Source organism: Rhinolophus sinicus, chromosome 2 (genome assembly GCF_057876585.1).
Source record: "Rhinolophus sinicus isolate RSI-liver-muscle chromosome 2, RSI-T2T, whole genome shotgun sequence".
Lineage (NCBI taxonomy): Eukaryota > Metazoa > Chordata > Mammalia > Chiroptera > Rhinolophidae > Rhinolophus > Rhinolophus sinicus.
In genome coordinates this window covers 103,070,559-103,179,464 of record NC_142502.1, presented here as the reverse complement: position 1 = coordinate 103,179,464, position 108,906 = coordinate 103,070,559, and the positions used below count along the sequence as shown (strand labels likewise).

Sequence of the window (108,906 nt, the reverse complement as noted above, 5' to 3'; positions counted from 1 at the left end):
CCTTGCCATCTCCTACCACAGAGACTGGAAATCCAGGTATCTCTTTCTCAGCCTCACTCAAAGCTTGGAGTGGCCCTTTGATCCGTGTTGTGGCCCCAAAATGTGCACTACTGGGTGGCTTCCAGAGACAGTCCCCAGAGGAGAGCTACTGCCACTGCCCCTTGTATTTCTTCCCACCTTAAATATGGAGACGTTATGCGGAGCAGTGGCAGAAGTCTGACCACGAGGTCCAGTCACGAGCAGGAAAAGCCAACACGCCAAGCGTATCACAGCACAAGGCTGCACGAACCCGGGTCCTGGATGACATTGTTGAACAGAGAAACCAACCACAGCAGCTGCTGGCTGTTAGACTTCTCACTCCGTGAAAATACAAACTCTGCTTGTTTAAGCCACTGTCAGCTGGGCTTCCTGTCCTTGTAGCGGAGCCCATCCTATCTCATACATCATTCAACAAACATTTATTAAGTTTCTACCAGTGTGAGGCACTATTCTAGGCATTGTTTATAAGTGGAGGTAAGACATCTGTAAAGTTTTACAGCTTAGGCAGACAGCCAAGTTTTGTTTTTCTTTTAATGCAATAAAAATGCAAGAGATGGTACAATTGAAGTCTTTATATAGTAGCATGAGGGCACTAAAGGAAGGGGAAGATTACTCCTCCTAGACTGTAAATGCTTTCAGAACAGATACTTTGTTTTTCTTACCAATACACCTCCAGCGCCTGACTTAGCATATAGTCAATGCTCAGTAAATATTTGTTAAACATACTCACCCTGCACAAAGGATGATCTCACTTATATGACCTTTTGAAGTCAGGTGTGGCTCTGCGACTTGCTTTAGCCAATAAAATGTGGGCAGAACTGATACATGTCAATTTCAGGCGGAAGCAGGTAAGAGCTGGTGCAGATCTCTATGCTGTCTCTTCCCACTATTTCCCCGGCCAGTAAAAATTAACCCTGTTATTCCAAGCCACTGGTAGTTGAAGGTGCTTGTTACTGGAACATAAACTAGCTGAACCTGACTAATCCAATGGATGAATCACGGAATGAATGAATGAATGAATGAATGAGTAATGGCAATGTTGGGAGTAGATCAAAGAGGTGAGGAGACTTAAGCAGGGAGGTTGAAGGAGACATTATTGGATCCCTCTCCTAATAGAAACTGCCCTTCACCCTCCCTCCTTCCTCTGGCAAAGTCTGCATCCCACTACAGAGAATGAAAATGCCATATGATGGTTTTCCCAGCCTCCCCTACAGTTAAGGCGTGGATGTGTGACCCAATGCTGGCCAGTGGACCCAGAGGGAGAGTCTTCCGGAGGGCTTTCTGGGAAGGGTTTTTCTCCCAAATAAATAGAATAGACTTTCCTCAGTGTTTAGGCTACTCCACACTGAGTTTTCCGTTACCGTGTTTCCCCGAAAAGAAGACCGGGTCTTATATTAAGGTTTGCTCCAAAAGACACATTAGGGCTTATGTTCAGGGGATGTCATCCTGAACAAATCGTGCTAGGGCTTATTTTCTGGTAAGGTCTTATTTTCGGGGAAACACGGTACTTGCTGAAAGTACCCTAACTGATATGGTGTTGCTATGTAGCTACAATGTTGCAGGAACCCCCTCGAGAGATGAGGAGGCCCTGAACACAAGCCTTAATGGAAGGGATAGAGAGGAAGGGGCCGAGCTGAGGAAAGCTGGGACGTGGAATCAACAGGACTTGATGATTGATTGGGTACAGGGATTGAGCTGTGTGCTGTGCAGAATAAAAGGGGTCTAAAAACTCAGTCTCTGATGTCAAGGATCCCAGTGCGAGAGACACATGCTGAATGACAACTCCAATTACAAGGCAGCCTATGGCAAGGGCCCATGTGTGCGGTAGGGCCTTGAGGAGGGAGGGAGGGGAGGGAGGGAGACCTGAGGAATTCAGGGGCTTCGGCTTAGTGGAGAAGGCAGGACTGGAAGTATGACTGGGCTTTTGATGATAGTCTTGGCCCTTCCTAATATATCTGACACCAAATTTTATAGCTAGTATGTTACAAATAATCTTTGCCTTACAATTTTTATTTTTAACTTTGTTTCAACCATTTTCATGTAGTATTAGATGGCAATAGAGGACAATCCAGTTCAATACCAAATATACTTTAAATGTAAACATCATTTAAAATATGGCTGCTTAATATATTATTAGGTGGATGTATTATAGGTTATTTAACTATTCCCTTACTCTCAGGTGCTATGGGTTTCCAATGCTTGGATATTTAAAATAGTGCTGTGGTGAGCTCTTTTGGCTAGAGGTTTTACTATGCCTTAGATTTCCTTAGGATACATTTCCAGAAGTACAAGCATTGATTCAAAGAAAAATTGAAAATGGTCAGCCCTACCTAAGACATAACTGCTATGATTCTTGATAAACAGCCAAACTGCTTTCCAAAATGGTTCTATCATTGCATATGAGAATTTTAACATTAAAAATGCAAACTGGATCACCTGACTCAGGAAGGACTTAGTACGTGTGATGGCTATTTTCACCTTGCGAGCTTAGCCCTTGGGACTGTCTTTTTTATTTTAGGGTGTTTACAGTTAGAGTACGCTGCTCCTGTTCTGAGCTCATATGGTCTGAATATGGGACTTACATTGTAGATACTGTTACTGAGCTAGAAAGCAATGTTTCCTCATCTTTTCTAAAAAACAAAGTCACAACCCTTTATCAAACAGCTAAAAAAAAAAAAAAAAGTAACCATAAATAGTAAAACAAGTAAATAATCCAACATCATGAATTGTTTTAAAAAATAAACTCTTAGATTAAATAACACTTTAGTTTCTGAGAAATAACTGCTTTTGTTCGTTTCTTACTAATCCCCGATTATTTTCAGTCACAGCCTATTCTCATCCTGGCCTTGGTCCTCTGACTGGAATGGGCCATTCTAACTGGTGTGGAATTCAAAAGCCCTTGCAGGGCTGATGGAAGGACCTGTCTGGCTTCCCGACCAGGAATCCATTATCCTGGCTATTTGGGTTTACTTAGCCCTCAGCCTTGGGCTCAGTCTCCCACAGGGGTTGAGACTTCTCTGGGCTCTGTCATCTCTCTCCTCCTGAAGGATCAGACAGTCCTGGGCATTGAGAGAGGAACACAATCATAGCAGAGACTGGAAAAGGGTCTTCAAAAGGGGCTCACCTCCCAGTTTGGCTAGACATCAAATGTCTGCATCATCAAAAACTAGGAGTATCTGAACAATGAATTGGCAACATTTCCCCCAACTATAGGACTAACAGAACGAATATAATAAATGTCTCTACTTCTCTGAATTTCATTTCCTCTTCTATAAACAGGGGTTTAAAAACTCTAACTCTCAATATTGTTGAAAATCAAATGAGATGATTATATGACTGTCTCTAAGAACAGATTAAGACATTGTTATGAATTTTTCCCCCATTAATAATAAGGCAGCTAACATCTATATTGCAGTTTATAGTTTCCAGTAGTTCTTCTCAAATTCTCGTGTGTGTGTGTGTGTGTGTGTGTGTGTGTGTGTGTGTGTGTGAATCCCCTGGGAGTTCATCTTGTTAAAAGGCAGATCTTAGATTCAGTAGGTCTGGGGTATGAGATGTTGCTGGTTCACACACCACACTTTGAGTAACACGGGTTTGTAACACTTTGCAAACATGAACTTTTCTGATAGTAGATTCCTGGCAGGCTTCAATCCCACATGTTTTATGATCAAAACAGTTTATGGCCTTTAATATTCTACAGGTGATATAATTGAATGGCACCGATTTAGGAGGTAGAAACTAGGGTCTACACAGGACTTTCCTTAAGTGTGCTTGACATTTCAGTGGATATTAGTTTAAAACGATGTGTTCACATAAATTTGGTGAACCTTGGCTTAAACAAAATTAAGCCAAGTTCTTTACTGCAGAACATTATAAATTATGATGTCGTGCAGGGAGTCCTGCGGGGTCTCTGCTCCCGCTCCCCTCATAAGAATGCAGGATATGGTGAGGCCAAAAAGGAACATCCACGGAGCCATAGGTAGGGGAGTCATACTACTATATTCGCGCTGGCGGATGGCTTGGAGAAACAGGAAGCAGGAGCCACACTGTTCGCAATCCTCACTGCACCGCTAGCAGGCTCAGCCACCATCTTCTTGCTAGCCCCCATTTTCTTGCTAGCGTAACCACAGCAGTTATATTAGTGGCCAATGGCTCAGTGGTTACAGCTGACGGCCAACTAGCCACAGCTGATGGCCATCCAATCAGAGTTGATGGCCATTTACTACCTGAGCCAGGACCTTTCTATGTGAGGCCAAGAGCCTGGAAACTGCTTTCTGGGGCTCTGTCTCCACACTCCACCCCTACAGGCTCTCGCCTCACAATCTACGCGACAAGTGTCTTCCGTGAGGGGCCCTGTGCGAGGAGCCTGGGGGTGAATGCAATATCCTGCACACAGCCAGGCTCTCTGGGCACAGCCAGGGTTTCTCAGGGCACCACCAGTGCTTCTGGGAACAGCCAGACTTCCTGGGCTTCTTAGGGTACCACTAGTTTCCCCGGGCACAGCCAGGGTTTCTCAGGGCACTGCCACTCTCTCTGGGAACAGCCAGACTTCCTAGACACAGCCAGGGCTCTCAGGGCACTGCCATTCTCTCTGGGCCTCTCAGGGTACTGTGCTGGAACAACAGCGGCTCACAGTCAAGGTGTCTACATACCCTCGATGGCGGCCAGTCAAGACACAAAAGCAAACATCCGCCAGTTCCACTACATGGTGGTACGTTCCCAAATAGTCAAGCGGTCCATTAAACTAGGGATGGAAGGCAATTCCCCATAGTCCATAGTCATTCGCCAGGGCTGTCCTGGGGGTGAGGGACGACCTGGACCTCACCCTCATTTCCCATGGAGGACTCAGCAAGCGTTTCCTCCTGGGACAAGTCCCGCATCCAGGCTGCCTCAGAAAGCACTTCCCAGCCCATAGGCGGCAACGACCTTTGCTTTCTCTGGCCTATGCTGGTTGGGGAAACGTCCACGTCTTCCCACCCCTCCACGGGGGTCCAGCTCTCCAGCAGTGGCTCCTCCTGGTCTTCCTGAGACTGAGCTTTCATATGCGCAAACTGCTCCACCGCCCTTTGGGGAGCTTTGGCTGGCACTGTATCCTGCCGATTACGTCATGTGTCGTGCGGGGAGTCCTGTGGGGTCTCTGCTCCCGCTCCCCTCATAAGAACGCAGGACATGGTGAGGCCAAAAAGGAACACCCACTGAGCCATAGGTAGGGGAGTCATACTACTATATTCTCTCTGGCGGCTGGGTTGGAGAAACAGGAAGCAGAAGCCACACCGTTCGCAATCCTTACTGCACCGCTAGCAGGCTCAGCCACCATCTTCTTGCTAGCCCCCATTTTCTTGCTAGCGTAACCACAGCAGTTATAGTAGTGGCCAATGGCTCAGTGGTTACAGCTGACGGCCAACTAGCCACAGCTGATGGCCATCCAATCAGAGTTGATGGCCATTTACTACCTGAGCCAGGACCTTTGTATGTGAGGCCAAGAGCCTGGAAACTGCTTTCTGGGGCTCTGTCCCCACATATGACATCTTCTTTCTTGTGTAAGCAACATAAAACCCACATAGAAATTGCTTAAATAAGGACTATTTTCCCCCCTCCCAATGTAAGAAGCCCGGCAACAGGAAAGCTCCTAAGCTGGCTAATCCAGTGGCTCAATGATATCGTTAAGGACCCAAGTCCTTTCCATCTTCTTGCTTTGCCATATGTGGTACATGGGCTCATCCTCAGGCTAGCTATCCTCATGATCAGAAGATGACTATGTAAAAATAAGCATAACATTCTTATAATGACCAAAGACAAAACATTGGCTGTTTATTCTTTTAGTCTTTCTTTCAGAAGTTGTATTTTTCAGTTCTCGAATTTCCATTACGGTATTTTTATAGTTTCTGTTTCTCTGCTGAGATTTCCTATCTTTTCATTCATTGCAAGCATAATTTCCTTTATATTTTTGAACATAGTTATAATAGCCGCTTTAAAATTTTTGCTAGTAGGTTGGTGCAAAAGTAATTGTGGTTTAAAAGGTTAAAAATAATCGCAAAACCTGCAATTATGTTTACACCAACCTAATAATTCTACTAATAACATTTACCTAATAACATTTTGGTTATTTTGAGGTTGGTCTCCATTGATTAACTTTTGCTTCTGTATTGGCCACATTTTCCTGTTTCTTTTAATGTCAAGTGCCTTTGTATTGTATCCTGAACATTGCAAATGCTATGTTGTAGAGACTCTGGATTCCTTTTGTTCTTCTGAAGAGTATTTTTTGTGTGTTTATTTGTTGTAGCAGGCGGTTAACTTGGCTGAACTCTTAAACTGCATATACTGGCTCCTCTCTGGTAAATGAGAGCTGAAATCTCAGTTTAGATCTTTTAGCCTTACATGTGCTACTTAAGAGTTTTCCTACATATGTGGGGTTCAGAGATTTGAGTAGAGTCTACACAGAGTTTGGGGCTCCACTTTCTTGGTTTCTTATCCTTTCCAGGGTTTCTTTCCTTACTTTCCAGCCATGTAGTCACCAGACCTCTGCCCTCTTTTCACACCAGTCCAACTGTAGGCTTCTATCCTATAACCACCCCATATGACTCTGACTAGGGCCTTCGCTCAGACCAAAAACAACTACAAAAAATAAAAAATGTATCCAGCGTTACTCCCTTCCTTCAAGGGTTGAAGTCTCTCCATTATCTGTGTGCTTTGATCACTCTCCAATGTCTTCATAGTTGCTTTTCATAATTTTGCCATGTTTGTGGTTTAATAGGAGCTGCTCAGCCATTACTGAATGCAGAAGTTTTGTTAGTCTCTTTTTATAGCAAAGACTTTCTCAGAATTCCCCAGCAGATTATTCTCTGTGTTACTGGCTGATGAATTGTGTTCACCGGCTCTTTCTTAATCCCCGTTTTTCTGGGACTTGCTTGCCCTGAAGGACATGGTTGCCCTGAACAGGGTAAACAGAATGAGGGTTTGAATGGCCAGGAAAAAGGTGGGAATGGCTGATAAGCTGGAAAACAATGAAATTTGCCACACAGAACTTTTTAGTGCCTTTATGAAGGTTTGCATTGTGGATCACCAATGTATCCTAGCCTCACCCACAATATTCCTTAAACTTATTCATTTGATTAGAAATCCTTTCACCACAGAGTGTGTGTCAGTACTGGGTCCTGCGGGGGTATTCTCAGCACACCCCCATGCTCTGAACTGGAAGCAGCAAGGTTCCCAGACTACATTTTGGTCACAACACTCAAATACATTTTACAACTATGGCAGCCAGACCAGCAGGCATTGGATTTTACCCATGTTTCCAACTCAACAACTATTCTGCAATGGTTTGGACCAAAACTTGAGGTTCTGAACCAATTGCTGGAACAAACACCTATGGTGGCCATGTTGTGTCAGTTTTTGACAAACTGTTCCTGGAAGGTGGGTATCTCAGGAAAAGTCCAAGGAAAATGAGTCTTTCCTTGTGACCACAGCTAGACTTAGGGCCTATGGCTTTGGTTTGATCATGATTTAAGCTAAACTAAGCTGAAGAAGTGGTTATTTGCATGGGTTTACTGCTGAGCAGGTTACCGAGACCCTGGCGCTGGGGAATGTCTTCCTATAAAACCATTGATTGTTTCCTAAAAACAGTGAAAAATGTTTTTAAAAAACTATTGAAAAGATGATGCAAGCATACCAGTAAGGACCATTTTGAAAAAGAAAGAGCCCCCACAATCCCAACACACAATGGTTTTCATTGTTACAGTCCCTTTCACACGCCACATTTTTATGTGCAATATTTCCTTGATTTTAAAATTCCATCGATTTTAAGACTCAACATCAATGTACGAAAAGCCTTTTGGGAAAAAAATAAAAACCACGAGGAACTAGTGAAAATGCCCATTGGTTGTGAGATATATCCCGATATCAGAAACTAAAATGTGTGTGTGGTGGCAGAGTGAGGTGGTGGCAAGTACTTAGAATTGAGGAATATAGTAGGAAAAAATATATTGATCTATTTTCCTTTGCTATGTACCAGGGAGTATCTTAAATGACTTGATTTTGAATCAGAAACATGCTCATGTTTCAACATTCAGAAGGTACAAAAGTGTTGTCAGTGACTCATCTCTCCTCTCTAGAGGCCACTGGTTTTCAGTCTCTTTTGTGTCATTCAGATGTATGTTACGCTTACAACTGCGAGTGAAATCTTACATTCTTTGCCCCGCTCCCTTGAATACGAATGGTAGCATATTACATACCCTTTTCTTTTCACTTGAAGTGTCATCAAGATGGATCCCCACCATGTCCAGACCATTTTGTTTTTCTAAGATTACATCACAAGCGTTTCTCTATCTTTCTATATAGTCGCTGTAATTATCCTTTCCAATGACTGCTCAGGTTTGTGGGGTGACTGGGCCACAATTTAATAACAACTCCCTGTTATTGAGCATTTAGGTTGTTTAAAGAGTTGCTGGGACAGGGAACACGTGATGATCACTTACTCATTCAATAAGTATTTATTTGACAGCCGTGAACTGTGATCCTCACGTGTACCAAAGTGTCTTCCCCTATGGGCTGACAGTCAGGCAGAGGGAGCAACCATGGAAATAGATAAGAGCACAGAAGTATTCCCATCCCCCTACAGGGAGCCTCTGAGTGTAGTCTGGGCTCCCACCTGGGGAGAAGAGAGAAGAAAAAGTGTTGATGGATCCACCTACGTGCACTGGCCAGTGTATAAGAACGAGCTGGGCTACGGCTTATTTATCAGGCTCTTGAGCTTGGTTAACGTGCATCCACCTCAGACACAGATCCGGCCTCCACGTGCTGACCTGATCGCTGCCCAGTGTGGTGAATTTAAAAAAGTGGTGAATAAACATAGAATTATAATGGTTAGCACTTTGTAAGCTCTTCCCATATGCCAGGTCAACCCCCTATGGATAAGTATGATTATTTTCCCATTTTACAGATAAGAAAACTACGGTGCAGAGATGTAAAGGAACTTGCCAGAGGTGGAATCAACCTAGCTATGATTTGAAGCCGGACAACCCGGCCCCGCAACCAGCTACTCTGTACTGCCCAGGGAAAGGCAGTGAGATATAACCCTGGGGCACATTTTGTGTTTGTTCTAGGGATGGTGACCCAGTCCCTTTCCTTTCTTCTTAAATCTCAGCAAGCGTAAATGCAGGTGTCATGCAGGGTGTCATGCAGGGTCTCTGGTCCTGCTCCCCACATAAGAACGCAGGACATGGTGAGGCCAAAAAGGAACACCCACGGAGCCATAGGTAGGGGAGTCATAGCACTATATTCTCGCTGGCGGCTGGGTTGGAGACACAGGAAGTAGGAGCCACATGATCCACAACCTGCCATCCGCTTCTCTGCCAACCAACCTCACTTGCTACCTGCAATCCGCTCTTGCTAGCTCAGCCACCATCTTCTTGTTAGCCCCCCATTTTCTGCTAGCACAGCCACAGCTGTTATATTAGTGGCCAATGGCTCACTGTGGCCAACTAGCCACAGCTGATGGCCATCCAATCACAGTTGATGGTCATTTACTACCCGAACCAGCACCTTTCCACGTGAGGCCGAGAGCCTGGAAACTGCCCTCCTGGCTCTGTCCCCACAGTGGGGTACATTCAATTCTCATTTATTGCATAAGCGTTTTCCTAGGTTGAGCATGGCTATTTTTTTGTTTGTTTGTTCTTCCTTCCTCTCCAGAGAATTGCCTCTTAGAAGCTTTGAAGCAGGGCGTGGGGCTGTCCTCCTCCACTGGGGGAGGGGTGCAGAGCTTCTTCCTACCCTATAGCCACACAGCCCAAGGAGGCTCAGAGCCTAGAGTGTCCCAGCCCACGGGACACAGACAGCTGGTTTTGGGGCTGCAGGGACCTGGAGGGATCTTCTTGGTTCAGACCAGCCCTGCCTTTCCATCCTCTGTCCCCCCACCCCACAAACAATTCCCCATCCCCCACTTCTCCCAACCTCTCCCCTTCGTTCACAGACACCTCCCCCCACTCCTCTTACCCCACCCAACCCCCAGACTACAGCAAGCCTGAATCTCATCAACCAGCGCTGCTGCAAGCACTGCCCTTTCTGCCTTCAGAGCCGGCTACAGGGCACGTGCAATGAATGAAACTGTCCAGCTGATGCCCCGTCTCCTGCCCCATTGCTAATAATTCAATTTCTTCTCAGCTATTGGAACAAAAGGCCCTCTTCACCTCAGAATATTTCAAATGCCAAAACAAATAGCAGCTTACAGCCAATGGGACCATCCACAGCAATTCTGCTTTGTTTGCTGTAATGGCAGTACATGAAAACAGCACAAAAGATTGACAATGAAAAATGGGTTTTTCTCCCACCCTGGTCCCCCTCCTTAGAAGTAATGACCCTTACTAGTTTTATTTCTGAAAATTTACATGCATATACGTAGGGAATCTCTTTTTCATTTTCGACATTAATGGTAGCATACTAAGTATTTGGATCCTTGTTGTTGTTTTTTTAAAATTATTTTTTTCCTACTTACCAACACATCTTAGGGGACTTTCCATATGAGCACATCCAGAGCTCCCTTATTCTTTTCTGTGACTACAGAGAATTACATTGGATTGCTTTGCTGTAATTCATTTAACCAGCTTTCCACTGGTAGGTATTTAGGTTACTTATAGATTTTTGCTACTACAGTTGGTGCTGTATTTAACAACCCTGTGCCTGTATTTTGAGGGACTCCTGTGAGATTTTCTGCAGGATAAAGTCCTACAAGTATTCATTCTAAAATAGATGGTGCCAAATTGTCCACCAGACTGCAGTTTTTCAGTGGAGACTGAACAAATAGCTTATGCTTGATGGTTAAATCATTTAAGTAACCAAGACTCTATTTTATATGGGAGAGCATCTTTATGACTTTAAGACACAAAGGCATTCATCAAAAAGGAAAAGAATGATACGTTTTAAACTTCTGTACCATACATACATCATTAAAAAGTTAAAAGATGGGACAGCCAGATGGCTCAGTTGCTTGGAGCACGAGCTCTGACCAACAGGGTTGCCGGTTCGATTCCCACATGGGTCAGTGAGCTATGCCCTCCACAACCAGATAGAAGACAATGAGCTGCCGCTGAGTTGCAGGAGGGGCGGCCGGATGGCTCAGTTAGTTAGAGCGTGAGCTCTTAACAAGGTTGTTGGTTCAATTCCCGCATGGGATTGGTGGGCTGCACCCCCTGCAAATAAAGATTGAAAACGGCGACTGGATTTGGAGCTGAGCTGTGCCCTCCACCACTAGATTGAAGGACAATGACTTGGAGCTGATGGGCCCTGGAGAAACACACTGTCCCCCAATATTCCCCAATAAAATAAAAAAGAAAAAATTAAAAGACAAGCCACAAACTGAGAGAGGATATTTGCAATGCATTCAATTGCTAATATTAGTATTATCAGCATTATTAATATTAGCTAGTACACGTATTAACATCTACACATTATGAACAAAAGACAAACACTGCCCTGACCCAACCTGAGTGGAAAAAGGCTAAAAACAAGCAATGTAGAGAAGAGGAAACTGTAGAGAAGAGGAAACTGGAATGACCAATGGATGGATGAAATGATGCCAGCCTCACAATTAGTCAGGAAAATCTCCACTAAACAACAGTGGGATAGCATTTCATATCCCTTAGATCAGCAAATATTTTTATTCTGGTAACACCAAGAGAAGCAACGCGAGTCAATCTCTTATAAACTCTCAGTGGGAGTGTAAACTGGCACGACCAATCTAGAGAGCAACTTGACAACACCTAGTGAAGTTGAAGGAGGGCCCTACTGCATGAAATATAGTTGCTTGTCTTGTATATTCTTGATGCTCCGCCATGTGTGGGCTCCCTGACTGGGGAGAGCCTGCCCCTCCCCGGGCTAGCCAATTCCTAGAGACAGCCAAGGGCTGGGAGCATCCTTTTCATATGCACACTAACCAATCCAGAGCCCTCCTCTGAACCTGCTCCTCATCTGGCTCCTATACTACAGGCAGCCTGGTGCCTATACTACAGGCGTCAATATTGCTCTGCCCCGGTCATCCAGGGCCAGGTACCAGACAACTAGAGACCACCCCGATAGTCCAGAGCCAGCTGATATTATTCAAAGCAGCCACACTAGGCTGATTCCAGCAAAACTAAGCCATTTCCTCTGCCCTGCCTTGCCTTTCTTGCAGGAAACACGGTGAAGACTCTGGGACATGCTTTCCCCTCATCCCTTCTGCCTCCTGCCCAGACCTGGTGCTGCCCCACGTGGTCCCACGTGCCATGGCATGCCTCCTTGTCTCCAGAAACGGAAGTCATCAAAATCTTTCCATGGCATTAACTTCTCCAAATCACGTCGTCACTTAATCACCTCCATAAATTAAAATCTCGTGGGTACAACGGACACACCCACATTGTGAACTGACGAATTCCTGTATGATGCAGAGGGAGCTGCATACAAGGCTGGTGGGTTATAGTGAAACGTTGGAAACAACTCAAACGTCCCACAACGCAAACGTGTCAGTAAGAGAATGATGAATACATTGTCCCATGGTCTCATAATAGGTTACCAAAAGGAGTAAAATGGAAAAGCCTAGAGCCATGTACCACAACACTGAACGAAAATGGCAAATTATGGAACATAGCAATGCATTCGCTTACATGAAATGTAAACATATTTATAAAACAATACCGTGTATTGTTAATAAAACATATTCATATAACAAAAATATGAAAACATGGAAGGAAAAGATTCTCTCCAATCTAGGACATGGTTTCCCATGGGAGGGAGGGCGGGGGTAAGATTAGGGAAGAGTTCCAGAGAGGTTTCATCTCCATCTGTGATGCTCCATTTCTTTTTCACCTCTATCTGTGATGTTTTATTTCTCTGAAAACCAAACAAATATTTGACCTAGATGTGATGAAATGTTAAGATTTGTTCAATCTGCCTGGTAGGTACATGGATATTTGCTGTTCTAGTTTTGATACTTTACTGTATGTTTGAGCCAAGTCATAATGAGAAGAAGACATGACTTAGGCTGCATGAATGAATTCAAAGTCATATAAAAGGACAACATGAAAGAATGCCAGCCAGCTCTGTCTCCATCTCAGGTGTGTCAAGTTTTCTCCTCTCTCCTTAAGTTTTATTTTTAAAAATTGCCGACTTTTTAGAAAAGGTGTAAACACTTGTATCTCACAAAGGATATACCTATATGTTTATCAAGTATTCAAAAATTACATCACACATCTCAAAAGGCATATTGGAAGCTAGCTGTTCAATTAATTAGCAGAACCCACTATATTTTTCAGGAGGAATAAGGAAGACAAAAATATTATTTTTCTTCTAACAAAACTAATAGTTGTTAAACAAGTTCTAAAAAGTATAATAAAAATTTTCTGAAATTTTTTCAGATTAAATTTTTCAGAATCTTCATGAATCAGAATTATTTCACCTATAATAACAAATTATCTACACCTTAAAGTATTTCTTTTCTTTTTACTAAAAGCAAAGGGCATTTTATTTGTTCTTATCAAGATGATATTTCTACATTTTACTAGAAATATGTAATAGTCCTTGCATTAATCATGAGGTTTTCAGCAGCAAATATCAAATGATCAATGGCTTAAACAATAAAGACATTCAATTATCTGATGTAACAGGAAGGGTACAGATGGTTTGGTGGTTGGTATAGTCACTCCACAATCTCCTCAAGGACCCAGGCTCTTTCTTTCTTTCTCTTCTGGCTAGTAGCCAGCCTCTAAATCGGCCCTTAAAGATCCCCACCTTCTGTTATGCACACCCCTTCCACTTTTTATCAGGATTGTCTGTGTGGCCTCGGCCCTGGTAAATGTGAGAGGGGTGTGAATATGGCAGAAGGGCTGAGGTTGAGTTATAAAAAGACTATGACTTCCATCTTGGGTTCTCTCTCTCTCTCTCTCTCTCTCTCTCTCTCTCTCTCTCTCTTTCTCCCCACCACTCTCTTTCACTCTCTTTTACTCCCTTACTTCTCTTAATCTGGGAAAGGCAAGCTGTCATCTTGTGAGCAGCCCAATGGGGAGGCCCATGTGGCGAGGCACTGAAACTTTCTATCAACAGCCAGTTAAGAACTGATGCCGACCAACAACCATGAGAGTGTGTTTGGAAGTGGATTCTTCCACCGCAGGGACCCTTGAAATGACTGGAATCCTTGTATCAGCTTGACTACTGAGAGGCCCTGGGCCGGGACTACCCAGCTAAGACGTTTCTGGGTTCCTAATCCTCAGAAATTGTGTGAGATAATAAATGTTATAGCAAGGTATTAATTTTTAGGTAATTGGTGACACAGCAATAGATAACTAATACAGGCAGTGTATCTGCTATGTTTCCCCTAATGGGTACAAGAGGGCTGCCATAGCTGCAAACACAGGACAGCATCTCAGGCAGGAAGAAAGGAGGATGGGGAGAAAGGGGCTCTCTTTATGAACCTTTCTTCTTTTACCAAAGGGGAAAATCTTAGAAGTCACTCAGCAGATTTCTCCTTACTTCTCATCAGGCAGAACTGGGTCTCATAATCACCTCTACCTAGCTGCAAGGGATGCTGGGAAATAGAGTATTGGGTCTTTCAGCTGATTTGTAGGGAAGTGGGCTGGAAATGTCAGCTGTGTAGCAACAATAGTATCTGCCAGCACTTCCTGAAGTTTCAGTTTGTCTGGTTGTTTTCCCAGGGCATCATTTTACTTGTTCCTTCATACTCTGTATGCACTGAAAGTAAACTGGAAGTTAGACCTCAGTCAGATTCAGGTTAAATATTATCGGCAAGACTACTCATGGGCAATGCTGTGACCTTCATACACTCTCACATCAAGTAGCAACCAGGATCTTCTCTAAATAAACATTTTATAAGATTTAAGCAGAGGGTGGTGCATATCAATGAAAAGACTAACCCGAAATCCAGATGAGATGTGCCCTAGGAGACTTCATTTACCTTACGCTTATGGAAACTCTGCGTTCTTTTATAAATTCATTTTGGGTTGTCCTGTCGGAATTGTATGTGACAAGCAGTCTCAGTTTCTTGCGTGTGACTTTCTCAGGGGCTGATGATTCACACGAGCAGGGTTAACTTAGTTTGAAACACTTTAGAGGATTGTAAGCTGACTTTAAAAATCAAATGCAGAAATGTTGGAACGTGTTCCTTCCATGATGTCATCCACTTGAAGCTCTTAGGGCTTTAGGTATGATGTCAGGAACAAGGGGAAATGAAATGAATGAACCTTCTCAATTGTTTAATATCAAGGCACAGGACAGGTGAGCCGTGTGGTCCTGTGGTCAGATGTGCAGAGCACTCTGCCAGGGGCAGTGCTTGGTGAACACGTTAACAGCTCCTGTGGGACCTTCTCATCTGCAGTCGTGAATTTCTAGTTCACTTGTTTGCAGAGAAGCTGTGCTGCACCTGCTGTGGTCTCCATTGTCTCCGTCCCCACAGAACTGAAGAATATGTTCTCAGCGAACACTGTGGCCTAATCTGACGGCCAGACCTGAGGAGTGGGGGTGCCAGGGGCCATGTCAGGACAAGGCGCTGTCCTTGAAAAGGTGGGGGCCCCCAGGCTTCTCGAGCCCCCGAAAGCCCTTGTAGAGCAAGGAGGGCTTGCTTCCTGTTTCACTGGGAGCAGTGAGATGACATGGAAGGAGAATACTTGTCCAAGGTTGTCTTCCTTCAACATGACCCTGTGCCCACCTCCAGCTGGTTACCCTTCTCTGCTGCCTCACTGGCAGGGGTCTCTGTCCCCCTCTCTGGAGTCCCTCCCCCAACTGTCCCCTCCCACCCAGCTCCAATGTCTTGCTGTCACCTCAGACTCATCTTAAAGTTAACTCCTCCTCCACCCAGTTTCCCCACCTCAGCAAAAGGCAGCCCCACCCTCCCAGCCTCCAGGCTGAAAATGAGGCATCAGCCATGACTCATCCTGCCCATCCAGATTGGTCCTGAGAGTCTCTGCAGCAGTGGCTTCATTAACCATTAACGTGTCTTCCTTCAGGCACCGCCCTGGCCCAGCCACCTACATCCCTAGGAGGATGCAGCGCTATCCTCCTCCCTCGTCCTCCAGCCCCGGATTCGTTGCCCTTTCAGGATTCTCCTGCTTGACAATCTTCCAGCTCCTCCTGAATGTCAAAAATGGATAAAGATTTCCTCTTCCGACCCCACTTTTCTGTTCCACTCTATCTCCCTGGTCCATCTGTTCCAGAAGCCTTGGTCCTTACTTCCCTTTAATAATAATACACATACCACATGTCAGGCATTTTACAGTCATATCTTTAACCTTTACAACTTCTGTGTGGCATAGGTATTATTGGCCCTTTTATAAATGATGAAAACTGAGGCCTGGAGAGGTTACACAGGTCACATTGCCTGTAAATAGCAGAGCTGGGATTCAACCCATGCCTGTCTGATCCGAAGTCCTTCTCTGGTGTTACTACCCATCACGCCCATGCCCTCCTCTGTAAGCAGCTTGACCTGTGCCTTGCCACAGTACCCCTCCTCTTCTCTACAGCTTCTTGGAATCCCCCAACCCACAGCTCTACCGCGTAGCTTTGCCGATGGTTCCAGCCCACACTGCTCACCCTCCTCTCTCAACTTTTCTGGCAGGAATCGCAGCCCTTCACAATCTGGTACTTAATTATAGACTACCTTGTCTGGTGCTCTGCTTATTTCACATCTGCTTGTCTTGCTCCCAAGAGGCCTGGAAGTGTCTGGGTTACGGGAGAGTGCTGCCACTCACGACAGTGCCCAAGGGCCCCCGACACAGAGCTGGGTGCGCACTCAGTGTAGCTGACCTGATTTCCCACGAAGGAGGCAGGATCTCAGTGCTCCAAATGCTGATTGGACTCCACCCTGGTACACCCCACCCTCCACCCCAGTGGTAAGCCTCAAATCTCTGCATGTATGTGCGTACACACACACATACACATACACACACTTTCTGTTACACACATATTTAATTAAAAGGCCTCTTTTCACAGGGAGGCAATTCTATACCTGGAACTACCAACCCAAGAGACAGAATTCCCTCCTACCTGCATACTGGACATGGCCCTCATTGTGGAATTCCAATATGGATCGGTGAGGCCAGCAGTTGGTGGAGCTCCCTGGGATGGGAGAGGCATTGATATCACATCCTAACAGAGTACAGAGCCGGACTGACCATTGGGCAGGGGGTTTGGCGTCTCAATTGTAACTCTGGTCCTGCCTCCAGATGGTATGAGGTGAACTTGCCACTTGGCTGTGAAGTTCATAGGCTGTGAGGAAGACCCTCCTCTCCAGGGCCACACAGCACAGCTCCCGAGGGGGAGTGACCGGTGCCCTGGGGCTACCCTGGTCTCCGTACACCACCTCCCTCTCCTCTAGGCTCCAAAACATGTCTGCCCTGATCCTGGTGCCCCCACATCTGGTCTCCTAAGCAGTTCATTCTTGGGGTTAAATAGGGCTATCTCAAACCTCTAATTTCACGGTAGGAAGAATATACAACACGAAGCCCTGAACACTTAGAATGATCTAGATTTCAGATGGATTTCTTCCCAAACACATAGGAGATAGCATGAAGGTTTGGTGTTTGGTCAGAGGGCACTTGACTCAGGGTCATTGGGTCAGTGAAGGGCCAGGGAGAAAAGATGGTGAGGATGGAGAGGAGGGGATGGGTGGGGTCCCTGAAGCCACACTTGTCTTCCTTTATAATTGTGCCTGTGGCCAATTGTGCATGTGAACAAACAGGTGAATAAGCAAAGGGAGCTTACGTAAGAGCAAATAAAAACAATGGTGCAACACGCCACCTGGAGAAGGAGCCCAGGGAGGGGTGAAACTGCAGGGCCAGAGGTGGTGGGAGTGTGTCCCCTTCAAAACCCAGAGCCAATGTGCCAGCCCTGCCACTGCAGGGAGGGACACAGCCTCCTGGAGGGAGGCCAGCATTTCATTCCTTTACTGCCAAGGCGCGTCAGGGAGAGAGGCACCCTATGATAACCATCCGCGGAAGTTTTGCAACTCAGTATGTGAAGTCTTCTGAGGGCTGAGCAGTACCTGCATCTTTGGGCCGGGCCCGGCATGGCAGCTGCGTGTGCCCCTAGGTGTACCCAGCATGGGCGGAGGGCTGAGGACTCTGTGCCGAAGATGAGTCTCGCCAAGCAATGAAGCCAGGGGGGCCCTCGCAGGACGAGACGCTGCTCACACATCCGGGAGAACTTCTGCACCTCGTTCTGGGCCTGGGGCCCTTTACCAGCCTTTGGGGCTGCCTCCTGGCAGAGCTCAACAGGCCCAGGCACTGCCTACCTGAGCCAGCTGTGGGTGCCCCAGCTGACCGGGAAGACACGGCCACATTCCAGGCTCCTGGCTGGCAAGGAAGCTTGGCAGCGAGTTCCAACAGGAGGCCGGCGCCAGCTCCAGCAGGCCGTGCTGAGGCTGAGGGGTGACTGCTCCCCACCACGGGAGGCCCCAGGCTGAGGAGATGGAAGAACAGGTGTTCAAGGGGGACCCAGACACCCCTCATTCCATCTCCTTCTCCGGCAGCGGCTTCCTGTCCTTCTACCAGGCAGGGGCCGTGGATGCTCTGCGGGACCTGGCCCCTCGGATGCTGGACACAGCACATCGCTTTGCGGGGACCTCGGCAGGCGCCGTGATTGCAGCCCTGGTCATCTGCGGGATTGAGATGGGTAAGGCCACTGTTCTGGGTTCCCTGGGGAGCCTCTGGGGGCAACTCCCCGAAGTGGAGCCTCAGGATTCCTGGGGGGTGCTTTCGGGAGTAAAGCCAGGCCTTCTGGGCAGCAGGAAAGGATGAGGTGGATCAAATGGGACAGCGGGAGGCTACGCTGTTTGAGGCTGGTGTCTGCCAGGCCTCTGTCTCTGACCTACCAGGTGACTTGGACCCATCACTCCCTGTCCCTTGATGCTCCTCCCTGTGGTGCCCTGTGTCCTGGGGCCTGGGTGAAGGAAAGGCAGGATCCCCCTCAAACATCCTGGTCTCGGAAGTTACACCATGACACAGTCAGACACGGGGTTGAAATGTTCTGCCTGGGCCTTGTCCAAAATGCAGATATCCTTGGCAAGGTCAGTACTTCCTGTCTTTGTCACCTTGGTGGGGATAGATTTGTCAGACCCACTTTCAGATGGCTGGAGAGGTGAAAGCCAGCGGGAGGGGAGGAAGCTGGGAAGGACATGGACTCTCTCGTGTCACCTTCTGCCTTGCTAGTCCAGGGGCCCCGGAGAGAAGGATGGGGCCACACTGTGGACCCAGGGGGCAGATGCATTCCTAGCAGCCCCAGACAGCAGGCCTAGGCCTGGTCCCAGAGACGCCCAACATCCACACGGGCTGCCTGGGCTCATTGGTTCACTTAGTGTGCTGCTGTTCTGTGCCAGGCCCTGCTCCAGGCACTGAGGACAAAGCCCTGTCCTCAGGGAGCAGACATTCTAGGGGCAGGAGCCACTTAACAAACATCAAACCAGTAACCTTCCGATTTCACATCGGGAAGTAAGATCTATGAATGAAATTACTGCAGAAGAGGGTCAGAGAATAAAGCGGGGGATATTCTAGAAAGGGTGGCCAGGAAAGCCCTTCTGCAGGAGCTGACATCCAAGCAGAGATCTGAGTGAGGTGAGAGAAAAGGACATTTGCACGCTCTGATTCCACTCCGAGAGAGGTGGGGGCCCAGACAGGCTATGAGGGAGGAAGTGGGTGGGGGGGGGGGGGCTGAGAGCACACACTCCACTTGGGGCTGATCCCAGCTCTGCCATTTCACAGTACAGACTTGGGTGAATTACTGAAGGCTCTGTGCCTCAGTTTCTGCATCTGTAAAGTGGAGATTCTACTAGCACCTAATTCTTAGGTAGAAACAAGGAGGCTTTTGTAGATCTAGGCCACTGATGAGCACAGCGGGAGGCTGGGCGGTGAGGGAGGTGAGAAGCACTGGATTCAGGATGTACTTTGAAGGGAGAGCCTAGGAGACTTGCTGAAGGGCCAGCTGCAGTGTGCGAGGAAGGGGTGCCTGGGGCACTTTCCTGCCTGGGGACCGGGGCCTGTGTGCTGGTGGGAGATCTTTTTCTTTGTTGTAAAGGATAATAGTAATGCCCGTGCACTAAGTACCTCTGGTTTGCAAGATAATTTTTCTTTTCAACAAACAAATTCTTTCTCACTGTACAAAATACAAGCAATGCAAAAGTATATTGAGTAAAAAACCTCTCCGCTGACCCCCCCAGCCCCCTCGTCCCCAATCCTACTCTCCCTTCTGTCACCAGGGCTAAGGGCTCTCCTTGGATCCTTCTAGGTCTTTTGTTATGCACAGAGTTCCCTGTGAATGTGGCAGTTGATGCTTCAGTCACCCAACGGACCCTAGGACAGGCCTCCAGAATGGGTTGGGGGGACAGCCCCCATCCTTCGTTGTGGGCTTCCAGGATTCCTGCTTGTGGAGACCCTGCCTCTGGGATTCTCTCCCTTTCTGGATGCAGGTCACTCACCTGCTCCACTGCCCCCACCCTCCTCACATCTTTATTTCAACTTCTTAAAATAACTACCTGAGAGAGTCAGTGGTGTCTTCATTCTTGGGCGTTCAAGGGCTTTTCAGAATTAACTCGACTCAATGAATACTGCCCAAACCTACGTGGCCAGGCTGATGGGCATGGACAGCAGGAGAGAGGAACTAAAACTCGTGAAAGGGACACTTAATTGTGGGTGTGACTACGGACTGGATTGTGTGATTAAAGGAGAGACGTTCGGGTGGGGGGTGAGATGTGTGTGGGACCCCCTCTTTTCACTCAGCAGCCAGTCTGTGAGACGTCCCCATGTCACTCCAGGCTACTTCATTCATTTTAACTGCCATGTAATTTACTATAAACTAGTGCTTCCCTTTATGTCAGGCACCGTTCTAAGTCTTTGGGGTGCGAGCTCATTCAGTCCGCACAACAACCCTCTGAGGTGAAAACTATTATTATCTCCATTTTATAGAGGAGGAAACTGAGTCACAGAAAGCTTAAACAATTTTGTCGAAGGTCGTACAAACAGTTCTCGGTAAAGCTGGGATTTGAACCAAGTCTGGGCAGAGTCTACACACTCACCCTTTAAATCATTCTGCTTCTTGAAAAAGGAGTGTCGGGGTGTAGATGCCGGTTGTATAAATGGTGGGGTCAGGGAGATCTCTCTGAGAAGGTGGGGTTTGCACACAGACCTATATAGGAAGTAAGGGAGGGAGCCACGAGAATACGGGGACACCATTCTACACCGAGGGACAAGTGACTTATGGTACGTCCCATCATCAGTTAGAAGCAGAACAAGAACCAGGACTCAGTCTCCTGACATTATTCAAGGCTTTTTACCTCTTTCAGCATATATTCCATTAAGACTATACAGAGGATGCCAAAAAATGTCTACACATTTTAAGAAAGGAAAACTGTATTAAAATTGTAATACTCAGTATATACCGATAACAAAAGATGACTACAAGTCATGTCTGACGTCTGCAGTTACAAGAGGTGCTCAAAGTGGTTACCATCAGCGCCCAGACACTTCTGATTACGGGGAACTACTGCTTGAGCAGCACTGACCAAGGTGTCCACTTGTCTACATTTTTTTGGCACCCCCGGTATAAATCACGGTTCATTTAGCCATTCCGTCAATGGACACGGCCAAGTTTTTGTCGTTATAAATAACACTGCAATGGGCATCCTTGTCTGTCTGCTATGTCCACATGGAACGTTTCCCTTGGGCAGGCATCACGTTAACTATACCAGGCTTGGCTTAATGACTCTCCAAAGTAGTTGTGCCAATTTAACCATGAATTTCCCCACAATGTCATCAACCCCTGGTACTGTCCTACTGTACAGTTTTAATTCAATCTAGTTTTAATTTAATCTGCATATCCTAATTACTAGTGACGTTAAGCATCTCTATGCATTATACATTGACCATTTGTGTTTCCTCTACTATAATGTGCCTGCTCAGGACCTTTTCCCATTTTTCTAATTTAATTTGTAGATGGTCTTTCTGTAGTTTGTACACTAATCGTCTGTCAGTTACAGACATCGCAGCTGTCTTATTTCACTCCATGGCTTGTCCTTTCATTTTGTTTATGATGTCTCCTGTCATTCAGAAAATTTCAATTTTAATGAGTCAATTGTATCAATCTTTCCTCTTACAATTTCTGTTTTTTAATATTTTTACTTTGTTACAATGATTTCTTCTATATTTCTTTTTTTCAAAAGTTTTAAAATTTTGTTCTTTCAGATTTAGGTTAATCTACCTGGAATTTATTTTACGGCTAGTTTGAGGTAGAAACATAGGTTTTTAATGATTTTGCCATGTGCTAACCAATTATCTCACATCATTTATAGGCAGCTCTTTCCACACTTGTTTGAAATGCTGCCTCTGGCTTATTCAAGTTCCTGGATTCTCAAGAGTCTGTCCCGGGAATCTTTCTTCTCTTCCATTGGCTAATTTTTCTACTTCTGCACCACATCGCGCTGTTTTAATCACTAGAGCCTTATAATAAGGGGCACATCATATAACGCAATCCTTCTCCTGTTCCAATTTCTTCTTCGAATATTTCCTCTGTTATTCTTGACCCTTGTTTCCCCCATGTGAAAAGCTCTGTTGGGATTTTGGTTGAAATGACATCTTTCCATTTATTAACAGTGTCTATCGTTCTATTTCTTCTGGACATTTTTGTCCTTCAATAAAGATTTTGTATGTGTTTTATAGATATATTAGTTTTTGTTGCTATGGAGAATGGGATCTTTTTTCTATGGCATTTTCTAAGCTAATTGATTATTGCTGACATAAAGGTATGTTGACGTTTTTGGCATATTAATTTTGTTTTGAGCAAGCTTGTCGACCCTTCTTAATAGTTCTAAAAGTTTGTTGGTAGATTAACTCATATTTTCTGTGTAAACAATCACACTATCTGCTTATAACCAGAGGTTTTTCTCTTTTTTAAAAATTCTTCAACACATGGCCCCCAGGGCTTTTCTCATTTCCAGCCTTGGGTTTCTATCCTGAGAGTGTGTGTTTTGTTCCTGTGAAAGCTGAGGCAGCAGTGGATTCATCTTCTAGAGATGGGTGGCTAGCTCTGTGATAGGGCCAATTTGGGGGCATATAAACATGTTTGTAAAAGCACTTAACACAGTGCCTGCTTTTTATTAGAAATGCAGTAAACATTTGTTCATTCATTCATTCCTCTGAGAAGAGATGGTCTCCATGACAACCAGTGGGTGATTCAGGATTTCCAATCTGGTCAGAAGTGGGGCTGGGAACTTGCCTCAAATCTTCACTTGCATATATATTGAAAAATAAATTTTTTTCTTATCATAGAAAGAGGATTTGGCGGACTTAAAACCCCACCCCACTTATACTACTACTTTGGCACCTTTCTCCCTATAAAAATTGCATCACAAGCCAATCCTTCCTTCCTTCCTTCCTTCCTTCCTTCCTTCCTTCCTTCCTTCATTCATTCATTCAACAAGGGTTTGTTGAGCATGCACAAGCCTCTGCAGAGGATAGAGATATAATACAGAATGACACTCTGTCCTTGCCCTCAAGGAGCTTACAGTCAACTCAAACTCAAAGGCATCCACCAGGTAATCATAATACAAGGAAGTTCCAACTGGATGTTAGAAAATTAAAATGCACAGGAGTGCAAAGGGAGGGACAAACGCCTCCAGTCGTGGAAGGTCTCATGGAAGGGGCATTTGAGCTAGTGCTTGAAAGGTGAGTAGAAGTTTGACAGGTAGGAACAGGTTGGGCAGGAGCCTCGGCTTCTAGCGAGGACTTGGCATGACAACAAATATAGTCACGCAGTGGGGATGTGATGCCATCCGGGGGCAGTGAAGTGTGCAGGCTGACTGGTGTCCGGGCTTAATGTCAGTGCCTGAGAGGCGGCTTCTGGCTCAGCAAGAGTTGTCCAACATGGAAGGGGCCGTTCCGGAGAAGGGGAGCAGCTGCCCCCCGTGCCTGGTCACTGCTCTAATGGGTCCTTTTCATTTAGTGTGGTGAGTAAAAGGCCCTAGAAACCTGAGGTCTCCAGGTTCCTGGACTGAAACCCACAGTGAGAAGTATTTTTAAGCAAGTTTTTTTAAAAAGTTTATTGGGGAACAGTGTGTTTTTCCAGGACCCATCAGCTCCAAGTCAAGTCGTTGTTTTCAATCTAGTTGTGGAGGGCGCAGCTCACAGTGGCCCATGTGGGAATCAAACCGGCGACCCTGGTGCTATGAGGGCTGCACTCTAACCAACTGAACCAACTGGCCGCCTGAGAAGTATTTTTTTATATTGTGACCCAGTGTTAACATAAATCTAAAAGAAAAGTTTCATGATAGACTGACTATTTACTATCCTCTCTGCCGTAGTTTTGATATGCTAGACTGGTCTATAAAAAACAGAAATCTTCATTAAATCAATGATCCTCAATCTCGGCTGCACATTCAAATCACTCGGGGACCTTTTAAAATGTTCATTGCCTATGCTTCTTCCAAACAAATTAAATCAGGATCTCTGGAGGTGGAATCCGGGCACTCAGGGGATTCCAACGTGTGCCCATGGTTGAGACCCAGTGTGCTTTGTAACACTAAGATGTAGTATCTCCCAAAGATGACCAGGCAGTGGAAATGGGTCAGGCATTTCACATGGAAACCTGTAAAATGCCCATCACAGTCCTGGATTAACAAAAATTCTGTGTCTGATTAATAATTAGTTTTCTATGAAGGCCTCTGGCTGGGCCATAAGTGAGTAAGACTAAACTCGGTTAAAGGGCTGGCCTACCTCCTTCCCTTAGCCGATCCCCACACCCAATCCATTTTTCAGAGAAGTGGTAGAAACCCTTGGCCCAAAGCCCCTCCTGGCTCTTTTTTTATGTTCTCTCCCACCCCTTTTTCGTTAATTTTCAAAACAGCTTTATTGCGATATAATTTACATATCATACAATTCACCCATTTAAAGTGTACAATTCAGTGGCTTTTAATATATTCGCAGTTGTCCACCCAACATGACAATCAATTATAGAACATTTTAATTATCTCCAAAAAGAAACCCCGTACTCCTTAGCTGTCACCCCTCAATTCCTCCATGCGCCCAAATGCCTGGCAGCCACTCATCTACTTTCTGTCTCTATAGCTGTGCCTATTTTGGACATTTAATATAAACAGAATCATACAATATGTGGTCTTTCGTGTCTGGCTTCAAGATTCATCCATCTTGTAGCACATGTCAGTATTGATTCCTTTTTATCGTCAAATAATATTCCATATGTAGAATAAACCACATATGGAATAAACCACAGTTTATTTATCCATGCATCAGGTGATATACATTTGGGTTGTTTTTACTTTGGGCTATTATGAATAACGCTGCTATGAACACTTATGCAGTTTAAAATTGTTAATAAGTTATTAATGGGAAAATTTCAAACATATTGGAAAGAACAATATGATGAACCCCCATGAACCCATCATCTAACTGCAACCATTATCAGCACTTACCAGCTGGGTTTCATCTACACACCCCTTACCCTGCTTTGTTTTGTTTTTTATATTTTTTATCTGGAAACAACTTTAAACTCAGAAAGCTGCATGTAGGCTCACCCAGCTTTCCTCCTGTGGGAGCGTTTCAGAGCATGTGTCTCTCTGCATATAAGGACTGTGAGTCTGAGGAGAAGCCCAGGGGAGCGAGGCTGGTTGATCTCCTCACAGCACAGCCACCCGCTCCAGTGGGTGGTCCCCTGCTGGGTCAGGGGAGGGATGGAAGGACTGAGCTAACTCTCAGCTGAGCTCACCTGGTGATTTTGTTTTGAGCTCGAACAGTAATTGTTTTCCAGCACATCTCACTCTGCCTTCTCAACAATGCCAGCCTCAACCTCCCCCGACAAACACACAAATCTCTCAATGAAATATGAAAAAAGGGTGGGGCGTACGATTAGGGCTGACATTGGGAGCTTTTCTCTCACGGTGTCTCAGGATGTGTCCTATCTCTGTGCCTTTGTTCAAGCTGTCCCCACTCCCAGGGATGCCATCTCCTTTCTTCTCTCCCTCTGCTACGTCTCCCCATCCCCCAAGGCCGTCACCTCCTCTGACAGTCTCTCCTGATTCCCATCAGGCCCTAAATCCTTGGTGCTCCCACAGCCACCTGGCTCTAAAATAGCACTTGCCTCAGAGACCAGAATCCCCTGGGAAAGAATACTGACTAGAAAGCAGGCTTTCTGGATTCTGAGAACAAAGGTTACATAAGTGCCCTGCAGTCAGATTATGAGCCTAACGCATTTTTCTTATATGGTCTTTCAGTGGGGTTTAGTAAGGAAGAAGCTGGGGTTCAGACCAAAGCTGGTCTGACCCTGAAGTCCAAACTCTCTCCACCCCTCGCTTCCCTCTGGTCCCAGGAATGTACTCAGCAGTGAGTGACTTGAACAAGCCACCCTGAGCCTCAGCTCAGCTACTGTAAAATGTGAGAAAACAATGCCGTCCTCCCTGTCCCTGTGGCTGCCCCTGGGAACCAGCAGTGGTCCCTACACATAAATTGTGCAAACTAAGGGATTGATACTGTAGTTGCATTGGCTAGGACAGCAGAAGCTTCAACAAGACATAAAAGCATTGCTTGCTCATGTGATTTTTATGCTCCAGGCCTGCAAAGTTGGCATGGTGGCTCCACAGAATAAGGTCCCAGGTTCCTTCCATCATGTTGCTCATGGTCCAAGGGGGCTCCCTGCCATGTCTACATTCCAGCTAGTCGGCAAAGGGTAGGGGGAGGTCACGCCTCTTCCCTTTAAGGGCAGGCCTTGGCGGTGACACACATCACATCACCTTACATATCATGGATCAGGACTTAGTCACATGGCCACACCTGACTGCAGGGGAGTCTGGAAATATAAGTTATTTTGGGAGGCCATGTGTCCACCTAGAAATTGGAGGTTCAATTACTAAGGAAGAAGGAAAGAATGGATACTGGGAAAAACTAGCAGTCTCTGCCACAATAACAATAATTGCTGATAGGATGGTGATGGACAGACTCTGTCTCTGCCTAGGACCAAACCATGACTCCATAACCACAAGGTCAAGTCCAGTCTGTGGCTGGAAAAGGGCTCAGCACTGAACCACTGGCAGGCTGCCCACCTGGCAGCTGGGGGCATGAGTGTCTCAGTCCTTCTGGGAAGCCTGGGCAGTGCGTCAGCACCCATTGCATCCCCTACCTAGAATGACGTTCTCTTCTTCTCTCCAGAGATATCACCGCCTCCCAAGAACTCTCCCATTTTGTGCCACTGCATGCTCTTTCCATGACCCCCAGTTTGCCCACAGAATCTACTCACCTGTTCTAGCACTTGATGGCATGCTGTCTTAATTGTCTCAGATGTCGTTTCTCATTTCATCAACGAGATTGATTGAGCAATCTGAGATCTTATGCATCCCATGCTCCCACAAATTGCTCCTCAAAATAAGAGCGGCTCAATAAACTCCTGACAATTGCTGGATGTTGGCAGGCATGCCACTAACTGTCTTTGCAATGTCTATTTTGTGGTTTACCTGGCTCTTAGATAATTATCTACAGTTATGGCTATGACATAATACTAGAATGTCACAGAAGGAAGGTCAGTGTGTTCAACGCCTTCATTTTAAAAGTGATTGTATTTAGACTTTGGGAGAGGAAGTGACTAGTTGGTGGTGGACCTCACTTTGGCTGGTAGTTTCCAAACTGTGTTCTGAGGAGCCCCAGGGTTCCACATGGCAGGGAGAGGCAGGAGCGAGGGAGCAGGGAGAGGACACGCTGAAGTGCTGGGGCCGACAAGTGTAGCCCTGCTATTGTCCATCTTTCACATGGTGGTTCTTTCTAACGTTTTATTTAAAGTACACCAGTGATGATGATGATGATGATTTTAATTTGAAAGCCACCCTTTGAGCCTAATGCCCTCAATGTGCAGACAAAGAAGTTGAGGACCAGACTCTGGCTGAATTACAATGGTAAAACAGACCATTCACCAGTTCATTTATTCTAAGTCCTGGGGATCCAGCAATGAACAAGACAGTTGTCTGCCCTCATGGAGCTGACCTTCTCTTGGTGAAATCAAGCTGTAAATAACCAAACATGTAGAAAAGTGTCAGCATGCACACTCAGTGGAGAAAACAAAGCGGGCGAAGGGCATGGTGACTGACTAAAGAGTGACGTTTCAGGCTGGTCAGGGGAGGCCTCTCTGAGATGGAAGGAAGGGAAGGAGAGCCACGTGTGTTCCAAGCTGGAGATCAGCAGGTGCAACAGCCCTGCGGCATAAACGTGCTTGCAATCTCTGAATGGAAGGCAGCTGTCCTGGACAGGACATGGGCTTCCAAAGGACCTTGCAAAGCACATGAGAGGACCTGGGAGCAGTGGGGGCCCCACTCCACAAAGATGGGCATACAGGACCAAGCACAACTCCTCCCAAGGAGAAACAAGACTCCATTGGAGTTTTGGTCTGCCTCGCACACCTGGTCCAGCGCTGCCGCCAGCAGTTCCTGCCCTCCCAGTGACAGAGGCTTCCTGGGGCCCTGGAACCGAGGGCAGCTGAAGGCATTGTTATCACTGGCACGTGGCTCAGGTGTGTTCCGGGCAGTGGGCCCACTGGGGACTCAGGAGCCAGCGCTGGGAGGACAAGACTACGTCTGTGAGAACCTTGGCTCTGGCAACGCCTTTCCTCGGCCACCCGCATGCCTGTCTTTGTCACTCAGTCAAGGAATAAGACCCCAGGGTTGGTGGCGAGTGCAGCTCCTCAGGACAGGGCTGGAGATCCACAGGTATGACATCCTGGTGGTGCAAATGTGTCTGCAATCTCAGAAAGGAAGGCAGCTGTCCTGGACAGGAAATGGGCTCTGCCACTAACCGCTATAGGTCCTTGATCAGCCGGTGACCTACCTCAGCCTCTGTTTTCCCATTTGTAACGTGGGGTGGGAACACAGCTCCTGGATACTACGGCGAGGAACAAAAGAAGTCACAACAAAAGAAGTGCCTGGCAAGTTTTAGTCAGTCACAAAGGAACTCTTTGATGAATGAATGTTGACTGAATGGAAGAGTAAGTGAAAAGCAAATTATCTTGAAATAGAAAAGCATAGGTAAAGCAGCATTTTTCAAACGTAGGAAGAATGTCCTAGGTAACTTACTAAACATTAAAAGAAAGAGCACTGGACTCCAACCTGGTCTGATTAATATTTTAAATACTGTAATTGTGGTCTCATCTGTTCAAGGGATTTGGTTTTTCTATGGGAATTCTGTGTGGCCTGGGTGGAGGAAGGACCCGTCTGAGCTGGTTTGCAGTGGTCCTGGCTGGGCACCCAGGTTAACCACCAACTCAGGACCAATTTTCATGGTAATTATCCTGTAGGTTTTGTCAATCCAAGCTCTACACCACACGTAATGCAGACTTGGAGGTTTTATGGGAAACTGTGTTTTTTTCCTCCTAGAGCCTTGGGCTGAAACAAGCCACTGGCACCTTTCATCGGGTCAGCAGTTGTTGGGGGTTCCTGGCTTTAAGCAGGGGTCTCTGTTCAAGTCCCCCACACACAGCCCAGGGCCGCAGCCCCTGTCCCTGCCAGTTGCTGGTCTGATAACCACATCATCAGCTTTCTCTTTCATGACACTGGCTTTCAGTTCCTTCATTTCTTCTCTTTCTTCTTGTGAATTCAACCACATCTCACAATTTTATTCTATATCAGGCTTTTAGTCGTTGTTGTTGTTCCTAAAGTGGAAGGGTTCCTTTTTTCAGCTATACTGCTGGAGCTAGAAGTCTCTCCAACGTTCTTTAAGACATGAATGAAAACCTCCATTTTTCCCTGTCGCAGGTGCATGTGTGTGTGCGTGTGCGTGTGCGTGGGTGTGTGTGTGTGTCTGTGTGTGTTGCTCAGATGAAACCTGGAGGTCAGTCCTGGTTGCTGGGTGCATTTTCAGAATCAAACTGTCTTCATCAAAAATCATTCCCGGAGTTATTTATCTGCCTGCGATGGCAACATTTTCTGTAAAAAGGTACCCTGTCCTCATTCACATCTTAGCGTCATGTTAATCGTAGCTATTTCTCACGCACTCGCAATGTGCCAGACCCTGTGCTCAAATCCTTGCAAGACTCATTTACTTGAATCCTCTCACAACCCTGTCAAGTAGCTACTATATTTATACCCAAGGAGGAAACAGCAATTAAGAGACATTAGATAATTTTCTCAGGTTTATACAACAGAGCCAAGCCTGGGATCTCTTAATTTCTACATTTTACATCCTCTTTCATCATGATTTCAGAAGTTGCTTTGCAAGCAACACAACAGCTTTCCTGCCAAACTCCATGGGCCAAGCTATCATTTGCATGCACATTGGTTAAGAAAGTGAGATCAAATGACATGCTATATGCAAAAAAGACTTTTTTATAACACACTATAGAAATGATGTCACCCTGTAGTTATAACTCCCCCCACCACGTTAGAATCAATATCTTTCAAGTCACTCAAACTTGTATTTTATATGTGTAACCTCTCCAGCCAAATGGATCAAGATTTATTTTCCCCAAACAGTCCTTTGGGCTCATAAGTGGAAAGGACTTGAATGGAAACTCTGGTAAAACTGTAAGTGTGTTGGTTACACAACAGAAACATCTGACTAGCTATTTGGAAAGCAACCCACGCAGGTGACATACGTCATCCATTCCCACAACAACAGCAGGCATTAACTGAGCCCCTGCTGAGTGGCAGGCACTGTGTGTCTAACAGCCTTGGTTAATCGGTGTTGTTTTCCTGTAATAGTGATAAACTTGTTATTCACTACTGTCAGATTTAGAGAAAGGGTGCTGATAGCACATGTGGTTCCATATATCCCTCACCCAGCTTCCCCTAGTGTTAACCTCTTACATAACCATGGGACATTTGTCAACACACAGCCATCAACATTGGTACACTACTATTAACTCCAGATTTCACCAGTTTTTCTACTATTGTCCTTTCTCTGTCCCAGAATCCAATCCAGGATCCTGCACCGTATTGGGTAGATCCATTTTTAAACCAGCTCACTCAGAGAGCATTAAAATAGTGTTGTTTTCTTTGTTTCATGTTGGCATCAAGTTCAGCAAAGATAGTTGCACTCCATTTCCAATTCTACAGGGAAAACAGGCAAACAAACAATAAACAAACCTCTGGACCAGTCTGACTCCCGTTCAAGTTAGGAGTTGACCCATGGATCCTGAGGGTAACCCAACTCTGTTGTGACGACACCGCCACATAAGAGCGAATCTCTTTCTCAGCCCTAATTCAGGGTCTTGAGTCCATCGATGTGGGGACAAGAGTTAGGACCAGGCTTGACAGAGCAGACTGCTCAGTGGTTTGCCCCATCACAACCCCAAATCCAGCTGAGTCACTGAAGAATTCCACCTTCCTGACCACTAGTCAGAAAGATTCCTATCAGCTCAGTAGAGAAGATACTCTTTGATCTCAGTCTTCAGTCCTTCCTTCCTTCCTTCCTTTTTCTTCTTTACCATTCATTATTTATTTATTCAGAAAGCATTTATTAATTCTCTACAGAGAGTGTTCCAGGGGCTGAATTAATGCTGGGGGTACAATGCGGAACAAAATAGAAATAGTGCCTGCTTATGGAACATTAGATAATGAACGTATTCCTTCTTGCATACCTACTAAGTGTTCAACACTGAGCTAGGCAATAATGGGGGAGAAGGGTGTTCTTGACATAGACCGCGTCCTCGGGAATGCAGTTAGCCAGAGAGATAGGACCGGCCGCTCAGACAGCCTGAGATAACTGGTGCAGACAGTAAGCGGGGGGGCGGGGGGGGGCTAACAGTGGGGGTGATCAGGGAAGGTGGGAAGGAGAAGGCCCAGATCTTAAGCTGGGCTTTAGGGTGAGGTCTGCATAGATGGTTAAGAAAAAAAAGTGTGTGTAGAATGGAGAGAAAAGCAGGATTGTGCACTTTGTGTGAGAGGAGAGAAGAGACAGGCCTGGCCTGAGAAGGGGCTTTGGGTCAGTGGGTAGAGGAGCATACTTTTGAAGACGTGCTTTGGGTTCTGTTGCTCGAAAGAGAGTCTCCCAGGGACATCTGAGCCCTTATAAGACGTGCCTAAACTAAATCCTAGAAAGGCAGGTGTGGGGACAGAGCCAGGAGTGCAGTTTCCAGGTTCTTGGCCTCATGTGGAAAGGTGCTGGCTCAGGTAGTAAATGGTCATCAACTGTGATTGGATGGCCATCAGCTGTGGCTAGTTGGCCGTCAGCTGTAACCAGTGAGCCATTGGCCACTAATATAATTGCTGTGGCTATGCTGGCAGAAAATGGGGGCTAGCAAGATGGTGGCTGAGCTAGCAAACGCGGATTGCAGTTAGTGAGTCGGTTGGTTGGCAGAGAGAAGTGGACGGCAGGTCGCACGTCGTATGAATCCAGCCTCCAGTGAGACTATAGTGGTATGACTGCCCTACCTATGGCTCCGTGGGTGTTCCTTTTTGGCCTAGCCACATCCTGCGTTCTTATGAGGGGAGCGGGAGCTGAGACCCCGCAGTCTGCCCCGCCTAACAGCAGGTCTGGAGAGTTTTCATGGGACCAGCCCCACGCCTCACAGTGGGAAACAGAGGCTCTGCGAGGTGGAGGCAGTGGGCTCTTGTGAAAATTGCACTGGCTTTGGGATCCTCAGGAACTCAAGGCCTGGCTCTGCTCTTTTTCAGCCATATGACCTTGAGCAAGTTACTAGTTGAGTCTCAGTTTTCTCATCTATAAAGGAGAGCTCTCCATAGTACCTACCTCAAAGGAGTGTCATGAAGATTAAATGAAACAATGAGGTCTCAGACCCTGACACAGCACCCAGCACCAAGGAGGTGCCAATCAGTGGTAGCTGGTAAGAGCAGTGAATGGCAGGATGGGTTTCATGAGGACTTCCAGACTCGTTAACATAGTTGGAGAAAGACTCAGGTAACAGACCCAGCCAACTGAAGTCTCAGATGGCTGGAGCAGTGCGTAACTCCAGTCAGCAGAAATGAACTTTAATTAGTATGGTTTTGAAAGAGGGAGGCATGGGGCTTCCTCTGCAGTGGTGCTCTAATTTGAGCAAATCCCAAATGAGGACATACTCTGAGATGGCCTTTTTCCTCAATAGCAGAGCCTCACCTGGCGGTCCCTTCACCACACACACAAATGCACACGCGTGCGCACGCACACACACACACACACACACACACACACACACACACACACATTATGACTAGAAGGTGAGTAGTTCCCAGCTCTTGTGTTTCCCAGTGGCCCCTCAGTAGTGCACGGCGAGTCCGCAGGGTGGTAGGATGGGCCCCAGCCTGGGAGGGGGACAGTATTAGTTTTTACCTTGAAGCAGAATCCCAAAGGGAATTCTGCATCCACACAGAATAAAACAGAGAGAAAAAAAGCAGGGGCAATGGCCCTGACAATATTGTGACGTTTCAGAGAACTTTCTGGACACATTCCCTTTCTGCTTGTTTCATCTCAAGGATCAGCAGATCCTTCGGTGGAAAGTTGGGGAGATTGTGCCTGGACTCTGGAAAGGCACATGGGGCCAGGTGAGGGCTAGGCTCTGGGAAAGAGCCCCACGGCACCTTGATAAGAATCCAGGTGAGGAACCAGAGCTAGGCACTACTGTTTCCATGGCAACCTAACAGAAGACAATCGGAACTTTTAAAGCCAATTCTTTAGTAAACTCTTAGGGTAGAAAAAGGTATATGTGGATTATTATCCATAAAAAAGTATTGTCTTTTGTATTTTTCTAAGTGCTTACTAGTGTTTTGCTTTTGGCTAACGCCTATAATGCATTGAGAACTGAGTAGACAAATGAATTTTCTCATACATTCTAGCTCTGGCTTATGCTAAGGTAGACTGTGAGACCTTATTCATTTCTCCATCCATTCATTCATCCAGCCAGCCGGACAGCCAGCAGCCAGACATTCAGCCATACTTACTGAGCTTCATCTTTATCCTGAACTGGATTTCTTACTTGTAAAATGAGAAAATTGGTCCAGGTTAGTATTTGTGACTTTGCTTCCTAGAATCTTAGGAGTTTCAGGGGCTTTCTTCCTAGGGTGGGGTGGAACAAACAGACAAGTCTGAGACCCTGCATGGTTTCAACCCAGAACAGCCCTGATTTTAACTGTTTTATGTATTGGGTTTCTGGTTCAGATTTCTTTCGAATAAAGGCTCCCTGACTGAAAAATCGCTGCCCCAGAGGGGCTCTGTGGACCTTCCAGGTGCGACACTGCAGCTTCAAGCCAAATTGTTTCTCAATCAATGCCCCTGCAATGTGAAGTATAGGAATAAAATGGTGAAAAACTAGGGTTACTGCCCTTCAGGGGCTCACTGTCACTGGGAGGATAAACCAAGAGTATAAGAGTGAAAACCTGCTTGAGTAAACGGCTATTGTTAAGGTAATACTATTACAATAGCGGAGTAGGGCGGTCAAGAGGGAAATGCAGCCTGTAATTCAGCCTACGATTAGGGACCAGGTAGGAGAAGCAGACTCCTCACAGGAGCTCCGAGAATTGCAGGGCTTTCCTGAGAAAGCTATTCTGCTCTCGGGCGCCTCCCCAGGGGCTGCGGCGTCTCCTGCTTCCCCGGCGCCCACCGCGCTCGCGGCTGAGGGAGTAGGACAGGCGGCGGGAGGCGCCTCGCAGTGATTGGCTGAGCCGGAGGTTGTTGCTAGGTTACCAGTCCGCTGGAGACTGAGGCCTGCATAGTCTCGTCCTCCACGGCAGATCCATCCCACACAGCCAACCTAATTTGGGCACCCTGTGAACGGGATCCCCAGCAATTTAAATTGTCAGCTGCCAAATGCTCATCTTTCTAGGATTTTTCATTTAGCAAGAGGCCTAGCAGAGGATGGGAAGAGAAGTGGTTTTTACTCTCTGAGTCACCTTGAATAGCTTCTCTCTCTGGACCTCAGTGTCCTCCCTCCTTCGATTCCTGGGGTTCTTTCATTTATTCATTATTCATGCATTTATGTTTATTAAGTGCCTGTCATGTTCCAGGTACTCTATCCGGTGCTAGGGGGAAAGCGATGAACCAGACAGAGACCATCTTTGTCCTCAAGAAGGGGGAAACGTTAGGCACTTAAGCAAATAAATAAGATAAACACATATCTAATTATCCCTTTCCTTCTCTGTCAATGATTTTTCTACCCCACCCCCCTCCCCTACTAGATCTGTAGGTCCCGAAGTTGGCAGGGGGTAGCAGTACTGCTGCCAGCTGTGCCTATAGTGCATTACCCCTAACGGTGCGCACCCCCTTACCACACTCTGAAACAGGGATACACACTCTCATCTCCGCAATGCTTTTACTCTGCTCTATTGCATCCACACGTGAGCCTGGACACACCTTGGTAAAGATGTGGGGCAGGGATCATTGTCCCCTGTTCGCATGAGAAAGCTGAAAGGCAGAAACATTAAGGCTTACCCACGGTCACATGGGGAATTACTGGCATAATCCACAGTGAGCATTTCTTACGTGCAGACATTTAAAAAGCTATCTGCCTCATAACCCAGTAAGGTAACTATTATTAATCCCATTTTATAGGTGGCAAGTTGAGGCTGAAAGAAGTTACTTGACTTGCCAGTGATGACCCAGAGAGTAGGTGGCAAAGCTGGGATTTGAACCAGATCTATCTGGCTCCAAAGCCTGAGCTTTTTCCAAACAATGGATCTGATCATAGAAAAAACATAAAACTCTGAGTGGCTGAGACGTGGAGCGGCTTCCAAATGGCCTTCCAAACCTCCAGTCCCAGGATCTTATTTACTTAGTTTTCTACTGAAGTTTTTAGCACTATAGACTCATAAAACCTGGTGAATTGGCCACACTTATCTACAGTTAACTCTGTTATCTCTCCATCGATCTGAGATGATCTTGCCTTCGAGCTTTTATTGGGTCATTAAGTCAAGTAGCTCTTCCTTGCGAGCACTTCCATCATTTGCTTTTCCTCCCTGTCAGGTTTTTATTTTCCTCCTTCACACACTGAACAAACATTGTGCACCTACCAAGTGTCGTGAGATGCTTGGTGAGTGTAGGTGTGTATGGCCCATCCCTGCCTGTGCCAGCTTATAGCAAAGGTTTCTGAAGGGGCTTCTGTGGGCAAAGCACCGTGACAGGCCGCAGAGGGGGAGAAGGACCACAAGGACCAGCCCTCAGAGAATCTCCTTGGCTTTGGAGACAGGCTCACCCCTACATAATACAAACATGTGAGAGGAGGTGAGGAGCATGGGCTGGGGGTGACAGCAGCCAACCTTGAGTTTCCTGTGGTGCTGCTTTGAAATCCCATCTTGCGATGGTCGGTGTGGGCCACTGAGTCTCAGAACCCAGCAGCCTGCACTTGGAAGGAGGCCTTTAAATGGGAGAAGATGCCGGAAAGTACAGAGATGCATAAAGAAGCAAGCTAAATTTATCCCTCCTTGCAGCACCCAGCAGTTGCCATGCTTAACACTCGACTTTCTACCGGCAGAGACTTGTTTCACCAGAAGATTCATTGCTTTTCCCTCAGCTTGGAAAAGAGAGAGCGAGAGAGAAGAGAGAGAAAAAAAGAGAGAGAGAGAGAGAGAGAGAGAGAGAGAGAGAGAGAGAGAGAGAGGAGAGATTCTGAAGACAGAGACATAGAGACAGACATCGGAAGAGAAGCAAGGAGAGGCAGAGAGAATGCTCTTTGGTACGCATCCCCAATGAGCAGAAGGAAAAAATATTAAACTGGGCACCTGAGTGAGTGGGAGAAATCAGGCAATCTCTCCTGTTTCCTCCCTCCCTGGCTACACATTTAGAGCATTGCTAATTTCCAGATAGTGCCCTTTTCAGATGTAAGTATTTTGGAGATGTCTGTACCATTTCTATTATCTTGGTCACTGCTTCGTCCTTGTCACCCACCACTCCCCTGAATAGCTGAGTTGACTGTACATGGATAATATACAAAAGCCACGATTAAAATAAGCATTATAAGACTACATATGCATACCCTTGACCTAGCATTCCCCCTCTATGAATTTATCCTAAGGAAAATAAGTGAGGGCACAGGCAAAGAATTCAGCATGAGATTGTTAATTGTGGCATTGTTTATAAAAGCAAGGAAACAAACTAAATAGCCAACCCCTTTTGAGTACTGCTCAATAAATAATCTTATAACCCTGCAATAGCATTCCATGCTGCTTGTAAATTAGGTTATAAATGGGTACTTATTGATGTGGAAAGACATGATTTATTAGGTGAAAACAGCAAGTTACAAAATATTGTAAGTAAATTGACTCCATAAAAGTATTCTTATGTTATTATAAATATAAAATATATAGTCTAGAAAAACATAAACCAAATGTTAATCTGTGGGTGGAGGGATTCCAATACATTTGAATTTTTTTCTTTTTGCTTATCTGCATTTAAACCCCCCCCCCACCCCCCCGCAATGAACGTGTATTTCTTGTGCAATACGAACAGATTTCCTTCCGTGGGTCCCAGCGAGCGCCTCCTGCTGGGAGTCCTGGAGTGTATGGAAGCTGAACCAGGTGCTCCTGGCTCCGAGGCATTGTGGGAAAGGCTACCCACCCTTCCAGGACCACTTCAAGGTGCTCATTAAGAATTCCAAAAGCAGCATGACCCCACCCGGGTTTGACCCCATCCCAACTGGTCTTGTGGGCGAGAACTCAGTGACCCAACACCTTGGTATCCAAAAACTCAGTTGTTTCATAACCTGCTGGTGGGTTGGGGCCACTCTCCTTGAGGGAAAACGTTGGCACATGGTAAAGCTAAACTCGGTAAAACTGCGGGCCTTCCCACTTTCCAGGAACACCCTCCCCTCTAAGGGGGTGACAGCTAAGACGCTATGTTGCTCAGGTCAGTCCCCACTACACATATGCAGCTATGCTTCTGAATGTTGGTGAGAAAAAGGCCATCACCATGGCAACCCAGGCTTGCTCAGCCTCTGGGATCAATCCAACACCCAGAGAAAAAAGGTGGGGTTGGAGTCAGAACAAACACTGCCGGGCTGTCTCACCTCAGGCTAGACACTTAGCTTTTCTCTGCCTCAGTTTCTACATCTGTAAAATGATGCTGAAGCTCCTAATTCTATCCACCTTCAGGATTAATGAGGAATAATCTGTGAACTGTAAAACACAAGAGGAGTAGAGTGTCACTAGCTTTGGTTTGTCTCCCAGTTGCTGTATGTGACTTTGGGCAAATCACTTAAACTCTCTGCCTCAGCTGCTCTATTTATAAATAGGAAAACAGGATCCACTGTGATAACTTCCCAGATACATTGTCAGGCTCCGTGAGAACCCCAGAATCTCAAAATCAGAAGGAATCTTAGCGGGCCGGCCCGGTGGCTCAGGCAGTTGGAGCTCCGTGCTCCTAACTCCGAAGGCTGCCGGTTCGATTCCCACATGGGCTAGTGGGCTCTCAACCACAAGGTTGCCAGTTCAATTCCTCGAGTCCTGCAAGGGATGGTGGGCTCTGCCCCCTGCAACTAAGATTGAGCATGGCACCTTGAGCTGAGCTGCCTCCCAATGGCTCAGTTGTTGGTTGGAGCGCGGGCTCTCAACCACAAGGTTGCCAGTTCGACTCCTGCAAGGGATGGTGGGCTGTGCCCCCTGCAACTAGCAACGGTAACTGGACCTGGAGCTGAGCTGTGCCCTCCACAACTAAGACTGGAAGGACAACAACTTGAAGCTGAACAGAACCCTCCACAACTAAGATTGAAAGGACAACAAATTGACTTGGAAAAAAGTCCTGGAAGCACACACTGTTCCCCATAAAGTCCTGTTCCCCTTCCCCAATAAAAAATATTAAAAAAAAAAAAAAAAAAAGAAGGACTCTTAGCCCTTCCTGCCCATCTAGGAATCCCTTTAATGTTCTCTGACCATGGGGTTGTCCCACCTCTGCTCAATTACCTCTCGTGGCAGCGAGCTCATGACTACATAACTTCCCAAGTAGCCATTGCTACATGGCATTGATTGTAAGAAAGTTCTTCTGGATAGGATGTTTTACTATTAAATATTTGTTTTAAAAATTTTAGCAGTCCTTTTTAGAACTATTTCCACTCCTGATTTTCCCAGACAGCTTGCATGAGGTAGAAATTAACAGCAGCAGTCAGCAAAAAAGCAGGTACAGGCCTGGTTCTGGAAGCTTGTGACTTAGTTTAGTGGAAGGAAGCTTGTGACTTAGTTTAGTGGATTCTAGGGTCACACACTCTAGATTAAAAACCCACTTTGTCCACTTACTAGATGGTTGACCTTGGGCAAGTTATATTATCTCTCCGAGTCTCAATTTCCTAATCAGTAGAGCACAGAGAGAAATGTCTACCTCATAACGTGTTTCCCCAAAAATAAGACCTAGCCGGACAATCAGCTCTAATGCATCTTTTGGAGCAAAAATTAATATAAGACCCAGTCTTATTTTACTATAAGACCGGATCTTTATAATATAACATAATATATAATATAATATAATTAATATAATATAATACTGGGTCTTATATTATTTTTTGCTCCAAAAGACACATTAGAGATAATTGTCCAGCTAGGTCTTATTTTCGGGGAAACACCATAGTATTGTTGTGAGAACCAAGCATGATAGCACTTCTTAGTAAGCCTGCCATCCAAACTTCCCTGGTGGGATTCTGGGAATTGGGGGAGGGCAAGTTTCACTTCCTCTGCCTACCCCCTGAATGGCACATCTGTCCTCCGACCCCATCTGGCACATGTGCCCTGGCTGTGCTCCTCTCAAAAAAAGGAAGAAGATTCATCTGCCCCTCCTGGGAAGCCGCAGCACAGTCTGGCCCAGCTGTGTTCCACATTTCAGGGCCTTCTCCCTCTCAGGTCTGTATCAGGGGCCATAAAGGAAGGATGATGCGATGGTTTCCAGACAAAGTTCACCCCTCCCTGTAATTCACCTGCCTCAGTCCAGCACCCCCTCCCTGCCCACAGGTTTAGCTGGCACTAAGCCAATGTGGGGGGTAGGGAGGGAGCGGTACCTTGGTGAAGGCTTTCAACTGTGTCGTGTTTTGATAGGAATCTCATATAGAACAAAAAGCCTCTAAGACCCGTAAATATTGTCTGGTGATGGACGTCCAGGAGTGGTGACAGGAAGTTGGGGAAAGCTATTCTGGGGTAGGAAAATGATCCCTTGCCATATTAACAGAGTCAAGATGCCTGGGTCTAGTTCTGCCATTGACTAGCTGTGGGCTCTCTGGAGCCGGTGGCTTCATTCTTCAGGGGTTCGCTTTCCTTGTGTGCAGAACGAGCCCTTCCCTGCTTCAGAATTCTAGGTTTTCCCATCGTTGGATACAGGGTGAGATGGAAAATCGCCCTTGACCTCTCTTGGCCTCGGGCAGCTGACCGCCTGCTCCTCTCTGCTTCCTCCACAGATGAGTACCTCAGATACCTCAATGTGGGTGTGGCCGAGGTGAAGAAATCCTTCCTGGGGCCCTTGGCCCCCTCCTGCAAGATGGTGCAGATGATGAGGCAGTTTCTGTACGAGGTCCTGCCTGAGGACTCCTACAAGGCCGCCACCGGGAAGCTCCACGTGAGCCTCACCCGGTTAACGGATGGAGAGAGCGTTGTGGTTTCAGAGTATACGTCCAAAGAAGAACTCATCGAGGCGAGGGAGCTGGGCCGAGAGTGGGGGCGGGGCCCGGAGTGGGAGGTGCCCAAGGGAGTGGGCGGGGAAAGAGAGGCTGGAGGGTTGGTCCTGCTTCTCTTGACTGGTCCGCGGGATCGTCGACCTGTCTGCCTCCCTTCTATTTTCTGCTTCCCTAGTCCTTCCATCACTTCATCCTTCTGGCATCTCTCTGTGTCAGGCACACTGTTAGAAGAGATGGACAGAGAAAAGCCTAAGACAAATGAGACTTGGTCACCACCCTCAAGACTTCAACACTCATTGTCCCCAGGGGCTCAACCCCTCCCCCCCTTTTGCTTCTGCCCTGGTATGAATCCTGGAGCCTCTCAGAGTCCGCAGTGTTACCTACAGAGATCCCATGTCTCCTTTAGGGCCTCCCAGCCTGTGTCCGCCTTGTAGTACTCCCAGTTTGTGTGTACAGCCCTCCCCCGCGCCCCTCTTCCGATGGTCCTTGATAAAAAGATTGAATTATCTCTAAATGGGTTATCACTTAGGAAAGTGCCAGCTAACAGTGCACTGTTCTAAGCTCAATATAAATTTTAGCTATGAATTATTATTGGTGGAGAGTGCTGTGGATATACCCAATTTTCTTTCATGACAAAGGGGTTAAGCTGCATGACCCTGCATCCCACATTTCTATTCCCCTCCCGTCCCCTGAATGCAAGGCCCTTGCCACCCATCCTCACATCCCCACACTGGCCTGGCCATGATCCCGGGGGAAGAGGGTAAATAGGCAGTGGGCCTGGATACCTCCTCCACCCACCTCACGTTCCCCTGGGTTTACTAGCACCCAGCTCTGCAAGACTTTTCTCTCCCCAGCCTTATTCCACCACCTCCCACTCCTACCTACGTCAACCAGAGCAAACCACACACAGAGCAGGCCCTTGTGCCTTTGCACATGCTGTGCCCTCTGCCTGGGATGCCTACTCCTTCCCATTCCCCTTCACCTGCTTGACAAGACCAATCACTCCTGCCAGGGAACGTTCCTTCATTACCTGCCTGCCCAGCACCCCTCTCGGTTGGGTGCTCCTCCTTTGAGGCCACAATGTCCATACTCACATCCATCACAGGACCTGTCATCCCTGCACTGTCACCTGCTTGCTTATTTCCCTCTTTGAGCTTTTCCAAGGGTGGGCATCTCTCCCTACTTTGATACCATGGCCTGGCCCAAGCCAGATACACATGAATGGTTGTTGAGTCCCATTGGATTCATGAAAATTTGGTGTTTGAAGGGACCCTGGACATCATTGAGACACCCTCTCCCTTTAAAGCTGGGACATCAGGTCCAGAATGACAAGTTGGTTACCAAGGACCCAGCTAGTTAGGGCTCAGCGAGAAGCTGAACTTGGGTGGAGGGCAGGCCTCCACCTTGGGTTTAAGGAAGGCCAGGCTGGCAGTGTCGCAGGGGCCTGCAGATGAGTCCACCCCACCTGGTCCCCGGGGCCCCAGGCATCTCAGCCCTCTCCTCCCCCACAGGCCCTGTACTGCAGCTGCTTCGTCCCAGTGTACTGCGGCCTCATCCCTCCAACCTACCGTGGTGTGGTGAGTGATTCGGCGTGAGGGCGTAAAGGGAGAGCCAGGATCCACGGGTGCCTGGAGGCCCCTGTGACTCACAACTGGGCGACCAGAGGGGTGGGCTCAGAATTCAGTGGGAAGACCAAGAATTGCAAAGGTGCTTGTGTTTTTCTACTCAGAGTTGCCAGCATAGATGGATTTCTGGGGCTTTAAGATGGACTTCCCCAACTAGGTTGGGCTCCTCTCAGCCCAGCAAGTCAAGGCAACACAGCCTTGCCAGATTTTTTCAGACTTGACAGACAGCGGAGAATACAGACCCTGCAATGTTGGGACCTGGAATCTTGAATGATGGGACCTTCAGGTCATCTAGGCTAGTGCCTCCCTAAGTTTGATGTGCCCATGAATCACTTGGGGGTCTTGTAAAACAATGCAAATTCTGATCCAGTAGGTCTAGGGTGGGGCCTGAGACTGCACCTCTAACTAGCTTCAGCTGATGTCGGTGGTGCTGTTTGTCCATGGACCACACTCTGAGTAGGAGGGTCTAACCCATGCCCCCTCCTCATTTTATATATAAAGCAAACAAAATCCAGAGATTAAGATTCAGCTTGTAGGGGTGGCCGGTTGGCTCAGTTGGTGAGAGCGTGGTGTTCACAACACCAAGGTTGCCAGTTCGATCCCCACATGGGCCACTGTGAGCTGTGTCCTCCTTAAAAGCAAACAAACAAAAAAGATTCAGCTTGTAGATGGATCCCATCCTGCATGTCAGCTGTGCGTTTCTCAGGTGTCCCAGAAAGTTACAGCCACGGTATTTGGGGTCCTTTGTTCATAGTTAAGGAAAGAAAAGCCCCAGAGGGGAAGGGACGCGAGAGTGGACACATGGTGGCCAGTGGTGAGGCCATGTCAGGGGTGTCCTGGAGAATGTTAGGGAGCCCGATCTCAACAGAGGAAGGCAGTTTGGACCCGTTGCCGTCTGGAGAGGATATTTTAAACCTGTTCAGACCCACCACATGTGTGCCTTCTCAAAACGCCACAGGGACGGGCCATTACCCAAGCCCGCCTTCAGCTGTTGCGTGGCTCCAGGAGGGGTAGCCTGCGAGGGGTAGTTGTGATGGAGGAGCATTTCTCCTGATTGATCTAGTGTATGGATATCCCCCTCCTCATGGAAGCCTGGGGTCCCCATCTCAGCCCCAGTAAGATGGCTGAGGAGAGGCAGTACAGGGACAGAGCACTGGGCTGGGAATCCACAGGCCACCGTGGACTCACTGAGTGACCGCAGGCATGCCGCTTACCCACCTGGACCTTGGTCTCAAGGCTTATCCTGATGGGCCCATTGCCTTGGTGTGCTCCCGGCACGGGGGGAGGACCTCTGACCCCAGGTGAGCATTTCTCCCTCTGCCTCCCACAGCGATACATCGATGGGGGCTTCACGGGCATGCAGCCCTGCTCCTTCTGGACTGACTCCATCACCATCTCCACCTTCAGCGGGCAGCAGGACATCTGCCCCCGGGATTGCCCCGCCATCTTCCATGACTTCCGCATGTTCAACTTCTCCTTCCAGTTTTCCCTGGAGAACATCGCCAGAATGACCCACGCCCTGTTCCCCCCAGACCTGATGGTGACAGATAGAGGGACCTGGAGGGGTAGGGCGAACGGGGGCGGGTGGCAGGGGCTGAAGGTGCAATGAGGGAGCCAATGGGTCCCACTCAGTCGCATCTGTGTCGCCTCCCCTCAAATGATCCTTTAAACTTCCTCCTAGAGCTGTGTCCTGGCCTTTTTGCTAATGAGCTATATGACCTTGAACAAGTCCCCTAAGGGCTCCCAGTCTCAATTTTCTCCCCTGTAAAATGAGATGATGTCAGAATCACTGAAGTAAGTGTTAAGTGAACTCTTCCACTCTGACATGCAGTGTTGGGAAAGCAAACTATGGCCCACGGACATATCCAGCCCACGGCTTCTTTTTGTACAACCTGTGAGCTAAGAATGGGCTTTCCGTTTTTAAAGGGCTGTAAAAAAAAAAAGAAAGAAAGTTAGGAAGAAAGGAAGAAAGGAAGAAAGGAAGAAAGGAAGAAAGGAAGGAAGGAAGGAAGGAAGAAAGAAAGAAAGAAAGAAAGAAAGAAAGAAAGAAAGGAAGGAAGGAAGGAAGGAAGGAAGGAAGGAAGGAAGGAAGGAAGGAAGGAAGAAAGAAAGAAAGAAAGAAAGAAAGAAAGAAAGAAAGAAAGAAAGAGAAAGGGAGGAAGGAAGAAAGAAAGAAAAATAGGAGAAGAAGTGACAGAGACTATATGTGGTCTGCAAAGCCCAAAATATTTCTTATCTGACCATTTATAGAAAAGGCTTTGTGGGCAATATCTCGTGTGATCCTTTAGCATCCTCTGCAACAGATACTATTATTATCCCCATTTTATAGATGAAGAAACTGAGGCTGTGAGAAGTTACATCCATACAACCACACAGCCAATAAGTGGCAGCACTGGGATTTGAACCCAGTCTTCAAACTCTGTTCTTCTGGCCCAAACACACCGTCTCTGGTTCTGCTACACACTTCTCACCTTCTCCCACCCAGAAGAAGCTGCTGATCAGCTGCAAATGCTTTAAAACATTAATGCAGGATCACTATGGACACATGATCAGTAACTGCTCCCCATTTCTTAGCAGATAGTGAGGGGCAGGACACCAGATGGGTACATTTTGAAAAGCCCATCGAATAAAGCAAAAGAGTGATAAAGTAGCTGCTCTGGGCGAGGGGACCACGGCTTTTGCTGTTGCTGCAGCCTGAGTTACTTTCCTGGTGTGCCCACCTTGCAGATCCTGCACAATTACTACTACCGCGGGTACGAAGATGCTGTTCTCTACTTGAGGCGGCTGAGTAAGTACCATGTGGAGGCCAAGGAAGGGGAGGGCTGGAGGGCGGGGCAAAGACAGGAAGTAGAAGAGCTGAGCAGAGGAGCGTGGCCTTCACTTTTGTGACCTGAAGATGCCCTTCACCCAGCAGAGCCAGAAATGGGTGCAGGGACCTGACCACCAGTCATTGTCCAGGACAGGCTACTCTGGCCAGAAATTAGGATCTCCGTACAAAAGGGGCTTTTAGGTTAACAGATTGGACGGCGTCGAGGGCTTTTGTACAAATATATTTCTGGATTTAAAAACTATATTTAGGGAATACATCATCCATGTCTTCTATGTTCAGGTCATTTCATTCTTTTTCATTTTTATTCTCTTTCCAGTAAAACTGTATTGTTAATGTAGAGCTAAATGGGACTAATTTATATTTATATAAGACTTTGAATGACATTGATCAACAAAAGAGAGAAGAGGCAACACACCTTGCCCTGTGTTGGTTTGGAAATCGTGGTCCCCACACCTGTGTGTCTTCTATGCATTGTTGGCTAGAAGACAGAGTCTAATGACTCTAATTTGAAGAAGGCCATGGCAAACATCTTTGTTAAAAGGAAAGGAGGAGAGCTTTTCCATATTTAGAGTTAATTCCATAGAACATATTTTCAGATTCTGGATCAAAGGGTATTTACCAATATGATATTATTAAGTTTCTTCCATGTTGCCATATGGTCTTTATAATTGTTCTTTTTGGCAGTTCTATAATATTCCATCCCAGTTGTACAGAAAACTTTGCTTGGCCATTCCTTCGAGTTTCCAAATGTTCACTAGTATACATAAGCAATGCTGTGGTGTACTTTTTGTGTATATAGTTTTAAAAAATATTTTGGGAGTGAGATGAAGGGTTGAATGAGGGTTTTTTCCTGGAATATATTCACTTTTTTTCCCCCCTTCAAAATTGCTTCTTGCTTTACCAAGCTCCCCTTGTCCTGACTCTTTACTTCTTCTTGGGTTCCCTGTCCCAGCAAGGGGTGGAGGTGGGGGGCAGGAGAGCAGGATGAAGGGAACGTGGGCTCTGGAGGCAAGTAGCCTGGGCCAGGATTCCGATCCCTCCAGCTGTGTGAGCTCAGGGAAATCACTTGCCCTCTCTGAGTCTTGGTTTCCTAATCTGTAAAAAGGGTTTATTCCTGGTTTCTGACACCTACTAATGCTATGATCTTGAGCACGTAATTAATCTCCGGGGCCCTCAGTTTTCTCATCTGTGCAAGGGGGCTGATCATGGAACCTACCTCAGAGGTTATTGTGAGGATGAAAGGAGCAAAGCCAGATGCAGCCCTTAGCACAACGCTCAGATAACTGGTAGTTCCTATTGAAAACATCAGAGTTCTATGTCCTTGCCACAGTCAATCCGGTGCACTGCCCCCTCTGACCTCAGAGACAGGCCCCTCCTCTCACTTCTCTGCAGGACAGACTCCTCCTAACCCTAACTCTCCTCTGACAACTCTCCCATCCTCCATGTTTACACGGGTGACAGCTGTGAAAAGTGAGCCCCAGGGGTCCAAAAGGTGAAAGACTTGAGTGGTGTCGGTGGGGTTAGAGACAGAAATAGGAGAGGCTGGCTGCGGCCTGGGGTCCTTTCTGCCACCATCTGGGGAGCCCCTCCACTCTTTCCTCAGTGATGATGTAGGCTGGGGACTTGGAGTTTGGGGAATCCCCTGATTTGGGGCTCAGATCTTAGAGCAGATACCCATTCCCTGCCTCAGGCGCCCCTCTGTACCTCAGATTACAGCCTGGCTACCTGGCTACCTCCATACCAGTCTCTCCCCTAGAATTTTCCTTTCTCTTCCTCTCAGGGCAGGCTCTGGGGAGAGTTACGTAGTGGGTGGTTAAGCATCTGTGGTCTCCCCCATTTCTCAGTAGCCCCTTCTTCTACCCTTCCACCTCTGGGAGGACCCCGGTGCCTTCTAGCCCAATCCACCCTTCCAATCTTAGCCAATGTGGACTTTTCACAAGTATGAATGGCAGTCTTAAACCCAAGGATGAAACTCTAATAGTAGCATCTCAGACATCCATTCCTGAATTGGGACAGTGTATGGAGGATGGCAGGTTTTCCCAATGGGCATGGAGACACTCCAAGTCGGAACAGACACAACTTATAAGGGAGACAAAGTCTCCTGCTGGCTACCAGCTATTTTTGCTTCCTCTTCCCATTCACCGGTGTGTGCATGGCTTTCTCAGTGCAGGTCTCAGCTTCACCACCTAAATCTTCTTGGCTTTGGTTGGGCTGGATTTTTCTCGTGGCACCAGATGCGAGCAGGAGGTACTGACACATCCTGAATAATTGTGGTCGATGCCCAGAGCCACACTCTAAATTCTCATCTGTCATCAGGGAACAGAAAATGGGAGCCCACTCCAGCTCCCGCCCAACTGTTTTCTGGATGGGGGTCAGCTCTGGCAGGAAGCAGCACCCACAAGGTGTCACCCTCAACTCGCAACTCTCATCCTGGCTTCCTCTTTCTCCTCCCTCCTAAGGGCTCACATCCGCCTAGTTCCTCCTGCTGCCAGCAAGCTCCCTCTCCACTGGACGCCTCCCCTGGCAGCCGCCTTCTGCCGAAGGGAAGGGCATGCTTTCTGGTGTGCTTGAAAATCCACATTCCCCGTTCAGACATGTGGATGTGGGCGTTGAGTGAGGTTGGAGCTCAGAGGATGCCATGTTTCAAAATATCCATTTGGCATCCACACATGTCCACCCAAACCTACCTTCCTTCTTCTCTCCTTCCCTTCCTTCCTGCCATTCTTCCTTCTCTCTCACCCTTCCTCCCTCTCACAATGTAGTAAGTTTTCACACACACACACACACACACACACACACACACTCACCTGTGAAACAGCACCACAAGTGAGATAGTGAATAATCCATCAAAGTCCCAAAGTTTCTTCATGCCCCTCAGTGCACCTTCCCTCATCTACCCCCAATCCTCCCACCTTCCCTCATCTACCTCCAATCCCCTGGCAACCCCTGATCTATTTTCTGTCATTACAGGTTAATTGCATTTTCTAGAGTTTTTGATAAATAGAATCTTATAGTATGAACTTTTTTTGGTCTGCATTCTTTCACTCAGCATAATTATTCTGAGATTCTCCATGTTATTGCATGGTATAAAAAGTTCATTCCTTTTTACATGTCATTCCATCGTATGAATATACCACAGTTCATTTATCCGTTCACCTGTTAATGGACATTTAGCTTGCATCCACTTTGGGCTGTTATGAATAAAGCTGCTATAAACACTCATGCAGGCATCTTTGTGTGGACATATGCTTTCATTTTTCCTGGGTAAATACCTAGGAGTGGAATTAGATCATATGGTAGATTCTACGTGTGTGGTAAGTGAAATTACACATAATTATTATATTATATATAGTTGTATATAATATATGTAAACATAAAATTGTGATAAAAACACATAACATAAAATTTACCATCTTAACCATTTTTAAGTGTACAGTTCGGTACTGTTAAGCATATTTGCATTATTGTGCAGCTAACCTCCAGAAATTTTTCATCTTGCAAAACTGAAACTCTGCAGCCTTTAGCCAAGAAATCCCCATCTTCCTCTCCCCCTAGGCTCTGGCAGCCACCACTCTACTTTCTCTTTCTATGAGTTTGATTACTTTAGATACCTCATATAAGTGAGCATACAGTATTTGTCTTTTTGTGGTTAGTTTATTTCATTTATAATGTCCTCAAGGTTTATCCATGTTGTAGCATGTGACAGGATTTCCTTCCTTTTTAAGGAATAACACTCCAACATGTGTATAAACCATATTTTCTTTATCCGTTCATTATTCAGTGGACCTCGGGGTTGCTTCCACCTGTCGGTTATTGTGACTAATGCTGTAATGAACATGAGTGTGCAAATATCTCTTCGAGGTTCTATTTTCAATTCTTTTGGATCTATTCGGACTAAGACATAGACCCAGAATGCATGTTTAACTTTTTAAGAAATCACCATTGTTTTCCAAAGTGCTTGCACCATTTTACATTCTCACCACTAGTGTGTGAGAGTTTTAGTTTCCCCCAATTCTCACCAACACTTTTTAATTTTAGCCATTCTCATCGGTGTGTGGTGCTATCTTATTGTGGTTTTAATTTGCATTTCCCTAGTGAATAATGATGTTGAGCATCTTTTCATATGCTTACTAGTTGTCCAGATATCTTCTTTGGTAAAGTGTCTGTTCAACTCTTTTGCCCATTTCCCCCTAGACTTTTAATAAGCTTTATTTTTTAGAATAGTTCTGGATTTAGAGAAAAATATGCAAATAGTAAAGAGAGTTTCCATATATTCCACATCCAGATACAGATATACCTATTATTATGTCTCACATTTGTTAGATGTTATTGTTTGGTACATAGTATGGTATATCGTTTATAATTAATGAATTGATATTGACAAATTATTATTAACTAAAACCAATACTTTATTTAGATTTTCTTAGTTTTCACCTAATGTCCTTCTTCTGATCCAGGACCCCATCCAGGATACCACAACACATTAAGTGGTTATGTCTCTTTAGGCTCCTTTGTCGGTGACAGTTTCTCAGACTCTGTTTTTAATGGCCTTGGCAGCTTTTAGTACTGGTCAGATATCTTGTAGAATGTCCCTCAGTTGGGGGTTGTCTGACGTTCTTCTCATGATTAGACTGGGGTTATGGGTTTGGCGTAGGAAGATCACAGAGACCATTCTCATCACATTATATCAAGGGTACATGCTATCTACACGACATATCGCTGATGATGTTGACCTTGGTCACCTGGCTGCAGGGGTGTTTGTCAGGTTTCTCCACTGTAAAGTTACTTTCTCCCCTTTCTATACTGTGCTTTTTGGAAGGAAGTCACTACGTATAGACCACACTGAAAAAGAGGAATTATTCTCCATTTCCTAAGGGCAGGATGTCTACATAAGTTATTTGGCATTCTTCTGCACAGATGTGTCTTTTCTCTCCCATTTACTTACTTATTCAATCATTTGTTTATATATATGTATGGACTTACAGACACTTATTTTATACTTTGGGTTATTATTCAATCCTCCTTTATTTACTTTGTTACTCAAATTGTTCCAGCTTTGGTCACTGGGAGCTGTTTCAGTCGGCTCTTTTGCCCATTTAAAAAATTGAATTGTTCATTTTCTTCTTTAAAAGCATTTATATATTCTAGATAAATACCCCTTGTCAGAAATATTATTTGTAAATATTTTCTCCCAGTCTGTGATTTCTCTTACCGGTAACTTTTAAATCTACCCCAGTTTTACCTATTTTAGAAAACTTTTTAAGAAATCGCCATTGTTTTCCAAAGTGCTTTGCACCATTTTACATTCTCACCACTAGTGTGTGACAGTTTTAGTTTCCCCCAATTCTCACCAACACTTTTTAATTTTAGCCATTCTCATAGGTGTGTGGTGCTATCTTATTGTGGTTTTAATTTGCATTTCCCTAGTGAATAATGATGTTGAGGTCCCCTGTCCCTGTCACCTGACTCAATCCTGGCCCCTCTCTCTTCTCACTCTGCATTTCCTCTCTAGGCAATCTCCTCCACAGCTACCATCCGACTCTGGTTACTCTCCATAGGTGGGGCTCTCAAATATATGTCTCTAACTCTCATCTCTTCTCTGAGATTCAAATCCATAGACTCAACTGCCCACTTGTCATCTGTCCTTGGACATCTCCAAAGCCCCATAAACTCAACATGTCCCCAAACAAGCTTATAAGCTGTGTTCTCCCCACTCTCCCACAGACCTTCCCCTCCCATGGTCACATTTTCAGCAAATGGCACCAGCGTCCATTCAATTCTGCCAACTTACCTCCCCTCACACCTCAGCCAATACACCAATTCTCATTCATTTTACCACCTAAGCAGAATCTTCTACTTTCTATCTCCTTCCAGGTGCAATCCCCAAACACCTGTCTGCAGCACCCTGACAGGTTTCCTTGGGTCCCCTGCGCCCTTGTTAATGAGTCTCCACACAGCATCCAGTGATCTTGTCAAAATCAGAGTCTGGCCAGCACTCCCTTGCCTATAAATCTTCATGGTCTCCATGGAAACCAAGAGTCCTCAATGCTGCCTTTGAGCCCTTGCGTGACCTTGGCCTCCTCAGCCCCATCTCCCATCCCAGTGCCCCAACCCCTGTTCCAGCCACACTACCTTTCAGGCCCTAAACACCCTGGTGCTTCTTCGAACGTGCGGCCTTTGTGTGTGCTGTTCCCTCTGCCTGAAATGTTCTTCCCCATCCCATTCTGACCATCCCCTGGACCACTCGCCCCTCAGATCTCAGCTCAAGTGTCACTTCCTCAGGAAATCCTCCCAGTTAAGTCCTCTCTGCTTTCCTCTTTTCTAGTACCATGTTCCTCTCTTGCCTAGCACTTGTCTTGGTTAAAACTTGAGATTTTTTTGGGTGGTCAGTGGCTGCCCCCACACTGGACTGTAAGCTCCAAGAGGCCAGGAGCCATCACACCTGTTTTTGGCCCCTTTACCTCCTCAGAGCCTGGTATAATGTCTGGCATGTATAGATGCTCAATACATATACATGAATCAGTGAATTAATATACAATCAAATAATCAATGTACATTCAAGTAAATAAAGAAAGGCCATTGATAAGCCCTATTCTTGTTCATGAAAATAATTTGGAAAACCATTTTTTTGCAAACACCATGCTGGCTCCAGGGGTTAGTAATGACACCTGTGACCTTGTGCTATTGTTTTTCCTAGATGCTGCTTACCTCAATTCTCCCTCCAAGAGAGTGATTTTCCCCCGGGTAGAGGTTTACTGCCAAATAGAACTCGCCCTTGGCAATGAGTGCCCTGAATATAGTCAACCAAACCTCCAAACAGAGCAGGCCAGTCTGGAAGAATCCACACAACCTCACACACAATGGGCGCCTGAAGGGGAAGGAAGCAGTGGCCGTGGTTCACCTGTGTCCCCACCTGTACAGGCACCTGAATCCACATGTGAGTGGCCTGTGGAGTCATCTCCTTCACCACCTGTGTCTTCACTGGAGCAGTCACCTGTATCGCCACCGGCCTCATCACCACCACATTCTCCAATGGACTTGCCACCTGTATCGCTCCCAGCTGTGCACTTACCACCCAGCTCAACACCTGTGTCTCCACAGCAGCAGGTACCACCCACTGGATCACCACCTAGATCCCTGCCCTCCCCATCATCTAAGTCACCCAGGCCGCCCCTGGGGCCTTCAGCTGTGGGGGCACTTCAAACATCGCCCCAGGGTTCTTCAGCATCACCGACACAGCCACCTGTGGAGGAACTGGGATCGGAACAGCCCGAAGGTACGGACACTCTGGCTTCTCGTGGCCTCCTCAGGTCTGGAGCCTCTCTGCAAATGCATAACAGCATGGTGGCTGGTAATCAGTGCTTTAGAGGGCTGCACTGGTGAAGTCCGCAGTTAGCTTGAGCAGCTCTACCTGTTACGTGGACAAGCACCACAAGAGACAGGCCCTTGACATTTGTTCATTTCTCTAGTCCAGTGATTCTCAAAGTGTGGTCCCCAGCTGGCTGCAGTAGCCTCACTGAGAGCTTGTCAGAAATGAGAGCTCTTGGCCCCGCCGCAGACGTGCTTCATCCCAAACTCGGGGGGTGGGACCCAGCTGTTGTGTTGTTTTTTTTCACAAGCCCTCCAGGTGATTCTTTTGCCTGCTCACATCTGAGAACTGCTGTTCGGTTTATTTTTATTGGGAAAGCCACTGTGCCAGGGCAGTGCTACTCAAAGGGTGGTCTGTGGCCCAGTGCCAACATCTTATTTGTTACTCGTTCACAATGAAATGAGTGCAGAAACTGAGAGTAAGCATTTAGAAATGTGTATAGCAACAAGATAGTGCCATGGTGTCCAAGAGTTTTCCTACTAATTCATTTATATTGTAGTCCACAAAAGTGCTAGTCCATGATGGATTGTAAATAAGATTTTTAAAAACTCATTCTTTGCTGCAGTTTGAGAAGCATGGTTGTAGGGGCTGCAAAGATGAACAGTTGTCAATCACTCACTGCCAGGAAATCTCCCCTCCAGCACAGGGGACGCCATGGGTACCAACCTCAAAAGTACAAGGTGAATTATTAAGTGTATATAACTGACAAAAACATGTTGGGGGTGTCCATGGAGAATGAGATCACTTCTTTCTGGGGGAATAGCAGGCATTGTGGAGGTGACAGGTACGTTGAAATATGCAGGATTTTGACAATCGTGGTCTATGTGATGGGACTAGATGGAGAAGAAAGAGCATTTCAGATTTTGTTTATTCTAGAAACTCAGGTGCACAGAAGGAAAGTGCAAGGTACATTCAGAATGAAGAAGATACCTGTTTGGCCACAGTAAATGGTCTGGGTAGGGGCAAAGGAAGAGGGCCCCACATGACGGAATGAAGCCAGGTTGCACGGTCCTTGTGGTCCAGCAGTCAAACTTCTATCGTTGTTACAGTAGCACCGACTAGCAAGATTTCCTTCTTTTCAGCTCTGTCCCAAGTCACGGTGACCCTTTCCTTGGAATAGGTTTACTTTCATTCTTTTGATTACAATGCAACAAAAATATAAGGACATTAAGAGTCAGAAAATGTGTCAAAGTGTTTCACATGCTCTCTTATCTCCTGTTAAATAAAATGCATTCATTTTATGTTATCACACCTGTACCTGAGGGTAGCCATCGTCAGAGGCCTGAGCCATCCTGGGCCCTGAGCTGGCGTTCCTCACTCATACTGGAGGTGGACAAAGGGTACAGGTCGCCCAGGGGTTCTCAACGGGTCGCGATTTTACTCCCAGGACACACTTGGTAATATCTGGAGACATTTTTGATTGTCACCTACTGGGTGACATCTAGTGAGTAGAGGCTAGAGATGACGCTACACATCCTACAACACACAGGACAGCCCTCCAAGGAAACATTACTGGGCCTGAAACCTCCCCCGGGCTTAGTGTTATCAGTCATTTTACTGATGCTCATATTGTTGGGGTGGGAGTGTTACAAAAAGTCCTTTTAAAAATCCATTTAAAAAAGGAACTGCAACTAGTCTGGGAGATCCACCAAGCTTCCAAACGAAAGAACTTCAGGTAGAGGAATCTAAGTATATTCTATATTATTTTTTACATGTATTACATAATTACATATTAATCTCCATATATTATAAATCCCCATACTCTGAAAACATGCAAAGAGCTTATGTAAGAACAATGCTCATAAAACTAATAATATTTTCTATTCCAACAACAAAAGAAAGACAGAAAGAAAGAAAGGAAGGAATAAAGAAAGAAAAGAGAAAAGCATTACATAAAGCAAGTGATGAAAGGTTCAGGCCCCTATGGGGATTTTTTCTGAAAACTTTCCCTAACACAGGTAGGTGCTTTTTGTGAGGGAATGGTTGATAATATTATATCAAGGGTCAGCATCAGTCTTTTTACAAATAGCACTGTCCTGGGTCTCAGTCAAATCCAACAACATGATTCCAGTCCTAACTATGAGAATTTGAGAATAAAAGAGTTCTTTACTCTTTCTAAACACTCTCACTTACTTCCTACTATCAAAAATGGCTAAGTACCCCTACCCCACCTTCTCTCACTCATGTCTCCTGTATTTTTACTTTTGGCCGTAGTTCCTCTCGCCTCCTCGAATCCAAAAAGCACCCTCCCAAAGGTTAACGTGAAGGAAACCACCAGCAAAGCTTATGCCATGTAAGTTTCTGCTTAATTGAGAACACATTCTTTCCTTTGTGGGGTGGGGGGCAGCTAAGCGACATTGTCCATCTCTTCAGCTGCCCTAGGATCCCTGGGACCCTTTTCTAGTTTGTGTGATTACCGTGCTCCCCTTCACATTTCATGAACTAGCCCCTCTTCTCTTTTCTTCACGGGGGTGATGTGTGGGAAAGGGGCCTCTTCATGCTGGCAGTGTCATTCTCCTCGGCGGCCTGCTGTGCACTGTGGGGAATGCGCCTTCTCTGAGTGCAGTGAGAGGATGTGTCACCTCCTCGTAGCTTACTCTCTGGCCACATCTCAGTTCAAGAGAGCAGCCAGGCACGCTACATCCTAGCCTTAGGTAGCCGCTACATGGTATGAACTGAGGGCCTCCTTTAATCCAAATAGTTTCCTACCAGCATGCTAAGGAGGCTAACTTTCCTATGTTGTCGATTATCCCCAGAAAATCTTTCTTACAATCTTACAATGCACATCAATTGTCTGGGTTATGTAACAGGTACTCCATTATTATCTTTGCAGTTGTTATGAGAGGGCCTGGGGAGCTCTATATTTTTAAGTTCCCTGGGATCACATTACCCAGGCTCCCTTACTAGATGGATGCCAGGTGGGTTAGCCAGGGGAAGGCACCAGCAGGAGATCAGAGTGGGGGTCAAGGATATTTCTGCTCTCTGACCTCATCACTTCCTGTCCTGGGGCAGCTCTGGCAGTGGCTGGGTTTCTCTATGGCCACAGCCGCAGGGGTTGGGAGAGCAGTATCTTACTTTTGATATTCCCACTCCATATTATACCAAATATATTAAAATATATCTGCTTCTTCCATTAAGTATATTTTAATTCTAAAACTTTTGAAAGAGTTTGCATAAATTTCATAATTTTGTGCTTCGGCATAAATTATGCATTTTTCTCTTGATTTAAACTTCATTGCATTGACATATAACTGTATAAAAGTTTGAGTTTCAGTGGACTAGTTGGCATGATGTTACTCCAATCAATATTCATCGGTTACAAAATAAAGGTCTCTGGGGTCCGCTGGTGCTCAGCCAGGGCTGACAACCATGGCATTGGCGTGTCTGATACCTTCTGAGCTGGGACAGGGCCCTGACAGTGAAGGACACAGGACAGGCCACTAACAAACCACCTACTTTGTCTCTTTGCCCAGGGCGAGCCCTGCTGAAGACTCCAATTGGGTGAGCAAGGTGTTCAAGAAGAACAAACAAAAGACAAGTGGCACCAGAAAAGGCTTCCCCAAACATCCAAGATCCAAAAAGCCAGCCAGCAAAATGCAGTGAGCATGACTAATGTTTCTGAATTCCACAGGGAAGACCAACTTTGGGAACAGTCTGCAGGAAAATCACAAGGGATGGGGTGGGGTGGGGTGGGGTGGGAGTCAGGAGCTGGGCTTTGGAATCAGACGTGCCAGACATAAAATCCCCGCTCTGCCACAGTCTCACTCAGTGAGCACGCTTAGGACACGTGGTGTCCCTGAGTCTCTGTTTCCTGATCTGTCAAATAGGGATAAGACCAACTCCTAAGGTTGTTGTGAGCGTTTAATGAAGTCAGCTGTGTAAATTGCTTCGCAGGGTGCAAGAGGTGTAACGGCACTCAATACTTAGTAGGTATCGTGGTTATGGAACTCCCAGAGGTTGAGTGGTGAACTCTCAGCTTCTGAATACAACAGTTCTAGAAAACCCAACTAGACAGGTGGGTGCCCAGTTAACCCTCCACACGTAGAGCTCCTAGCTGTGCCCACCCTATGCCTAAAAGCCCTAATCAAACCAACGTAGGCCTGCTTCTTATCCTTTTCACTGTATTATGTTGTCATTGATTTAATCACTCAACCTTCAGGTATCAGACACACCTACTAAATGCTTAGCACTCTTCTGGGTTCTGGGGAACTCAAAGATGAATTAAATTCGATCCCCAACTTTCAAGAGTTTATCCCAAACTGAACTGCAGACCAAAGATAAGAATAAAACCTATGAATCTGATGAACTGTGAGCCCCATATAAACCAAGCCTTACTTTTTTTCTTAATTGAGCCATAATATTGTTAAAAGCACATGCATACATACACACACGCTTGCAAATCCAACATGCCAGCCTCAAACACAAACCAAGCAGGGTATCATCTACAATTTTTTGCTGGGTTATCAAAGTAGTCTCCAAGTGGAACAGACCCTCGCAGCTATTTAATTTGCTTTAAGCCTTTCTTGGTCAGAAAAATCCCTAAGTCATTCTAAGGGACATCCTTCCGGCTTGCTCCTGTCCTGGATGGGGGTCCTTGGGTAGATAGAGGGATGTAGTAGGTGGGTGAGGGTCGAAGTTCAGCCTGGCAGCCACAGACCCACTTCAGAGTCTGGGCAAGTAGGTACTTGGTGGGTGGCGGGAAGCAGTGTGGTGGGGAGGAGATTCTCGGGGCTGCTCCAGGAAGTGGGGGAGACCCACATGTCACTTTCTGGATTGAAGGATGGGTGAGGAGGGTGCAGGACCCAGCAGGCAATTGGCGGTCCCTGGTGGTCACTGGGTCAGTGCAGCCGGGGATTAGCCTCACTTTCACTGTTCCTTGGTGTCTAGTCCCAAGATTTCCCTGACCTTTCAGCTCAGGGTCAAGTTTGGTCATGAGAAGGTAGGTAGGTCTGCAGTGGGGTGGGGAGGCTCCCTGGCTGGGAGTGCCATCTGGGAGCCCGGCGCCGACTCAGGTCCCTTGGTTCCCCGGCCAGGCTGCTTCCCATACAAAAGAGAAGTGGAAACTCTGCAATTCAGCCAGAGCTACCTTGGTTGATAAACTTCTAGGAATCAAGGTGCTTTATAAAAAAGCAGGCTGTGATAAAAACAAACAAAACAACATTCATAAACTGTGAGAGACACTGTTGTCGGTGGGTCACATGTCCTGTTCTGTCTGCGGTGCTCCTTTATAGAAAGGATTGTGAAACTGCCTGGAGGTGATTTACTGATTGGTGATCTTAAGCAATTCCATACGGATTTACTGCTTCAAGCATCAAAAACCAGAGTAGGGGGCAGAAAAGAAAAGCTCAAAAATGTTAAGCATAGAGAAGGAGCAGTGATCCAGAAAGAGGAGAAATCTGCTCATTTCCTCCCAAAGTACAGTCACAAGGGACACTCACATCCATGGGCTAGTCCTGTGTAAATTCCTGGTCCCCAGCTGATACCCTCCCAACGAAGACGAGAGAGGCTAAAATATATGAAGCTACAGGGTAGATGTTCCATACATCATTAATCTGTGTGTGTGTGTGTGTGTGTGTGTGTGTGTGTGTGTGTGTGTGTGTGTGTTTTAAATCAGATGTTCAGATTCATACTCTAATGTGTGGGTTATATTAGTCCATTATCGCTGCTATGATTATGCTGCATAACAAACAACCCTCCCTACCCTAAATCTCAGTGCATTACAAAACAAACATTTGTTTTTGTCTTACATAAGTCTGTGAGTTGGATGGAATAGCACTGCTTAGGCTACAAGCTGGGGTCAAGTCTGCTCCCTGGCCCTTTCATTCCAGGACCTGCCGTTCTGCCAGATCTGCTCTTGTCTGGAGCATGGCTAGATACATGTATCAGCACAGCTTTCCTCTGCTAATCTTGTCTCTCTCTCTCCTCCAATAAGAATTCAGTGGTCACCTGACTCGGGTTGTGTAACTAGCCTCAAAGTGGAAAGACAGATGGAGAAATTGAGAGACTGGAGGAGGTCCACCTTGCTATTGCCACTCAGATCCCCCTGATTACTACCACGTCTGTCAGACTCCTCAAAATGCCACCACTTGAGAGCCCCTCCTTTGATTTACTATGGAATTTCTACCTATTGAAATGTGAATGTAATAATAATAGCTGGAACTTATATAGTAGTTACCATGTTCTCAGCACTGTGGTACAGAAAGGTTAAGTAACATGCCCAAAGTCACACAGTTGGTAGGTGGCAAAGGTAGGATCTGAATCCAGGTTGTCTGTCACCAGCATCTTGATGCTGACCACAAAGCAATACAGCCACCCAGGGTAGCCACCCAGAGCTGGATTGAGAGTCGGAAGTCATAGGGTCTAGTCCTAGTTTCTCCATTTGGGCAGCAAGAGGCCTAGGGTACACTTGGAGGTGCTTAGGGAGACATGGCAGGGTGTAGGTCAGGATGCCACGCTAACGAGGTTGGACTTCGCCTTTAGGGCTGGGGAGTCATCACAGGGTTTAAACAACAGAATGACACAGTCAGATTCGAAAATTACCCAGGAATATGCAAATTCATATCCCAACATTTCTCTGAGGTGGGCTCAGTAGGTGTCTTCCTACAATTGCCCAGAGAGGGCAAGTGACTTGCCCAGGGTCACACAGCAGGAGGAGGAGGGTTTGGAACTCAGGTCTTCCCATCCCCAGATTTTGTCTCCTTTCTCCTCACATGTGCTTCCTTGGCTTCTCACATCCAGGTCTGCTCCCTACCCACTCAACTTCTCTCTGCTCTCCACTTCTGAGACTGTTTGGGTCACCTACAGGCCTCATCCCAGCCGGATCCAGGAATACAGCTGTCCTGAGGTGTGGAACTCCCCAGGGGGGCTCTGGAGGCCTGATACTGTCCCAGGATGCTATGGTGACCCCTGAGCACCAGCAACCCAGCTTTCTTTCTGCCCCCACCGGCCTCTTCCTCGTCACAGTCAAGGCCAACACTAGCCTGTGTAGTGCCTTGTGCACTAAGAAAACAGCACCCCTTCCTTGAGAACTTGACTGCCAGCTGCTGGAAGATTGTCATAATACACTGATTTTGTTAGAACTGCTAACTGCTGGAGATCTGTATGAAGGACAGATGAGGCGTGATCCAAAACTATGGTGTTTAAATTTAAAAAAAAAAAATTACAGTAAAAGACATTGCCATTAATCCCCCTCAAAACACTCCCCCTCACTTTGAACACACTTATCCCATCATTCTTGCCACTTTCTGAAGCGGTTCTGGAAGTCCTCTTTCGTGAGTGTCTTCGGTTGTACTGTCATGACTGCCTCGATGTCCTGAATCGATTCAAAACATTTACCTTTCATGGTCATTTTGACTTTGGGAAAGAGCCAGAAGTCACACGATGCCAGATCTGGTGAATAAGATGGATGAGGACACACCGTAATGTTTTTATTTGACAGATAATGCTGTACCAGAAGTGATGTGTGACATGGTGCCTTTTCGTTGTGATCACAAAACACAGTGAATGCTGCTGATGAGTGCCACCCAACGGAAAGGCAGGGATCTCCAATATGGGAAGCAGCGCATCAAACCTTAGTAACAGTGTGTGACTAGTTTCAACTTGTTTAGTGCAGTCAATTGGGTGTGAGCTATGGTTGAGAGAAAGTGTGTTTTAAAGTTGCCATCAATCATCCTCCATCATGACAACACTCCATGTCACACATCACTTCTGGTCGGGCAATTTCTGTCAAATAAAAACATTACGGTGTGTCCTCATCCACCTTATTCACCGGATCTGGCACCATGCAACTTCTGGCTCTTCCTCAAAGTCAAAATGATTCAGGACATTGAGGCAGCCATGACAGTGCAACTAAAGACACTCACGAAAGAGGACTTCCAGAACTGCTTCAGAAAGTGGCAAGAATGATGGGATAAGTGTGTTTGAAGCGAGGGGCAGTATTTTGAGGGGGAATTATTGGCAATGTATCTTTTACTGTAATAAATTTCTTTTATTTAAACATTCACTGTTTTGTTTGATCACACCTCACACAAAGCTACTAAACTGTACAAATAACATACGACAGAAGTGTGTCCATGGGTGCCTACTCCTTTGTACTGGCAGTGTATCCATGTACAGTGTGCAACCTGCATGACTGTACTAGGCACTCTGGAGGCCATTCCACCTCTTTCCCCTTCCTGAAAACCCAAATAATAACCAGAGTTTTGTCAACCAAATAATGTTTCGAACACTCTTTTATCAACTCCTGCTCTGCAATGGAAATCTCCATTTGCAAAAGCCCCTCGTATAATAAAGCAAACCTTCTAACTGGCTTTTGTTATAAATCGAGATTTCCAACTTTGATGCCTTGGGTTGTTGGCTATGCCGGGGCCTGGTGACTGCCCAAGGGGAACGAAGCTGTGAGGAATGTTCTCAGTGGAAACAAGGGGAGGCAAGTCCTAGCTGAGGAACTTAGAAGTGATGAATCTGTGTCCTTTCTCTAGGAAGCTGTGAGCCGAGAGAGAAAACTTGAGCTGGAACAGGAAAGAACCTGATGACCCCGAGGCCGCACCTTCTCCCCACTGTTCTCAGATGTCCTCCCCTTACCCTTGGCCTTTTGGGGACCAGAGTGATACCCACTACCAAGCCTGTTGGTGTAGAGGGTCCTGCTTCCTCCAGGCAAGCGCCTCCTTGTCTAAACACCCTCTCAGCTTCCCTGTGGTCCCTGCAACCCTTCCATTACTCTGCAGTGGACAGACAGATGGACGGGGATGGACATCATCACAGACTGGAACTGAAGAGCATGCAGCACAGCCCCGTCCTGGCTGGCTGGGCTCTGGGCCTTCCTCCCAACCCCAGCCTGAGTTTGCGTCTTTGAGATGGACCAAATGGATCCTAGCCCACAGGGCAAAATCTGGGGGAAGGGGATGGGGGTGGGGTGGGGTGTTAGGCAGGGCTGAGCCATGGACACACTTCCCTGTTTCCTGTGGTGTCAAGAGACCAGTACTTCTTCTGCTTTGTTTTTAATTCACAGAGCATATGAAAGGCTCCACTGGAAACCACTGACTGCCTCAGCTGCTCACTGGAATCCCCTGGTGGAGTTGATTGGCATGCAGCCTTTAAGAGCTCCCCAGGGCTTACGTGGTGTAGCTGTGTTGAGCTGGCCGCCAGGGACTTCCCTGAGTCCTGATGTGGCTGGAGAGGAAATGGGAGGCCAGCCATCCCTGACCCTCCCCTCCCCCAGCCCAAATGAGGGCAGACTGCTGTTCACACCAAAGTGAAAATGCTCCACGAAAAAGACACCTTCCGCCTCAATATGTCCAGCCTATCCAGAAAACAATAGCCCCTCTGCTCCCCATGTGCGTGACCTCCAGCCTCTGCCAGGCCCAGCAGTAAGGAAGCCCGAGCCCACAGGCCTCACGTGCATTTATTTAACAAACCCTGGAACGAATGCAAGACCCAGAGGACTGGGTGGAAGACAGCCCTGAACTGGGCGGGGGCGCCTGAGGACACGTCTGCAAATGTAGCCATGGAGGGTGGGGGGCTGTTATGGCAAGGAGGCCCCCTGGAGCGGTGGAGCCTAAGTTTAACAGGACCAAGTCAGGGAACAAGAGTCCATGCAAGCGCCCTTCAGAAGATTCTGCCTAGAAGAAACTAAGTGGGCCTTTGAGAGGCCTGAGCAGAATCAGATCTCAGGTGTGCTTGTACCCTCTACCTTCTCGTCTTCTGTGGCCACAGGAAGCGCCCTGGGGGTTCTGGAGTGGCTGTTTGCAGTCTGCTGTGTGCCCAGAGGCCAGGAACCAGGGGAGGGAGGGTTTCAGTCGTGCACAACTCAGGAATACATATGCCCTGGTGTGCCAGGGAGAATTGCACATGATATTAACTGTTGTTTTAACTGAAAGCCTGTATTTAGAGCCCAGATGCTCTTAGGTTACAGTTATAAGTATCTTTCATGCAGGGTGTCATGCGGGGTCTCTGGTCTCGCTCCCCACATAAGAACACAGGACATGGTGAGGCCAAACAGGAACACCAACGGAGCCATAGACAGGGGAGTCACACCACTATATTCTCTCTGGCGCCTGGGTTGGAGCCACAGGAAGTGGGAGCCACACGATCCGTAACCAGCCGTCTGCTTCTCAGACAACCAACCTCTCTTGCTAGCTGCAATCCACCATGCTAACTGCAATCCGCGCTTGCTAGCTCAGCCACCATCTTCTTGCTAGCCCCCATTTTTTTCTAGCGTAGCCATGGCAGTTATATTAGTGGCCAATGGCTCACTGGTTACAGCTGACGGCCAACTAGCCACAGCTGATGGCCATCCGATCACAGTTGATGGCCATTTACTACCTGAGCCAGCACCTTTCCACGTGAGGCCGAGAGCCTGGAAACTGCACTCCTGGCTCTGTCCCACAGTATCAATAAATCCCCTTGCGTATTTTACTTCATTTTGCTTAATTTCCCTTTTCCTTGAGATAATTAAGAGAATTGTTCTTGCATTGGTTCCAGGTTTGCCAGATAAAATAAAGGAGGCTTTGTGAAATTTTGAATTTCAGATAAACAATGAATAATTATTTAGTATAAGTATGTGCCCAGTAATGTAATTATTTGTTGTATATCTGAAATTGTCATTTAACTGGGCCATTCATACTTTTATTTGCTAACTTTGGCAACCCTAATTAGTTTCTTTCACCTTATGCCTTTTTTTTCTCAAACCAACACTAATGGATTGTTTTTCTGATGCAACAGTCACTGTGCTTTGAAATTGGGAGGACTTACTGGTGCCCAGGGCAAGGCCAGAGCTCTCTGGATTTCCAAACAAGCATGTCTAAATGACACCTACAGCCCAGCCCTCCCTGTAACCCCACTAACACCCTGAACCCAACCAGTTCTCCGCTGACCCCATTATCTCTGACTCACCCACTTAGCCTCCTGACTTCTCAGGGTTAGTAATTTGCTTAATTATGTCCTGATGTCACTTGTCCACCTTTTAAAAGCCTTTCAAAGCAGCAGTGTCTCCCACGCACCCTAGGGCTCTTGAAAGCCTCTGTGGTATGAATTGAGGGAGACCCACCCTCACCTGGTGTCCACTTCGCTATATTCCTATTGGCACAAAATTCCCATAGCCAGTGAGGTCCATTAGCATCCCAAGGGCAAAGATTACCTTCTACATCAGACTTGGCACATAGTAAGTGCTCGATAAATATTGAATAAATGAACCAATGGACTAGAAAATAATGGAGGGCACTAAAACAGGGGTTCTCAGAGCGGAGTCCTAGCCTGGTTCTGTCTATAGCTGGCTGTGTGACCTTGAACAAGGCACTGTCCCATCTGAGCCTTCACTTCCTCATCTGTGACAAGAGGATAATGATAGTGCCCTCTCCTGCCCTCCTCAGAGCATTACAGCGAGACTTCAAGGGTCGAGGAATGGAAACGTGGCTTGAAAACAAGCGAGCACAGAAAAGGGTCGCCTTCCCCAGGGAGCCACTGGAAGAACTCACTTGTTATCTGAGAGAGAGGAAAGGAAGCCTTCAATGCCTTTCAGTGAAGACTACATTTTCTAGACCCAAAACCAGGCACTGTATTCTGTCAATTCTATCTGGTTCTGAGTGACAGATTTTGGGCACCAGAATTTAGGGATTAATAAGACAGGTGATATAGAATTAGGACTTCCCCACATTTTCCTGGACATACAGTTAACTGTCACCTTAAGAGTCACGGAGTTGTAGAATATCAGGTCTGGAGGGCAAGTATCTTGTCTCCAAGGTTATCAGACTGTGGGCATCTGGACTAAAACCCAGGTCTCCTGAGGCCCAGACCAGAGCTTTTTTTTCACTGCCTCGGCAAGTTGGCACCCCAAGGATGGGCCATGTGGAAAGCATCCAGAGAGAGCCCCCAGGCAAGGACAAGGAGACCTCCACAGCCTTGCAGGTACCAGGCTGGCCTAGATGTGGCCGATGGGCCCCCATCTTGCTTCCATTGTGAATAATCCAGGTGAGACCTTTGTGCAAGTCAGTTTCTTTATTTGTTCAAATAATGCAGTACAAACACAAGAGTTAGATGCCAGCATCGGGAATTCATACCAAATACTCATACAGCTTAAAGAATATCATTGCAAATAAGAAGCTACGTCCAGAAGGTTCCTGACCCTCGGTTCAAAACAGCTTCTGATCCGTCACATTTGGGTGCAGTGTCTCTGAACACTGCCTAAAATCAATCCATAAATAGCTCACCTCTCCCCCGCTTCTTAGAAGCAGTAACACTACATGACTTTCAGAATATGCTTAGTCAAAATTCCTAAAACTGCCCCTCAGGTCTGAGGCCAGTCCCAGGTAAGCGCCCAAGCCCTCTCTGCCCTGGGCTTCTCCCCTTCCCCAGTCCCACCCCACGGTGCCCCCCACAGGTTCAACACAGCAATACAATGTCCACCCAGGGTAAGGAGACTGCGTTTGCCATCCAGGCTTTCACACCCTCTCCCCTCTGGCCATGTGTTCCAGGCGATGTGTAATCACCCTGTGGGGTGTGCACGGACACATGGCAAATTGTCCACCTGAACCGGGCTGTTGAAACTGTTCAGTTGTGTAGAAGGCAAGGCCTCTAACAGCCCACACCTCCCCTTTGTGCAAAAACAGAAAGGAGCCTCTTTCTCAAGACCCTTTACTGCCATCAGGGGAAACTGTCATACAGCTACATATCCACCACAAGGTCTGGGAAGTGAATGGCACTTGCTGGGGCATGTGCTCTCGAGCAGTGCATGCCCGTGCAACTGTCCATGGTGATCCAGCTTGAAGCCCTCCCCTACTTCCTGAACATACCCAGATTGTGGCTATAATAAAAATAACAACACACCTGGACATAGCACTGTGTCATTTCAGAACCCTTCATATTCATTTTCTCCCTGACTCTCAGCAAACCCTCGTGGGATACAGGAGCTACAAGGCACCAGCTTCATTCCCTGGTCACAGAATGATGGACACAGGGTTGGAAGGTTTCTGAGAGGCCAGTGATCCCCAATCCATAGGCCTTCCCTTCCTGGGAGGCATCTGCATATCCACATGGGCGTTAAGGACAGTCAACTGAATAAATTATTGTACATAGATGCATATACATCTGTTTAAATACATGTGGATATTCTGGTGAGAGATTAAACAAAAATTTACTTTTAAGACTCATTTAAACTAACATCTTAAAAAATGTCAGCAGGCCCTCTACATGACAGTGGGCATATTTTTCACCCCTATGGATCAAGAAAATACATGATGATAAAAAAAATAAGATTAAGGATTTAGTAACTCTTAAATAAAAGTAAAAACCAGGAGACTCACCCAAGGGCATGTGAGGTGGCACTAGGGTTGTCCCCAGAATGCAAAGGCTTTGCCTCTCTGTCCAACACTCTGGACCAATGCTTGTTGAGGTTGCTCCCCCATTTCCTCCCTAACCCACAATTCAGAGATAGAGTCACTGGTTGCACAATTCCAATTGTGGAGCAAGGACTCCCAGGAAATGTCTGGCAGAACTGCCAGCATCTTAGGAGTTCTTCACTTTATTCATTCGTTTGTTCATTCATTCATTCATTCATTCATTCATTCATTCATTCATTCGGTGAAGACTTAAAGATTACCTCCAGCTTGGTGGGGAGGGTATATTTAGCCATGGAGTAAAAGCACTCACTACCTCTCTTTAGGAAGACATCAGCAATACAGAATCCGAAGGATCCAATGAGTCGCCTAGTCCAGCCCAGAATCCAAGGTCTGGACAGGAGAGGGGACATGTACAGGTCACGCAGCAGGTGGGCGCAGGTCAGCAGTTGGAGCCCTGAGTCTCCTAACTCCCAGTCCAGTGCTTATTTCTCCCAACACAGTCTCTACCTCTAGCTTTGTGGAAAAACGCTTTGTGCATTCTCAGTCTCAATAAGCCCACAGCCACGCGTGCACATAGAATGGCTGTCCACTCTTGTCTGCAGTCACATCTGTGGAGCACTGGATTGGGACATCATGAAGCATCTTCAGGGTCTCCTGGCTAAAGCCACCAATTATTTGCCTCATTCAAGGGTGCTTGAGTGCAAAGCACAGCTTTCAGTCTGGACTTTGACTCTCAGGGCTTGTGATATCCTGGAAGGAGAAAAAGGACATATGTTTTAATCAGAGCCCAATTATGTGTGGGTACCACTCTGATAACAATAGACTTCTCATTAACACATCAACACACCATTCTAGCTCCCACCTCAGAGTCTCTGCTCACACAGTACCTTCTGCCTATAGTGGTCTCCTGGTCCTTTCTCCCCATCTACAGCCTCTCCATCCTTAAAAGTCAAAATCAATGCCTGCCACCTCCTAGAAGTCTCCCAGAACCAACTTGCTTTATTGACCTCAGTTACCAATAATTTGGCTTTTAATTGATATTTAATTTTGTCATCAGTAAACATTCTGTCTTTTCCACTCGCAGAGCCTTCCACAGGCCCCCACAGCACCTGACACACTATCTATTGGTTGCATGAATACATGAGTAAATAAATGAATGAATGATGAGTAAAGCCAGAGATTGGAGTTAGGGCTTTTGAGGATGCCGGAACTGACGTTTCTGTAATATCTTTCATAAAGAACTCAAATCACTCCATAAGCTACTGTCTAACCCATCTTAGAGGGCAAATGGTCTGTAATATCCCCATTCTCCAGGAGAAGACAGTGAGGCCGAGAAAAGAGAAATCCCAAGGTCACAAGGACTTTTCACCAGGAAAACAAGCCCATGTTGTGCAGAGCATTCAAAGAACAAGGTACAAGTATCATGAAATAAGACCAGCTTTCTTGCAAGACCTAGCACATGGCTCCCAAAGGTAATTCTGGGAGAGGAAAACAGAGGGTCTGAGTGACGGTGACATCACTGCAATAATGCTCTGATTTCCCGGGAGATTATTTGCATGTAGAAGTTCTGGTCCTGTTTTTCCAACACTAACAAACAGAACATTTCATTCCTTTAAAGTCACACCTTCATTCAGTAGCTTCTGCTCTATAGATCTGGTCCAATGTGTGTAAGCAGGTTATCCTAAGTGAATTTGCAAAAGGTGGGGAAAACTGTTTCTCAGAATCCTCCAGAAAACATGCGACAACTCAGATTTTTAAAAAATCAGGGATTAATGTTATTTCCAAAGAAAACATCTCAGGGCCTTAGGGGAAGCAGGAAAGCAAATCAGAGAGAAATGGCAGGGGAGAAGCTATTCCTAATCCATTGACCAAGGTCAGTGAAGGAGCACCTTCTGGAAGCCTTCATAGAACCAAACAGACCACAGATGCCTCTCATCTATCTCCACCACTCTTTATTTGATATGTAATCTTACTTTGCTTTGTTATTTCAATTTTATGACAGTCTCCTGAATTGGGAAGCCAAGCAGCAGAACCCATGAAATACTAAGGGTCCAAGCTAAGATAGTGGCCGATCCAATAGTCCATACTGGTATCAAAAAGTACAAAAATGCGCACAGTTAGAGACCAGACCCAAATAAAGAAGATGCTAATTATCAAGCAAAGGTCATTATGGTGTAATTTTCTTAGAAGGCCTCAACAAAGGGGTGGCATTTGGGCTGGACCCCAGAAGTCCTGAACTAAGCAGGGGAAGGGAGAGGACAGTAAGTATATCCTGTCATGATCACGAGCCTTTCTCACCTGCTGAGCCTCCCTGTATGGGAACTGGGGGTAACAGCGTTGCCTGTAGTGCAGACCCCTGAGGCTGAGGTCGGTGCGGGCCCTGTAGGCAGCAAACTTGTTAGCCAAGGCAAAGGCGAACTGGTAGCGTCTCTCGGCAAGGTTCATTTCGGGCTTTGTGGAGTGCGCCCCCTGTCGGCGCAGGGTGGCTGCCAGCTTTTTGAGGGAGGCGTCAGATTGCTGGTAAAAAAACCTCTTAAAGCTGGGGTGTCGCCTGATCTGGAAGTTGAAATGAAAGCAAGACATCAGTGTTGCTGGTAGTTACGCCCTCCCACCCTTTGCCCCCGCCCTCAACTCCACGCAGCAAAGCTAGGTGAGCCTCCTTATTTAGCCACCAGCTCCCTGGTTAAATTTCCCCGCCATCCACAATCCACAGCCACTCTGAATCTGGCTGCAAGGTCCAGCTGCAAACAGCAGGACAAAGTGGGGGGGGGGGGGGAATGCAGGTCTTTGGACCCAGGTAACTATGCTTAAATCGCATTTACTAGCTGTATGATATCTCTGAGCCTCTGCTTTGTCATGTATAAAATGGAGATATTATAATACCGTGTTTCCCTGAAAAATAAGACCTAGCCAGACAATCAGCTCTAATGCGTCTTTTGGAGCAAAGATTAATATAAGACCCGGTCTTATTTTACTATAAGATACTTATAGTAAAATAAGACCGGGTCATATAATATAATATAATATAATATAATATAATATAATACTGGGTCTTATATTAATTAGAGCTTATTGTCCAGCTACGTCTTATTTTCAGGGAAACACGGTATCCCCCACCCTCCCTGATCGCTGTTGGGGGAAGGGATTAAGTGAGATAGTTTATGTAAAATGTTTTGTGCAGAGTAGATGTTGAATGAATTTTCGTTCCCACCCTAAGCCTCTTCCTCTTAATGCCTAAATGTCTTAGGTCCGGTTCCCCCAGAGGCAGACCTGAAGACAAGATCTCGGGTGCAACTCCTTTAGGTTGTAAGTAAACTCAGGAAACATTGATGGAGAAACACAGACCTGGGACAAAGGTGGGAAGCAGCCACACAGGCTGCTGCAGCCTAATCCCTCCCCTCAGGGCATTCCAGAAACCAGCTCCTCAAAGTTCTTCCCTCCAGGGCCAGGGAGATGGTGTTTGTGTCCACCAGCTCCCATCAGCTGTTGGTTAAGGGTTGCTTCTAGGGAGACAGAGGTTGTTAATTCTGGCCTACGATGAGGGTGGCAAAGTGCACCTGGGGGCCAGTCCTCAGGCAAAAGGACGCAGGTGCCAGCCGGTGTCCCCTGTAAGGTCAGGCACCAGCAGCGTCTACTGATGACTCATCTGGGACCTGCGCTCACACCTAATGACCGCTTTCATATGTGACCTGTGTCTGTCTTCCCAAACAGACTGTGAGGTTTTCACGAGCAGGGAACCTTCTGTTATAGGCTATCTAGCAGGGGAGGAAAATCTAAAAGCTTGAAAGAATTGGAGGCCATATAAATGCTGAAGGGTGTGCCAGGACCTCCCCCAATCCAAAGCAATCCAGACTCGGGGAAGGAGGCTTCCAAAGAGGTGGGGCATGGGCGGAACTTCAAGGAGGATTTGGGTTGGGGGAGGTCTGGCTGGCAGGGGGAGCCACATGAGCTTTATATTATTTTAAACAAATATTTATCTCATCTGCTATGTGTGTGGCATTTTATATTCTGCACTATACTTTGTCCAGTAGGTATTTAGCCCTCTTTTTGCTAAAGAGAAGTTCAGGGACACGCCAAGGTCACCCAGATACAGAGATGGGGATTGAACTTAGTTGTGTGTTGATGAGGCCTTGGGGTTGGGTTCTCACCTGCTCCCCCAAATGGCTATCCACTTCTTGGAGAAGGGCCACCAGCTTCTGGATGATCAGCTCTTCTAAGGAAAACAAAGAAGGATTGAGGCATTGTTGACAAGTTCTACAATAACACATCCATCCATTACAGTAGGTATGTTGTCTCTGAGACACAGCACGCAGATGAGTTGTGAAGGGCAAAGGAAAATCTTCCCCAACCTAGATAGAGCCGAGCTTCGCTTGGGATTGCGTTATAGAAATACAAGGGACTTTGGCCTGCCGCACTTCATCTGTAACCACATTCGGCTCCATTTGACAGACTGGAAAACTGAGACCTCCCAATGTCCCTTATCTAGACTACAGAGTAGTGTGGTCAGGCATGGGAGCTGAGACCAGGAGTAGCAAATTGGAATGCAGGGAGGGGAAACTCCACGGCTACTGCAGCAGCAGGAAGGCTCCTATGGGTCAGGGCTGTAAACAACGGTGAGCAGGTGGCTGCTCATACCAAGAGTTCATTGTAACTATTCAGGAAACTGTGGACGCATTGTTACAAACTGTTGGCAGATTGAAATTGGCCATAGTGGGAATATTTGTACCACAGAAATCCGCAAATGCTACAGGTCAGGGCTTCCCTCTCCTTGACTCCCCACTACCCCCGCAAGAGGCTACCGGTATACCACTGGTTATGAAATTCCTGAGCAAGCTAGGAATTTCACGAACATTCAAACAAACCAATGGGGTTGGGTGGGGTGAAGTTACATCCCACAGAATAGACAAGTATTCTCTACCTGGAGAAGGCTCTCCACCTCCAGTGCTGCCTCAGCCCCTCCCGCTGAAAGGCCAACTCTGTCTCCTCCCTGCCTTTCTAGAGTCTCCTGGATATTTGTCAGCTGCCCTCCCAGTTCCCTACTTGGAACCAGCCTGTGAAAGCCATGGGCACCATCCCAGGTGAGAGCAGGGTGGTACTAACTAGATTCACATGCTCCATCTGGCAGAGGTCTCCCTTCTGGCTTGTGGATACCGGCGTGGGCAGGAGCTCCCGGGGATCCAGCTGGGCCCCCTTCTGCAGGCGAGGACTCCTGGAACTCAGGTCCCTCCGAATCTGAGGGCAAAAAGAGCTGGTGTGAGGGTGTTTGTACCTGTCTCAAGTCCACAAGCACATAGCTGTGTCCAGGTTCTGACAAGAAGCTGTCCAAAGGCACTGGCACAGGAGGGGTCCTGGTTTCCCAGGCTCGTGGGTGAACACCCATGCGCCCCACCCAGACCCACCTCAGAGGAGTTCGCAGGGCTCTATTTGCCCCCTCCAGAAAGCTCATTCTTTCTTCTACCAACCCCCTCTGCCACCTCTTAATCTAGGAGGAAAACAAGCAGGCCTGCCAACAGGTCCCACCAAGTGAAACCACGTCCCCTTTAACTTTGCGAGGCTTTGCCGAGTCAGCCTTTTGGAACTTCGCTTTCTCCATCTGTCCAATGGGAGTAATAAGACTGGCCTCCCAAGGTTGTGAGCGGGTTAGATGAGATAATGTGTGTGAAAGCAGCACACAGTAGGCACTCCATAAATGTCAGGGGAATCACTGTACACCAGTGGTCCTCACACTTCAGTGCAGTGAAAAGATAGTCCAGGTCATATCCTCCTTCATCAAACCTGGGTCTCTATTAGCTTTCCAGGTGATTCTGAGGCACTTGTCTCATGCACAGATACACTGCTCTCATATCACATTCATCCTTAAGTGTTTATGTGTGTGTGTGCTGAAGAGGGGGGAGTGTGTCTTGAGTGGTGGGTCCTGCCAGCCCTCTCACACCTCCCCACTCTCCTCAGAGCGGAGAGCAAAAGTCAAAACAAAACAACAGGCCACACAGCTGGCCAGCTCCTGTCCTGGAGGAAACCTAAGGGCTGAGACAGCCTGTGTTACCATGGCAACACCAGGCCTACTCACCAAGTCTGCTGGACCGATGGCCCCCAACACACAGGGGCAGATAGCTGGGCCTTTTGGGCGGCCGGGAGTCCGGGCTGGCCGCACCTGTAGCCCCTGCTCTCTTGGGCTCTTTGGAGCCATGTTTTTTATGAGAAAAGGCTTTTCTGAAGCTGGACTTTTTCTTGTGGGATTTCTTCCTGCAGGTGGAAGCCAGGTTTTCTACAGCCACATCTGGCTCCTGGACTTGAAGTTGCTGCAGACGAGATGAGAGAAACTGAGTCAGGGCCCTTGACTTTGAAGAAATTGCAAGTGAGCTGGGGAAAGAGATGGGCAGGCCCTGAAAGAGACACACTGTGGACCAGCGGCTGTGGCCCAGAGAGAAGAGCCACAGATGCTCAGAGATGAGAAAACAAGTGTGGCCTGCAGAGATCAGGGGCGTCTTCGGGAAGGAGGAGAGACGGGAGCAGGGCTTTGGCAAGATGCAGAATTGGGGGAGGGGCAGGGCAGTTATGCCAGATGGGGCAGGGTCTACACGGGGACGTCCTCACCTTCTCTCCCTCCTGCTCCTCCTCATCATGGAGTAGGTCAATGATCGTCTGGATAAATTTTTCTAAAAAAGAACAAAGTGGTTGCTTACACTCTAATGCTGAGAAAAGCTCTTCTGTGGTCTGTCTTCATTTCCTAAGGCCCAGGTGGCTCCCTGGGTAATTCTCACGGGTCTCTAAGGTGCTTACAAGCTCACATTTGTGGTTGTCCCAGCCTTGACTCCTGGGGGCCCAGAGATTGCTCAGATGTGGCCTGAGTGCAGAGCTGGTTTCAAGAGAACATATTCACTTATCCATTCACGAGTGAGGGCCTAGATGTGCCACATTAGGTGTGAGGAAAGCAGCCGAGGCCTGTGCCTCCATTGAAGCTGCGCAAAGTCATCTGGAAAGGCCTGGTCCCACAAGTCCGCCCACCCTCACATCCCTCCTCTTCTAGGTACAACAGGGGCCCTTCTTGATTCCCCTTAAAGGCACATTTTCTTGTGAAAAGTAAGGAAGACAGAAAGGAGGAGGTGGGGGAAGCAGATCTTTAAGAGTATCTTCAGACACACAGAATGGACTGTGATTATATGATTCTAAGCTTGGCTCTGCCAATGAGAAAAGAATAATAATGGTGACGGCAGCTTCTCTCCTATGGCCCCTACCCTCTTTCTATCCTCTTTACTTCTCCTGAGGCTCTGCATAACCACCATAATAATAATAATAAATGAGAGCTAACATTTATTAGCTGCTAATGGGTCCTGCTCAAAACGTTTTATCAGCATTAATTCATTTAGCGCCTCCAACAGGTCTAGGAAGTTGGTACTATTACTATCCCCATTATACAGATGAGGAAACTGAGACCTGAGATGAAGCAACTTGTCCAAGTTCACACTGATGGAAGAGGTCAGAGCCCAAATTCAAATCCAGGCCCTAAACCACGCCATCTACTGAGCCCTTGCTGTGGCCAATTGCCTTTCGTGAATCACCTTAGGTCTGCCTCAACAAGGAGGGTGTCAGTGCTACTGTGCTTTGCAGCTGAGGCTCAGACAGGGTAGGTAACAGCTGTCTGGCTCGGGGCCTATGCTCTGAGCCCCACTCTGCCTCCCTAGCCTGCTGCTCCCAGAGCTGGGTCAGGACAAGTCACTGCCTCTCTCTGGTTCAGTTTCTCTTCCACAAGTGGAGGGGTCAGGCCAGATGTTTTCCAAGGGACCTCTGAGAAAAGGAGAGGGGGTACTAACTGAATTCCGAGGTTCTGTCCAGCTGCAAGTCTTCTTCGGGTCCCTGGTTTCCTGCTTGGGGAGAAAACTCCGAGGGACTCGGACCCCCACAATCTGTAGACAAGGTCTCTTGGACTTCCGGTTCTTCCAAGTCTGAGAAGCAAGATGAAATAGTGAGTGTGTTTTGTCAGCCCGAGGGTGCTGACTACTGCAAAGAAGTTAGCACAGCCTCTACGTGTGCTCTGTGGCCAGATCACGGTGGAGGGAGCTGGGGTGGAGGTGAGCTGCTGGGCAGGGCCGTGGCGCTGGTTTGCTGGCCCAGACCAAGCTCCCTTATCCTCGTCCACACACCTGGCTTCCTGGGCTTTGCTCCCCCACCTCCGTCCCCTAGTACCTCACCCCTCCACCATCTTGGCTTGATCAAGGAGTGAGAAAGGAAATGCCTGATTCCACAGAATGAATTGACACATTAGGTCAGAATCCCCTGCATGACTATATCTCCCACTGTGGCCTGAGATTTCACCACTGGGGACCCACTCTTTGGTAGTAAGCACTACGCCCTCCTTTTTGAAGCATAAATTCCCCTGGCCAAGATAACCTGTTCGGCTGTTCCTCCGACACCCAAGATGATACTTTGTCCCTCTGCCTCTGGCTCCATCACTGATGGGCCATGTGACCTTAAACATATTGTATCAGTACCCTCATCTGCAAAATGGAGATAATAATATGTACTTCATAAAAAGGCTGTGAGGACTGGTTGAGTATAGGTTTGCGGTAGGGATGTGTCTTATTTTACAGGTGAGGAGGCTGAGACACAGAGATGGGGAATGACAGAACGTACAGCTCAGAACCCAGGTCTCCTGTCTCCCCGGCTCCAGTTCCTTCCTGCACATGCTTCCCACTGCCAGGCTGTGGAAGCTGGGGCTGTGAAGAGCTCAGGAGGGTGGGGGTCCCTGAATACAATTTCTACTGGAAGCTCAGCTGGGTTGCCTGGATGGTGAGGTTTCGTGTGAGGAGGTGAGTGCCGACATCCCTTTTCTCCTCCCCACATTACTCAGGGACGAGCAAAAGTCAGAACTGGGATGGCAGCTCTTAAAGTGGCCAATTCCAGCCCTGGGGAAACTTCCAGAGCTGAAGGCAGCTGCAGTGTTGCTATGGTAACAATCTGCTCACCACGGCTACTGGAGTTGGAGGGCCGATGGCCCCCAACACATAGGAACAGATAGCTGGGCCTCTTGGGCGGCCGGGAGTCTGGGCTGGAAACGTCTGCAGTCCCTGCTCTCTTGGGCTCCTCGGGGCCATGTTTCTTATGAGGAAAGGCTCTCCTGAGGTTAGGCTTTTTCTCCTGGGATTTCTTCCTGGAGGCTGGTCCTGTGTTTCGTGGAGCCACCTTTGGCTGACAGGCTTGACACAGCTGTGGGGGAGATGAGAGAAACTGAGTTGGGTCCCTGACCTTGAGGAGAGGGGAAAGCTCCCTGAGAAGCAAGTCAACAGCACCCAAGTGGTTCAATGTGGCCCCAAGCAAGAGAGGTGACAGAGCCCAGAGCAGGGGTGGTGGGAGGCCTGGAGGACAGGTGGGGCTTGAGCAGGAGGAAGAGGAGGAGGAGGAGGCGGCAAGCCCATGGGGATCTCAGACAGTTTGCTCCTCACCTCTTCTTCCCACTGGTCTCCCACTTTTTGGAGCAATTGCACTATCATCCGGATAATAGTATCCTCTGAAAAAAAGTGAATGTACCTGGTTAATTTTTCTAGATGCACAGACAACCCTCTGTAATGACTGTCTTGATCTTCTGAGACCCACTTGGGCCTTCTGTCTGTATTAAATGAGGGTCCTCTTAAAACAGCTCCTTAGGCCACAGAAGTGGCGGAAAGCACCATTTCCCAGGGGCTGGTCCTTCTGAGAGGGGGTTGGAAGGGTACTAGGCCAAAGCATGAGACTTTGCAGGAAATTCCAGGTCAGTCCTTTAAACATTCCACTTGTAACCCCACTATTAACTCTATAGATCTGTAAATATCTGTTTTGGGTTCAGCAAACTGTGTGACTTTGGGTACATTTCCTAATCTCTCCAGAGAGATTCCTTCATCTCTTTCCCTGTGAAATGTGAATCATAATCCCTGTTCTGCTTCCCTCAGAAGGCTGTCAAGCCATCAAATGAGGGCCTGTGCTTGGAAATACTTTGCAAGGCTAATGCTGACCTTCCAACCTGTAAAATTCCAGTGGGGAAAATGGTGGAGACATGGCCTAAGGTGAGGGGGGGAGGATGGAGGGACTCCAGCCTGCATGACACAGGCTGCCTGGCACGTCGGTGCCTCACCCACACTCCCAAGTCTTTACAGAGAAGCTGCAAGCAGCATTCATGGTTTTCCGTGATACCCCCATCACCCTACACAAACACAGTGTGCCCAGAGTGGCCTCTGCTAGCTGCCAGCTGACCAGTTTACATGAAAGGAGGTGCAAACAGGATCCCCTGTTCCCAGGCTGTCTGCAGACTTTTCCACCCCTCACTCTCCTCCCTCATTTCTCTCTCATTTATAAATCCTGTTCGGCTTTTGTTCCTTGACTCAGTCTACTAGCTGATTCCTTCTCATGTGAGAAAACAATTAGCATGTAAAAAAAAAAATCCTGCAAAATAACCAACTGAACTTCTTTTACTTATTTTTTGACAGACATATAGCTCCTCTCTTTCCCACCTTTAAAAAATATGTCCATTCTTGATGGGGAGTTAGGTTAATGGAGCATTATTGATTTATTAGGGGCAATAACAATATTGTGGTTGTATATAAGACTGTCCTTATTTCTTGGAGACATGTGCTTAAGTATTTAAGAATGAAGCATCATTTTATTTAACATGGTTCAGCAACAAAATTACACACACACACACACACACACACAGCAAATATGGCCACCTGTTAACAACTGTGAGCATATATATGAGTGTGCATAGAACTATTCTTTTCCACTCTTCTATATAGTTAAATATATATATATATATATATATATATATATATATATATTTAATATAATATAATATATAATAAATATATATATAATAAATATAATATATATAATATAATATATATAATAAATATATATATAAATTCTATATTCCTCTATTCTATATTTCTTCTATAAATTTTAAAAAACTAAAAAAAAAAGTCCCATGCTCATTAACACATAAGCAGGAGCATTTGCCAGCAGTTGTTCTGCCTTCCATAAAACTGTAAAATAAGCAAATGTGACCAGAAGTCCCAGAAAGGGCAAGATCAGTGCATGCGTTTTGAGAGTGACCATCCAAGGCCTGGGCAGTCATGCAGAGCAGTCGGTCTCGTTTGGTAATGGCAGCCCCAGCTGCAGGCAAAGAAGACACTAAGTAGATTCTGACTCACCGTCAAGCTTTTCGAACTCCTCTTCCTGCAGGTGACCTGTGGCTCGGGAAGAAAGCTGTGAGACGCCAGTACCCCCGTGATCAGAATCCTCCCCACCTGGAATGAAGAGGAAAGCAGTGTGGGTGTGGGTGTGTCAGCGACATTCTTCTGACTTCGTTAATCAACACAAGAAAAGGGTACAGAATTCACAGCGCGAGGGGCACAGCTGTAGCCAGCACTAGGCTTAAGCAAAAAAATCAGAAATCTGCCAAGGTTTCCATTAGAAAAGAGGCCGCCCCAACCCAGGCGTCCTTCCCCCAACACACACTCAATATCCTGGGTCTTCCTTGGGTCTCTTTCTCCCCTTTAAGGACATGGTGCCTTCTGAGTGCTACAGGGCAAAGCTCCATCTCCCTCCAGGTGCCTGTGGGGCCTTCAATTGCAGGACGCTTGGAGTCACAAAAGGAAGGCACGTTGGGGGACCAGCTCCCTGATTTTCCAAACGAGAAATCAAAGTTTCCAGAGAGGGGCAGCAACTCGCTCAGGGTCACACATCAAGTTTATTCCTGGTGGAGTCAAGTCTAGAACCAGCACCCCAGCAGTGGGTTCTGTCTCCTTCCCCAGCACCCACGCCCAGACCTCACATGTGGACTAGTGGGGGGGGGGGGGGTAGGGCTTCCCTCCTCGCCTCCCTCCCTGCCTTCTCATTCCTCCCTGGTTCATGCTCCTTGAACTAGAGTACATAACAGTAACAGCCGTCATCCACGGAGCACTTTCCATGTGCCAGCTCTGGGCCACGGCCACTCCGTGAGATGCAACTGTTATCAACTCCATTTTATCAGTGAGAAAAAATTGAGTCTCAGAGAGGAAAGTTGCCAACCCCAGGTCACACAGCTCGTGCGTGGTGGAACCTGGGTTTGACCTCAAGCTTGCAACCGCAGTGCTATTCTGCCTCAAAGAAATTTCACAGTGTTATTGTCCCTGATACTTGTCTCGCCTTCCACGTCCCCTCAGTGAGACATTCGAGGAGCCAGCTTAGAGCACACTTGCCCTTGGGGGTGGGGCACTGGGGTTACCATAGAAACGGGCATGGTCTGCTCACCCCTGGGTGCTGGGCCCCGGTCAGCCTCCTCTGAGGGCAAGGCAGCGGTCTTCTTGGGCAGCGCTGCCTCTTGACCTTCATCTTCTTGATCTTGGGCCCCCTTGGTTTCCTCTTCACCGTGCTTCTTGAGACTGTGTTTCTTGCGACTGGCCTTCTTGTCGTGGGCTTTCTTCCTAGGAGCTGGCTCCCCCGGTGACTCAGAGGATTCTGCAGGCTGGGGGAGGCCCTCCTTCCCCTTTGCCTTCCGGCTGGCCTTTTCTTTGGTCTCCTCAGAGCCTGTGTTCAGGAAGTAGCTCAGTATACCCTTCAGCCACCCCTGCTGGGCCCGCCTCGGGGCCTTGTCCTTCTTGGTGTCCAGCGGGAGCCTCTGCTCACTGGGGAGAAACTCCCTGGTCTCTTCCAGGCTGAGGGCTGCACCCGAGGTGCCCTGAATCTCCGCAGGCTGTGCTGGGCTCTCGGGGCGTCTGCTCCCATCGCTGGCCACCCACGGAAGCACCTGCCTGCAGGGGGTGGTGGGCAGGGAAAGGCACCGGCAGTCCCAGGAGTCCTTCCTAGGGTCCTGCGACCGGTCCAGAGACCTGGCTCTCCTCCGTGACAGAGACTTCTTTGGGCCCCGTGGATGCTCCATTGCGCTACAACCAAAACAGACAGCTCTCTTAGAAGAGGCCTAGCGGAGACGTCCCAGGTGGGCCAACAAGGCTGACCTGTACGCCCATCCATCCTACCCACTCATGTGAATAACCTCAACTCTCAAACTTGGTGTCCCATTTTAATTTCTCAATAGCCCTGAGGGGCAGGGGTGCCCTTGCCCCCATTTTCCAGATGAAAAAACAGCCACGAGAGGTCACGCCCCAGATCTCACAGCAGGTCCATTGTGCCCCCAGAAGTAACACAGCCCTGCCAACACCTTGATTTTAGTCCATTGAGACGGATTTTGGACTTCTAACCTCCATAATTGTAAGATAGTTAATTTGTGTTGTTCCAAGCCACTGAGTTTGTGGTATTTTGTTCCAGCAGGAAGAGGAAATTAATACAGGGGGAGCCAGAGGCCAACGCCTCCTTCTTATTAGCCTCAGCACTTGGGGTAGTTCATGCACATTTTCTGGGACTCCTTTCTCTCACTCCCCACACCCGATCTGTCAGCAAAGCCTGTTGGCTCTGCTTTCGACCTCATCCTGACATCAAACGTGTCCCCCCACCTCCTCACCACCATCTCCGCTCACCTGGACTATTCCAGTTACCTCCTATCTGGTCTCTCTACTCTACCCTTGTCCTCCGTACAGCAACTTCTCCTCTCAGCAGCCATGGGGCTTTTCCAGCATAAGTGAGAGCAGGTCACGCTCCTATCTCCAATGGCTCCCATTTCATTCCCCGTCAAAGTCAAAGTCCTTACAGTGGGTGACAAGGCCCCACAACCTCTCCAGTCCCCTCTGACTCCACTCCACTCACAGCCCTGCTCACTCTCCCTCAGACGCGCTCTGCCTCAGGGCCTTCACACCGGCTGGTCCCTCTTTCTAGAACATTCTTCGCCTAGACAGCCTTATAATTTGTTTCCTCACTTCCTTCAGGGCTCTACTCAAACGTCACCTTCCCATAGAGGACCTCCCTGTGCCCCCACCACCATCCCCATTAGCACAGCCTCTCCCACCTTACCTTAGCATCCAGTGTTTAAGTGTTTGTTGTCTGGGTCTCTCTCCCTCCCCTCTGTCCGTTTTGCTAGGCCTGGTATCCCAAGTGCTTAGAACAATGCCCGGCACATCAGTAACACTCAATGAGTACTTATTGAACAGATGAATAAATATATCACACAAACAGTCAGTTGTGTGGTTAACGCACAATCAGTGTAGCTGGACCAGCCCCATCTTGGAGCAGCAGAAGCCCTTCCATTCTCTATCCAGAATGAAGCAGCGGTCCGTGGAAAAGACAAAAGAACCAGCTTCCTCCTGGCCAGCACTCTAAGCAGCCCTGGGTGTGGGCAGTTAATTTGTGTGTCTTGAGTCTGACACTTCTGGGCTTTCCAATTTTTCCTAAGTTGTTCAGAAACCCTTTGCCCTTTGGTGGAAGACAAAAGGAAAAGAAAATATGGTTTTGAATCCCAAACCTGAGCTCCCAGAGATTCCTACGGAGGTCAGGTTCACAGGTTGCCTGCTCTAATTTGTCATTATCGCCTTATCATGCATTTGCTAAGTGTAATTTAGTATATTCATGTATTACATATTTACATTACATCTCCTGCACTTACCAACTTTCAAATGGACTCTATTACATGTCCAGCTTAGAGGCACAAATAAGAACCTAGAATTATGATTTCAGATGTGGAGGGATCCATGGGAATGTGAGGAAGACATAAAGAGAGGGAAGGAAGGGCGTGGGGAAACACGGAGAGAGTTGAAGGTGACAGCGACATTCAGGATGCCCTCCCTCCTTTAAGCTTGGAGCAGGGAAGGAAGGACCGGCAGGACGGCCAGAGACCAGAGGCTACCCCCGGCACTGTTGGGTGTCCACAGTGGGACAATCTTGGAGGCAATGACAAAATGGGCCAGGGAGGAGGCCGGCAAATCAGAAGTCTTTATTTGTTGTTTAATGTTCCTTAAGAGGAATATCTGAGTTACTCGAAAAATTTTAGCAATACATCTCTCTGCCCTATATGGAAATTGATGCGTGTTCTTGAAAGCCTCAGGGGCTGCCTTAGGGTAGTGCTTCCGAAATACACAGTGGGGTGGGATAAGGAGAAGAAATCACAGAAGAAAATAGTTTTCTTTCTTCTCATTGATTTCTTTCAAGAAATATTTAACAAGCACCTACTATGGACCAGGAATTATGCTCAGTGCTGGGGATATAATAACAAACAAGGCACGAGTCCCACCCTCCAAGGGAATGCTCTTGTCTTTTTCAAATGGGCAGGCGTGGGGAACGTGACTAAGTGGTGATGACAGTAACACTCCACTTCTCTGATATGTGTTCCCTCTTCAGTAGCACATGGTCTTAAGGGAAGAAAAATGTAGGTCGAAGCTCTATTTGATTTTAAAATCCCAGTAAGCTGAGCCAGAAATATTTACTGCACATTGCCGGGGTTCTCTCTGCTTTTTCCGTGTGTTCCTGTGTTTCGGGCAAATTGGATGGGGTTGGCAGAGAAACTGTTCAATAATAAAACCACAGAACCTGCCAAACACACGGGACATCCTTCTTTGGCTCAGCCCCTCTTCTTCTTGCACTATCTTGGCTTGAGGGGGCCCGAGGCATAGGGGGCCAGAGCATCCTTCCCCAGCTAATGGAAATAGAGATGCAGTAATCTTTTAAAAAGCTGCCCTTGCTATGGGAACCATTTTCACCATTGCTGATGGTCGTCCTGTCTTCCTACCGCATTCAAAGGACACGCTGCTACTTCTAATCAGAGCATCAGTACAATTCCACCAGGCAATGATGCTTTTTCAAAAAAGACTGCCTTGATTTGGCCACTCCCTCTCTGGAACAGTGCTCTGAGCTCAGACAGAGGTGAGGGGCCTAAGTGGAGGAGCAGCTGCAGCCCCCGAGGCAGGGGGAGGCGGGAGGCGTGATGTGGGCCTCAGCCATCCCAGGGCACCGGTATTTCCCCAGTGCAGTGACGAGAGACTCCAGGATCTCCCAAAGCCTCCTAATTCCAAATCCAGGGACCTCTTTCCATTCTTCATCCTTCCCTGAGTTGCTGCAGCATTTGATACCACGTCCACTCCCTTCTTCTTGCAACTCTTTCCTCTCTGGGCAGCTCAACCTGGTTCCCCTCCCACCCTCTGACTGCTCCTCCTCTGTAAAGTTCCAAAGATTGACCGTTAGGCCCAGAGCTTGAGAGTGTGGCTGGCAAAGGAAGGCAAACCCAGCAACCCCAGGGAGACATTCCAGAAGAGCCTCTCTTTGGCCAACTGAGACTTGAAAAGTCTCTAAGCCCTGAGGAGATTGTGTTCTCTCTCTCTCTCTCTCTCTCTCTCTCTCTCCAAATTCTATGTGTGATGAGATGAAACATTTCCAGACTTTCTGATTGTAAATGCTGCCTATCCAGAATTCATCAAAGCGAGCCTTTCTCTTTCCTTCCTCTTTTTTCTTGTTCTGTGCCCTGCTTTGCCTCAGGTATGCCCACATTTGGCCAGACCGTCTGGGAATCCCACCCAGTCCAGGACGTGCTTCCAGGCCAGTAATCCCAAGACGGCAACAAACCCTCAGTGCATGGAAACACAGCTACTCTTGTAAACTTGTTTATCACCTTAGCAGAAAGTGGATTTCAGAGCAAAGTCCAAGTCTGTCCAGAAATACCCAAATGACCTACGATCATGAGACTTCTGATAAGATATGACACACACCAAAAAAAAACCCAGAGACAGCTCACAGAGTTGACCTTCAGTTACTCTGGAGCAGGAAGTTTTCCCAAGCTGCCATTTTTGGTTTACTTTCTAAGTTATATACTGACCTCATCTGTATACTATTCCCTAATGTATTCACCCGGCTGGGTTATTCTGTAACTGCGTGGATGCTGTTTCATAGAAAGATTGTGTCATTCCCCTCTCCACGGACCCTGTACTCCACACGATAGAATTTAGCAAACAGCCAGCTGCTTCGAGGGACAAAGTGTGTGGCACACACATGTGGACCCAGAGTCAACGCCCACAGACCCTCATTGCTATAGACTGAATGCTTGTGTCCCCCCAAATTCACATGTTAAGTCCTAATACTCAATGTGATGGTATTAGGAGGTGATTAGGTCATGAGAGCAGAGCTCTCATGAAAGCGATTAGTGCTTTTGTAAAAGAGACCCCAGGCAGCTCCCTTGCCCCTTCTGCTATGTGGGAACTCAGAGAGAAACTGACTATCTATGAACCAGGAACCTTTCACCAGACACTGAATCTGCCAGAGACTCAATCTCAATCTTTCAGCCTCCAGAATGGTGAGAAATAAATTTCTGTTGTTTTACAAGCCATCCAGTCTGTAAAATAGTTTGTTATAGCAGCCTAAACGGGCTAAGACACTCACTCCTGTGTCACAGAAACATTCACGCACTACATGGACTGATAACACCTTGTAGTTTTCCTACTCCAAGTGCAAGGGAATAATTATCTGAGCATCTATTTGCCGTCTGCCCTTCCTGTCTAACTCCAAGTTCCAGAGAGAGGACCCGAGCCTGCATGGGTGCCTGCCATGCCCACACTGACTGGGAGATTCTCAGTGTTTGTGAAACGAATAAACGATAGAGAGATGTGCACAGACGTGGCCAGTTCACCTGTGTGCTGCCGCATGGCCCTGCTCCAGAATGCCCTTTCAGCGACATTCTCTCATTTCATCTTGGCCATGCCCTGTGAATTAAACACTGGCAGTGGGCAAGGGAGGCACTGTAGGTTAGGAGACTTGTCCAAGGTCTCACAGCCAGGAAATGGACAGAGTTGGGGCTTGAATCCACTTCTCTACATTCTAAAGTCTTTATTCTCTCTCCTACACCTCCAGTAAACACACACACAGACACACACAGACTTAGAGGTGAGCAAATCTGCTATTTCACACCGACAGAGGTAACTACATCCATACACAGGCCCGTCATGACCTGTACACACAGACTCACACATCCACATGTGCCCAGGTATAGATACACCTGTGCCCCAGAGGCAGAGATTGTCAACACAGGGTGGGGCTCACAGACTCCTGGGCAGGAAGCCAATCAGTGGGCTGGAGGGTCAAGGACTGAACCCTGAGCTCATGTTTACTTCTCTTCAGCACACACAGCCCCATGGACACTCGAAACCCTTGGGGTGAAAGCCGTTCTCCTCTAAGCTCAAAGCCTTCAACTTGGGCTCCCTCCATGGTGCGGGCCCCATTATATGTCCCCCCACCAACATGCAGGGGAGTGAGGGGCCTCTTGGGTGGAGACACTCAACCTCCACTGGCTGCACTCATGTGGGGGACAAACTGGATCTAACCTGCTCCCACAGCCACCTCCCAGGTGTTAGATAGTAACAATTCAAGGTATCCCTGCTCCTCTGTGGGGTCCCTAACAGGCTCCAAGAGCTGGCAGGGACCTGGGAAGTATCTAGCCCCACTTCCTGCAGTGCAGGATTGCTTTATGCCACATGCCTGGCAGGCGGACTTGCAGCCCCTCTTGGAACACTTTCTGCAATGAAAACTCACCACCCTTGGAGGCAGAATTCTCCGCTGTTGGCCAACGTGGATTTTAAGGAAAGTCTTCCTCAGACTTTCACAACCCTGAGGAGAGGTCATGTCACTCTTTGTGTCCTCACTGTTCCAGTCCATGAGCCCGTTTCCCAGGTCTCTTGGTGGTTCCTCAAATCGCAGTGCTTCTAGACTCATCCTGAACCTGGGCGTCCTTTCCTGGTATTCCCCAGTTCGTCCTTGTCCACTTCAAAATAAGAGGTCCAGGCCCAGATGGAGGGTTCCTGGTCCCACTGGGCTCTGCACACACAGCCTCAGGTCCCAGAATCATTGGAGCCACCACATGGCACTGTTGGGGTATCAGCTCTGCCTGGCCCGACCCACAGCTCAGTGTAAAGTGTGGACTTTGAACCATCTGCCTGTTTCTTATTGTCATCATGAAACTTATCAGCTGGTGCCTATTTTCCAGAAGGTCGGGGATTTGCATCTTTTGAGGATTTTTTGAAACCCAAAAGGATGACCTCACTACTGGTGGAACGTAAGGCCCAATGATTCAGCAGTGGGACAGACTTGGGGTGGGGACATCATTCACAGAGCTGGAGACTGTCAACAAGGATCGCCACTCCCCTCCATCCAACACTGGAGTTTGTGCTCTGGAGGTGCCCACCCCCAACCCCTCTTGTCCTTTGTCCAAGACCACAGGCAGTGCAATGTGATAATCCCCCATCAACCCCTGTCAGAGCAGCAGGCCACCAGACTTCTTTTCATAAGATTTCCCTGCCTTTGGACTAACTTCCAAGACCTTAAAATCTAAACTTTAATCCAGCCATAGGCAGTAATACCACTTCCCATTTATGTGGCATTTCTCTTTACTACATACCTTCACTTAAAGTCTATAATTTGACCCATACAACATCCTAGAGAGAAATGAGCAGGAGAGGTATGGAACGCCATCCCCATTCTTCAGATGAGGAAACTGAGACCCAAGGAAATCAAGTTCCTTACTCAGAGTTGCTGGGCTAGTAAACAGCAGGGCTGGGACTTGAGTTCAGAGCTTATAGGTCCAAGTTTGTTCAGAGCTCTTTGCATGACGCCTGGTTAACATCATATCATTAAACCCTGCTTTGTCTTTCTAAAGATGAAGAAACTGAGGGCTAGGGAGGGCCCAGCAAGCTGGAAGCAATATTGAGACTGAACTCAAGGTCTGACCCCTCAGTCTACGCTCCTTTCAGGACCCCAAGATACCTAACCACTGCTCCAGCCCCTAAGGAGAAAGGAATGTTCAACCAACCTCAGACAACAAAAGTGGCTCCTGTCCTAGAAACCTCTGGATCAGTGGGTTCTGCGTCAAGGACCCTTCCTTGCAATGGCCGAGTACGTTCCTGGTCAGCCAGACGTATCCAATGAGAGACGGTAGGTCCAACTCTCCCAGGGAGAAGATGCTGCTACTGCTGCTGCCAATTTCCAGAGTGTATCAGAAGATGGTTTGATCACAATCATATATACTGTATCTCCCAGGAGCTGAGCTCACACGCAGCCAATCCAGGGGCCGCCCATTATGCTCCCTCCGGTCCGCTGCTTCCCGCTCCTTCAGCGATAGGAAAAAAAACAGTTTCGCTTGACAACTTCCTTATTACACCCAAACCCAACAAGATAGCAATGCTCAGAAAACAACCCTGGGCCTGGCTAGAGGAACCAGTCCACAAAATAGAAAACAAGCGCTAATGGGAAACTCAGGTGAGGGGAAGGCAGGCTGTTTTATCATCTCCACACTCTCCCTCAGTTCTCTCCAAAGCACGTCACAGGTAGGATCTTAGAAGAAAGGTCATTGAATGGAACACACGTATTCCTTGACCTGGAGACAAAACTCAGAAGGAGTTTTGATAAGGGGCATGTGTTTCCAAATCTTACTACTCCTGGGAAGGGTTACCATTATTCTTGACAAAACACCCTAACATGTCTTTTTAAAATATCAGTTTCACTTTCTGCAGTGCTGGAACTTTTTTTTTTTTTTTAAGATAGAGTACATACGTGTTTATAATTAGAAAAGAAAAACTAGTTTTATTTAAACAAAAGTAAAAAATGTCAGAAATTTTATTTTGGTTACTCAACATGGGAGGCATTCCCAATGACAATTTCCAGAGTGTAAATTGCATTTATTTATTTTAAAATATTTCAAAAGTAAATATTGAAAGCGCTGAACTTTGGAGTTGCCCACACCTGGAGCCATCTGCCAGTTGTGTGACCTCTGGCAGAAGACACAACGTCTCTGAGCTTGTTTCTTACTCAAAAAACGAGTCCCCTTGTTCACATTGTATAAGACATACATCTATATATTATATGATAATGATGAGAACGGTACTGAGTGCACTTTTCCTATATATTAAGAGTGCCAGCACCTAGCACCTAGTTAGTGCTTGATAAAGGGCCAATAATAGACTTTCGGTAGCAGAGTTGTTAATGCTCCGTTCATTCTGTCAGCAAACAAGTTTTCATTCCAGCTATGTGCTGGGCACTGTCTCAACACTGAATTTACAGAATTTATTAGCCCAAGAGCCAACCTAGGCTTCAAAGAAGTGTTAAATTATATCCCCTACTTTGCATTTATTTAACAAAATTGTGTTTTCTTACTCACCTCCTCCAAGCCCTGTGTGCAACACACAAGCTCCTTTTTATTCAGAGGTGAATAAGCCCCAGCTGGTCCTCATGGAGTTCACAGTGTAGTTGGGAAGAGAGACACACAGAGACAATCACAAAAGCAGGCGGAGGGGAGCGGGGAGTTGCTGTTTCGTGGGTACAGAGGATCACCTCAGGAAGATGAGAAAGTGCTGGAGATGGAGGGTGGAGTTCTAGTAACAGTGCTAACAATAATAGCCATTTGTGAAATGTTTACCCAATGTGAATAGACTTAATGCTACTGGTTAAAATGACCAGTCTCATGTTACGGATATTTTACCACAATTTTAAAAAGACACCAGATATAAGGGCAAGAGCAGAGAGCCACTGAGAGTATTGTGCGTGAACCTACCTTATGACCCAGTCTTTTCATCCGCAGGGATATACAATTGCAGGTTCTCACGGGAGGGAGAACCACGCTGGGGCCATCGTGGGCATTCGGCACCTTCTCTAATCAGGGAGCGGGGCAACCTAGCCTGTCCTCGGTGCCCGTCAAGGACCAAGCCTTGGGCAGGGATGTGTGGAGAGACACAGGACCAGACACAAGGCCCAGAGCTAAATGAAAACGAAGGGCCCCTTGTCAAAAAGTGTTAAGAATTTCAAGATAGAGACAGCAGCACGTGAAACCAATCGCAGGCCCGTCTGAGTGCGGGTCCTGTGCAACTTGTACAGGTCACACAGCCACGAAGGGGACGCTGAAGGGGGCGGTTCCCAACCCAGTGCTGTGAGAAAAGATGACAGAAGAAAGGAGAGAGGAAGAGTGAGAGAAAATATTTTTTGAAAGTTTAATTTAATATTTAAAACATTTTAACAACATGTGTAAAAGTGCACACATCGTAACTATACAGCCTGATCGATTTTCACAAAGGGAATAGACACAGTCTAAGTGGCACCCAGACTAAGAAACAAAACATTACCTACACCCCAGAAGCCCCGCGTCCTTGAGCTTCTTACAGGTACCACTATCCTAACTCCTAACAGCTTATTTTTGCCTGTGTGGGGGTTTTATATAAATGGAATCAGATTGCATGTTTTCTTTTCTGTCTGGCTTTCTTTTCACTCTATTGCATGTTTATGAGATTCAACCGTAGTGCTGTGAGTAGCTGTAGCTGTAAATTCTCAGGCTGACAATTCCACGTGTCAGAGAGGATGTGGGTCTGCCAGAGAACTCTCATATGCTGCTAATGGGAGTGGAAGATGGTACAGATACTTTGGAAAATGGAGTGGCAATATCTACTAAAACTGAACAGACATACCCATGCAATGACCCAGCATTCCACTCCTAGATATACACACAACAGAAATGCATGCACATGAGCCCTTAAAACAACTTCATAAGAGTGACATTTCAGCACTCTTTGCAATAGCCAAAAACTCAAAACCTTGAAACTACTCAAATGCCCAGTAACAATAAAATGAGTAAACGGTGGTATATTCACAAAACGGAGAATTTTTTTCCTGGGAGTCTGTATGTTTGTTTAGAAAGACTATTCATCCTCTTGTGTGACCTGGGTATGCAACATGGGTCATAAAAGATAAACTTGGTCTTGAATGAAAATGAAGGTATCAAATGAAGAGGAGTGGGTAGGGGAGAGTGTGCCCATCTCAGGAGCCATGGGTGGGGCAGTCCTGAGTGACATATGGAAGAGAAGAATTTCCACAAGAGACACTCAAACCCCTCTGAGATTGGAATCCCAATTCCCAGAAATCTGCCTCCGTAAGGGCAAGAGAATTTGCATTATGGAAATCATTGCTTGCCTTGGTGACTCCCAGGAGCAAAGAGCAAGTACGTGACCACGCCCTCCTTCCCAGGGCCACGCCCTCCACCCCAGGGCCACGCCCTCCACCCCAGGGCCACACCCTCTGCTTGGAATCCGCCAAGTCAAGGTCCAGCCCCCACCCCGTGTTTGGGCCTCCCACCAACCGAGCCTCCTGGAGAGGTGTTTTCTTCCCTCTCCTCAGTGAGAGGTACCTAAGAGACTGTGACTTCACCCTTTCTCAAGCCAGATCCAACCGGGGGCCAAAGTTCCCTGGCCAAAAGGTAGTCTCAGAACATTCTTTTAGTTCCTGTGCAAAAATAACTGAATTTAGGTCTTGTGCCTACAGTGTGCTCAATGAATCTCAATTCCCATCCACACTCCCCTGGCTCAGTGACATTTCCTGTTCCTCCAGTGGTTCCCAGAGTCTCCCTTCCCTCAGTTGTTCCTGGGTCCCCACTGCAGGTGGGCAACTCAGTTGACCATCATGATAGCAGGTTTGACGTGGACAGAGCTGTACTACAACCCGAGCTCCTCACCCCTAGGGGGCATACTAGTAATAGTACTAAAAATAACAACCATTTGTGAAATATTTATTCTGTCAGGCCCTGTACTAAGAGCTTTTACATGCATTATTTATTTTCACTTCTCTCCATAATATTTATAAAGTAGATATTGTTTTATTTTACAGATTTGGAAAGTGGTGCTCAAAAAGATAAAATAAAATGTTTAAATGACAGTGATAAATAGCAGATTAAAATCTGTCAGTCTCCAGAGCATGTCATTAACTATGGAACTCCATTGTTCATCTGAATCTCAGTTTTCACAGCTGTACAATGGGAATAAATGATACTGAACTTGCAGAATTGCTAGGAAACTTCAAAGAGGCAAGTCACACGAGCACCCATCCCAGGGCACACAGTAGGCACTTGGGCAGTGGCAGCCTGAGGTCTGGGGGAACCTACACTGAGGTCTCACCTGAGGGACTAGGGTCCACAACTCTCTCACGGAACTTGGTCCAAGACTAACAGTGTTGCATGCGTGAAGCCAGCTGGAATACTTCCCTGCACTTCTCTTTTCTGTGCCCTAAGGAGACAATAGTCTGTTCACACTCCCATGGCTTGGGGCCAGGCTCTCACACTCTTTGTGCGTAAAGAAAGTACTTGGTCAGCAGTGGCTTAAGCCAATGTTTCTCAGCTTGGATCTATCGACATTTTGGACCAGATAATTATTTGGTGTGTGGCCTGTCCTGTGTATCATAGGATGTTTAGCATCATCCCTGGCCTCTATCCACCAGACGCCAGTAATGAAAACCAAAAATGTGTCGAGACATTGCCAAACATCCCCTAGAGGGCGAAATCACCCCCAGCTCAGAGCCAGTGGCTTATAATGATGCATAATGATCTCACCCAGCGAGGCATCCCTGAAGGTAGGTAGTTCCTGGTTTGGTACAGCAGCTCGATGATGCCAACAAGAACCAATTATCACCTCATTATCACAAGATTGCTGCCACAGATCCCATGTGTCATCACAATCCCATTCAGGGATTGTGAACAGGCAGGAAAGAGGGGCAAAGTGATGGTGTCATTCGTGGCTTCACCTTTAATATGAAGAGTTTTCCTAGATATTTCTCAGCAGATCTCTCCTATATCTTATTAGTCAAAACTGGTTATATGTCCACCCCTGCTGCAAGGGAGGCTGGGAAAATGACTAGATGGCGAGGGAGAAAGAGGTTAGAAATGGAGTGGGCCCTCCCTGACATGGCAGTGTGAGCACTTCTCATACCTGGGGAAATTACTTTTCTGTCTGCTTTCTTCACTAGACCGTGAGAACTATCAGGAGAGGGACCGCCTCATGTTTTCCACTATCTTCATAACATAACCCAGTGCTCAGCACTAAGAAGGTCCTCAATAAATTCTCATTGAATGAATGAGTGAGTGAGTGAGTGAATCAATGAGTGAATCATCAGTCAATCAATATCTGACCTTCCCCTTTCCTTGCTTACACCACCAAGAGCTCCTATACAGGCAGTTATTTATTCATATGCAAACTAAACTTAGGTTAACTACAAATAAGCCTATAATGCAAATCATAATGCAAACATCTCCCAGTTCCTCCAACAAGCCATGATACCTCTGGCCATTGGACATACTGTTCCCTTTGCCCCGAACATTCTTCCTGCAACTTCCAACCTCCCCTAACCCACCTTCATATGGCCAGCTCCTTCTCACTTTCTAGGTCTCTGCTTAGACATTACCGCCTCTGGCAAGCTTTCCCTGATCTCCCCAGTGTGGCTAACAGGCTGCTATGTCCCCCTGGAACCCCCCTTGCTGCCCCATCTTAGCACTTGTCTCCCTGGGTTGTGATTGTCTCCCTAACAGGACCATAAACACCCATGGGGACCAGAACAGCACATCCTTCACTAGTAGATTCTCCATACTTTTGTTGATGAGTCATTTATACCAAGGGTAAAAAGCAAAGCTTTCATGTAAAGGGACAGATGGTAAATATTTTCAGCTCTCTGGGCCATATGACCTCTGTCTCAACTCTCCAACTCTGGTTGAAGTGAGAATGCAGCCATAGATAACACGTAGACAAATGAGCGTGGATGTGTTCCCACAAAACTTTATTTATGGATGCTGGATTTGAATTTCATGTAAATTTCACGTCATAAAATATTATGCTTTAAAAAAATGTTTTTCAACCGTCTAAAAATGTAAAAATCATTCTCAAAGGCTCTTGGCCTTGAGACCTGCAAAAACAGGTGACAAGGCACAGTTTGCTGACCCTGATTAACACAGAGTGCTTTGGGTTTTCCAGGTTGCTCTTGGGATGTATTAGGGTCACATAGAGCAGTAATACAACAGTATTTCTTAATACCAAGCAGGAAATTCAACTTAAAACTCTACTAAATGATTTAGCCATCATCCAGTAGATAGTAGTTTAAAAAATCAAGATAATTTAAGATTAAGGAACTGTTCCTAGCAGGGAACCATGTCATTTGTTTGACAATTTCTATATGCAATCCTGATGGGAATTTTTAAAACTGAGCATGGAAAGATATTTCTTTGTCATGATAAAAATTACTTATCTTAAGTAATATGCCAAATATCATTTAGATAATGAAAGTAACCCCCTGAAACACTGAAGATGTAAATGAATGGAGACTGATTGCCTCCAGGGAGTGGAAGTGATGGTGGGTTTCCTGCAGTGCTAGGGGTTTTTTCTTAACCAGGTTGTCATATATTACTATGATGTGTTGAATGTTGTGAGGCTGAGGGGATAGAGGAATGTCCATGCTGTGCTGGGGGTGGGGGCGTGTGGGCTGGTGCAGCCATTCTGGACAACAATCAGGCGGTATTACTCAAAACTGGTGTCCGTGTTCTCAGGACCTCACAGTTCCACTCCTAGAAATTCTCGCACAGCTCCCGAAGGCCACGTGAATAAGGATGTCTACTGCAGCACTATTTGTGGCATCAGGGAGTTGAAAGGTCCCGGGACAAAGACAGATAAGATGTAGTGGATGTATACCCTAGAGAATTATTTACATATTAGAGGCATCTGATTGGCTGAACACATAGCAATGTGGAAGTATCCTAAAAATGTAGTGTTTAGTGGCAAACAGAATGAGATGTACCAAATAACATTATGTAAATTTAAAATACAAGCAGGCAAAAACAATGCTGGGTTCATAAGAACACATACAAAAAGACACACATTCAACACATAAGCTGGGTTACTTTGGGAGAGAAAGACATACATGGATGGAATAAACTTATACATAACATGTACTAGAGGGGGCCTTGCACAGACCAATGATGTCATACCATGAACTGCACCTGAGGTCCTGCAAAACCCAAAAACAAACAAACAAAACAAAGGCAAACAAGAAGAGAACAAATCTCTTAAATTTGCAAATATCATGCACAATAGTGAAATACCAGAGCTGTTCCAATTGAAAACAGGAATAAAAGATAAAGCCAATTATCTTATAATTGGTTAACATTATTCTCAAAATTTCTGACCAGTGCAATAAGACATGAGATAGAAATAAAAGTTATAAATAAAAGGTAAATAGGTAGGTAGGTAGATAGGTAGATGGATAGACAGAGAGAGAGAGAGAGAGAGAGAGAGAGAGAGAGAGAGAAAGAGAGAGAGAGAGAAAATCAGCTTCCAATTTGGCCAACTTCTAACCATAGCACTACTTAAAAGAAAAATCCCTTCAAATATCTCATCAGCTTTCAGCCAGGACAAACAGTAAATATTCCTGGCAGTACTGAACAACCCCAAGAGGCATCCCCAAAGAGGGTGCAAAAGATACTACCCTCCCAAAGCCAGAGCCACTCCCAAAGATAACCAAAGAAAAAGACTTTGACAATTCCCCTGAGGGCTGGCAATAGACCCTAGCTGCAAACGGGATATGAAACTCATATTTCTATCTAGCTATATCTAGCCACAAATGGGATACAACCCATATTTCTGTCCAGCCATGTTTTGGGGCCCCCAACCTGATGATTGACAAGCCAAGTTCTCGGAACACAAAGTGAGACAAACACGAAGGTAACAGCTATCCCTGAGAGAGAAAGGATCAATAACCAAAGGATCTGGATTTGGAAAAGAATGAACATGAAATATCACCTTCCTCTCTTGACTGAACACTACAGAACTGACTGGAGATTCGGGAGAGCTGACTCTGGTAAGCATGCTCAGCCTTCATTCTCTTCTGCCAGTTTTCCCAGGATCTAATCTACAGGCTCCAAAGCAATTGGGGCTTAAAGCCGAGAGTGCCGCTCTGGTGTCTACCAGAATTTGGCAAGGTTTTCCACCAATGTTAATTTTAATTTCTCCTTGGCTGTTTAAGGGAATAACTAGCAGCAGTTTACCAGAAAATTCCTCAGAGTCCTGTCAACCCTGGAGGAGTCCATATGGGGGCTCTCCTTCCAGGATAGATATGGGGTGTCTATTATGCCACTATCTTGGCAGAATTTTTTTTTTAACAGATCAGATATTTAGTTCGATTCTTCGTAATACATTTAGAGCACCCGTTTGTGAGGATAAACCCCATTTGTGAGAGCAAACACAGAGTGGAGGGAGCGCGGGAGCTGAGGAATGACTTTGATTTTGGGCCGAATTTGCTTGTCCACGCTTTCTGATCAGCCTTGTGCCACTCTGTAATGTCGTATTTCTCTTTCTCTGTGTCGAAGCTCTCACCCTGGTGTCTGGGCTTGGGCAGCTTCTTCTGGAAGTAAGCATTAGTGAGATGTTTGGGGATTTTCACACCACTGATACCAACTTTGGTGGAGGTGGCGGTGACAAATTTCTGGTGTGTTCTGTGCAAAGGAACTCAATTGAGGGACAGAGGTTCAAGCCACTGCCCAGTTCCTTCAGGAAAACCACCCTCTTGCCTCAATGGTGCCCAGTCAGGATGATCAGAATGGTCCCAGGTTTTCTCACGTGCTGACTGAAGGCCTTCTTGCCTCAACAGCTTTCGAGGCACATCTTCAGTAAGATAGTATCTAGGCATTTTGTGAAGTTTTTTTTGTTTTGTTTTGTTTTTGTTTTTTTTTAACAATAACCCACACCTTTCGTACCAACTGGTGCCGCCATGCTTGTCACCACCAACTAGTTTTGTGACAGTAGCAAGAACCTTCTCCTTCTTTTTCTTTTCAATCCTGGATTTAGCTGTTGAATACTTCATCTTGTACATGGCCTTTCGGGAATACACAGCTGATCAGGAATAGCTGCTGATTCCTCTAAGCAGGGTAGGGTTTGGGCTGCTGTGGGGCTTCCCCTTAGGCATTTTGGCCTGGAGGTTACCCTTCTTAACCTTGCCACCAGCATCAGCCTTCTGGGCTTTGGGTTTCTTCTCCTTAGTGTTCGGCTTCTCAGCTTTTTCACCCGCCATCTTGCAAGATGGGAAAGTTGGAAGAGTTTTATTTATGGTCATGTAGTCTTTTCTTGTGGACAGACAATTGAGACAGATAATTAGTAGCATGAGTACTCAAGTAAAGATGATACAGAGGAGAAGTCGGAGTTACATCAGTCTTACAGTTTTTATTTCAGGTACCTTTTATATCTTTAATTTTTCACTGGTCTTTGCAGTGAATCTTTCAATGAAGTTATTTTGGAATTTTGAAGACTGTTGGAGTCTTCTGAGTGCCAATTAGAATAGGTATCCCATTCTGTTTATTTATAATAACTTGGGAACTCTTGTTTTCAAGTGCACTTCTTAAATAATTGGAGCATTTTTCTTAATGGCCATTATAATTCTAGGTTGTCTTCAGTAAAATTGGTCCATGCAGATGAAGACCATAATTCTTAAAACATAAAACCAGACAGGGTTCCTAAAGAGAGATAGAGAGGAAGGCAATATTACTACCACTCGTAAAAATATAATTACACAGCCAGAAAATTGGGATCAACTGAAAACTTTTAGAATTAACAACGCAAAGGAGCCTGTGTGCAAAATAAATACACACACCAAAAGATCAAGTTTTTCTATTTACTGTTATTTACTATAATTTCTAGTTACTATTTACTTTATTTCTATATAACCAATTAGAAGGTGTGATGGCAGAAAATATTACAGCTACAATAACAATGAAAAGGTACTCTAACTACCCCTAAAAACAAAGGTATGAGATCTATAAACAATATAAAAGATGTGAGAAAATATAGAAATATCCATATTCTTGAATGGAAAGCTTATGAAAAAAAATCAATTCTCTGCTGGTTAATTCATAGTTCACCACACTTCCAATTAGAATTCTAAATAATTTGACACAACTAAAATTTAGAAATTGACAAAATTTTCCTGGCTACATTTCACCTGGAAAATTAACAGATAAGATTACTATAAAGCTTTTGGAAGAGAAACATAATTGGGATGAGGAAGGGACATTTTCTCTGCCAGATATTAAATGTACTACAAAGCTAAAGAAGTAAAACAAGGTTATATCAACAAGCATTAACGGAGAAATCAATGGGAAAAAAAAAGATAGCTCTGAAACCATTCCAAGCAACATATGAATTTCATGTATGAGAAAAAAAGCTCACAAACCATCAAGAGGTAGATTATACAGCACATGGGGTTAGAGAAATTGGCTGAAAGGTGGGAGAGGATCAGATTAGAGCTACACTTTATTTGATAGTATAAAATAATTTCCAGATGCATTAAAGCATTACATGTAAAAATAGCACCTCATTAAAAAACTGAAAAAAATAGGTAGATAACTAAATTTGGGTGAAGGGCTTTTTAAGAATAAAAACAATAATGAGAGGAGTCACATAAGTAAATAATGATAGACTTGACTAAGTCAGAACCATAAACTTCTGCATATCAAAAGCACTATAGGGAGCTGCTGGTTAGCTCAGTTGGTTAGAGCCCGATGCTCTTAACAACAAGGTTGCCGGTTCGATCCCCAAATGGGCCACTGTGAGCTGCGCCTTCCATGAAACAATCACTTGACTTATTGCTGATGGGTCCTGGAAAAACACACTTAAATAAATAAAAGTTAAAAAAAAAGCAAAACACTATAAAAGATTAAAAGCAAGTAATCAAACTAGGAAAAATTATTTGGAACAATAATACAGGCAAAGGGTTACTCTCCTTATTTTATGAAGGATGCAAAAAAATTTTTAAATTTAAAGATAAAAACAAATTTAAAAGTAATCAACAAACACATAATAAATGTTTAATTTTGTTAATGTGTAACTATACCTCATATGCACAGTTTACGTCCATGTATATATGCTGTGACACGACATTAAGTAGAAAAATCAGTATATAAAATTTCATATTCAGAACAATCCAAATGATATTAAATTAAATCATCCACATGTGTTTTTAAAAATGGAAGTATAATCACCTAAATATTTTAAATGACTTTAATTTGGAATGGAATTATAGGTAATTTTTATTTCTTTTTTATTCTTTGCCAAAAGTTCCAAATTTTATATAGTAAAGATGGATTATTTATATACTCCACTTTTGAGAATTAGTTAACAGTATTTCCTTGGTTTGGTTCCCCATCAGGCAAATTATATAAATGGCTAGCCCGTTTTTGGCAAAGGAGGTTTGAGGGGAGGATTCCTGGAGTACCTCCCCCACTGACAGTTTCCAGGTTGCTGGGCCCCATGGTAAGCTTCCTTCCTGTCCACATGGGGCCTCAAACACAACACGCTGTCTCTCAGTTTCACAGAGAAACTCAAGCTGTGGGCCAGGCCTTCTCTGTCATGACCTCTCTCCCAACAAGAATGCCAAGCAGTGGCTCCAGCTCTCTGGACAATGAATAAACCCAAATCAAGCCTTCCCATCTGTAGAGGAGGGGTGTGGAGGGAGGTCCCTACCAGCACAAGGCGTGGGAGTGACAACAAGCGGAGGGGAAGAGAGGGGGTCTCAAGAAGGCCTTTGTTCCTGAGGAGCTGACCACCTGTCCCAAAGTGTCCATCTATTCCTCCTTCCATTGAGCAGCCAGTTTCTTCTGGGTTTCATTATGCCCATCTTCCAGTCAGGCCTCAACTGGCTGGAAGGATGCATTTCAGTCAGCTGGGACCTCTTTTATAGATATGAAATATGCAAATTATTATTAAAGGGAGATTTGCAACTTGCCATGACTAATTAGAACAGCAACTGTCCTAAGTCCTGCTGGGTCCCTCTCTGTAGTGGGTTGAATAATGACTCCCAAAAGAATAAATCAAAGTCTTAACTCCCAGAATCTGTAAATGTGACTTTACTTGGAAAAAGTCTTTGCAGATGTAATTAAGGTAAGGACCTCTAGATGAGATCATTGAGGATTAGGGTGGGCCCTGAATCCAATGACAGATGTCCTTATAAGAGAAAGGCAGGAGGGGATTTGAGACTCACGAAGACACAGAGGGAAGATGGCCCTGTAAAGATGGAGGCAGAGGTTAGAACGAAGCATCCATAAACAAGGGAACGCCAAGGTTGTCAGCAACCACAGGAATCTAGGAGACAGGCACGGAATGGATTCTCCCTCAGAGCCTCCAGAGGGAACCAACCCTGCCAAAATCTTGATTGTGGGGCTGGCCCGGTGGCTCAGGCGGTTAGAGCTCCGTGCTCCTAACTCCGAAGGCTGCCGGTTTGATTCCCACATGGGCCAGTGGGCTCTCAACCACAAGGTTGGCAGTTCAACTCCTCGAGTCCAGCAAGGGATGGTGGGCTCTGCCCCCTGCAACTAAGATTGAACATGGCACATTGAGCTGAGCTGCCTCCCGGATGGCTCAGTTGGTTGGAACGTGTCCTCTCAACCACAAGGTTGCCAGTTCGACTCCTGCAAGGGATGGTGGGCTGTGCCCCCTGCAACTAGCAACGGCAACTGGACCTGGAGCTGAGCTGTGCCCTCCACAACTAAGACTAAAAGGACAACAACTTGAAGCTGAACAGAACCCTCCACAACTAAGATTGAAAGGACAACAACTTGGAAAAAAACACACAATAACAACAACAACAAAAAAACCTTGATTGTGGACCTTTTGCCTCCTGTCAAATGATAAATTTCTGTTATTTTGAGTCCCCCAGTTCATGTAATTTGTTACAGTACAAGATATGAAAATGCACACACTCTTTCACACGGCCGCCCAGCAGTGTGGGTCTCTGGGTCCTGGTGCCCCTGCCCGGCTAACTCTGATCCAGGCTCATGGTTCGGATGCCCATCTCCTCTGAAAATGGAACCCACTGAAAACTTCTCCTTCCTGCTGGAGGAAGCACTCAGGAGCACGCCGCTCTGACTGAGGATTGTTCCGCAGAAGGGGTGCATGCCAGGCAGATGAGAGTGCCATCCTGTTACTTTCAAAGTGTTCCCTTTACAGCCCTAAAAAAAAAAAAAAGCAAATAAAATTAAATAAAAAGGAAACTAATTTATCTTGAAATTAAAAATGTAAAACCAATATCGAGGAAACTGAAGCCAAGGTTTTTTCTTGAAGCAGTACAGCTTTTCCTACCTTTAGTGACTTTCATTCTTAGTCAGCTCTGACTGCCAAGTAAGTCCAGGGAAGGACCAGGTTTCTACCTTCAGAGGCTACCTGTAAGGTGAAACTGGAGAGTCAGGCTCTTCTGACCTCCTGAAATTCCCCAGGGAATGTGATCAGCGGGCAGGATCTCAGGCACGAGGCCTGAACAGAGAGGTGCGGTGTTTCAGGCAAGAGGTGGACTTTTGTCCTTTCAGTCAGTAAGTTAAGATCACTCCGCTCTCACCAGGGAACTAGAAAATGAGCTTTTGAAGGTCTTATCTTATCAAAACAAGAGGCTGCTGACAGGCAGGCAAGCCTGTTGGGCCAATTTTGGGGAGCAGAGCTGCTGCATGACAACAACACATGTCTGTATATGACTTAAAGTGCCAGAGACCCCATAACACCCCCACACCTTGTTTTGAATAAGCTCTTCTGAGATCCATTTTATAGAAAATAGCACAGCATCATTTATTATTATTATCACCATCATCATCATCATCGTTTTCACAGGTGGGAGCATTCAATATACTGTTCCACAATTTGCTCTCTTTTTTCTTTTTTGTTTCTGTTCTTGTGGTGGTTCTACAATAAACATTGTCTTCAGGGAGTTTTGGGCCAAGTGGCAGGGGAGACTGCCTTTTCCTTTCCAAGTGTAATAATACTAAATAGTTTCTTTTCTTAGTGAGTGGAAGGCTTCCAACTCCAAGACACAGTCAATACTCAGGAGGGGTGTTCAGCCACGTCTCTGTATTTCACACTCAAAATGACATTAAGAAAATTCTCAGCCTTCTGCTGATGACCTTTGTCCTTGATCCTTTCAAAAGTTGGAGTGGAACTTGCAGCCCCCACTCTCACCTCACTCAGATAGGCAGGGGTGAGGGGAGGGGACCAGGAGGTAGGCCCAAATCAGCTTGTCCACAGCGAGGTCACCTCTTGACAACTAGGACATCCAGGTTCAACTTTTCCTTTCTCACTAAAGGCACTGAGAAGTAAGTAAAATTCTTGTGACTTAATGGGAAACATGAAGACTAAAGAATATCCTATGCCTGTAGTCTAATTCCTTGATATAATTTATATAAATTACCTTACAGAACAAAATCAACCTAAGCCTTGCTGTGTCATGTTCTCTGAAGCACGGTTTCACCAATTCCAAATGTTCACAGACAAGAGTGGCATCACCATTTGGCAAAGGGACCCTAGCCCTGCACCTTCAGGAGTGTCCACATGTCCCTTCCACGTCAGGACTTACAGATCTACTTCTCTTTACATTGGTCGCATAGTATTCCATTGTATTTATTTATCCAAACCTCATTCCCAGTCATTTGGATATTTCCCAAAATTTTGTAACTGGAACCAGTGCTTCAGAGAATATCTCTATGAATATATTGTTGTGTGTATGTGAGAATATTTTTGAAAGGTGTAGTCTCAGAAATAGAATGGCTGGGTCACAGGGGAGACATTTAAATATTGGGTAGGCTCTGCTGAATTCTCTTCCAAAACTTTGCACCTCCTTACACTTCCAGCTGTGGTTTGTGGGTCCCACAGTGGACACTGCTGAATCTGTTTATTGTTGTCAGCAGTGTCGAATTTCAGGACCGTCAGAAAAGGCTGACTCTCAAGTTCCACCTTGTGGGCCACCTCCGCAGATGGAAACCTGGTCCTACCCTGGACTTACTTGGAAGTCGCAGCTGACTAGGAATGAAAGTCACTCAGGGCAGAAAAAGCTGTGAGTAATGCTTCAAGAAAAATCCTTGGCTTCTGTTCTCTCTATATTGGTTTTACATTTTTAATTTCAAGATGTAAATTCAAATGAGCCACTCTTGTTTTAATTTGCCTTTATTTATTATGAGTGAAGTTAAGCATCTTCTCAAATGCTTCTTGGCCTCTGAGTTTGTTCCTGAGCAGCTCGGTCTTTATTGAAAAACTATTCAGTTTATCAAGTTATATTGTTTCCTCCAGGAAGTGCTCATTATGCTCAAGAGAATACATGGAAGCTTTTGCTTCCTATACTGCACAGGAGTTTCTCACTTCCTATAGAGAAAGCAATTATTCATTTCAGGATCAGCCAAATGTAAAGCACCAGGAGTCAGTTATGGGAATTTCTTAACGGAAAACCCTTCTCCAGGTTTCCAGGGCTTGTGTTACAGACAGGGCTTCAGAGGTAAATGTACAGACTCCACAAAAGAGAAAAAAGTGATTTCCTACTGCAAATATAAATTTTATACAGACAAAAAAAAAAGAATCATCAATTGTTTGGCTCAAGTAAGTACTGAGCCAAATTAAATGTTAAAATTTTGATATAAGGAGGCCAGCCCTGATGAATTGACCCCATTTATATCCATCCAAACCTCCTCCAAGGGCCAGGTCCCCTCCTCTATCACAGGGCTGGCAAGTGGAAAGGCACATTTCCCAGACTCCTTTGCAGCTAGAGTTTCAGATGTGAATTCAGATCTGACACTTAGATGCCCTGGTCCAAGATTTGGGAAGAGCAAGTGCGATGGAGGCAATGTCCCATGGATCCAGCTGCTGCTGGGACAAGCAAGGTCAAGAGAAGTTGGACATACTTCAGCAGCATTTCAGCATGTAGGCACTCCTTAATGGAGCAAGGGTGGTCCCCTGCTTTCTGGTGGTGGTGTTCCAGAACATTCTTGGTGGTCCCATTTGTAATTCACTTTTCCAACACTTCCAGTGACTTCGTAAGACCCTAATTCCTTCCTTTTCTGCTAAAACTAGCTGATTAAGTTTCTGTTTCCTCCAACTGAACCCTGAATGACACAGCTTACAAATAATTACCTTGACCAAGCAATTCAAGATACAAGAAAGAAAAGCCTAGACAAAAGGCAATGGTATCATGAGTCATGCTTCCTAATAACACTTTAATCAGATACTTCATCCCTGTAGAAAATGGGGAAAGTACAAAAAAGGCAGAAAAAATGAAATAAAAATCATCTTATTACACAACAATTAAATATTGATGAGAAGGAAACATTCAGCCCCACTGAGATGTTGTTCCTAATTGGCCAGCTGCTGCTGTTCGTTTGAAAGCAGAATTACCAGGTGGAGGGATCCAAGATGGTGGAGTAAATAAACACTGTGTATGCTTCCCTCTGTGAACACATTCAAATTACAACTAAATTATATAACAATCAACCTGGAGAACCATCTGAAGTCTAGCTGAACAGAAGTTTGATAACTAAGGATATAAAGAAGCCACATCAAGACTAGTGGGAGGGAAAGAGAAACAGAACAAGACCCCAAACCTCCCTGTGGCGGTTGAGAATCAGGAGGGAGATCTTGGCTGCAGAGGTTCACCCCAGAGGAGTGAGGGACCCCAACCCCACACCAGGCTCCCCAGTCCATAGTACTGGTGCTGGGAAGAGCAGCCCCCACAACATCTGGCTGTGAAAAAAAGTGGGCATTCCGACTGACTGAGTGGGACAGAAGGCTGTAGGAAACCCAGACATCCTCTTAAAGGGCCTGTGCACAGACTTGCTCACTCACAGGCACTCACCCTGGGCTCCAGTGGAGGGTTGGTGATTCAGGGGATGTCAGAGGCATATGGGGGTGGGGGGAATAGACTGAAGTGTGGCTGTGGAAAGAGGGCTGGAAGACAGTTGCCATTTCCCTGTGTGGGGTCCTTCTCCCATGCAGCAAGCAGGTGGGTGCCATCTTTTCTGTGTTGAGCTCTCCTCCACAGGCCAAATCTGAACCTGAATTGGTCTGGTGAACTCTGCTGCTCCACCATGCTGACTCAATGAGACCCTGCCCCACCCAACTTCCCCAACGCAGAAGGCACTTTGTTGGCAAACAGCTAGCCCTGCTCGCATTGCACTCTTTCTTGGAAAAACTATTCGAGTCTGTGGGCTCCAGGTGGGTGGCAACTGGCCTCGGTGTCCTCTGAGACTTTTGCTGAGTAACTCCAAGATTAGCACTGGCACCACACCAGAATTATATTAACTTGGTGACTACAATGCTTCCCACTCTAGTGACTCCCTGAGACGCTGCCTCATCTACACGAGGCTTTATCAGTGGTTGAACTTTAAGGGAACTGGCAGGAGGCAGCAGGCCTCAGGATATCCTGGCTTTTTGCAGAGCTACCCCAGGCCCAGTACTGGTGGCAGATGTCCTCTTCCACATGCCTCCAGGTTTAGCGCAGGCATTGAACAACTGCAGATTGCTTTATAACTCCTAGCAGGTAGTCCCTGACCAGTCGCAGGTAGTGGGAGATCTGGGCCTGCACCAGAGCCCCTCCCAAGAGGCCCCAGAACCAACATACTTGGAAGTTAGCTTCAGACCACAGCAGAGCACCACCCAATTAGCCCCACAAGTGGCACACCCAAAGGTCGTTCTCACCAGGCACTGGAGCCCGCTGGGGTGAATCCCACTCAGTGGAGTAAGCCCCCCACCAAAGCAGCCCATTAGTTGTGGATGTGGCCAAACCCCACAGCCAATCAGCCTGAAGGTGTATTACACCCACTGACATGCCAATAGAAATCAAGGCTCAATGATAACAGGAGGCCACACACAACCCACACAAAGGACACTCCTGGAGCACCTAGAACAGGTGACCAGGAGACTGTGCTAGGGCCCCACAGGGAACCTACTACATAAGGCTACCCAGTCATGACTAGGAGACATAGCAAGCATAAAAACGGACATAGAAACCATAAAAATGAACCAGTCAGAAGTGAAGAATACAACAACTGAAAAGAAGAAAGCACTAGAAGGAATCACTAGCAGACTGGATGAAGCAAAGGATCAAATCAGTGATGTGGAAGGCAAGGTAGCAGAAAACACCCAATTGGACAAGCAAAAAGAAAAAAAGAATCCCCCAAAATGAGGCTAGGTTAAGAGACGTCTGGGACAACATCAAGTGTAACAGCATTCTCATCATAAGGGTACCAGAAGGAGAAGAGAGAAAACAAGGGATTGGGAACCTACTTGAAGAAATAATGACTGAAAACTTTCCTAAACTGGCAAAGGAAATAGACATACAAGCCCAGGAAGCACAAAGAGTTCCAAACAACCAAGACTACTGTAGCAGCAAGGCTATCATTCAAAATTGAAAAACAGATTAAGAGCTTCCCAGACAAGAAAAAGCTGAAGGAGTTCATCCCCACCAAACCCATATTACAAGGAATGTTAGAGGGGCTTCTTTAAGATGGAAAAGAAAAATCAAAATTATGAATAATAAAATGGCAATAGTTACATATCAAAAACTACTTCCAATGTAATTGGATTAAATGCTCCAATCAAAAGGCGTAAGAGGGCTGAATGGCTAAGAAAACAATATGCTGCTCACAAGACTCACTTCAGATAGAAAGACATACACAGACAGAAAATAAAGGAATGGAAAAATATATTTTATGAAAATGGAAACGAGAAAAAACAAAAAAAGCTGGGGTAGCAATAGACTTTAAATACAAAACAGACTTTAAAACAAAGGTTATAACAAGAGACAAAGGAGGATTCAGTAATCCCACTTCTGGGTGTTTTTCCAAAGAAATTCAAAATGCTATTTTGAGGGGACGTGTGCATCCATATGTTTATTACAGCATTGTTTACAATGGCCAAGACATGGAGGCAACCAGGGTGTCTGTCAATGGAAGAATGGATAAAGAGGAGGTGGTACATATATATGATGGAACATTGCTCGGCCATGGAAGGGAATGGGTTCTTGCCATCTGCAGCAGCATGGATGGACCTGGAGGGTATTGTGCTGAATAGAGTATATCAGACAGATAAAAACAGATGCAATGTGATTTTGCTTATATGTGGAATCTAAAGAACAAAATAAGCAAACAAAACAGAAACAAACTCATAGAACAGAAAACATTTTGATGATTGCCAGATGGGAGGGGGCTTTTGGGTATGGGTGAAAAAAGGGGGAGGGATTAAGAAGTACAAATTGGTTGTTACAAAGTAGTCATGGGGATGTAGGGTATAGTATAAGGAATATAGTCAATAATATTGTAATAATTATGTATGGTGTCAGATGGGTCCTAGATTTGTTGAGGTGATAGATGGAAAGGGTTTGAGGGGCAGGGTGAAAGGTGAAGGGATTGAGAAGCACAAACTGGTAGTTACAAAATAGTCATGGGGATGTAAAGTAAAACACAAGGAATATATTCAATGATAAGGTAATAACTATGTATAGGGACAGGTGGGTATTAGATTCATCAGGGGGATCACGTCTTAAATTATGTAAATGTCTAACCACCTTGCTGTAACCTTAATTTTTTTGGGGGGAGGGGAGCGACGGGAAATACTCCTTTATATAACATGTCTACAGTTTACAAAGGACTTGCATTCCCAAGGTCTCATTTCACCCTCAGAACAATTTGTAAAGTAGAACATTTGTCGCTTTTCACCAGTAAGGAATAGCTGCTCAGAAACGATGCTATCACCTTTGGCAGGCGGTTTCCTGTGTTCGTTTTTAGGGAACTACCTTCTTTACTTTTTAACCCCCCATCCCATTATTCCTTCTCGGGAAAGGCTTTTTCTTCTGTATTTCCCCTTAGACAAGAAGTCATGGGCCTCTCCTCTTCTCCTGCTATACCCTCATCAGATGGCCTCATCTCTTCTCATGGTTTTAGCCACGAGAATAGAAACTGACGCCCACCAATCTATTATGCACAGCCCAGATCTTTCCACTGAGCACCTGACTACATGTACACAGTCCCGCTGAAACTCTCACGCTCATCAAGCATGTCCAGAGCGAGGACACTGTCAGCAGTCCCAGGCCTTGAGAGGAAAGCCAGCAGGGGCTGCCCGGAGGGAGGAGGCAGAGGAACAGGACTGGAAAAGCCACTGCAGCTCAGAGGTTAGGGGAACCCTAAATACTTGGCGTTATAGCTAAATATGTTGATTTTTTATTCCTATTTTAAATCGTTTCACACATGGTCTTAATTTCAGGTTGCTTCAAATTTTTCTTTGAAAGTAAGAGGTTTAATATATAAATCTGGATGCTGCTCACGAGATTCCTGTATGGCAGACAAGCCAAGTACTGTTAGTCTGATCTTACAAGTCACTCACTCATTCACTGATTTATTCCAACATTTACTGAGCACTTTTTATGTGCCAGGCATGGCACAATGATTAAGATAAAATCCCTCAAGGAGCTCACAGTCTAACGGTAACCTACTGAGTAAACTGAGGCATGGAGTGGTAAATGACTTACCCAGTGAGGTAGAATTAGCTAGGTACTTGGAAATGGGGGACTAGAACTGGAGAGATGGCAGGGTACAACTAACTCATCACAAGTAAAACTCCTCTGATTGAAGGGCAAGGCTGCATACAGAAACATATTATAAAATTTGCTGGCAAAAAGGTTAAAATAGTTTCCAATTTTCACCATGATTGAATACATGTCTCGTGATCTACTAAGTCAATACCTGATAGCATTTTCACACTTGCCCCTACAGGCCACCAGTGCCCAGACATAATGACTGTAGGTAGCTCAAATCCAATTCTAACACTGGGTAGCATACTGAAATTATTTCATTAAATCCATGACCTTTAAATGGATAGCATATTTATGATACTTCTATGTGTAGAAGTTCGGAAAAAACTCTCCCCTAACCCTCATTCAGAGGATTCTAATAAGTTGTAGCTGCCACAGGAATTAGAGACTTTGTCTGTTACTTTCCATATATACATTATTTGGCTATACAATGGTGACAAGTTTCACTCTGATGTATTTCGTAAGTCATCTAAACATTATACAGATAGATACAAAGATGTCCTCCTTAGATGCATGTGCACACCCACCAATATACAACAGCCACCTGCAGACGTAAACCACGTAAGGCAATTTCTTTTGTGATAACGACACATGAACTTTGAAGGAAGGGCAGAGTCCATGAAGAATTGTCCATTTCAGGCCTGAGCGTGTGTTTCAGTGATACTCTGTGATCTATTTATTCCTGTAAGTCGGATGTCTATGTCACTGACAGAAAGCAGTGAATCATTATAGTTGTTTTCAAACGCAGAACCGTAACTATCCAGGGCTCTACGTGGTGAACTACTCAAAGGCGCTGCTGGCCTTCATCCGCTGCTGCCTGGAACCAGGGAACTTCACGGGCGCTTTATTGCTCTGAGAATCAAACGTGATGCATAATTCTTCTACACAGGATGTCCCCACACACTCAATACACGAATTCTCAACTCCTATTAGTTACCTACTTCAAGCAATTCTTCACTTTGTTGTGGAGGATTTTCTTCTTGATCAGGCTGTTCTAGGCGTTTGGTTTTAGATGAAGAGGCCCCTGCACCTTCAGACACTTTGCTCCTGGAGTGATTCTGCTCCACTTCACAGAGATAAACATCGATGGGCCTTTTGGTGCTCCGGATACGGACTATGATGGAGTCTTCTCTGGGAGCTGAAACATCCAGTCTGGTTTCTGCCGGAGCTTTCACTGCAATAACAATCTGTTCATGGAAGCCTTGACTAGTGTGAATATCTTGATACGTCACATATGCTAGTCTTTCATTTTCTTTGTCATTTGTTCACTCAAACAACTGCTGAGCACAGTCCTTAATTAACTCATCCAGAGCATCTTCCATCGCTGATAAGTCAGAAAGTTCCTCCTGCAGCTTCTTCTGTTGGGGCACTGCTCCAAAATTGCAGAGATCAGATCCCATCCATCGAATATGGTGCTTACATTTTTTTTCAACCAGGTCGATTCCATCTAAGACATTGGTGATGTCATGTACTCTTCGTTTTCCTACTCCCAGTTTTGTTGCAACCTCGTTTAAATCAAGAATACCCCAGGAGCATTTCTGACAAGATCCATAAATGTTCGAGCTAAATAAACCAGTGATACATCAAAATGAGATCTCTTCACTTTTAGAGCAGCAGGCCCTCCACGTTGATGGGGTCTCGGCTCGGGTGGCGTACCATCTCCTCAGCCGCGTCCACGAGCAGGCTGGGCCCCTCCTGCGCCGCCCGCTGCTGACTCATGCTGTCCAGCCGGCAGCCCCTCGCCCTGGCACCTCCCCGTCCTCCCCCAGCTCTCCCGCCTTCCCCTGCTCCGGTGGGACGCTGCTGGTTGAGTATCTGTACTCTTCCTCCTATCACCCTGTGGGACCTACACTGACCATCCCCCATGCCCGGAGAGAGTCCTCCATGTCCCTCCAGCCCCAGCTGGAACGCAGCCACTTCTATTTGTCTACTTATTTAAGCTGGGCATCTTCCTTCTACCTTTCATCCAAGACCAAAGTCTCCTGCCAGAGATCTCCCTCCTCTGTGTCCAAGAGAACATAATAATTAAAACAGCTATCATTATTAAATACCTCAAACCATCAGTAATCCTCATAAGAGCCCTACAAACTAGGAATTATTTTCATTTTACACAACAGGCTCGGAGTCCTATCATCCTAGAACTCATAAGAGGTAGAAGCAGGATTCAAACTCACAACCATCAGGATTCAAAGCCTCGGTTTTAACCCTTCTGCTGTGTCGCACTCTTACCATCCTAGGAAAGTGCCGCTGACCTGCTGCTCTCTTTGGGGAAGCTGAACTCTATAGAGGCTCTATTTGTTCATAAACTCTTTTTTTCTTTCATAACATCTTTATTGAGACCAAATCCACATGTCACAAAGTTCACCCTTTTAAGGTGTACAATTCAATGGTTTTTAGTAATACACAGAATTGTGTATCAATCGCCCCTATCTAATTCCAGGACATTTTCATCACTGTGAAAAGAAATCCTGTACCCATTAGCAGTGACTCCCCATTCCCCTTCCCTCCAGCAGCCACCAATCTATTGTCTGTGTCTATGGATTTGCCTATTCTGTACATCTCATATGGATGGAATCATGCAATATGTGGCCTTTTTGTATTGTCTTCTTTCACTTAGTATCATGTTTTCATGGTTCATACATGTTGTAGCATTCCTTTTTACGGCCGAATAATATTCCATTGGATGGATGTACCACCTTTGTTTATCCATTCATCAACTGATGGACGTTTGGGTTGTTTTTACTTTGGACTATTATAATGCTGCTATAAACATTTGTGTGGACATATAGTTTCAGTTCTCTTGTTTATGTACTTAGGAATGGGCGTGCTAAATCGTGTAGTGAATCTATTTTAGCTTTTTGAGAAATTTGCTAAGTCCCTTGTCAGATACGTGTTTTGGAGATATTTCCTCCAATTTTTGTGTTGTCTTTTCAGTTTCTTAATGATGTTCTTTGATGCACAAAAGTTTTTAAATTTGGTGAAGTCAATTTATCTATTTTTTTTCTTTTGTTGCTTGTGCTTTTGGTGTCATATTTAAGAAACTATTGCCTAACCAAGGTCATGAAGATTTACTCCTATATTTTTTTCTAAGAGTTTTATAATTTTAGTTCTTATATTTGTTTTTGATTCATTTTGAGTTAATTTTCATATATAGTG

General features: G+C 46.2%; 2 protein-coding genes and 2 pseudogenes across 2 annotated transcripts; 1 reads left to right on the top strand and 3 right to left on the bottom strand.

Annotated features, from left to right (window-relative positions):
- The first annotated feature begins 18,088 nt into the window (after window positions 1-18,088).
- On the top strand, window positions 18,089-61,241 carry PNPLA1 (patatin like domain 1, omega-hydroxyceramide transacylase). The gene is made up of 10 exons (XM_074332861.2): window positions 18,089-18,684; window positions 40,342-40,574; window positions 42,069-42,134; window positions 43,513-43,722; window positions 44,910-44,970; window positions 51,710-52,288; window positions 54,596-54,674; window positions 55,855-55,980; window positions 59,120-59,225; window positions 60,862-61,241. The coding sequence occupies exons 1-10, from the start codon at window positions 18,480-18,482 to the stop codon at window positions 60,910-60,912; spliced, it is 1,716 nt and encodes a 571-aa protein (XP_074188962.2). The 5' UTR covers window positions 18,089-18,479; the 3' UTR covers window positions 60,913-61,241.
- A 3,126-nt stretch (window positions 61,242-64,367) lies between these two features.
- BNIP5 (BCL2 interacting protein 5) lies at window positions 64,368-85,667 on the bottom strand. The gene is made up of 12 exons (XM_019738653.3): window positions 85,394-85,667; window positions 77,974-78,605; window positions 76,893-76,988; window positions 75,156-75,220; window positions 74,679-74,919; window positions 73,527-73,658; window positions 72,310-72,371; window positions 71,783-72,014; window positions 70,816-70,947; window positions 69,864-69,928; window positions 68,014-68,271; window positions 64,368-66,465 (listed from the first exon to the last, which is right to left on the bottom strand). The coding sequence occupies exons 2-12, from the start codon at window positions 78,599-78,601 to the stop codon at window positions 66,430-66,432; spliced, it is 1,947 nt and encodes a 648-aa protein (XP_019594212.3). The 5' UTR covers window positions 78,602-78,605; window positions 85,394-85,667; the 3' UTR covers window positions 64,368-66,429.
- A 7,901-nt stretch (window positions 85,668-93,568) lies between these two features.
- Window positions 93,569-94,440, bottom strand: LOC109450894 (large ribosomal subunit protein eL6 pseudogene; annotated as a pseudogene).
- Window positions 94,441-106,679: 12,239 nt separating this feature from the next.
- On the bottom strand, window positions 106,680-107,469 carry LOC109450941 (transcription factor E2F6 pseudogene; annotated as a pseudogene).
- Window positions 107,470-108,906: the final 1,437 nt, after the last annotated feature.

Excerpts from the sequence above, each read along its gene's own strand:
- PNPLA1 (XM_074332861.2), top strand. The coding sequence starts at position 18,480 with ATGGAAGAACAGGTGTTCAAGGGGGACCCAGACACCCCTCATTCCATC. Across the intron at positions 18,685-40,341 it reads CATCTGCGGGATTGAGATGG|ATGAGTACCTCAGATACCTC; the intron begins GTAAGGCCACTG and ends CTTCCTCCACAG. Across the intron at positions 54,675-55,854 it reads ACCAGCAAAGCTTATGCCAT|GGCGAGCCCTGCTGAAGACT; the intron begins GTAAGTTTCTGC and ends CTCTTTGCCCAG.
- BNIP5 (XM_019738653.3), bottom strand. The coding sequence starts at position 78,601 with ATGGAGCATCCACGGGGCCCAAAGAAGTCTCTGTCACGGAGGAGAGCC. Across the intron at positions 75,221-76,892 it reads GGAGTTCGAAAAGCTTGACG|AGGATACTATTATCCGGATG; the intron begins GTGAGTCAGAAT and ends ACTTTTTTTCAG. Across the intron at positions 73,659-74,678 it reads CTCCAACTCCAGTAGCCGTG|ACTTGGAAGAACCGGAAGTC; the intron begins GTGAGCAGATTG and ends CTTGCTTCTCAG.